Here is a 144,179-nt window from a genome sequence, read left to right as displayed (position 1 = left end):
CAAATTCAGTTTTTGAACTGGCCATAACCATAAGTCATAAGAGGTCACAAGTAGACATTGCCTCATTTTAGAGCTGCTAATAATGATTATCTTAATTATTGATTTCTCTGCCTCTTACTTTCGTGATTCATAGATTAATCAAAATATCCCAGGATCCAAGGTAACTTAGTTGAAATTGCTTGTTTCATCAGCCCAACAAAGATGAACGATGAATCAATTATTAAAATAGTTCCCGATTAATTTTCTGTTGATCGATAAATCAAATTCAGCTCTACTTCATTTTAAGGGTCACAAGCCAAAAAGATTTGGAACCACTTTACTTGAGGGCACACTGCCACGTACATATTTCACTTCTTGTACTTGGGGAAAATCTGATGGGAAAATCTAAATGATCATCAAACTCTTTTATCAATCACTTACAGATATACACTCACTGGACACTTTATTATTTTATTGTTACCTGGGCAATATTATAAATATTATTATTATATTGCACATTATTATTATTATTATTACTACTACTATTATTATACTTTTCAGTATAATGAACTCCAGTACACCACCACCACCCGCTATGACCTCATTAATAAACATAAAGTAGAATTATCATATTTCTGACAATGTCAACAAAAACTGAGAATGTATAAGCTTCGGGAAAGTAAAATTTATGGCAGAGCTGTTGTATTGGATTGTATTAGACTGCACAGGCGTTCCTAATAAAGTGCCCAGTGAGTGTATTTGTTCAAACAACTCACTGTTAAAGGAATAGTTTGATGTTTGGGAAACAGGTAAACTAGCCTCCTCTTTAGCTATCAACTCGGCTTGTACAGTCACCAGTTCCTAACAGTGAAGCACACCAGGAACAACAAAAAAAATTGAAGTTGTGGTACACTTATATGTAACTCTGTGATAAAACCAAAAGTACGACTCTACTAAACTCACTTTAATGTACTGTGTTGGGCTGCTGGCTGTTGCTGGTTAGCTTAGCTTAGCAGACTTGGAAACAGCTCGCCTGGCTAGCTTCAGGTATTCACTACACCCATGCAGCCAAGAAATAGTCCTGCACATAACACCCCTAAATCAACAGCTTGTTTTTACATTTTTGGTTTTTGTACAGACTTTGTTACCTTTGGACAGAGTCAGGCTAGCTGTCCCCAATGTTTTCAGTCTTTATGCTAAGCTAAGCTAACTAGCTGCTGGCTGTATCCTTATATTTACCACACAAACATGAAGGTGGTGTTGATCTTCTCATCTAATTCTCATCAAGAAAGCAAATGAGCCTGTTTCCCCAAAATGTTGAACTATTCCTTTAATAGAAAGAAGAGACTCTACGTCAGACAGTATGTATTACAGAGCCGGCTCAGTGACAATAACTGGCAGTCATTTTCTTCACTCCAGGTTTCAAAGTTCTGCTGCTTATATTCCTGGAAAACTACCCTGGATACTGTCACGGCATCCAAAACAAAAAAAGCACTCAGTGCTCACCGTCAGTGGAGCTGTGTTTGTTTTGTTAGTTAGTAGATGTGTCCTCCTTATACCCTTATCCAAACCAAAAGTCAAGACAAGAGGTATGACTTTCCAAATATGCCCCCGGTATCACTTTCTATAGTAACACGTTTGCCTTTGCTCTTTGCTGTTGAGTTACAGTGCCACGACATGCCCCTCACTGCTGAAGGATTATGTGAAAATGACATATCTATAATGGCAGTTCTGTACAACCTGAGGCAAAATCTACAGGGCGGTTTGAATAATGTTTTCCTTTAACAACTGTCTGTGATGGCACGGGTCTCGAAAAGTAAACACCCCCCCCTAAAACAAATATACAGTAGATGTGTCCAGCTTGTATAAGAAGGAAGTTGTCTTGTAAAAAAAGATGTCTTCCTTTATCAGATAAATGAAAAGAGACGAAGGACTTAATATTTTCATGTAGCACTGAGGACAATTTATGTTTTATGACAAAGAAGGAGGTCTTTCACTATTTTCTGTCTGTGAACAAAACCGAAAAAATAGATGTTGCTTGAGGCAGCATGGAAGTGGAGAAGTCTTTTCTTGTGACACAATAGAGGGTTAAATCCTTGTCTGTCCTCTTTGAGAAAACATAAGACACCTGGCAGTTCGATGTGAGTTCAAAGGGTTGAAAGAGCTTTCAGTAAACTTCAGTTCTTGTTTCATATTCGGGTAAAGAAAGACAAGTGCACACAGACACCTTGCACTCTGGATAATGACAATTGCAGACCTGCAGCAGTGCCAGAGAGGACAAAACCTCCAGTCCATGGCATTCAGACTGCTATTTTAACCAACTACCAGTCTACCAAATCTACATCTGGATATTATCTGGACAGTAACAGCTGTAATAAACATTGACGCACTCATCAGAAACCCCCAAATTCACTTTGATTGTCCACCAGAGCGCCTTTTGGTTTCACTCCCTGCTACTGAAAATATTTGTGTTTTCGCTTCTCTCGCTCCTCTGGACATTTGATAGGCCTTGGACGCCATCCGACATACTTTCTGCTGTCTTAATGCCGGCCCGTTGCACCAAATGATATTTTAGCACAAGTGCATGGCAACAGCAAAACAAAGAGGCACAAGATGAATTCTTTGGCCGACCACTTTTTGAATTACTGATCATGTAAAAACCCTCTGTGGCTCCCAGATTGCAAACATCAGTCCTTGGAGCCTGCATGCAAACCAGTCCTCTAAATAGGCTTGTCTATTTCTGTTGGGCTGCGGGGGGAAAACATGTGTTTGACATCAGTGTCACTCTGTAGACGTTTTGCAGCGGGGCTTCATTGTCCCTTTACGGCAAACTCCACTTCTCTATGAGACAGACAGATGACAATGGGTAAAGTCAAAGAGTTACAGTAATTACAGTCTAATCAATGAGCTCACGTTTTGAGGACAGCCCAGCATGCTGAGGTTAAATGGTTTTGGATTCAAGGTTGTGTCTCATTTTGAATCTGTTTGGGCTGCTGTTTATACTAGCTCTTTGAAAAGGGCTCTGGATAGACAGCAGCAAAGTAAACGGACGCACAAAGTACAGTGTGTCCCATGCCACAACAAACTGTCCAATACTATCAAGCCATGTACAACATGCTCAACATCAAAGAGCACAGTCATACATAGCTTTAAATCACTAAATTACTCAAAAACCTGATGTGCAGTGACAGTTTGGACAGGGGAAAGTGAATGAGCTGCTCCGTCCTGCCATAACAACTGAGGTGCTCATAATCAAAACACTCAACAGGCTCCAGCTGCGCTGCTGACTGTTCAGTGGGGAAAATGCTTAGTGGCTCACAGGTGTGGGTATGTATGAGCTAAGATGAGCGTTTCAGCTAATAAATAATATTAGGTCACACAAAACTTTGTCTTATGAAATAATTTGAAATGAGCAAGACATTAAAATTCAGTCCATGTGGAAAAGTCAGAAAGATACTTTTGCCCAACTTGAAAGGATTACATGATGGAAACATAAAAAGATACTTCAAACTGTGGAGTTTAGGAGGATTTGCCTCTAAATCTGACAGATTGTGATTTTTACTTCTATTTAAGATTTCACTTTCAGTTTGTCTCATTCTAACCATACCTTGTTAATATTTTTCTCCGTTTTAGTTACCTATATATGACTGTAACATCAGTTGTTAATTATAGCTGTTGTACGTATTTGACTGTTTTGCAGTACAGGAACTGAAACTTTATGTTTTTCATGTTAAACAAAATCTGCTAATCTATTTCCTGAAATTCAGTGACCCTGAACTGAATGTAAGGAGTAGAGTTCAGCTGAAAAAGAGCAGGCCTATTTCACAACTCAAATTTCCAAATAGAAAACTCTCCTGCTATAAAGACAGGTGATGCTTGTGAACAGTATCCTCATAAAGTCCCGGTTCCAGTCGCTGAGAAACCTTGTGTATTTACCAGCTCATGGGGAAGAGGAGGAATGAGAGGCCTGTGTGACACCAGCTCTCTCCCTCTATAATTTCCGTCCCCATTTTCCACCAAGACCACTCAATCTTACAGCCATATGGCGGTTTGCTGCCTTAACCATTCACAGCTGAATAAAAATAAACCTTTGGGACGCATCCTCGGGACAGGGGTTTGAAGACGCATTCATTCAACTTGCGCTTGACTTTGTGCTGGTTAAGATAACCTACTGTGATTCATCCTATCTGCAGATGATTCCCCTCATATAATTTGCACCGGGAGTACGGTCAGGGTATACAATATCATTCAGTTAAGATTCGAGGGTGAGGCAAAAATAGAAATTCAACCACATGAAGAAGCTGAGACCAGAAATAGCTTGTTTGATGGGTATATATTTCAGTGGTGCAATGATGGGGTCTCTCCAGAGAGCTTTAAAAGCTCCCCCCCATTTATGATTTGGGGTAGGGTGGTTGTACGCGTGGTTACTTGCTGTGTGCTTCTGCATAAGACACAGAGAGTTTAAGAAGTCAACCATCCCGCAGCTTTTAGATTAAAAGAAAACATCTCAAAATGTCAATTACACACATCTGTGCTCCCAAAATAAACACGTGTTGAGAATGCCACTTATTGTTAATCTTAGACATGATTAATGGGATTAACTGACGCTCTTTCGTCAGTCTTTCAGCAAACACAACATGTCGTCATTTCACAGTCTGATGTAGTAACTTTTGTATATTAGGAGGTGTGGCGGAGGCTTACTGCCTCCCACGTCGATTAACCTGTAAATGTGGTGTGAGGTATGCAGACAAGGAAGGAGACAACCTTCGCCCACCTCAGAGCAATTAAAGAGATAACTGTCTATAATTATTGTGGCTGATTTATGGCCTAGTATGTATTGTAACAGTTATCATTTCACAATGTAAAAAAGGTGTTGGTACATATGTTCAGAAGCAGTCAGTTCAAGATGTACTAAGAGGCACTAAGTTAATTTACTAAAGCTCTTTTAACTTTGATGTGTGGACTTAATAAGAATACATGTTTTTCTTAAACTGACATAAACACCTTTTTGAAATGCTACAGTGGTTTATGGGTGAGTTTTTAAAATCTCTGTGTGAGTTAATAGCCATGGTAGCAGAGTGGCTCTACAGATGGCAATGTCGGTCTGTCAGTTGGTCAGTTCACCACTTCAGACTGAAATACATTTACATTTTGTCATTTGGCAGATGTTTTTATCCAAAGCAACTTACAAGCAAAGCAAGACAATCAAGCGTTAGAGGACAGTTACTCAAAAGACCCATGGTACCAATTCTCAAGCGTTAGAAGTTTTTTTTGTTTTTAGAATTTAAGTAAGAGACGACTAGAAGTAGACAAGTATATAAGAAATACCATAAACAATAAGGAAGTAGTGCAACAATTAGCAAAGTGCTAAAAAGTTAAAGGGGCTCAAGTGTTGAGGTGATCACGGAAGAGCTGAGTTTCTTGAATGCACCAAGGGAGTCAGCAGACCATGTGGAGCTGGGTAGCTCATTCCACCATCGCAGAACCACAGACGAAAAGGGTCTGGATCTTGATTTCGTACCAGGCAGTGATGGTATTACCAGACCAGTGTTTCCCCTATAATTCTACAGGCCTGGCCAGCCGCCAGGCCAAAAAGAATCCCTGCCAGGCCAAAAAAATATTTTTTAATGCCAAAAATAATGCCAAATATCCATTCATTTGGAAATTAATAGCATTTGGGAGCTTCTGTGCAGCACTGAACCGAAACGTGAATTAATCTCTGTGTCGTTTCCTGGGAAACTCTGGGTAGCGTAGCTGCTTTAAGGAATAGGGCAGTACGTAATGTATAGCGAGTGTGAGCGGCGGAAAAGTGATGGTGAATGCGAGTGGAGCAGAGGAAAAGGTTAGCAGTAAGTTGTGAATCTGGCACTAAATATACAGTTCAGACTACAGTGTGTCACTTAATAAATGCTGCGGCTTCTCAAGACCAAGAAAAGTCTTGTTTGTTGTTTCCCCAACTGCTGGAAAAGTGAAAGGGAGTTAGCTCCAAAGTTAGCAACAATGGGTTAGCCTAACCTCACGATGCTAAACAGAGAAACAGAACGAAGAAATGTGTGGCTGCTGAGTCTCTCCCAAGTTTTGCTCAGCGCATCCAGCACCCACCCCTTCACGTTGCTGCCGCCACCCCTAAGCAGTCAACCTAGGGGAAACACTGACCAGATGTTGGATCATTTGCAGACATACGGCCTGAATATAGTGCTGATCTGACTTTTCCTCTAGCGCCACCATGAGTTTGACATTCGTGGTTTTGAGTGAAATGTCTGAAAAACTATCGGATGGGTTTTCATTGCATGTGGTACTGACATTCATGTTTCGCTGAGGATAAATTGTGATAACTTTGAGGATCCCTTACCTCTCCATAAGGCAGCATCATGAGGTCAAGATTATAACTTGTCCACTACTTTGTTTTAATACTGAATACCTGCAAAACTGATGACATTCCCATCAGCTTCAGCTATACTTTGTGTTTAGTGCTAATTAGCAAATGTTAGCATGCTAACAATCTGTAATCTTTCGTTTCCAAAACAAGAAAATCACCCAAAAGTGTAAGTACAGAGTTTTCACCTGACAAAGGGATCATGCTCTGAATAAAATTCTTCAAAAAGTAGGTTGTGAAAAGGGGAACTCATTATACTGTGTATCTGATTTGTTGTTGAAATGAACATTTCACATGCAAAGGCGCTGAAACAAGAACAAAGACCTGAATGTCAGACAGTAAAAAGATCCTCTTGAATTGACCTTTTCACCTCAGGTTAATTAACTTCTTGACTCTCACCACTCACAAGTGTCTGAAAAGGTTCGGCTGCCATCTGTCAGCACACCAAAGCTGAGGTTGTAGTGCTGTGATCACTATCTCACCATCTACACAGAGGGGCAATTTACTCCCATGCCCACAGGAGATCATAAGGCACTCAAGCGATAAATTACAAGCCTGAATCAAAGACTGTGGCTTCAAGTGTGTGAACAGGAAAGATTTGCAAAATAATGTTTCCCCAGCTTTTCCAGTTTTATGTGTCACTATCACAATAGGACGTGCTTCCCGATTACTTCATGCTCAACTTATTGTTTTAACAAGAATACACAAGGGATCTTTCACCAATATTAGCACTGACACTGATATTGTTTTAGTAAACATACCGGAAACATTATTTAAGAAGGTATGTCTACAACTGATCTACCTAGCGGGACACATTTAGTGAGTCACAGCATACCGATGTCTTCTGCCAATGACAGGAAATCCTACTTTGGTTTCATGAAACTACATCAGCTCTAACTTTAAATGTGAAGCTATTCAGAGGGAACTACGTGTGAATATAATAAAGGACCATATCAGTGGTTTTGTATCTAATATATTAACAGCTAATCACACATACTGTTGTACTTAACATCAATGGCAGTCATTTCCCAAAGCATACCATGTGTGTTTAGATTGAATTCTTAGTTACCAGGCACTGGTTTCTGTTGATCTCACTAAGGTATGAAAATTAACTTGGAACATATCATTAGCTTCTAGTTTTTGTCAAAGATGATTCATTGTAGTGTGGGAATATAGCTGTGAGAAGGGACCATTTTGAAACTTCCCTTGCTTGTACTCAAGAGAGCTTCAAGAACAACAGGCAACCATATTTATTTACCTTTTTAAGCATGTTTGGGCACTTTTACTGTCATTAGATAACATTTCTTACAGTAAAGGATTGTTGGTTTGGTTGCCAAATAATCACTAATATTGGAGCACCCTTGAATACATGTACAAGACTTTCCACACTGTCAATGCAATAATGTAACTTTCACCAAAAGGGTACCATGGAAGGTTTGAAACCAGTCTGAAATAGGCTTAAAAATACAAAACCACTGGTATGTCCTTTGAGGTGTGTATTTGTAGGAGGAAGTTGGGATTCAGAATCTATAAATGGCATGTAAAATTCATGGTATTCACATAATTGGTGCATCTGGATCTGCCTGCAGGACAGCTTTCATCACTTAAACTCTTCTAACTAAAAAGTTAGAAGATTGAAGAAGATTGGGAATTCTTCGACAACCTCCTTCTTCCTTCCTCTTTATTTTCCTCTCCTCTCCTCCACATGCACACCTGACAAGACAGGTGAAGCGAGGTAAAGAGTAACAAGAGGCAACAGCATCCCTCAGGGCTGAGGCTCCTCTCCTTTGATCCTCCACAGCAGATATGATCATTGACAGTACCTCACTACCCCCCCCCCCCCCCCCCCCCCCCCCCCAAAAGACCTTCAGAGTCATCTCCCTGAATCCAAGCTGCACTAATCTCAGTGATCTTTATCTCCACACTTCAAAAAAGGGACCAAAGGACCCAAAAAAATCCTGTTTCTGTCTCAAAGTTCAACAAAATCTCTTGACCTAAATCCTAATGAGCAGTTTCACTACCCAGGGATGAAACAGCTCAGCTCTGCCACCTGTTTGTATGCTGTTGTGGGCTCCACTTTCCAAAGGAGGCTGAGGGTGAGCCAAAGTTCCCCATTTGTGTCAAGCTCATAGCTTTTAAACAGATGCTGGACCTGCTGTAGCCAAACCAGCCTCACTTTTAGTGTTGACCCATGTGGTGATGCTATTTAGCTTCTTACAGACCCCATTAAATTTACCCGAACGAGTCGAGCCAAATATATCAAGCAATTTCAGTTTATAAGGAGTCGACTTTAGTGAGTCACTTTTAGTTTTACCAGCGTGCACAGGTTGGTTTGAAGGAATCCTCCAGGAGATATATTTTGAGGATGATTTAAAACTCAGGAGTCTTAAGTTTTAGTCCCACAGGAGATGTGTAACAGTGTTTGAGTTATATTGTTAGAAGCTTGTGTGGGAAACTCCTCAAACATGTGTTCCCTCAGAATGGAAACTGTGCATGCCGTTTGTTGACTCACACCGCGATACACTGTAGGGCACCCACTTCCTCAGCATCCAACAGAAAAATGAGTGACAGATACATTTCAGCCATGGTAGAAAATTAGCAGAGTAGGCGGTTACAGAGGAAGGAATTAGTCCAATGTGTTGATTGTCCTTGTCTAATTCAGCAGAACATCCCCATAAGCTCATCTGCACTCCCTCCTAATCATCTATTACCCTCCTACATAGACAACAAACACAAAAAAGCCCATTTCCCTCTGCAGATGGTTAGCTGCAATGGTTTTATAATGGCTTACACGTTGAAATGTCCTCTTGTATTTTATAGGAAGAAGGAAAAATAATAACAGCAACATTCCAGAGGGGCTATAATTTTCTTCCGGCGGGTAAAAGTTGTCCATTATGGTCAGGGTCAAGGAACACATGCAACCCCGTCATCAGGGCCGCGTGGTCGGCCACATCAGAACCGCCCGTCACAACCAGTGGAAAGGCCCTGTCTGTTAGCACAACACACAGCCAATCGCTAGCCAGAGGCCCCAGCTCCTCGGTACATTTGCCCCCCCTAACCACGCCACGCTCTAATTTAAGCACACATATTCCATTGAAATTACAGCATACATACCCACCCTTCCCTGCAATTTACATGATTTGCACGATGATGGGGTGAACTTAGACAATGCTGATACAGTAGATACTCAGGAAGTTTCTTTTTCTTTGTTTAGGGCAGGGTTAGGGGAAGTAAAAGTTTCATCAGGAATCATCTTTTGATTCAGATGATAAAATAGCAGTTATGTCACACGGTAACAGATCACCGAACATCAAAAGTCACTTGTTCACTAAATTCACTCGGCCTTATCAGATGACACATGAGATTGTCTGCCAAACAGTTTTCTGAACAAGCAAACAGAAGTGAAAGGTGTTTTGCCAGGACTCACACCATTTATGCCACAAAACTTAATGCATCCAGATGTGCAGCACAAACAACAATAATGAGTTTGACACTTATCGCAAAACAGAGTTTTATTTTCATTATTTAGTCTGTGTTGAGTTTGAGTTTTGGAACATTTCAATCTCACAACAATAGTCTGAAGATTCTTTCTAAAACATGTGGAGAAGTGAAATATAATAATAATAAAATATTTTATGACAGATGCCAAACAGGAACATGAATCATGTTATCAATATGATTTTCAGATTGGCACAGTAATAAATAATAAAGATAACTTTTCAAAAGAAGGTTGTAAAGTTTTTTTACAGCCACCAAAAATGTGCACAGCAAGATGTTCTTGCTAAATATATTTACAACACTGAATGTTTAGCCTCCTTATGCTTCTTTTGTAAGCTAAATTTTGCAGCTTGCATCCATTCTATAATGATTTATTATAACTGCATGTGTCTTTTAAAGCTGCATCAGTCAGTATATTTATATTAATGATATATTAAATGACTGAGAGGTGTCGCTTGTAGTGACACCGTAGTTCCCCTCAGCTCTGCAGAAGGTTTTAGCCTCATTCAGCTCATTGTTGGACTTACATTTGTCAGGTAGCCAAAAACATGACTACAAGTGAATGCTAATGTTGCTCCTCTGTCTGCTGAATGTATAAATAGGCTACTATTTGCCAACACATTGACCAGAACTTTATAAGGAGGGGGATAATATGTTCACTGTAAAACACTGTCAGCTCATTCAATGTGAAAACGTACATTTCCTGCTGCCTTAAGAATATGAGTAAACTGAACTAAACTGGAATAGTTTGTGAGTGAACTCATGAGTTATTGTGATGAAACTCATCTAAGTTCACTGAACCTGAGAAAACAAGATAATTACACTTAAGACATTACGTTTAATCAACAGCTGTTCAATGACACATGTTAGAGTCACAGTTTCAAGAGTCACCAAGGTCTTAACAGCTGTTGCTGCCACTTTCATAACAGAGGCAGTACAAAGACAACAAGACAAGATCCCAGTCATTTTATGAAATTAAAGTGTATGTGGGACAGGGACCGAATCATCTTGGTTAGCATGGTTTTAATTACTATCTGAAGAAACAGTCATGGCTTAGCTAATGACACACAGCAAGTCTGCATCATGCATGTTAAAACTACAAGAAAGAAGGCTCTCATGAGAGTTTGGTAACGTTTTAGATTATGGCCCGCAAAGTACAGCATAATTATTCCCAATTTACAGTGTAATTTTTTGTACTAGCAGTGTACCAGTACAGTACGTATGGATACATAGGCACAAGGAAAAAAGATGTGAAGGGGATAATAATCTGGGAACTGAAAAGAATTTTCACTGTTGGTATTTTTAATAAACAGGTTCCTATTCTAATGTTAAGAGGTACAGTATGGCCATAACTGAGCAACAAGGGTGGAAGTTTGGGGGAAGATAGGGAAATGAGTTCTGTAGCCCTTTAAAAATCTGCTGCTGTTAATGTTAATGTTAAGTAGTATATTAACGTAATTTCTAGGACACAGGATTGGCTCTTGATGTCTGTCCTAAATTGATTGCCTTGTTTTTAATTTATGCTCTGTGGTGAAGCTTAAAGGACGAGTGTGTAGGAGTTAGTAGCAGTGAGGTTGCAGATTGCAACAAACTCCCCCTCCCCTTCCAAGCGTGTAGGAGAACCTACGATGGCTGCAAAACTCATGAAAAACACAAAAGGCCCTCTCTAGAGCCAGTGTTTGGATTGTCCATTCTGGGCTACTGTAGAAACATGGTGGTGCAACAAGGCGGCCTCCATGGAGGGGGACCTGCTCCATACGTAGATATAAAGGGCTCATTCTGAGGTAACAAAAACACAACAATTCTTATTTTCAGGTGATTACACACTAATTAAAACATACTCATGAATATTATATTCAATTTCTGCCAAGTCTGTTCCACTAGATGCCACTAAATTCTACACATTCTGCTTCTTGAAGATAATTTTACACAATGTGAACAAGTTCCTAACTGATGAGCTCGCTCAACACGATAACATCAAACAATACTTAAAGTTAGATGGAAAAATCTCTAAGCATGAAAGCAAGTATGATTGTGCCAGAGATAGTTTGGGCTATTTATGCATCAATAAATCCACGGCAAACTCTTGTATATAACAGTGTGAGTTAAGGTAAAAATAAAACACACCCTGCCAACTTGCGTGCATATCTGCTGGTGGAAGAACTGTCAAAAGGAAGTTAAAAATGTTGTTCATTGTGGTTTTTGGTCATGCAAGAGTACATCTCTTTCATGTAAGTATGTGTATTGGCTTGTGGGATGTTACAGACAGAGTGGAATTTTACAGGTGTTGTGGGAATGTGAGTCTCCTCTCTACAAAAAAAAAAAAAAAAAAAAAATTCACACCTACACAATCTCAGACCTTGTTTAACCAGAAGTTATTCGGCATGTATCTCCCTCTGAGGCGTTAACAATGAATACTGTCCGGATCTCACAAGAGCTGTCTCTATGTGTGATAGGTGCAATGAAAGACATGACAGACAATTTAACACTCACGCCTCACCTGGGAATGCCTCGAAAAACACACACCGCTACACTGAACAGTGCATCCAGGGATAGACGGTGGCGGTGATGACTCATCACGGCGTGCTGGGAACCTGCAGAGTGAAATGTGGTTATGAGTTATTGTGATTAGACTATCAGATCGAGACGCAGCTGATGGTATTTGGCTTTATTTTTAGAACGTTTATCTGTTGTATTTTTCTTTGTTGTACTGAAGTGTTTGATTCTGAGAGGCAGATTCCACAAGTCTATTCAACATGATGTTTTTACTTGGCCTCTCACGCCAACAAAGATGTCAACGGTTGTGATTAGGCGGTTGGCAGGTGTCCGCTGCAGAGGTGTGTTTAACTTCCGTTCACCAAGGAGACAAAGATGTTTAAAGAGGACATAACATGTACATTTCCAGGTCTATATTTTCTGGGACTCTACTGGAATACCATTGCATGATTTACAGTTCGATAACTCCTTATTTATCTTATACTGGTCTTTTATGCAGCCCCTCAGTTCAGCCTCTGTCTGAAACAGGCCGTTTAAGCTCCTGTCTCTTTAAGGTCCCACCTACCAATGAGCCCACTCTGTTCTGATTGGTCAGCTCCAAGAAGCTGCCCCTCGGCAGGCTTCCAGTGGCTCGGGAGACTATGTAAACAAACAGCAGTGGGAGGAGGATTTCACTTTGTTTTCCTTGTTCTTTACTTGAAATGGAAACTTCTCAAATATATCAGCACATGTTCGAGCCCGAATCTAATCCAAAATATGCGAGTGGACAACGTGAACAACCTCAGCAACAAAGACAAACAATCTGACGTCATCAAGAGGAGGAAGTAAAGGTAATGTTGCAAACGAAGAGTTCAGAGCAGGCTGAGGCCCTGGCTTGTGACTTTCAGGAGACGCACATCCGACATCATAACAGTATAAAAATAACAGGGAATTAAAAAAAAAACATTATATATCCCCATTAAGTTAACACAGATTTCTAATCAGGGGTACCATGTCCATGTAAATATCATTTAATAAGTAACTAAACCAACTCAACTAAAAGACAAAAATAGTTATTTGATTTTTTAAAAATGTATTCACATATTTATGTTAAGGAGGAAAATAGCCAAATAGCATTACAAATGTGTTATGTTGATTTTTAGTAAATTTAAAATTACCAGTAAGCTTCCCATACTGAGTAAGATGTCACCATATGTTGCAGTTGAGAGTGTGAAAACTAGTTAGCAGGGAAGCAGATAAATCAAAAATAATTAGCTAAAACTGATGGATTAATGGTTGACATAGCCTACATAACAGTATTTGATTAATGGTTGATATTAAACAGCTGAAATGATTAGCTATAAGTGATGAATAAACTGTCAAAATAGCAAAAAGTAAGTAAGTATGGTAATGGATAAATGGATCAGTAATAGATAAATAAACATTTACAATTGAACTGTATGAAAAATTATTCTAACAGTATACCGAACAGTGCAATAACATCCAGTTTGTAATGCATTCATATGAAAACAGGAACATGGCAGGTGTGCTGTGGATGAAGGGGTCTAATAGGACTGTGAGGGAACTTCAAACAAAAATAGTTTGGGAACCTGACCCAGACAATACTTCATGACAGAATGATTTTAATCCACAGTGAAATGTCTTTATTTTAGGCTGCTTTCAATATGTCAAACATGCATTCGTCCAGTGTAAGTGCATCATACATGTATGTCACGTTTACAGTTCAAGGCGGACTTTGTTCAGCAGTGATGTGGTTCATTCATTTACTCAGGTGTGTTGAAGGCACCACAATGCTACGCTATCGCACAGTAAGTGCTTTTGAATAGGAATTTGTTCATTGTCACGTAAGATGGAGAGCTATGGGGGCCTTGGCATTTGAAAAGGCCATATTTGAGGGCCTCCTCGGTGAGTGTTTACCTTCAGGGACAAATGAAGCCATTGAGTCCCTGCGAGCTGTGAATGAGCTCCTTCTGCACACACAGGCTTTTTGAATGCACATCAAAACAACCTCAGCAAACTCAGGGACACATTCCACAGGCGTTTAATGTGAGGGCAAATAGGCAACCACTTCAATAAAATACCTCTCGGATGGAATTGCATAAGTCAGAAAAGCAAGCGCTTGCCAGATCAGGGTGAAACTCAGGGAAACACCAACAGTTGAAGGTTTACCTGAAGTTTTTAAGGACTGTTTTAAAGAGAGAGGATTTATTGCGTTGACAGGTTTACAGCGGACGTACATGCAAGTGGTTTGCACTGGTACAAAAAGTCGATTGAGGGAACACTGGAGATGTTTATCAAAACAGATCTTAATCACAATGATAGAAGCAGAATTCATTCATCAGATCTTTGTAAAATATATAGAGGAAGACAAAGAAAACCCTCTGCCACATGTCTATTTTTACATGCCGTCTTTTTGAGGTTGAAGAGACAATAACAAGTTGAGCCCAGCGAAGGCCATCCTATTTTAATTATATTGTACCAAAGCTCCCCCGCCCCATCTCCCTCCTCTTTCCGCAACCCCTTCCCTTCACAAACACACACAAAAAGGCATCACATTACACGCTAACATCCCCGCTACCCGTGCCATGTAATTATACAATCGGCAGAAAACATTTATTTTTAGGGTCAGTAAATGTTTGACTTCTGCTTGTGTGTGTACAAGGCTGAGAGAACAGGCAGGGGTATTTCACTATAAAATTTTTAACAACTCGAGCTTCATTGTCCAGTTTGGGGTTTTTATGATCTGTAGGCGTTTACGCAAGTTGAAAGCGTTTCCAGTTCCAGCATTATCCAAGAAAAGATTTGAGGCACACAGTGTTCTCAGTATAACAGGTGTAACTAGTTAAAGCTACTTTGGTTGCTGTACATGGGTGGATTTTTTTGGGTAACCCTTCTTTTGTGACTATTGTTGAAATTCTGTGCATTATTAAAGTTAAGATTGAAGGGGAGTAATTCAATTTTCACAGTAAGTTTTACTGATCTGATGAGGAATTCCAAAAATATAATATAATAGTTCTTAGATTACACTCAGAAATATTGAATTAAAGTGGATTTAAGGAAAAATATATTATGGTGCACAGCCATATTTCTTCAACTTTTCACTTTTTTTGTGTCAGATATGTGGTTGCTAACGTGAAGCAGCACCCATCAATAGAAAACACTAATAATTAAGTTGTTTATAGTCTTAAAAATAAACAATGATCCAGGTCAGAACCCTCATTATTTTTATTTTTTAAATTACAATATTCTTGAAATGTTTACTGCCGGGAGCATTTTTGTGCCGATTTAATGGTGTACTGGCCAGAAAGTGAGTTTTGATTGCCAAAACTTTCTGAAGCTGGAAAATTAATCCGTGAGTCATTGGGATTGGTTGACAACTCGATCAAAGCTTTAAATATAATAATGTATTATGGGGATTTTGTGCTTTGGGAGGGTGAAATCTTAGTCATGGGATTTGCAACCTATGCGTGAGTAATTCTCACATTTTTTAGACATGAGTGTGGTGAGCATAACAAGTATATTTGGGGTTTTCACTCCTATAACAGATGCTGTACCTTTCCTGACCTGCTCTGCAACACTGAAGGGTGGTTATTATTATTATTAAGTAAAGATAACAGAATAAACAAAAGTCACTTTTTCATCGACTAAAAGTAAAAACACAAACTCTTCCTGTGCTTTAAGCCTTCGAAGGATGGTCTGCTGTTCATTTTTATGTTTCTGATTGTCAACAAGTCTCTTGAAAAGACTGAAAGTGTTGCTGTGTAGCCAAAGGCTGATATATCTTATCCCTCTGTGTCATATTAAACACATCAAAGAGTCACACTCTTGCACTGGGTGACATTTTCCTTCTTTACGGAAGTTAATTTTGAGTCAGTCCCACATACACCCACCAGTTTCTGTAAATACGCACTAAATACGTATTAATCTGAACGTTGTCCCCAACAAATGCACCGTTTATTTCTGTTTGAGTAGTGTTTGTTAAAAACTACTGTACTCAGATGTTTTTGGAAATTAGTTTACCTTTTTTCAAAATGAAACTTGTTTGCAAGATGACTAACAGATTTTTGGCTTTGATCTTTCCTCTAGATTTGTTGATTTAAAGGAAAATGCAGCAGCATCCGGTTCAACTTCACTCAAAGTTGACAAAGTAGACATTTAAAAGCTCAACTCCGCACATTTGTTATGTCAATGTAAAAAAAAAAATAAGATACCAATATTATGCAACAATACTGGCATATTTTGCACAAAAAAACAGAACAGTAAAATAACAGCATAACATAGCAGTGATAAAGTTATTGTGTTTGTGCTTTTGTAAAATTGGTTCAGTATCACTTAGACTAACTGTTGCACTGGGTCATATCTTCCTTCCTAACGTAAGTTTATTATGAGTCAATGCCACATACACCAACCAGTTTCTGTACATACGGCACAAAACGTATATGAATCCGCAGCTGAAAATTGTCCCCAACAAATGCACCATTTATTTCTGTTTGAGCGATGTTTGTTTAAAACTACTGTGCCCAGATGTTTCTGGAAGTTAGTTGACCTTTTTTGAATATGAAACTTGTTTGAGAGATGGCTAACAAATTTTTGTTTTTGATCTTTTCAAGAGATTTGTTGATTTAAGGGGGAGGGGGAAGCATCATCCAGTTGAACCTCACTCAGAGTTGACAAAGCTGACATCATTCAAAAGCCCAACACCTCACAATGCTTTCTGTGTAAACACATTTAAGATACTGATATCACTGCAACCACACTGGCTTATTTTGCACATAAAACTGCCAGTCTGTATTCACCGCTTGTTCAAGCACTTTCTGTACTGTACCTGCAAAATATATTAAAAAAAAAAAAAAAAAAGTACAACTGAGAGACAAAAAAAAGAGGGTGAAAGTCATTCTGCTTTCTAGTATCGTTTTTAGCAAAAGAACAAGACAGCACATGGTTCATCCCATTATTTATTACTCATCATAAGAACAAAGAGTAAGAAGGGATGATTGCTGCTGTAGCTATATGCTGTGACTTGTCTCTCTAATGTCTTGCTGTCCATCACATCCTCCGAGGACAGACATGTATTTACTTAACAACTCATTGTTTGAACATGATGACCAGAGTGCTGGTGTTAGGAAATTAGCACATGTTTCACCGGTGAGGTTCATGTGACCTGCTGGGGCTGCAGTCAAACAGATCTACGCCCCGCTTTTGTTTTCCGAGCCGCACGATCACCCAAAGCACACTGTTTGTAATAGCTCGGGCCTTATCTCGGGTTTAGAATAAATAAAACATTCGCTAAAGAAGTTATCAACGCTGGTGATGTGCCAGAGTTTAATCTAATCTGCAGCAGGAGGAGATTGAATCTGTGCCAAGGAGTTTTACAGCACAGTAGGGAAAGGTTCTGTGAGTGTCTGATTCGCTCCTGTTTTTTTTTACAGCTAAGTGACATTGCAAAACTCAGTCACATTGTGTCGCAAGCAGAGATGGAAGAGTTAATCCATGCTTCATCCAGTCTTGACTACTGTAACTCTCTTTTTCCCCAGCGTGGGTCATTTACAAGTGGTCCAAAACGCTGCTGCTAAACTCTTGACCAGGTCCTCCAAAAGGTTTCATGTGACACTGATTCTGATTGCTCCTCACTGGCTCCCCGTCAAATTCAGAATCCAATTCAAAGTTGTTGTGATCACTTATAGAGCTCTGCATGGTCAGACACCTGCATACATTAGAGATCTGCTGCAGCTTTATGTCACCAGCAGGTCTCTAAGGTCCTCTGATCTGGGTTTGCTGGTTGCTCCTGGATCCAAGCTTAAAACTAAAGGAGACTGTGCTTTTGAGGTTGTGGCTCCTAAACTTTGCAACTCTCTCCCTTTGGTCTTATGATCTGTGGACGCCTCAAGACCCATTTGTTTAGGCTCGCTTTTGTGTAATTTTCTATTTATTCTGTTGTTTTTTTTAATTGTGTTTTATGTCTGTATATTTATGCTTTATTTCCTCTGTGAAGCACTTTGTGACGTCTTTGTTCTTGAAAGGTGCTATATAAATAAAGGTACTTACTTACGTACTCCTTATGTGGTTTATCTTATCTAAAAGTGCCCGTAAGTATCAGATTGTCCGAGAAATTTACTGGCACAGACTTAAGTTATGCTTTGACCCAGTGCCTCCACGAAGTTCAATTTTAGTACCTCCTGTTCAAAGTAAATTTAGAAAATTACAAAATTGGAATAATTATTCCTTATAGGTTTCTGTTTTAAAATCATTTACTGTACATTTATTTTGGAGAAAAGATAAGAAACTCCCAATGTTTGATGTTCAAACGTTTAAAAAGTGATATTATTCCATCAGCCATGGTCATAAGTGGCCTTTTAAAAAATATGAAATGAAAAGGAGAAAGAAACACGCTAGATGTTTCAGGCCAGATCCCTTTTTGGCCAAATCTCTGTTGAACGGAGCCTGACGGATGACAATACGTGCCACACCTATGGTTGCGGTTACGGTGACTCATGCTCAAAAATCAAGCTACTGGCACTAACAGTACGGCACGTTCACACTCATTTCTTCCCACCTAGTCAATACACACAAATATCTATAATATTCCAGTGATACAAAGGAGTTTTATACACTTTACTGCATATTTTGCTTCATTTGATGACAGTTTTCTTCCTGTGCTGTTGATTCCTGCACGCAACCTGAGATCACCCGGATTTATCCTCTTTCAAGGTTAAAGACCAAAGGTGACCTGTCTTTTGGTTTTTGGAAATACCTGCCTGAGGAGCTCCAGCTGGAGAAGTCAACTCACCATGCTCACTCATATGTACACTACTCATAAAACTTTGTCTTTGCCTGTTTTATTGTTTGCAAGGTTCCTGTTGAGGACAGCACATTGAGTACAGTAAAGCAATTTGAACATTAAAGATAATCAAAGGACTTTCAGGATGAGTCAAGATTAGGCAAGCTCTTCCTCGTTTTGGGACAAGCAGGATGTTAATCAGCCTCAGACAAGAAATCGCTGGAATGTGCTGATAAAATTCTCGTTGGAAATCCCTCTGGAAATGAAAATCACATGTTGTATTGTTCCACTGAAGTAATAATGTACGATGAAGTTTGCAGTCAAAGGTCTTACCTGAAATAAAACGATCCAACCTGTGCTTGTTGAAACAGACGCATCCTGGTCATTTGTTCAACCAAAAGTTCTACCTTAACGTCTTCTCTGTTTCATATTCCCTCAATGTTTTTCTAACATAACAAATGAGATTTACTGCTATTGTCATTCTTGATTAGTTTGGGGATGGAGGGACCTCAGGGCTACGGCTTCGTTACCTGCACTTAGTGTTTGGTGTTGATGGGAGAAGGAGGGGAGGGGGTTACTTTACCAGAGATGCTATCAGGTGACCGAGTATTTACCTCCATTGGTGTTTTCTGTAATTAAAGAGTTTACTCAAAGCTGTGACCACTAATCACTTCAACAACCGTCCTCCAATTCATGGTCCCGGAGGTCCACATGTCTCCTTTAGCTGAGAATAACGCGTTTAAATGCATGTATATTGCGAAACAGTTGAAATTCAACTGTCATTTGAATGTGAAACTTTGGTTTAATTTCGATTCTATTCTACTAATTACAAGATGAATCAGTCGTCTTTCTCTAATGTGTTTTGAGTAACATCTCATCTTTGAAATATGACACCGTCGGCACAGAATCTGCAGCCTTCGGGGAACGCTGTGCCCAAAGGAAACCACTGAGAAGCCTTGACTGTGTTAAGCTGGACAGCTTATCTACGACACATCTCCAGGGCTGCTTAAAAAGTCTGCAATTATAGGTTGTCACAAAAAGAAAAAGAAGATGAGTTAAGCTGGGCTGCTGGAACAGAACGGGTGTATTTTAAAGGTTACAATTTACGTCAGACATTTGTTCTAGCGCTGCATCCTCTTCAATCCATAACTGAATAATCATGTTTTGGTTTCTATTTTGCTCTGCAAGACAACTTTGTTCCTGTTAGTAGAGAACAACAATAGGAATAAGCCCTCCAGCTTCTCATGCTGTTAACAGAGAATAATAATCATGACTGCAACCAAACAAGTGACCATGTGGCCTTTTTTGTGTGTGTTGTTGTTGTTTCTTCAGTCATATTTTCAGTTTTGGGGTTGTTATCTCTGGATCTTCTTTTAAATGCCCAGATATGTTTACCTCTAACAGTAACTGACCCAGAGACAACATTTCCTCAAGGAGAAGAGATCAAAAAGTGGCACAAAGACTGTATTTAGGTAAGTTTTGAAATGAAAACCAAACAATCCACCTTCTTTTTTAATTTGTTGGACATTTTTATTGACATATAATTCAATATAATTATTAGACTACTTTTTGTACATTGTCAGCTTGGATTAGCAACACGATACCTCAAAGAAGCTGCTCAGTGAGAAGCTTAGAATATCAAGAAACATGACCTCTGTCACAGTGGGGACAATAATATCTGGGGCAGCTACGAATTTTTCTATTTTGCAATGTGATATTGCCACAGCAGGACATGTGATGTCATTTCCCCTGGGTGTTCAATTTGGCAGGGTGGCAGGAGATTAAAGGTCCTTCCGATGTGCTTCCTCTGCCTCAGAAGAAGCACCGTGCTCCCCTTCTAATTTGCCTCCTCCTGCCATTTGCTGTGTGTACAGACTGAAGCCTTTGAAGTGGTGAAGCTCTCTTGCATATGATGTAAATGCTGTGTGTGTGTGTGTGTGAGTGTGTGTGTGTGTGTGAGTGTGTGAGTGTGTGTGAGTGTACTAGTCCTGATGTGATAATACAAAATATAAGAGTTCAACAAAGGGTAGGTTTCCTGCCGTCCTCATTCCCATGTAACACAATGCAGGTGGACAATAGAGGCAGGCTCAGTCAGCGTCATTATCCGCCGAGATTCACTGCGAGCTTCAGTTACATGAGCCCGGCACACATCCCTCCAGTGACTCTACTGAAGAGGTAACCTCGGGTTTATCTGCTTGACCGTCAGTATAAGGTTGCACACGATGGCTTGTGTTTCCAAATGCTACTGTATATATGTTTTTCCTACGTTTGTGTAGAAAATTCTCCCATGAAAACACAAGATTGTATAGCCAGTATTTGAAAAAAATCACATATGATATTGAACATTCACCGTATTCAGATAAATAGCAAATAATGTTTAAGGTTCTTTTTCACATGCTGAGTTTTTTAACCGAACTTTTGTTTCTCAGCAGGCCTGGAATGTTTTTACTGAATAAACAACCTGAACAAAAAGTAAAACTGAGTGATATGAATGATTTATAAGACTGCTTAGAGCTGATTTTAGAAACTTCAAAAGCTTTTGGATATGCAATTAACTGTCAATCTAAACTGTATATTTTAGCATCACAGTTTCTTCTCCGCCGCCTCAAAGCTGTTCTTTCAGCATCATGCTGAGAGAGGGGCTGTTAGCGGGGGCTCGGCTGGTTTGTCTGCCTGCTGACAGACATTAAAACGTTCCCTCATCTGATAGCAGCCCGGTCTTTGATTAGTTAAGCGAAAACAATGCTTCTGCAGCCAATGTGAGAGAGAAATCACAACACAGAGCCAGAATGAGAGAGAGCCAGAATGTTGAGGCAGATATTGATTTGAAGGTTTAATTACAGCATCCTGCAGGGAAAACATGAGAGTCCAAACACAAATAATACATTCCTGTATCTGGAATGTGCAGCTGAGGGCTTTTGAATCCAGATTTACTGTTTGTGTACGTTTCAGTATAGTGTGTTTCTATGTGGCAGTTTATGTTTATGTGTTAATTTTAGTGTGTAGAACTTCAAGGCTAAAGATTTATCTTCACAGTAACTGTAGAATCAGATGGCAGAATTGAGACATTTTACATCCAATACTAGACTGTTTGTGCTGCTGAAAGCAGCCTCAAATGTTCCGAAAGAGAAATTAAAAGAAAAAAGTAAACTACAGTTTTTAGGGGGGTGGAGACACTCCAAAAAATCTCCTTTTCAAGTCCTTTTAGTCTTATTTGAGTCTTTACAGTGTTAAAACAAGTACAAAAAATCTGCCAGAGCTTAAGAGAGTCAGATTATTTCCACCTTTACTTGATTCTAGTGCATTCTTATTATTTATTGATTATAAGTGTTTATTAATATATTTGTGGACAACTAAAACCCATCATCAATCAAGTAAAACAAAAATAAACATACTGTTCATTAACGCTCAATAGATGGACTTAAAGTAAAGTGTTACCATGTTAGGTTTTTATAACTTATATACAGATAATATGGACATTTTCTGCAGTGTGTGACCTTTTAGTCACAGAGGGTCTAACTACAACATCACCCCAGGATCACTTTTTAGCATCATCGTGTTTCCTTACAGCTCTGCGCTACTTTCATTCACGTTTTATCATTCACACTTTTATCCAAAGCGACAGACAAGCGAGGTAAGACAATCAAGCATTAGAGAGCAGTGACTCAAAAAGAGCCGTGGTACGAATTCTCAAGTAGCTGAACAGTTAAAAGTGCAATGAGAAAGAGAAATGAGATAAAATCAGAAATTACTGAGAGTTGACAACTGTATAAGCAGTAGTGCAACAATCAACAACATGTTAAAAGGTTTAATTTATGTGATTTATGTGACTAAATGTGGTCCATGATGTTATTTAGCCAGTTTTCATTCATGTCCAGTTTATTTTTGTGATTGTTGTTGACATACTCTCATTGTATTGGGTCACTGTTTGAGACTGTTGTTAATCCAGACGGCAGCGGTTCTCCCACATTCTTCTGTCCTGTTGGGGTTTTCTGGTGCCATGATGGACTCTCAGGTGGCTCCATTCAAGCAGGTCAACAAGACCTCACAGGAGCTGCTGGCAGACCCGGTGCCCACACAGCCAATTCCCCAGCACTCAGCAAGACAATAAAGCAAGAGGCCCCTCACAATGCAGGGGCTCCCATTAACAATGAGGGGGACTAAAGCAGCAATCAATGCAGGACTCCCGATGAGGCAGACCAGGGCTGTGCAGACGTCTGGGCTGGGGATTTAACCAGAGGCCTCGGGCAATCATACCTGACTGCAGGCAACCTGAGACGCAGGGTGGAAGGAGGGGGAGTGGTGGAGACACTTTGAGGGCTGAATGAATTGTAGGTAAATTTTATGGGGGGGAAAAACCTGTTTAAAAGAGGTATTGATGATTTATCTTGAATTCATGGGTGCAGTTTTTTGTGCTTTGGTGTGTCATATCTGGCCAAATATCACATCACATCCACATATTTCATATTTCAGCAGAATATTTTTAGTCACATTTGGTATCAGTTCTTCAGGCTTCTTTCCAGCTGACAGCGAGCAGTGTGGCGTGATTTTTTTACTCAACTTTGGAGCACCTTTTTTTTTTAGGAGTCAAAGCACCACATCAGGATAGCGCTCTATACCAGTATACATGCTAACAGCCTCTAACATAATTGAAGGCATGGATGGATGGATTACCAAAAAGGTCTACCAGGAACAGACCCAGGGGCCCAAGGAGTCAGAAGGCCTTAAAGACAGAGCCTCTGTTTGAAATGACTGTTATTAACATTTCTTCTTGGAAAGTCAAAGGCCTCAGTCAAAACTAGAAGTGGCCTAATTATGTTTTTTTTGCTCCTGATTGAAATCTGCATCCTTTATTTTTGATAGTACGCTGATACTGACTTCTTTCACATCTGTTTATGTAGTACAGCTGCACAGTGCATCCTTGTATTTTGATTTAAACTGCAATAATAATCCAAAAAAAGTATCAGAGGCCTCTTATGTGTCTGTGTGTAGGCAGCATATTCCATTAAAGTTCATGTATTTTACCTTTAGATTAACATTTTTTATTAAATCTGATCACAAACAACATACAGTAGGCCTATAATGATGACAAATCCAACAGGAATGAAATACAACACAAATTACTCCAACAGATTTAAACCATTTTTCAAGAAGGCACCTAATTTTCATATAACTTCTGTCTTCTTTAATTAAATTAAATTAAATACAGATAGATGGTTTTAAACAGTACTTTATCAAGTACTTCTCATTATGCTTGTATTCCTACATTTAAACACAGTGTTTTAATTCCTTAAAATTCAGTCTTCGGCTATGACAGCCAAGCACACCTCAGCTTCAACATTCAACCCTGAGAAGCACTTTTTATCATGTACACATTCATTAGTCCATTGAGAAACACTTTGCATGTGAAAACAAAGAACTAAGCATCTAAAAGAAGCAATCAAGGGAAACAGCGGAGCACTTTTCTGGCACGCGATATGTAAGAACTCATGAATCCTGCCAGAAAAGACCAATGAAATCATTCCAGCTCACATAGAGAAAAAAAAAAAGGCAATATGAACAAATGTAGAGATAAGTGTGCTCGCCTGTGTGTGTCTGTTTGCACGTATGTGAGTGTGCACGTGTGTGTGTATTTTGGTGACACGCCACATAAATATTTACCATCTCTAACCAAATGAGTGTGCTGATGTGGATTTAAAAGCTAACATTACAGAGGATGAAATAATGAGCTTGTGGTTTCAGGGAGCTGGAGGGAAACACGCTTGGACAAATAAGGACGGCGAGTAAATGGGGCCTTTGTTGAGCTCCGTGATACTTCTCGCTCTGCACAAACAGAAAGGAGGTGTCGGAGGTGATTAGGAAAACAAATGTCAAGTTCTTTCACTCTGCTATCAGCTCTTTTCAACGCAATCCTGCACAGGTGCATGAAGTGTGTGTGTGTGTGTGTGTGTGTTTGTTGTGTGAGTGTGTATGGAAGCACGCCCAATTTAAGTTTGCTGCCGCTGCTGCTGAATGTCAGACTTGATGAAACCTTTTTTCTATCTCTCTTGCCTGTAAAGACAAGGTATAGCAGAATGTTTTTGTCTCTGCAATCCTTTTTCTTTGTCTCTGGTCCAAATCGCAGGGATGCTATGAGGTGTATTGTGAGATGTGAGACACTACAAGCTCACACTGAGAGTCCTTTCTTAGAAAAGAAAGCTGGAGATGAAGGGATTTTCAGATGAGCAAACTGTTTGTCTTATTGCAAAGTCAACAAGGTAACAAACGTCTCAAGGATCCTCACTTCAGTATCCTCCACAAACAGGTTGAGTGAGGAGTCGCAAGTACAAGTGAACACAAAAATCACGTGCGCTCTGAAGTGTTAGTGGACCGTAAGGAATTTGATGTGGTTGCCTGTGAGAAAATCAAACCCATAAATGGCTTTACCTGCACGACTTGATTCTGCTCATAAATGGTAAATAATTACAAAAGCAACGGACAGAGATAGCACATCCCACTTCACTACTGTGCAGAATGAACAGAATGCACTCTGAGAGAAACAGACAAAGCGAAGTCGGTCCTCTTTTATTTTTCACTCTGTGTCAACAGAAGCGCATATTGAGTTTATGATGTGCTCATTAAAATACTTGCAGAGCCTCAGTTAGCATTTTACTGGGAGGTCGCGCTCAAGGAGCTCCTCTGTAGATCATTTTATTACAGTTTTATTGCTCTAAGATGTAAACAAAGCAGGAAAAAACACTCACTAAAATTGTTTGCAGGAGTTGTCTCACTTTGACAATTTTCTCCGCTGTGTGTATCTACGGGGGGCAAAGCTGTAATTCTGCTGCTGATTTAACACGACACTTTCAGATCTATGAAAGTACCGTGCAACATATGACCACTTTTTCCAGTTTAAGGTTAGCAGAAGTTAATCTTTTCATGGATTCAGAGTTACCTGCAGTGTGAGCTGTTGCAGATATAATCTATAAGTCTTAAATAGTGAATTAGTATGACACAAAATGAAACTGTTTTTGTAACATGTAGATATGAATAGAAGTCTGACACAAGCTTCTCAGAGAGTTGGAAGATGCATTATGTAGAAAAAGTAACAGAAACTTAGAAAAATAAACAACGAACTAGAATAAAACATACACAAATTGTTTTTATGACAGTTCTTCAAAGGAGTAATCCATTCATATGTAGCTATAACTATAGAAACACTTTGAGGGTGTGGTCGAAGATGAGACCTGAACAGGTAAGGTAAACACACACATGGAATGTTGTAATAGTTTTATAAGCCTGTTGAACACAAAACACACCTACGCCGAGTTACATGACTACAAAAACATGTCCAAAGTTGATTTATAGGTATTACCCAAACACGAGTGTCAGATAGAAACCTCGCTATCGTCCAACCACTATATGCACAACATATAGTTTTAGCATTAGTCACTTAGAATCATTCAAACTGAAGCGGTCGAGCTGCTGAAAAAAAAACCCACCCTTGAAACTGATGAATCAGCTTCACCTTATCAATTGTAATACAGATAAGTGAGAAATGAAAAAACAAATTGCTGCAAAGCTAATGTCAACGCCCAATGCTTTGCAAACAGTTTTGACATCCTTTGAACTCTGCATTTACCTTGAACGATAGCAGGGATATTATCAGATGTAAAGAGTAGAGTGAAGTAAAGCTTGCCTGATTTTCCCCAAAATACACAGGAGAAGAAGAAAACAGTGGCCTGATAAATAATTGGTGGAATTTCTGTCAAGTTTTCTCTCAGTTTCTCCTTTGCTGTCTCTCCCTTTGTAAATGTCTCTCTCCTCATTTCCTCTTTCTTCTTCACTCTTTTTTTTTTTTTTTTTTTTGGCATTCCAGTTTAGACCAGTTGGAATTGTGAAACCAAATCAAATCCAAACTATTATAAACGTATTAATCACGCCACAAGGAATTTCTCAAAATTTCTAAAAAACTAAAACTCTTTCATTAAAGACATTTAGTATGATTTTGTTTGGCCGAGTCAGCGTTGGCATGAAGCAACACGAGGCAACACGACAACAAAAAGAAAAGAGCAGAATGGAACAGTGAAGCTGAGTAATATTTGGAGAGACGCCACAGTTCAGACAAACTGTACATGAGATGGGTTTGAAATTATTTTAAGTGAAATAAAGGTCTAACAATGAGCTCCCTGTCATATTGGCTCATACAGAGAATTTTACTACTACAAAAAAACTCCTTTTCAGTCACTGTGCACATGTGTCTTTCGGATACAGTCAAAATTCACCCAGAATTATTTTCCCAGTAACATTTTCAACACAACTAAAGCGTGAATAAAAGCATTTTGGGGTTTTTTTGTGGGATGCAAACCTACTACGATACTCAAGGATGTGAAACTTTAAATGCTGTGTATTGAACATGGAGATCATTTGGAGCAGCAGATTTGACTTAAAAGGGGACATTTCCCACTTTTTGGGGATTTTCTGTTAATATACCATTATGATGTTCTCTTTTCTAGTTTTAGTCTGGATAGAGACTTTTGAAAACGATGACGCAGGCACCCACTTTCGCTTCCTGACTGGGTCTTATCAGTCACGTCATGTCCGCCTTATATTCATGTTACTTTCAGTAACAGATCCACCTCGTCGGTGGTCCAGCAACCAACCACAGACTAGACATTCTGCTTCCTGTTTACACCGGCACACGCATGCCCAGTGTACGTGAATGGTCATGTGATATGCGTTTTCAGGCGTGTTAGTATGGAGGTTATTTCTGAAACAGTGCTAAAAGACTTGTGTGGACAGAGATCGTTTTCATTTTAAAACGTCATTTTAAAATGAAAACAACGATATAGATAGATATAAAAAATATTGCAGTAGAGCCCCAGATTAAAAATATAGATAGTAAATGTGCATAATATGCTCCTTTAAAGAGAGAGTTCTGCAAAGTTCCTGAGCTACTTTAGTGAAATTATCTGAATTAAACTCCATGGCATCAAACAATCTTTCTCCTTGTAAATTATAAGTAACTTCCTGCATTGCCTCGTCTTGTGTGCTAGATGACAAGCATCCAATGAGAATGGAACTTTTTTCATGACAAAAAGAAATTACTTTAACAGCAATTTTCTGACTTATTCCCACACGTCTCTCTCGCTCTCTCTTTCTGTCTCCCACAGCAGAGTTTTCATGTCAAGTCTGTCGTCGCCTCTGAGGTCAGGCCCAGGGCGCTGTGTTGTCTCCAGGTGAGAGGAGAGTCCTCCTTGTACTCATGATGTTTATCACTTCAGTGTTGAGGACTTGCTGAGTGAGGTCAGTGTAAACCAGGATTAACCCTTCCCACTTTTTGTTTCACCGGGGCGTCAGGGGAACTCTCCTGCCTCTCCCTCAGCCCCCTTGTTTTTACTTCTTTTGTCCGGAGGAGCATCTGAAATATTTCAATCATTTAAAGAGCTTTTTTTTTTTGCTTAGAGGTTGCCTTGTGTTGTCAGAGAAGAGAGCTCATTGGCTCACTCGCGCAGGAGCAGGTGAAACACGAGATGTCGGGGGTCTCCAGGGATTCGTTCCTGAGATACCAGAGGATTGAATAGCTGGAAAAGCTCATTATGTTCATAATCAGAAATTGTCAAAATAAGTAAAACTGTCTCTAAAAGTGTCATCATTTGATCAAGCAAGAGTTTTACCTATTGACCTCTCACATCTTTGATAATTTGTGGATTTGTCTTTTTTGGGAAAATTGTGCTGCAAATTCATGTATTGAAAATATTTTCCCCTTCAGACCTCTGTGACTTAAGATGGACACTAATTATCTGCATTTACATTACATTCATTTGGACACTTTTGGCTAAAGTACTTCTTGACTATTTGACAAAGGGACAGAAGGAGCTGGAGATTGAACCACTAACCTTTAGTTAATGGTCAACCCACTCTCCTATCTGGATTAAGCTTTAGACGAGCCGCTAAAACATTAACGAGTTTAGATGAGAGATTTAGACGGCTGATAGCGTCCGTATTCATTCCTACTGATAGACATGAGCTTACCTTTTTATACATGTTGGCCTACTGTCTTCACGGTTTGTCTCAGCTGTGTTGTTGCTGCTTCTTGTTTGATTGTAGATTAATTTTGTCCATAAATCTTTTACTGTTTTCTTCCAATAACCGATAACGTTAGCTAACATTACTAGTTGACACATAATGTTACTGAAATGCAAAATGCTGCTAATTACTGCAACAGGTCAAGCAGCTAAATCAACTTCTAAAAAAAAGATATTTTTGGGCAGATGATGTAATTTTATCAATCTAGACAAAAGCATGAAATGTGTAAAATAAGATTAAATGGTAATTAATCCATTTATCCATCTTTCACTTCATTGTTAATTCATTGATGAAAATTGTAATGTCTTTCAGGAGAGTTTTATTTTCAAATGATAGCTTTTATTTAGTTTTAGTTGTGTTTTACTCATGAAAAAAGGTCATGAATCAACAATTTACGTCATAGTTTTTTTTGGCAAAATTAACACTGATAAAGTTGTTTGCTCACTTGAAACTGCCTTACAGCAACGTGAGCTTTGGTAAAGTGAGAGAGCAGACGCTCCTTGAACAATCAATTTGAGAACATATTTTAGCATTAGGGTACGTGGGTCATGTTCAAATTAATTCGATCAAACTACGTGTTGTTCTAATTTGTTCTAACTTGATTTTTTTGAAAAAGTGACAATATCTGCTGAATCTATCAGCTGCTAAACAGCACTGATAATTATGTAATACACCATATCTTATCTTTTTTTGCTGTTACACATTGAAATCGTCACATTACTCACACTGTAATTAAATATGCAATTAGCAAAGACGATATTGGCGCCAGAGATCTGCCGTTATGACTTCCTGAACTTGGTCTGACGACACTCCAGAGCTCCGTGCGGCCACTGTGACCTCCCAGGCAGTGTTTACTCTCCGGTGCAGAACGAACATGTTTTCACTGAGGATCCTGGGCTCATAAAACACACTAATTAGAGGGCATCCTTCAGCCAAGTGCAGCTATCAGTCAGTCATTTTATGTTTATGGCCATTTTTTTTCTGTTGCTATAAAACTCTGTTGCTGAAGTGGTGTATAGCTGGCTTAAGGAGCCTAGGACAGAGATAAGACTCCTATAATTTCTCCGTATCAGCACTGAGTTTTACGCTGTCTCCATCAGGCTGTAACCCTTGGTCAGGCACCAATACATAGATTTGACAGTCGCCCACGCATGTTATCAAAGCCAAGGATTGTGTGTGCACTTAAGTATAAGTATGTTATGTTGAAAGAAACCCTACTCTTGCATTCTTTGGAGTTAAAGAAAGGACATCGTCCCCTTGCGTGTGCGTTTACAACACAGCAGATTCCATCTTGAGTCTTGAGTGACATGCAAGATGCAGATTTGACGAAAAGAAAAGGGGAGCGGGAGGTATCTTGTCATTCTTAAGCTGGATGTGACCACGTTAGCATGCTAAAAACGCAGATAGGAATACCTCACAAAAGCCCAAGTCAAACAGATATTGTACTAAAGGCATGAGAAAAAACCGACAGTCCTGGTCCCATCCAGCAAGCATGCGATGAGTCACAGCAGCTTGGGCAAACAACGATGTCTGGCATGAGTCATAACCACTGACACATGGGTATCCAGAACACGTGGATGGGCACACAACAGACAAGTCCAGGCAAAGGGCTGCATCCAGTCTGACAGCCGTTTACATCTGGATCTGTCCATCTCGGTCTACGTGCAGCAAGATCCTCCACCCGTTCACATGGCCATATACTCTTTTGATTAGCAGACTACTGCAAACAGCAACAACCCTGCTATGAGTCACTGAGTCAATATGCAAGTTGTCTCTTTGTATTTGGCACTAAACAGTTCCCATCACATTGTCCAAATATTTCTGTAGCACCAAAGTCAGAGTCAAACAGTTATTCATGCATATGTATGACAAAATTGCCAAAAATACTTATACATGTTCACATAACATACATGTATGCATAGTTTCAAATCAAGTTTGCAAAAGCAAACACATACACACACCTGTCACACTGGCAGTTATACAGGCTTTGCATATCCCGTCTTCCTTTTTGAACAGGATTTAGAGATTTATCTTCCACAGTAAGCGAGGTATGCGCTGCAGCCAACAAGTTTGTCTAAGCTGATATAAACCAATCTGATGTAATATGACATGTTGTATATTTTATCACCATTTTCCAAGAACAGGCATCTACAGCTGTGAGATGTGGTTCCTACCAGGTATTTGTAAGGTTAGCGTTAGGCTGGTGTTAGTTGGTTCGGGGGGCTCCCACAGAGGTAAACAGGGCAAGCTTTCTTCAACCTGACATTAGATGGGACTGTGCCAAATGATGGATGACTCAAGGACATTCAGTACTCTTGGTTGAAGCTCTTTGTTGTATTATGTGAGCCCATACAGCTGGTAATCCATTTGGTGGAATGTGGCAATTCCTGTTGATGCCCGCAGGGAAATAAAGAGAAAACACCTGACCAACTGTCCAAGTCTTTTAGGACTTCTGAGGCATAAAAACTGATTTTTCAGTGAGAACAAAAATCTGTTTTGTGGTGTGAAGAGATTTCATTTGCCTTCAGTGTGAATTCTCAACTTGTTCCAGGACTGTTATTGAATTAAATAACTTGAAACAAGCAGAGTAATCTGGCTTACGTCTTCTTCTTTGTGATCCCTTTTTTTTTCCATCTTCAAGAGCACATTAGTGCCCCTGGACTTAATATAAGTGAAAATGGCCTGTTTTGTGGTCACTTGTTGGCTAGTCATCCATGTTGGCAACAGAAAGTAACTAGAGAGCAGTAATGAAAAACAACTGTTTCTGTGCTGACAACAACCTTAGAGAGAACGCAATCGAAAGTCAAGCCAGATTAACAAAGGGTTGAAAGCAGCGTCTCTAAATGTTTATATCAGATCAAACATAAATCAAAAACGAGGCTATAATACCATTTACCCTTTTTCCCCTTAAGTTGTGTTAATACTTCTACTTCAACATTTCTATACTTATTTGCTTTCTTGTCAAGAGTTGGATTAGATTATTGATAGCACATGTCATGTCTGTGCATTAAGTACAGAGGTATAGCCAGGTGTTGATTAGCTTAGCTTAGCATCCAGACTGGAAGCAGGGAGAAACAGCTAGCCTAGCTCTCTCCAAAGTTCAAAAATCGCAAAACACCAAATTAACATGTTGTATCTTATTTGGTCAATCCGTAGGAAAACATGCTGTAACTACTTGGCAAAAAACAGGCGGGGACAATGACTTCCTAGAGTCTTGTCGTCACAGTGCGGAGATGTTGCACATACGTACTGAACAAATAAATGAAGAAATAGTTACAGCATAAATGTTAAACAGCTGCATTTATATGGCGTTTTTATCCAAAGCACTTTACAATATTTCTGCTGCTCACTCACCCATTCACACACACACTCACACACTGATGGCGGCACGCTACCACACAGGGCGCAACCATCAGGTGCAATTTGGGCTTCAGTATCTTGCCCAAGGACATTTCAACATGCGGACAGGAGGAGTCGGAGATCGAGTCACCGACCTTTCGATTAGCGGATGACCCGCTCTACCTCCCGAGCCACAGCCGCCCCAGCATGTAACTCTCTCTACAACCATGTGTCATTTTTACATTTCCTTCAGATTGAACAATTAAGATGCATTAGTCAGTAAGCTTAAGATGTGGTAGGTGTATTTTTCTAACTTTGTTCTAAGATAAACTAATCCCTTCCTGGCACCACCTCCATACTTACTGTAACACAGAGACATAAAAGTGGTATCGTTCTTCTTATTAGTATAAGCATATTTCCCCAAAACATCAAACTATTCCTTTGATGTTGGAAATATCACTTTATTCTACACTGTCTGACAGTACGATATATATATATATATATATATGTATATTCTGTAGCAGCTTATTCCAGCTGTTCATTAAAGCTTTATGATGTTTACAACGAGTTAAATTAGTTTTTTAGGCTGCACCATTCCATCAGATGGAAATACTGTAGTTGTATTCTGCATCATTTAACACACATTTACCTAAAATTTAGTCTGACATATCTGATATCTTTGGAAACATTAGGATCTCCAAAAGAATTTAAAATAAAGCTCTGTGGGTTTGAACAATGTTTGGCTGCACAGTGTGAGTTTGTAGTGACTGACTCATTGGCAGTTCTGTGAGGGTTTAAGAAAGAAGAAGTGAATGAAATGGTGATATGTTTTCATAATATCAACTCTATTTTACAGAAATGAAACATTTCATGTCTTTATCAAATTAAGCTAAATCAATAAATAATAACTGTAACCTGAGGACAAATGAATGAATTGAATTATACTTTTATTTATCCATTTGTGTTACACCCCTCATTGCACCGCGGCAGATTTTTCATTTTGAGACTCTGCTCTGGATAAATTAAATGTTAAGCTGAGGATATTTTGAAGTGTCCAGTTTCAAGGAGGAAAAGAACTTGTCGAGTTGAGGATTTTATGCAGGTTACAGTGAAGACATGCAGATGCAGCAAGTTAAAAAGTACAACACAGCTGCTCCATGTCAAAGCAAGCTGGAAATAAAATATCTGCTGCATAGTGCCAAAAAGCTGTTCGAGTTTAGTTATGAAATTTATGAGACTGATAAAGGGAAATCCTAATGAAGAACACATGTTATACTACAGATGAAGTTAAGGAAACCATCTGCCACTGACATCCACGTTGTGAACGGGTAATCCCAAGGAATCTGATAAATTGACTGGAAATGTTTCACAATCAGTGTCCCTCCTAACCCGCCTTTGGATCTGTCATTGCCTGTTGTACTTTCCACACAAAATCAACCCTGCTGTGACTTGAAAGTGCGGCCGTGACCTCTCTGCGGTCACTCAAGCTCTGAGGATGAAGACGAGGTCCCCGGGGTCCCGATGTAGCCTCTGCACTGGACACCACAGCTTCAGAGGTCTCTAGCAGAGAATGGGATACGTTTTTCCTTTTTTTTTTTTTTTTTTCTCCAATGTCGCGTAAACACCAGCGCCAGACCTGAGTGGGATCAAAGTGCTCATTAAAGAAGCCCACAACCCTGAGAAATGGCAGACCAAATAGCAGCCCATGGTGGCGGGCAAAAACTAAATTTGGAACAAGGGCACGCATTCATTTCCCAGGAATGGGGTGTCTTAGGCAATTGCCATTGAGCAACGACAGTGTTTTAAACAGTATTTTTTTTAAAGCTACAGTAACAAACAGCAGAGTTTTTGTGCAGAAAACAGAGGAAGAGTTGTTCCTCCAGACAGATAGATAGATAGATAGATAGATAGATAGATAGATAGATAGATAGATAGAAAACACTCATCTCTGGTGCATGTTTTGGATGTTGCATTGAAAGTGAGATCATTGGATGATGGATGATTCTGGACTTTGACTGACCCCTAAAAGAAATATGTCACATGCTTTGTTCATACTGTAAATATTTTAGACAAATCACAAAATAATTTAGCTTTCAGCGTTATGTTGGATTTGTGTCCTTGCAATTGTTGATTTTACATGAACCAGCTGTATTACAAAAAGGGAATTATGAGATTTATTCAAGAGTGTGTCAGTAAAAAAGCAAAATGAGGCGAATACGCTGCCAGCCAGTTCATTACATAGTTCAGTGCCGCTCATGCGTGATCAACAACTCTATAAACAGGTGAACAAACCTCCAGTGAAAATAACATACACTTATATGGAAAGAAAATGTGCATTACATTTTACTTTCATGCCACAGAGGTGTCATAGTTTCTGCTCATTTAACGGTTTCCGCCAGCTGGGCTGAAATAGTGGTAATGCAGCGTTTGTATGAGTGACTGAAACACACTGAGGCAACTGTTGTAAGCGGGTGAACACAGGAGAGTGATTCTCAGGTTGCCACTACTTAAAACCTGTGGGTTTTTTTTTTCTTTTTAGAGGTTATGATGGGAGTCAAAGCAACGTCAAACAGCCCTTTCTATCGACTGGCGAGATACAGAAAAACATATTTCATGTGGCTTCTGTGTGGAAGCAAAAAATACAAAAGCACAATTGCGTATCGCCACTTACAGGCTTCTTAAAGGCTCAATCAAGAGTGTTGTTGTTAACATTTGTCCACGGGACAATAGGTTTTCCAGTTATGAACGTAAATCAAAACTGCCTTGTGTAAACAGACGGAGAGAAACAATCTGGAATCATCTGTTGATTCAGATTTCTATTTGAGTCTTTGTGATTATGGCTTTCCCACCATTGCTCTGTAATTATAGTCCCGCTCTCCTCTGCAGTAAGGTTCACATTACAAGTGTGGTTATCAACATGTGTGTGAGAGCGAGTGAGAATGTGTGAGAGTGAGTGTACGTGACGGGTAGTGGAGGACTTTCAGCGCAGGCTGAGCGTGCCTGTGGTTGACCTGTTACCCTTAAAGTCCTCTGCGGAGGCTTAATTATCAGAAATAATACTGCTGGTGAGACTTACAGTACACAGTCTGATATATGAAGTGTACTGCTGATTGGCATGCATATTACAGCTGAGTATATTTACTCATGTACAGTCTTTAGGTAGTTGGTCTCTTCTTGAGTATTTCCTTTTTATGTTGCTTTACTCTTCAATATTTCAGAGAGAAATACTGTATTTTTTACTCCACTGCATTTATTTTACAGTTCATGTTACTTTACAGGTTAAGGTTTGGGATATAAAACATATTAATCATTACAATCACTTATGATATATGATGTATGTTTGTCAGATAAACAGTGTATAAAATAGGTAAATTACTATCTCCATGACAACCAGCTACAACATTAAAATGTTGCTTACACATTAATGTATCAGTAATTATTAAATTATAAAATATTTAACACTATTAAAGGGACTATTCTGCATAATGGGTATTTTTCTTTTGCCAATTCATTACATTTTGCTGACAATACTTACATACTTGTAGTCAAAATCATAGTCTTGATTTTGAAGGCAGAACTGTGTTATAACACTGAGTTTTTTCTACTCTTATATAAAGTTATAATCCTGAAGATTTCAGTTCTGGTTACTTTGGAGACACCTGTGGTTACTGGTGGTAATGACATGCTCATTTTAATAAAAATAAGTCACAGGTCCATTCAACATGACACATGTAAGGATCAGCTACACTGTGCAGCTACTCTGTCAGAAAAAAAGACCAAGGAAGACATTCAGCAGTGTTGTCATTTACAGTAATACTGAGCAAATGATCAAATTATGTTCAGTTCACTATGAATCATGAGAGAAAGGCAGACCCTGTCAGTAACAATGAAATCTGAGTGGAGGTTACAGATTGAAAATACTTATAATGGCTATTCCTGAAAATATGCCAGCCATCACAATGTATCACAACTTGGGTACATAATAGAAAATCTATTTTGACTGTGTGCCTTTAATTCAAGACAGGTGAGCTTCCTCTGAGTGAACTGGGTGCTCTGACAACAACTTATGAACTGCACAAAACACAGAAACTAAAAAAAGGACACAAAAACCCCAAAACCACAACAATACTATGACCTCAGTTTACAATTTGGTATACAAAAGAAATGTAGGCCATAGTTTGTTTTTGGAGTGCCATTCTGCTGGTTCATAACTTATGTACCATTACTTTTATGAAATTTGAAAAGCAGGAATTTTAGTTTTAATGGGGTATTTTTACAAGGTGGTATTTCTACAAGTAAAAGATAATATCTTGATGTTTGTTTTTTGTGAATGTAGCCAAAAAACACTACAGAATTAGAATTGTTTCCTTTGTCAAACGGACATACTTTTGAGTAGAAATGCAGGCTTATAACCTTTAGGTAAAACCACATTTCAACTGGAATTTTGATTCTCCAGAGAAGTCATCAGTCAAACGGAGGACAGGACTGAGTTGTAGTTTCTTAAAGCTCAAGAGACAGCGCCAACAGTCCCACTTTTAAAGTGTAGATAGAGATATTCCCAGATGAGGCTTAGACAGCCCTAACCCCGAATGATGAATTAGGCTATTCACCTCTCTCAAATCCACACAGACCTCTGTGTGTTTTGTCACATGAAAACACAAGCTTGCCTCTTTACCCCAGGCCCAAGTATGTAAAAACAGAGGAAATAGCTGAAAGAAAAGGTGTCATTTTTCTTCATCTGAAAGAGTGTATGTGTGTGTGTGCATGTATGACTGAGAGAGAGAGAGAAAGTAAAAGAAAGTGAGAGCTCCTGCATGCGTGAGAAGCACATGGAGGGAAAGTGAGAGCGCGAGGGGAGAAAGAGTAACCGGCCTCTAACTCGCTGATCTCAGCTGATTACATTTTCCCGTCCAGACGGTAGACATTCCTCCAACCTGTGGCCGCAACCATCGGGCCCCTCGGTTTTAACTTTGCAGCAGAGTCCCATTAGAGGTAAACAACCCTGAGTCTATGCAGACCGCAGAAACAGGTGGGCGTGCGGGGTGAGACTGGTCACTGGAACCCTGATCGAGGTCAACAGACAGAAAATCTTCAACAAAAACTTTCAACCTTTTGTACATCTGATTTTCTCACGGACACCTAAAAGGTGAAGAAAAAAAAGATGCCCTGCGGTTTCTCTCTGTTTAGATGGCTGTGAAAACACAACATCTGTGCCGCAAGGAGTTAAACATCAGATCTGTTTGCTGCTCAAATACACCCTTGGAATTTGATCTGCCTGAGTTGATCAGAGTGAACCTGTCATTCCCACAGGGAGCAAACCACTTCACATCTCTAGGTTCGCACCGTCATGTGAGTAGCAGTATCTGCCGTCAGACCAGGCTGGTGACATGTTGAAGCTGTGACATGGCAGAAATGAGTCAGATTCACAGTACATCCATATTGTGTGCGTGTGTGCGTGTGTGCGTGCTCTGACTCAAGCAGCTCCTCTTGCCAGGCCTGTGTGTCGCTGTACGCCCGCAAACACATACACACAGTCAAAACACACACCTCACCCCAACGACAGCATCAGTTTTTCCGCCATGGAGGCCACAAAGGTCAGGGAAACACTGGCTGCGTTTCAACAAGCCCCCCCCCCTCTCCCTTCCCCACTTGCTCCTCAGCAGGCCGCACGTTTACTATCAACAGGAAACATCTTTCACGGTAAAGGAAGTGTTACTCTCTAATTGGCATGATGTGATTCAATGACCAGATTACTCCCAGCCAATGGGAGGGGGCTTATTTTAAGAGGAGGTATAAAAGGGAACAGAGGCCCTTCCAGAAAGCTTAGACGGCACAAAGTTCTCACACCGACTACATGGTGTGCTCTCAGCTCAACTTCTGCAAAGTTGTTAAGACTGTACATAGAAGCATTACTAAGCACATCTGGTTTCATTGTTGTTTCATGGATCCCATAACACATCATGAAACCACAGTCTAAGCAAAAGAAGATGGGGGGAAACCCAGAGTGCAAAAAAACTGACCTCATTATGATTCTCCAGTCTTGGCATAAAGTATGCGTTCCTCCTCACACATTTTATGAACAGAGAAAAATGATCCAGTAGCCTGTAATATATCGTATAATAAATCATGCTGGAGCTAAAAGGTAAATGAAGGTGAGAGGAAGGTCCCATTGAGAGGGATTTACTGTTATTTTTTTTCTCTTTTTTCACAGAGGTATTCACATTTTGGAGCTCTGCCTTATGACGAAGCAGTTACCCCCTCAGCTGCCACTGATGCCACAATCTCATTTTTAGTCTGCACATTCCAAAAAGTGATTGTTCTTGCCAACTTTGACAAATTTTCTTTTTTTTTTTTTGCTTCAATGGACGGCAAGAGGCATGAGAACAGAGCCAAAAATATCATAATACAGAGTGTGACATTAGGGGAGCACGGCCTAGCGACGGGGAGCTATGACGGAGTTCCCTGATTAGTGAGTTACCACGCAGAGACAAAGGGCCTCTGAAATCACAGGAAACAGAACAATCAAAGAGCCGGCGCACATTCCAAGAAAAGCAGCGCGCCACAGAAGCACAACATGATCCAGGACGTTGCTCTGTCTGAACATCTGATGAATGCTTTAGCTGAGCAAGTGCAGTATTTATTAATAAAGAATGATACATAGGACAGACCAAATAGCTAAAATCTTAAATTAGCAGAACCCATACATCAGATGCTATCTTTGATCGCTGTTCCTCTCATTTTCCTGGTTACAGAAGGAAAATCAAAAGACATGAATCCGAGCCATATTTGGATAAGAGCTCACCCTAATTATAACTCCCACACTGTTGGAATCTGTCTTACAACCTCAACAACAGGTATTTTTATACACTTGCAGATGCAAAACCCCCAAACCCTCAAAACTGTGGGGTCCCCTTCCCCAATACCACCGGGCCCACACAGCTTCCCCATGAACCATTAGAACTGAACTCAGGAAATAACCGGCTCCCTTTCTCCAAAATGGCAGCCCTGTTTCCGCAGTGCTGGCTTGCTGGATTAGAACAATTCCCCACCAGCCCATAATTTGTGGGACTCTCATAACACGACACACCCTGCCATACATTTCCATTATAACCCCATTTTGTCCTCTGATGAGGATATTTCAGGATGAAGGGCATCTTATCCAATTTCTGGTGAGGGACCCTCTGAGGGGTTGCTTTGGTTAAGGCCTTCACAGATGGGCTTCTAGCCACCAAATGTCTCAGATTTCTCCTCAATTGTTCGGTAGCAGGTAACAACAGGGTTGGACAGAAAGCCCTCAATGTGGTCGCGCAAATTCTAGGTCAAGCAGAGATGAAGGAGATCTATTTTTGGCAAAATGTGCTGTTTATCTCAGTGTGTAAAACCAGTGGGGAACCTCTTCCCCCACAAGTCAGACCCACTTCTCTAACTTGTGGTGCATGTGGCGATCTATGCAATGTGGTTGCCAAATTATCTGTTTTCTCTTTGTTAAGTTAATATGATGAGGTATGAGCGGCTAACATTGATTCGAAGTAATCAACTAATTAATGCAGAGTTAAATGTAGATATAAGGCCTTGATGAAGAGGAGTATTTCCGCACCATTAGAAACACAATGTCTTGCAAATCCCTCATCAGAGTATCAAACGCAGAGAACAGACCAAGCTGTCTGTCCTTTCACTGTATTTCCAGGCCAACAGTGTATCAGTCAGGCTTGTGCAACACAATGGGGCGAGGGCGAAATATGCCAGATGAGTATAAATCTTAGCACGGTCGACCTCAGAGTCTACGAAAACAAATTAGAGCCCGGCAGTACCCTTGGCTCACTCAGACACACACATTATATACACAACTGCTGTACATGTGTTCCTTTTAATCCCTGATTTGAAAGACAACATTCGACATGGGCCTCAGCGCAGGCAAGAATGTGGTATCTCTGTCTTGAGCCTGTGTGAGGTCCACTCTGCTGAGTTGATTATAGACAAAGCACAAAAGAGAGATGCAGAGATCAAGAGACAATGTGAATGCAGTTCTCACATGTTTCTGTTTAGGCTGAGCAGGAAGGTTACAGCGTGATGCCAGGATGGTGAATGATGCATCAGTTTCCTGATAATGTTAAAGGCAAAGAAACTTTAACATATGTCACTCAGATGAAAAGGGACATTAATTTTATTCCATTACACCATCGTTGCATAAACACAGCCAGCACACACACACACAAAATACACTCAGACGCAAATGTTACTGGTGTATTCTTGCCAGAAACTTAACGTAAATTGTATTTGCAGCCATAGAGGGTGCACCACGTTGAGTAGAGAGGAACTGTGATTGTTCATTGCAAACATGCAGCCACCTCAGTTTGCGTTAACCCACAACACACAAAAGTACACGCTCACACACACGAAACACACATTTCAGGAAACCATGGCCAAACTGTGAGAAGATTCACTGTTCGAAAAACAGGAAGTGGTTACCAGCTGCATTAAACCAGAGTACACCTCTGTAATACTCAAAATACACTGAGAACCTTCAATATCTGAGTACTTTAAACTCTAAAGGAGAACTGAGAAAACAGTTCTACTGCCACCTCAAATTCAAGTTTTATTCGCTTTATTTGCATGAAAGACAGATGCACGTTTAAACAAGCACATTACTGAAGGATTTCTCGTTTGTGCTGGAATGCAGCCCCTCAAAGAAGCAGTCCCTTGTCATTAGAAAATTCTAATGCAGGCTTTTGTCAAAGAACATCTCTATCCCTTTAACAAAAGAATGTCTGAATTGCATAATATGCCAGGCAGGTAGATTAGCAAAGGCTTATTCTCCTGCACCGTGTCTGTGCTGCTGATTGCTGTGCCTCAGGTTAAACAGAGCAGCTGCGTTTGAGAATGTCACCCAGAGCTGCGGGGCTCTCCTTCCAAATGAACTCACATGCATTTATGGATCAAGTGTGTTTACCCCCTCGGCCTGCTGCAGGTTGAAGTACATGACCTGCCCTGCTGTGGAGCAGTGCCCAGGCAAGCTGACAATTGCGAGGGCTTAGATGGGAATGAAAACAAGAAGGGAATAAATCGAGCTAAGTGTCATTATCTGAGAGGTAAGTGTCTGCAGCTCGGGGGACAACACAGGCAACAGGTCTTGTGACGAGCTGGCGTGAGAACTGGTTCTGACAGTTGAGCTGAGCCGCAAACAAGATGGGCCTGATAAGTGCTTAAGGGAGAGCTCAGGTGAGCTTTAAGTGGTCAGTCAAGGTTGAGAGGGTGAGGATTTCATGCTCTCCCAGAGGTCATGGACTCAGGGACGCCTCAGAGAAGCAGCCACTTTGACCTGTTGACCCTTCAAGTAGCCTGTGAGATGTGGTCACAGGCTCGGATGTTAAGGAGTGAGACTTGCTCTGTGTCGGCTTTCCCCACTCCGTCAGAGCACATGCTGTTGCCAAGCACTGGGTGTGTGTGTATGCACAGTGTATTACAGTCACTATTCACTGTGACAGTATGAGATGATCACATATTTTGGGAAGAGTTGGCTGATGAATAAGACAGTCAGTCATAAAACACCATGGAGGAGTTACATCAACAGTCCTGCCTTGTAGTAATAACCTCAGATGTGCACAAATAGACCCGACCCTGCCTTGACATATAAGGAAAAAATGCATTGAAGCCTGATTTGGACATATATGTCCATTATATACAGCACAGTTGTGACATATTTTCTCATTAAAGGGAACTGGAAGGTGTGTCCAAACTTTTGACTGATAGCGTAGTTCTTTAATCACCATTATTCTGATGTCACAATTTGTCATCTACTTAGATTTAATTTCACTATTAGTTTAGTCTTCACTCCTCAACATCTCAGCTATGATAAGAACCAGCCCCCCATCTATTTTCACATCACAAAAAGCCCGTAAATTCCAACCTGATCAATGGTGGGCCCCTTTCAGGAAGTGTGTGAAGAGGCACAGATGATACAAGAGATACAGGTTATTAAAGAGCAGCGGGGAGAAGGGGAGTTTGAAGTTAACCAGTCGGGTGAGGCCCCCTGAGCCATTACAGTAGGTTAATTATACCTTAGTTGAAGTGTTAAATAGACCAGTAACCTGTGCTTTGGTGCCGTTTATTGAAGCCAGGTGTAGTAAATAAATCAATTAGGTATGCGGCTTCAGAAGTAATTTGACTCACTTCAGTCTCAGGGGGAGTTTTCGAAGCTATCTTTGACTTTATGTTTGGCACTGTGTGGGTATTTTCAGTTTTGCTACAGTTGTACAACACGACCGATATTTAAAATAGCTGAAAATCCTCCAACTGTAAACGACTTTGAACAGATTTAAAATCAGGTTACGTCAGTGGATTGCACATAGCCACAAAAGAAACTGCTGAAAGTTGGAGAGGAAACCGACATGTGGCTCAGCAAACCACTCTCTCCGTTGAGGTAGCACACTTCACAAATGATGAACTGAATATTTTGCATTGGTGTGGATTCATTGGTGTGTGCATCGTGGACCCACCTGGTAAGTTGACAAAACCACACTACAAACACCGATTCCTGTCAGTAGGCTAAGACTGAAAGAGGGACACATCAAAATCTGAATGGTGCGCGTGCCAAATAGTCGGTACACACCGGATCTCGTTTGTTTGTCAACCACAGGTTGTTATCTTCTGTGCCTTTTTGCAGCCAAACCCAAAAATCTAAATTACTCAGTTCCAGATACACCCATAGCACCTGAACACTCCCTTTAACTGATATAACTGTACAAAGTATCAAAGCAACTGATTTGGCACTTGTTATAACCAAAAATCACATCGTCATCTCTCTTTTTCTCACGCTGAAACCCACATTACAGAACCACATTATAAAACATCTGTTAATCTGACGTTTGTAGTTTCCATATTCGACTGCAAAAGCCAACAACAAGTGATACTGAGAAAACTAGATACTGTCTGTCAGCATCTTTCTCACCCCTCACCCGCTCTAAAAACAAGGGTGTTTTATGGCAGTTTGACTAGGGGTTAATGTCCCCGTGCTCCTTTGAGATAGCATCTGTAATGTGCAGAGGAACCTGTCTGACCCCCTCAGTGCAGAGTTATTGACTGACTGGGTGCTGGATGATTTGCAGGCAAACTCGGGATACCTCCTGGCCTTGAGACATGGAGGAGAACAGACTTCACCTGTGTGGATTCAAGTTTCTGTAATTACTCTCAGCAAAGCCTGATGTTAGATATTTGGAAAAGTCATACTCTCACATTAAATAGTGCACTAAGAGGTTGTACAAATAGGATTCTATGTCAAGGTTTTCTTGGTCTTTACTTCATATAACTCTCAAGATCCAAGTTTTTTTTGACAACTTCAATTTACCGCATGATGATATATTTCATTAGTTTTTGTTATGAAAGAAAGAATATATGAACACATCCTATGACCAATCCGAGGCCATGACCCTGAGATTGTGAAACTCTCTTCAAACACATTTAGTCACATACGTTAAGCTTCTTACACTGTTACAGAGGAATCCTGACGTTTTGACCACTGAAAATGACAGTTCAGCTGATGACCTATCTCTTCCTCCCACTTGATTCGAGACACGATGACTGCTATTCACTACGCAGTTCAATTTCCGTTCACCATGACATTGTAACTTATACTCACTCATTTCCCACAACAACTCACTAATAAGCTCCTGACAGTTTGGGCTGAAATGGCGTCAAGCTTTAGCCTTTTAAGGGATCCATTTAGCAAAAAACACAACACCATTCAGGGGTACAGGATCAATATCCACTCTCTGAAAGAGCGTGGTTCTGTGAAAACAGACGAGTACACTCAAGGAATCGTAACCAGGTGTAGGGGAGGAAATACCTGGAGCATTCCTCAGTGCAGGAATGTTTTTATTAGCGTTTTTACAAATGTCGCCATTTCGAGGTGTGTACACTATAAAGTGCACTGCAGGCTGGATCACTCAATCAAGCGGTGCGTGGCTTCAATGGGGAACCTGTGTCGAGGCCAAGGTTATGCTATTTGAACAGCTGGCACAGTTTAGTTCGGCATGTTCAAATGTGCACAGGTCTGAGGCTGTCATACCACACAGAGGAAAAAAAACACAGGCCTCCCCCGACTTTCAGCAGGATAGACTCTATACAGTGTCATCATACTCAAAGTGTTGATCGAACAGGCGTGTTAAGCTGCTCACAGTAGATGGGTCAGACATTTATGCATCAAAAAAATAGAGTTGAAAGGCTGTTAACCAAAAGATCTGTCTTTGTAAGTTGAAATAAATGCATCTAGGTTATAGGCGTGCAGCTTTCCGTTCTCTTTTTTTTTTATATCTGCCTTTTTTTGAGTCAGAAACTTACTCAGGTCAATGTACATTTTCCAGTTTTTCAGAGAAATCAGTGCAAACAGAAGAGACATGGACACATTAATCAATGAAACCCCTATCACATTCACACCGTCAAGACATAAGCTTCAAAAAAAAAATTAAACATTTTGGAAATACGCTGGAAATTCACTTTCTTGCCAAGAATGAAAAGATTGATACCACTATTCCTAAAATGTTGAACTATTCCGTTAAGGTGAAGATGAAGCATAAAAACAAACTATTTTACTATTTTACCAGAAATAAAAACATATATATCACAATGTGCATTGGCCTGGCCAACACTTTGAACTGTCATGTGTCCAAAGGCCGGCCTGAAAACGTTCCAGTGCTTTCAGAGTGACCCACTTCAAGCCCATGAGAGCCTGCCCATTCTCATTTATCAAATAAAAAGCACCTTTCTTAGCACTTTGCAGAGAAAAAAAACATTTTCACAGCCAGCGAAGCCATGTGTGTGTGGTGTGACGAGTGGGACCGGTATGATTCCTGGTGTTAACAGCTAATAAATTGGGGCCCATCCCCCGGTGCTGTACTGGCTCAATTATATCCACATGTAGCCATTATTCCTGCCATGTTAGCTGGAGTGGGCTGCATATTTTTAAAAGGTGGGTTTCCATAACACTTGCTGAAAGCTACCTCGGTTGTCGAGACACATGTTTGAGCTCTATGGATGCCAGACGCTGGCTGTTTTAATGCAGAGGTGCTGTGGAACGCAGCAGGGGCCAGTGTGTGCCCTTTGTCTTCAAAAGTCTCACCTCAGTTATGTGTGTGGAGACGATAAACAGGTTTGTTACCTGGATAGAGTCGCAAACAAACATTCAGATTAACCTAAAGTCTTTCCTCAGGTATTTTAACACTTTTGTCTACAAGTTCCAAGTATAACTGACATACCCTCAGCTGCCAGTTCATTAGGTACAGCTAAAACTAATGCAGACCTGCAATAAATCCTCCCTTCATGAAGGTTATAATGTTCAGTTTTGGTTGAAACAGTTTTAACGTGAATGCTGTCTGTGTTGTTGAATTGCACTGCATTATACTGAGAAGTATATTATAAACACCTATCAGTAGTTTATTCAGCCTTAATAAAGAACACTACATCCATTATCACGATTATATAAGTGGATTTAATGACTTTAAATGATGTTTTTGTAATTAAATTATTCTGTTAAAGACACTGTGTTCCATAAAAAGCCTTTACAGACAATTACAAACTAACAACCCCTGAAATATTGCGGTTATGTTTGTCTCAGCGGTAAAAATTGGAAGGGAGTTGGACTCGTGTCCCTCTGGTATTAACTGGTTTACTTTTTCATCTTAACCATGTAAACAACCAGGCAGTGTCATGCAGCTGCAATACATTATTCAAATGAGCGCAGCGTAATTAACCGCTGTATATACTGTAGCTTAGTGGCAGTTGTGTTTGGTGACAGTTATCTCTAACAGTGAAACTCAACTGTTCTTTAGTTATGCTAATTCAACCAAAGAAACTGTACTTAATGCTCCCCAGCAGGTACAAATGTGTGCTCAGGACTATCTGCTCAGTCCCCGTGCTGTTTTTTTTTTTTTTTTTTAACAAATGTTTGAGGTTTTGTGAAATTGGAGCAGGACTAGGGCCAGCTCTTTGAATGTCACACTGTTGGCACGTGCCAACCTTTTCTGCTCAACATTTCTCTCCACCCCCTTGTCCTTCCCCCCCCTTTTTTTTCCAACAGGGGGGATGGAGAGCCTCAATGCTATCATTCTTTGATTCTGTTTGAATCTGGACGCATGTGAGCAGGAAAAGGAGCCAAACGTGCTTCCTGAGTGGTCCGGGGGGGAAACGCTGTAATAAGCAAGGGGTGGGCGGTTAAAAATAACTGGGCTATATAAGCCCGGAGCAGGATCCCACTCACTCTCAAACTCTCACTGACTCTCGCTCGGTCAGGACGTCCCGTGCTGGTCCGGCGCTACCTCTCACACTTACACACTGTTTTTCCATGGCAGTTAGCGGAGTGTGCCACATGAGGCAGGGCTGATGTGTCCAAATCCTCACCGCAGTGACGGAACACTTACAGACCTGACACAGACATGATGCATGCTTGTATTCATGTCACTGACTTAAACAGCCCAGTAACAACTTATAAGTGACAACATGTGTTTTCGTCATGGAGAATATGAGACATAAATCTATACGATGAGCCAACAAACCCAAACTTTGTGCTGTTTTTTGGAGACAAAAGAATTATAAAAACAGAGTAAAATGCCTTAAATTCTCAACATTGCTGTTTAAGTTATTCGTGGGAAAGTTTTTTCAACAACAGGTGCATTCAGAAAACAGAATATCTTCAAGAATTAGTCTGACTGTCACCGCTGCAAGAACATGTCAACAACTTCATGAGCCGTTAACAATCCTGACAACTTGCTGATAACTTTCTAACTTCGGTATAGCTTCACAGATAAGACAGCAACACCAATAGCACAAGCTTTACAATTGTGAAATGACAGTTGCCTAATGTTAAAACTATTGTGTAAATCTCAATTCAGGGAAAGAGATTTTCTGGAAACATTCAACACTTGTTTCATGTGACAATTTCATTTGTTCCTCTTCTGCAGGGAGAGAGAGAAAATGTGCAACATGTATGGGGCTGCAGGTTGGAGGAGCAAGACGTGAGACTGTGCTTTGATTAAAAAGGACACGAGGTAAAGAATCTGTGGCGGACACTGAATCCCTTCCAGGTCCCAGATGTTTGTCCTATTTGTGACCTCTAACCTCTGTGTAGAGGGGGACAAGCAAAGCAAAGGGAGAATTTCCCTACAGGGATCAATTAAGTTCCACTTCTGTATGAACTTATTACAAATCTCTTTAAACGAAACCTTCACTGAGAAATATTTTTGTGTGGGCTGGTGTCAGAAGAGTGTTCCACCCATCGTATGTGAGGCCCCGCGCGTTCGTCCAATTTGCCCAAATGAAATTCTCTTGTTGGGTACGTACACTTCTCCTCAGGAAGTGACGGATCAGAATGAAATACAAACCTGTCTCTGAAACATCATGCGAATTACTGAGCGCTCCTTCCAGGGAAACACCAGACCTGCCAACTACAGCTTTTTTTTGTTTTTTTTTTTGGCTTTCTCATCCCTTTGCTGCACCTCACAGAGCCGAGCACGCTGCGTGCAGTTTCACATGATTTCAGGCTACTCAAAAGCCCATCTTACAGTCCTATTTGTCTGTCTGTCCATCATTTGGAAGTGAAAGATGTCAAGTAAAGTCTTACTACAGGTCTGTCGCAAATCTCCTGTTCATCACATCTGGTTGCATCATGACAGTGTACTACAAAACAGAGTGTGTGCAAATAATGGATTAACCAGCTTGGTTGAAATGTGATAAACTTGCTGTGTTGTGAGGCTTTTGGTAAGAACCAGTAATGTTTGGTACGTAATATTCAAAGTTAGACTGAATGAATGAGTGAGTCAGTGAGTAATTGGTCTGACGAACTAGATTTATTCAAGTAATTTCCAAGTTTACAAGATTACTAGAACAGGTTGAACTTTATCTTTCTAGAATTTAGTCCCGATCTGAGCAAACCTCTAAAAAGAGATGTCTTTGTAATATGAAAACAGCAGCTGTGGTTCAGCTGGTAGAAAGAGTTGTCCGTTAATTATAGGGTTGCCACATGTCAAAGTGTCCTCAAAAGAGATTTTGCCCACAAATTCAGCTTTTTTGGGGCTTGGCTCAGAAATAGTCACACACATGAGATATATGTGTTAACTTGTGAGCTTCAGAGGTGGTGGTAGGCGGATTTTGTTACCTTTGGACAAAGCCAGGCCAGCAGTTTCCCCCCCGTTTCCAGTCTTTATGCTAAGCTAAGCTAACCATTTCCTGGCTCCAGCTTTATATCGAACAGACAAATATAAAAGTGTTGTGGATCTTCTCATCTAACTCTCAGCAGGAGAGCGAATAAGCGTATTTCCCGAACTGTTCCCAACTATTCCACTAAGAAAGACACTAAACCGCAAACAAAAATGTAAGTTGCTTTGGCCAAAAGCATCCAGAAAATGAAAGAGAATCACTGAGGTTATGAAAAGTTCAGTGACAAATCACACAGACATGCAATATTCTGTTGAGATAGCCACGTTTTACATATCGAAGCACAATCAGATGTCCACAGACACGGTTGTTCAGCAGGTGCAAACCAACTTGGTCTCCAAAGAGTTGAAAATGTTTTAGAATATTTTTTTAGAAATAACTAATTTATGAGATATGACTGAGAGTGCAAACAATGGATTAAGTCTCCTTAATTCAAACTTTTAAACATTACACAGCGTTAAAGGTAGCTGAGTAACAGGGGAAGTGAGAGTGCTCTCGCTCTCACTGGTAGCAGAGCAGAGGACTGCTGCACAGAGTCGAGGTCAGAGTCAACGGTCAGAGGTTCAGACATCATGCCGGCCGCTCCACTGCCTCTAAAAACACACTTCCTCTCCGGGATTTACTGGATCTCTGCTGTGTGACGCACTTTCCACTGAACACATAGCACAGATCAGGGATCAGGATGTGGAAACCTAACAGCTGCACTGACTGGTGATGGTGAACATGACAGCTTGATGAGAGGTGATCTGTCTGTCATGAGGTGCTGAGCTCAGGCGTTCTCTGTTTGTTCAGATCATCAGTACCGAGCGCTTTTACGCTTTTCTTTCACTGTACCTGTCGCAGGAGGGAAGGAGGGTGTTTGGGATTAAATGATGATTCAGTACGTGTAGATAGATATAGAACATAATGTGTTGATTAGTGTTGAAAAGTAAAAAGTACGGCCCTTAACTATATTTATTCAAGTACTGTACTTAAGCATAATCCAAAGTACCTGAGTATTCTCATTTTATATCACTTTCTACTTCTTTTGCACTACATTTCAGAGGGAAATGTACTGTTTACTTCTCTACATTTATATAACAAATATAATTACTTGTTTCTTTGCAGATTAAGATTATTTAAATATATTAAATAAATGAAACTTCACAACAGTATATAATACAGCTCTATGACAAGATAATAGGCTGCTTATACAGGTGAATGCATCATTAATAATAATCCAATACTATAATATATAATGATATTAACACTGACAGAGGACATTCTGTCTAGAAAATGGGTACTTTTGAAACTTCATACTTGAAGTTTCAAAAGTACTCATTTTGCTGATAATACTTGTCATACGTGTACTTTATATGAATATAAAGTAAATATATATAAAGTAAATTATAATTATATATAATAAAGTAAACTATAAAGTACAGAATAATAAATATGTGTACTTACACTCATGTGAATTTCAATACTATACTTTTACTTGCAATTTAGTATTTTTACACTGCTGTATTGGTACTTTTACTTACGTAGAGAATCTGAATATTTCTTGTTATAATTTCATTTGGCAGACGCTTTTATCCCTCTTCCACCACTGGTGTCGATTGTGAGATTTGATAAAACATGAAAAAAAAAATGCAAAACATGTGTCAAGAGAGATGAGAGAGATAGAGATGTAGATATAGATGACAAAGTGATGCTAGGGTGATTACAAATCTAGATATCAAAATACAAGTGAATGTAGGTGACCCATATTGCAGAGTTACAGTTGGCCAGCAGCGGTGGAAAGAAACTAAATACATTTACTCAAGTACTCTACTTAAGTACAATTTTGAGTTACTCGTACTTTACTTGAATATTTCCATTTGATGCTACTTTATACTTCCACTCCACTACATTTCAGAAGGAAATATTGTACTTTATACTTACTGTTTGACAGCTTTAGTTACTTTTCAGATGAAGATTTGACACAATGGATAATATGAAGATGAAACCAGTGGTTTCCAACCTTTTTGACTTTTGACTTCTTAAAAAAAGCAGTGTGTAGTCGGGGTCACATTTCAGATGTCTATCGGTTGTTAACAGCTGCACCAAATAGTGATTTTTCCCTCTAAACTTCTCACATGGTTTCATTTCAATAAATGTTCAAATGATCCAATATTTCACCAAAAATCAAAGATTAGAGAAAAAGTCCAAAAACTGAAAACAGATTTGTGTATCAGAACTTTGTTTTTTTCTTCTTTTCTCTCCCATGAATCATCTCACGACCCCTCAGATTTATCTGGTGACCCTTTGGAGGGGCCTGACCCCTATGTCGGGAACCACTGGACTAAACTAGCTAACTGGAACATGCTGCTTACACACTGATACTTCAGTATTAATAATCTAATGATGTCATATATAATAGTATATCAGACAGAGGGACCAAACCTCTACTATTACTGCAATACTTTAAGTACATTTTGCTGCTAATACTTATGTACTTTTACTATGTAGGATTTTTTTGTGCAGGATTTTTACTTGTAATGGAGTATTTTTACATTGCTGTATTGGTACTTATACTTAAGTATCTCAATACGTCTTCCACCACTGGGAGCCAATGAGGTCCTGCTGAGAAAACCATCAGACCGTCTTCAAGTCAGAAACCAGATCTCTCAGGAGAAACAGCAACAGGCAACAGTTGTGATGTAAATTTGACCCCCAATCGACACCGCAGACCGCCCCCCCTCCCCCTCCCCCCTCCTCTCTACCCCTCAACCATGTCAGTCCATCATTAACACCTGAATGGGATGTTACCTTAAATCATGTTTACATCAGGACTGGTTAGAGCGTTTAAAAGCCGTGAAAATCGTTTCAGACTACCCTGGCGCCTGTTTGGACAAGCCTGCTGTGAAAGAACAAAACCATCTTCCATTAATGATAATGAGCCGAGAGCGGGACGCGCTAAACAGGTGGAGGCAGCAGCACGCACCCAGCTCACAATATCTCACGCTTTTTAAAAAAAAAAAAAAAAAATCTTTCTTTTTATACTATGTTCAACTCTCAATGACCTGCACACACATCTTTTTTTTTTTTTTTGAATTACGAAACAACGCAGAAGCTGTTCCTCATTTAAGTTTAAAAGCGTTAAAGTAAACGAGGAATAGGTGTTGGATTGTTTGTCATTATAAGAGAGAAAATAAAGAAAACATATATGAAGAAAGTGACGATTGCAATTTGACAGCACACATTAACGGCATTAATAATCAAATGATAGAAGATGGTAATGTTTTTTGACATTTTTGTGGTTAATGATATCAGCTATCTATGCGTGTGAGTGTGTGCGTGTGTGTGTATGTGTGTGTGTGTGTCATAAAAGATGATTACGTAACAGGCTGCCTTTTTTGTTGTTAAAATCATTTCTTATTTATGTGTCTTTCCTTCCAGAGTTTTAACCCACTAAACTTTAAATCTAATTGTATTTTTTATTACTGTTCATCAAAAAAGTCATATCTCTCCCATGTTGTGATGATTAACTGAAGTACTGACAGCCTTCATATTAAGCTGTTGGTGAGGCTTGGCCTCCGGCACTTTCTGTCATTAGACTTGTTCTTTTCAGCATATTACGTAAGTATCTATGGTTGCTATATTGCCCAGTGTGTTTGTAATTTGCCTGCAACTTTTTTCCAACTTCAGCTCAGGTGGGTTGGTCTGCTGAGTGTTTGCGTCACTCTGTGGGGGAGGTCCTACACTTTATAGGCTCCTCAGCGCTGCTCGCCTGTCATACGGCGCACTGAGCAACGCTGCCTGCAGGAGCCGCTTTATAAAGAGCTAAATTTACCAAACTTTACGTTGTTTCCTGAGCTCTCACAATTGGCCAGGAGTAGTCGGGTTAGAGGGTTATAAGGTTCGGAGGACCTCCTACCACTCAATCTTGTTCATGTCTTTGAGGCGCAGCTGTGGAGAGGCGACAGTGAGATAGACGCACAGACTTTGGTGCGGCTGCCGCTCAAAACAACGCGACTTTAAAAAGAGATTTTTATTATTTCACCGAACGATGGCCTTATCCGGAGTGATGCTACCGTCATTTTCGACATTCTCAAACCAAAGAGAAAAACCCTGGGAAAACGTAAGTTAAAACTTATCTTGTATTGTGTTTTAAAATCAGTGATTTGCATTAGATGACTTGTCTTGGTTGAGTTGATCATCATAGTGATATTAATATCGGCCTATTGTAAAGCAGTTCGAAATAATTTATTTGCTTTTGGAAAACAAGAAAAAAAACAACTTTATCCTTATTTTAAGAAAATAAAGCTCAGTATTAGACTGAATTATCTGTCCAGTGGAAATTATCTGCAGTGTCACATACAGTGTTTTATTTCACAGCAACATTACAATCATGCTTAATGATATTTTTTATTCTTTCAGAGATGGAAAGGAGAAGTGGACAAGCTAGTCTCCAGCAGCTGCTCCATGCTTGAAATGGTACACAACCTGGACAATCATAGCAAAAAGGACGACGAGGATCTGAGTAATTATTTGGATCTGGATTTTATTCTCGCCAACACAACTTGCTCAGACAGCGCGGCTGTATACGTGGGCACAGCTGATCCCAACATGTACACGACGGGAAACTCTGTGCCACCCTTCCCTGCAGACGACCACCGCTCACCGCCACCCCCGTACGGCGCCAGCCTCATGACTGAGCTGCTCCGCTCCGAAGGAACCAACAACTATGGCATTACGCGCAACCCCAGCGTTCAGGGGAGATTTTATGTCAACACGACGCATTTTCCCCGCCAGGACAACATCAAAGTGGAGCCACCCATGGACAGTTACGGCCCTGTTTTGGGCATGGTGCCCCAGAGCTGCAGCAAAATCAAGCAAGAGGGGAACGTTTCGTGCATGATGTCCTTCGAGCAGCCCCGAGTGGCCATCTCTCCTCGGGCAGCCAGCAGCATGACCCCGCCTCTCAGCCCAGATGACCAGGGGGCTTCGGACTGCCAGGCACCGATGTGCCAGCCCATGAACTTCCCACAGAAGTATCACACCACGGCGGCTTTCCCGCACCATCCTCAGGCTCCCCAGATGCAGATGACCTACCACGCTCCGCATGGTGCGTTTGGCATGTACGACGAAGGTCTCAGCCTGCAGCCTGGCGCGCAGAGGGTGATGCTCACACCGCCCTCATCTCCCCTCGAGCTGCTCGAGTCCAAACCCAAGAGAGGACGGCGCACATGGCCACGCAAGCGCACGGCAACGCACACCTGCACCTTTGCTGGCTGCGGCAAAACCTACACCAAGAGCTCACACCTGAAGGCACATCTCCGAACTCACACCGGTAAGTTTAAGTTCATATTAATGACGCATGAAGTAGTACACACCACAACTGTGCGTAATTACGTACATGACTGCTCAAATCAAACCCATATTTCCCCTTTCAGCACAGACTAATGAATTTCCCTTTCTTTGTCCACGCAGGTGAGAAGCCGTACCACTGCAGTTGGGAGGGTTGTGGATGGAAATTCGCTCGCTCCGATGAGCTGACCCGTCATTTCCGCAAACACACCGGCCACAGGCCCTTCCAGTGCCACCTGTGTGAGCGCGCCTTTTCCAGGTCTGACCACCTGGCACTTCACATGAAGAGACACATGTGAAGGAGCCCTGAAAAGGACTTGGGCTTCATGGGGGGGTTGTGTTGTTTTTGTTGTGATTCAACTGATGTATTTTTTATTTAAATTGTTCTCCACACGACCAAAGTCTTTTTTATATAATATTGAATTTAAAAAGTTTTAGTGTTATTATTTTTTAATAACGTAGCTGGTACTACTTTGGTTATATAAAAGCTTTAGAAAAGCTTTGTTTGCTTTACAGCAGGCAGACCAAGAAGGGGCTGGCCCTGTATATACTACTCTTCATTGACAGAACTGGAATGCTGTGTTTGACACAAAAGTGCCTTTCTATGACTGTGCTACTGTAAAACTCTAGTATATGTTGTCGACAGGAGTGAAATGCTCATACATTTTTTGCCTAACATGTGCAAAGACAATGTTTTATTTAAACTGCCTCACTGTTTGAATGGCCTAAACTCTTTTATTTTAATGTGGTCTCCTATTTTTTTTTTTTTTTTTTTTTTTTGGGTGATATTGTCTCCTCTTGGATCCAGCCCCTCTGTACACTATCAGGGCTTGATGTCCTGTGCATTATTTTCTACTTAAATTTATATAAATATGTACATGGATTTTATACTGTAAAATGTGTATTTATTGTAAATATTAAAAAAAACAATGAAATTGAACATTTGGCTTGGGGAACTCCTTTCTTTCAGGAAATCACAAGATGCATCTTGTTCACACATTTGGTTTAATGGGCCGCATCCACCCACTCACCCACCATTCTTTGCTGCCTTTGAAAGCACTTTAAATGGGTGCAGTGGACCTGCAGACCATCACATCAGTTACACTAAATAGGTTATACACGTTGCCATTGGATAACCACTTTAATTTTACAACATGGGCACTTGATTTCCACTGTGATGCTTTGCAGCTGCAAGACAGAGAAGGGCAGCAGCTTGTGGGCTTAGCCTATAAATACAAACACTCAATTTCCATAATTACAGAGTGAGCTGGGAGCCGTCTGGACGGAGGGGCACAGCAAACCCTCATCAGGGAGCCCTTAGACTCCCTTTCTGATGGGTAGAAATTATAGTAGGACATCAAAGGGCCTTAATACTACAATTACACAGAGTCACCCTACACTACAGATGCAAAGTATGAGTCTGTGCATATTATGTCTGTATGGTGTCAGTGAGCATTTGTTTCATCCACCATCAAAGGCTGCATTGAGTAGTATCAAAGCCAGATGGCTGTTTTTTTTTTTTTTTTTGAAAAGATAAATATCAAAAACATTTTCTCTTCAAATACAGCATGTGACCAGTCATTGACAAAAGTCTTCCTGCTGCTTTATGATAAAAGTTTACAGCTTTAAAACATGGCTCAATAAAAAAAAACCACTCCTTCCAAGAAAAGTGCTGTCACTCAGCTCCACTGTTATCTTGTATCTCACGCTCACTCATAACAATAAATTGTACAACCGCTGGATGTGTTCTTCAGCACGTTGCCAGGATTGATCATATTTAAAAAATGAGGAAGTACAGACCAGGTCAAAAATATCTGCAGTAGTCGATGCAAATGTATCACTCTCATTTCGCTTTTTTTGTTCCAATATCAACGCAGAACCTCAAGATGATGAATAACTATCTATCATAATTTCACTAACATAACTCTGTTCTGTATTCACAAGAAACTTCTTTTTTAAGTAGCAAATTAAGACTTACGGAAAGATTTAACCAAAGTCCTTCCTTCCTGTTCCTCATGGCCACAAGTGTAATTTCTATATTTATAACTGATACATTTACTTTGCTATCAAACAAGTGAATAGTTTCATTGTGACGTAACTGACTATTTTCTTTGGTTGTTACAATATTTTACTTAAAATACAAGACTTACCTTGTTCCAGGAATGTTAAAAATCACTTTTATTGAATTAAACATTACAGTTTCAAGCAACTCAAAACTCAGATTATTATTTTTTTTTAATAATCACATACATACTGTGCAATATTACATGTTATAATGATATGTTGATAAATAAGGCGCCGTCACTCTGTACATGTCCAGTAAGCTCTGGATTATACAGTGAATGCATTATGTGCCAAATAAACCTGATTAGTGTGAAAATTATTACAAGAATGCAACATTTTAAGGCATTTAAACAAATGTCCTCCATCTGGGTCATAAGACATTAATGAACAGAAAAAAAAAATCCACAGAAAACAACAACAATAACAACAACAAAACAGATCCAATGGTTGATTTGAGCATTGAGAAAAGCAAAATCTAACCTGGAAGCAGATTTCACTTTGTATAGGCGGTAGTGTGAAGAATACAAGTAAAAATGTCAAAGCTTAGTGTAACAGCACCAGTATAAACTATGTAGGTTTACACTTATTCCATTTTATAGAGGCTCTTAGTTGTATGGGAGTGCAAGTTGTTTGGGCGTTACAACAAGGCAATGATAAATCATCTGACAAACACAAGCTGCTGACATCAGAGTGACGGTGCAACAGCGCTCCAGGTTGACTGAACTTTGTTCATAAGAAAGGAAGACCTCAATGATTATCGCTAGCATCTTAATTATTGGAAATAGCAGAGATAAGAAATGATAAGGGGTTAAATCACATTTAACTGTAGCAATTTTAGGATTAAAATGGCTATCAAGAGATTTAAAAAAACATCATATCTTATGTATGTCCCTGTTGAGCATTTTTATTTCTTCAATCTATGTACTTTAAGGCTATAAATAATAGATAAGCAGGCATAAATGGCAATACTTGTAATATTTGAAATAAAAATCTGAATTGTGCCATTCATGATCTTGATAACTGAGCTCCAGATCTTTAAGACTGGTTTGTTTTAAAGATGGACTCTGCTGCTCTGAGGCGTGTACATAAAACCATCATCAAATAATATTTACAGTACATGAGGAGGTTTCTTTAAAAAAAAAACAAAAAAAAACAACATTTGCGATTGGACAAACTAAATCACAGGCTAACAGAGCAGTTAGCATGTGTGGTAATCCATAATCAATATGAATGTTTCTGAGTAATTAAAGGTTATATAAAACAGTTTAAACAGTGCATTTTACAAGTACTTCATATACCACAGATTCATTGCTTTTGTATATAAATAAAGCAGTAAAATATTCTTAAAATGTTATTTTTCTTGCAACAAACAAGCTTTTGGATAAGGCAGGGTTGTAGGTTGTAGTCAAGTACCCAGCTGGTTTGGGTTGCGTTAAATCGCTATGTTCTTGCAGGATGAAGCCAGGCTTAAATCAAGTGGCTCCGTATTGTCCCTGATTATAGTTGCCATGTAGTTTGGGAGCAATGAACCTTAACTGGTTGCTAAATACGGAGTCATTTGACATGACTCCAGTCATGGCTGGAGAAACACTGGTATCTTACACAAATTGGTAACAGGGGCTGCTAGACGTGTCGGGCCAGTGTGTCGGTGCTGTTGTCATGAGTGTGCGGAGGACTGCGAGGCAGAAGGAGGAGGACTAAAAGCTGTGGCGGGGCATGTCTGGTCAGGCGCTGGGCATGTCGGCCCTGCTGAGAGCGATGGCCAGCTCTAGGTCCTGCTGCTCCTGGAGCCGCAGTCTCCTCAACCTCTCCTGCTCCTCACGCTCACTCTCCCGCTTGGCCCACTCCAGCTGCTGGTTCTCACTTCCAAACTAGCGTAGAGAAACAAACATGAGATGTGGACAAAAAAAAAAAAAAAAAAGCAGAGACAGAAGCTGAAATGCCAACACAAAAAGAGGCGAGTCACTGGACAAGAGCGAGTTCTAAAATTAACTGTGGATGCAAATTTGAAATCAAATGTTTCTAAATAGGCAGAATGTCGACAATTACGTCCAAACATAACTGAAATGATTTTATACACAACAGCGAGTTGAACATGATAAAAGCAAAAAAAAAGAGGTCATTTAGATTTCACTTGGACATCACAAAAAAGTCAAAAAACCCAATGAAAGCTTAAAAAAAAAAGATTCTTACACAACACATAGAGCGATATACTGTTGACATAAAATTACTGGAGAGATATTTCCCATATACATAAGTGCTTAGATATTTATTTAATTAATTGTGCTCATGAATCACCGTTCTCAGATTATTCAGGTTTTTCACATGCAAAGGATTGAAGTTGACCACCACACCCTTGTACAGTCTTACCTTGGCACGTTCAGATCCTGGCAGAAAAACAAAGATTACAACACAGAGCTCGATATATAAAAACCACAAATCCCTTTCACAACTGTCATGCTGGCATGAGGGATAAAATTAATTAATGTCATGTCAAATGATACAAACCAGACACAAAAAGCTGCCATGCATCATCTCTCCACTTGAGAGCACGCTCAGCTGTTAGGCTATGCACGATGGCAAAAAAAGCGGAAGACGGAGGACAATGAAGAAGATTTAATCTGTTGCACTCTGCTTCAAGGCATATCATGTTTTGACAGCAAATAAGCCTTTAGCTCGTACTTCAAGATTTGAAAAAAAATGCTCCCAGAGTGCTACCTGACCAGGCAAGTTCACTAACTCTCTGACTAAAAGTTTATATATCCTAACTTCCTGTCAAAGCCACAGATGGCAGCAAGCATGCAAGCCCCTTTACCAGGCGGACGTAAGCAACAATCAGCTAGATAGAAGTACCAAGACTGTTCACGTCAGTCATGCAAACATGTATTTTCCTTCCACACCAAGCCCTTAAAAAGCTTTCAGTTGTTCTGTCAGTTGTTAGTCAACAGCCAATAAACATGGCGGTCCTGTGATTGCGTGCTATAAAGTCACTGTGTGATGGAAAGTTAACAGAATGAGGCCCAGTGACTGACATCTCTCAGCCTTCAGCTCTACAATGTGAAGAGTGACATCATAAGATCAGTAGCTCATGCAGACAAAAATAATAGACTGTAAGTAGGCTACACTTACAGAGCCAAAATCTGCAAAACCCATAGGACAGTCTTTGGATGCTTTACTCGAGTGTGTCGTAACAAAAGTGTCTTTACTGTCTGCTGTGGAGCAAACGCTCTGGGAGGCCTCTGATGCACTCAAACTGAGCATACCTACTGGAGAGGGAAGACATTTAAGTAAGTACCAAATTCATGTAAGAAAAAAACACACTTCAGTGCCATCACTGCAGATGCTCAGAACTGAACGCCCCTTGGGAAAATAACATCACACTTTATACACTAATGTGTAATATTGTTCTGCTAAATTTTCACAGGAAGCCAACAGCTTTAAGCTCATGCATATAAGTCACCCAGGGGAAAGCAATACTGGTTCAAAAAAGGTGTTAACCACATTTTTTGAGTAAAGCTCACTGAACCATTGAAGCTTAAAAAAAGCACAGTGTTGCTCTTTTAGAACATCGACTTATAAAAGACGGACCCGCCCTTGTCTACGGTAAGTGTTGAACTCGTATGTTGTATGTCGATGGTGTTATGGCTGCAACTATTCATCTGTCAAGCTTTGTTCAATTCTGTGAATGAAACACAACCAAATCTAGGAATTGGAGTGCTTCTACCAAAAAAAAAAGGGCTCCACTATCTATCTAACAATGCACAACAGTGGAAATTCCACCTTTGATTTATTTGAAGGGGCCATATTATACCCCTTTTCTGCAAGTTCACACAGTTCCCCGGCGTCTTAATAAAATGTATCTGACATGCTTTGGTCAAAATACCACAGGAGCCTTCTCATCCTGTACAGAACGGCCGATTTGAGTGCCTGCCCGGCCCACCTCATCCCCCCTTCTGCGGGGTGTGCCAGCTACCATGGTAACTCTTGAGCGTGAACCCCGAAGAAAACACAGCGATGCTCATCAGCGGTGCAGCGAACACACCAAACACCTTGCGTTACTCGCGTGACTTTGACCGGGGGATCATTTGTGTTTACTCGCCCCAAACAGCCAGCAAGCAACGACAGGCACCGACTAGTCCCCAACCAGCGCTGGAGGCTCAGCCTGTATGAAACCAAAATAAAGACTCACTAGTGTGGAAACGTTAGGCTGTTTGCACAATTAAAGGCTGTGAATTAATAAGTGTGCTCCAGTCCCTTTTGTTCTCTGGAAGTCAGCTGTCGTCGAACTGAGAAGCACCTGAGCGAGCTGCATTTCGGAAGATGCACGGAGAACCCTGTTTGAACCCAAAATAAACTTTTGATGTGGTTTTGGTGTGGTTTTGGTGTGCTTTAATTGCAACAAATGGATCAAATGGATGCTGAAATAACTACATCATAATGCCGATTTGTAAAAAGTCTGAATTCAGGTTTCATCAGGTCTGTCAACTGACCAAAACTTTTAAAATACTTTTCTTCTAAATTGAGTTCAGATCAATCAGAGCTATGCTAACACTGTAGCTGCTCCATCTACACTCAAAATAACGTCATCTAAAGGCATAAATATGGCAGCGAATTTATTGTTTATACACATAGACATCTACATACTGTGTAACTTTAAAATTATATAAACTCACTGGCATTTAAGATGTTTATTATTGATGACAACGGCTGAGGTAGTGTGTGATTCCAGTGTTAACTTAGTTTTAGCTAGGCTGAGAGGCCAGTTCAAAGATAAATCCACTTAATCCCAAAAATCTAAAAAATAAACTCCTTCCGCTGGTAAACTGCTGCGGATCAGAATAGAATTGAGTGTTTATTCCTCCAGAAGATGTGACAGCAGCAGCAGCAGCAGCAGCAGCCGCAACACAGGACACTCCGGCTCTGCTCGCCGGCTCTCTGCTCCAGAACTGGCCGGCGTTCAGCAGCCGTCTGTCGGCGAGCAATGGCTCTGTTCCCCAGTCCAGCCCTGCTATACGTGCAAATTTTTCACCCTTAGCTTAGTTTTAGCACGTGAGAACAAACATGGCAGACCTTAGGAAACTTAGTGGGAAGAGACTCAGATAGAGGTATGGATGGGGGGGCAGTACAATTTCAGTGAATCTCCAAATGATGTTAGAAGGGGCATCAAATCTAAATGGCTTGTTCAATCTCAAAAGTACAGAGTAAGTCAGCCAACCCCAAACTGACTCGGTTGTCTTATTTCAGTTTCAGTTTGTGTATTAGTAGGCACATAAGAAACCAAAATATATACGCACAAGCAATAAAAAAAAGTTTTTCATAATATGGCCCCTTTAAATATTGCTCTATTAAATTTGTTATTTGTGCTGCAATACACTTGGAAGCAGTTAGCTGGATTACACCTTGTAACTGGACCAAAATTTGTTGTGCAATTGCCCCTGTGATGCATACACTCAGAGCAGCCCACATCTTTCTCACTTCCCCTTCACGTATGAGGCATATCTCTGGAGCTAGCTGACTGCCTGGCTAACTGGATACACATCTCTTGCCCTCTCTGTGTGGTAAAGCAAAGGGGAACACCAACTTTCTCACGCTGTGGCTTCTGCTAAAAGAATAAGTGCAAGGTCACAGCGGAAGGCAATGTGCTGGGCATGGCCTGTGGGTAGAGTGTGACTTCACGTACACACACACAAAAAAAACCTCAAGATGAACATGAGGCTATGTGCATCGAAATGGCAGAGAAATTGTTCTCAGTCGTAACACATTTTTGACAAGTTTATAATTGCACAACTGAATTTATATCTAATTAATAATAAAACCACCGAGATCACATCACTCTTTAAACGTTATAAGTACTACCACATCTCGAATGACACCTTTCCTGTTGACAACTTCAAAAGAAGAAATTGCTTTCATTGCACTGTCACAGCTCAATAGGAAGTACATTTTTCAGCACACCATCAGGGCACAAAAATCCGTGTTTAGAAGGACAACAGTCAATCACAATAAATATACCCAAAACAATGCTGCAATGACATTTTTGTGAGAGGTTGCAACTATTAAAAGGTGGCCGAGAGCAAATAAAATGTGTGCTCAAAATAAAATACCTAGGCATGATGAACGGTATTGATTTCAACTGGTCTAAACCAACCTTACATGCTAATTATGAACATCACTGAATCACTGATGTCAAGTGAAGCAGCAAGCACAGTCATGTTCAAGCACACACACACACACACACACACACACACAAGGACAAAAAAAATCAGGGCTTACCATAGGGAGGTGCAGGCCGGTTAGGCACATTTTTCTTTGATGGGAGCGCAGGATTGTCTGACTTCTGCCCACACACAAGAGGAGAGACCAAAAAAAAAAAAAAAAAATCTCTCAACTGTCATTCAACATGATGACTCCAACAGAAATGTCAGCCAAATTATAAAGCCTCTGGCCTCATGGCATAGAGGTTGTTTTCATAAATGTGATGAATGGGCAGAAGAATAAGAAATCACTCATGATGAGAGTAAAGTACATAACACAGCTCTCTACAACTTAAGTGGAAAGTTATGCTTTATGGTGCAACTGATTCATAACTCTGAGAGTCTGTGGAGCTTACCTTCGACATCTGACTAAAATCGGCAAATCCACCCTTGCCTCCAAAAGAGTTGCTTCCAAAGGGGTCCACTGTCCCAAACACATCTGTGACAAGAGTACATTGAAACACATTTGGAACATTTGAATAGGTTTACGGAAAGAGCCAAGAAACTATAATGAAGTTCAGTCCCAAACCACACATTCAAAATCATCTCAGCATCTTGCTTATTCTGAAAGGGCCTGCATGCTATTTTCAGCAAAGGGAATGTGGCATGACCGTTAAATTTTCCATGACATTTCGCAAAATCCCTGAAAAGCAGAGGTTTTGTTTAACCTGACGTATGCATCTGATCAGCTAATTAAAGGCGTCAGTTGGAGTACTGTTAACCAGAACTGTGCCCGGGTTGTTTTGAAGCTCAGTGGTATGCCGCTTAATGAAAAAAAAAAAAAAAAAAAAAAGGCAAACTGCAGATGGTTACAGTGAAAAAACAAAACATTGTAATATAATATGTTTGTTGTGAATGTGCAACCACAAGAGACCCCATTCATGTGGAGTACGCTGTGTTTTTCTTTTACGCACAGTAACTCAGCTCAGGTCTACAGTTGCCTCTGTGTTCTTCTGAAGGTGTGTAGCATGGCAGAGCATTGGTCAGCTGTAGCCACTAACTTAAAACAACTTCCGTACCGAATGAAGCAGAGCCGCTCAATAGTAGCAGATATAAAGGCAGGACAGAGGCAGGAGTGAACTGGTTAAAGGAGTGGCAGTGTATTCTAGTAGAGCAGGACCAGCAGTCACAGAGTTTCTGTTATGTTTGGCTCCTGCAAGCCTCCTGTTTTTCCAGGGTAGGGGGAGTATTTTTAGTTGGCCAGTAGTTAAATGCGTAGGTACTCGCCTAAAAATAGCCTCAAACCACAGGAAAATTTGAAGCCACAGTGAGTAAAAATTGTTTGCCCCTGATGCCCCCAAAAATAAAATCTAAATCTAACACGTCACCCAGAATGGCAAAGAATGACTCTTTGAGATGCTTTGCACAACGAGAACGTTCTCTCACGTTCAGATGTCAGTTAATAGAGTCACATTCTGGGAAATCTGCACGTATTTAGTACAGGGATGACTGTGCATTTGTGCTTTTATTTGACAAAGTGACACTACCACAGTGCCATCTCATGTCATCTTCCCTTAAACAGTAATTGCATATTTGATAGAAGAAACACAATATCTTCATAATGACAGAAAACATAAACCTCCAACCTGCTTTAAAAAAGAATGTACTACAAAACAATTAGAAAAAGAATGAAAGCTAAACTGAGAAACTGAGTATTACTGATGACTCTTCATTAAACAATAGCAAGGAAAACTCAGGTTAATCTGTAAATTTACAACTGAGAAGACCAAGAGTAAAATCTCTCTCTATGTACTGACATCCCATGATGCTTGTAGCCAACAAAGTACCTGAATCCCTTGGTTTTGGGCTGTTTGATGAGAAGGGGTCAGCACTGCTGAAGGCACTTGGCTGAGAAAAACAAAAAAGCAAAGCACAAGTTCAATAAGTAAGCTACTGAAAAGAGCTTGTTGAAAATACAAAAAAAATGACCACAGTAGCATAACCACCAGAAATCTTTCTTTGTAGTGCTGGTTTACTTTTCCCATTATCTACAATGGAGAAGACATGCCAGAACTTGCTTCTATCAGCACTGACAACTATAGCAAGTTGTTTAAAAGAGGAAACATAACATTTTGAACTCTGGGGAAAAGAGCCTTAGTGTTCTCAGGGTCACATTGCATACAAAAGAGCCAAGATCAACACTTCAAACTAACAAAATCTGAGTGCTAAAAAGAAGATGTGTTTGATACCTTGGCTGGTGGTGTGGGTTTTCTACCAAAGGGGTCTGAGGATCCAAACAGGTCTGACTTGTCTGTCCTCTTAAAAAAATCATCAGATGAGGTGCCTTTGAATGGATCACTTTCTTTGAAAGGATCTCCCCCAAATGGATCTAGAGGAAGAACAAAACGGTGGTGAGTTGATAGCGACTGGCTTGGCTGCATTATGACTTGAATCATTTTCAGTCTTTAAAAAGTATCTGAGGTTTTTTTCCACAGCATGAACTCCAACAGACTGGAACAAACAAACATTTCCATTTCGTTTACGTAATTGCACAATTTTGGCATCCATAATGTAGATATATTTTAGGAATTTAGCAGAAAGGCTTATTCTCAAAAGGTCTTCAGACCTTTGAAGGGATCGGACTTGAAGGGGTCCTCTGTCTGGAAGGGGTCTGCTGGGGGCTCCTTAGCGCTGCTGTTGTTGAACATGGCTATTTTTGACTTGAAAGATTCATCCTGATGTAAAAATACATGCAAAAACACAAATCGAGACACGTCAACATTAGTCATGCCATGACTTTGCACTAAAATATAATTCAGCAAAAAAACTGTCCACTTAAAGCTGTCAGTGACTATATTACATCAAAACAAAGTGTAACTTTATGGTATGACAAGGCAGAAAATCTCCTCTGGGGGCTACAAAACTGTGAAACAAATAGATTTCATGAGCATATTTGTGTTTGTATTCCTGTGGCATCTTAACAGTCATTTTTAAGGAATGGGAACCAAAATGTGAACCAGGATCATCAGGTGTACAGGCGAATAAAGTTTCTGGGTTCTAGGCTAAATTCTTGTGGTAAAAAGAGGACTTATTCTTCATCTCCTCACCGCACTTCTGAAACCTCCGTTCTCCTTCTCAGCAAAAGGTTCACTTAGGTCTGGCAGGTTGCTGAAGTTTCCTCCATTGATGTCCTTTAGGGAGCTGTTGTACTGTTCGATGGTCTTGGTCACTTCCTTTTGGTTGTCCTGGATCAGCGACAGCTTACTGCGAGCCTAAAAACACATAAAAGACCGTTTAATCCATATCTGATTTCATAAAGACAACAGCGTGATTTCCTTCTTGGTTCAACAGGGCAGAATTTCCTGCCAGGTAGAGGTAATTATCATTTCAACCTGCACTTTAAAACATAGTGAAATATAGTGATGTATTTGCTTTTCCATTGTGGATTTGGTACAAATACATTAATCAAAAATCAAGTTTTCACTAGATTAAAGAATGATGACCTGATGTTTAGCAAATTCTGTATATGGTGGTAGGTGGTTCAGTTGGTCAAAAAGAGCAATTAAACTATACAAGAAGGTAATAAACATTTTCACTTCAGTGTTTCAAATTTGTGCTCCCCAATGCACGTTAAACACTTAAGCACAGTAGCCATAGCAAAAAAAGTTGAACTTATGTCTCAAAAAGTGAGATTACTATATCAAAAAATATAAAAAATAAGTTCAAATTCTACAGACATTACATGAACATACACACAGGTCTTCCAACACAGGGAAGTCAGTATTATCACAACTGATCTTTAAGCCACAAAATGTTGAGCTGATCAGAGATCTTATTGGCCCTAAGTGCCAGAACATCTTCATGTAACATGTCTCTCTGTCCATACTGACCTGGTTGATCTCTTCCTGGGTGGTTTTGAGCGACTTAATTATGCTGTCCAGCTGGACGCGACCGGAGAGCAAATTCTGCTCCAGCTGGGCCTCCTCCTCCTGCAGCCGGCTCAGGTCCGCCTTGGTGCGACCAAGTTCATCCTCCTGGCTCCGGAGGTCAGTCTCCTGAGAGCGGATCTGGTTCTGCAGGGACGAAATCTAGAGGGTGGTAGCGGAGATATTTGTAGGGTCATCATTTATGTAATAGTTTAACTGCTCTACATTTAGTAATTATAACTTATGTCTGATTTAGGTTGCTTGTTAGGACAGATCAAGGTAGCAATATATTGAGGTTTGTTCTCTGCAAGACAAATAAAAATGTAGGCCTCAAATGAATCAGCAAAGCAATGCTTCACTTCCTGATACGTATGTTAATGCTCCCTTAAAAAACAAAATTAGCAAAACACAACAAAAGTTACAAACACCTGACAACTTTGTTACAAGTAATAATCTGCAGTACTTTCCTTCAAACAGTTCTAAACCTACACTGAACTCACAGTTTGACCAACATGTGATATCTGGTATCATAGTAATTCCTGTAAGTCGTCTTCTTACCACAAACATCACACCCCAACACAATCAAAAATGCAAGTGTCATCAAAAGCAAAATACAAAACACAATGGTATTTCTTCTTCTCATATGCATGTTATTTTAATGTGTCAAGACTCTAACCATCTGGGACTCTTCCTGACACTTCTGCTTGACGTCATTTAGCATCCCCTCCAGCTTGGTGCGCTGCTGGTCCATCTCCTCCAGACGTTCCTGGGCTTCCTGCTTCTGGGACTCCAAGTCCTGCAGGCTACTGCTCTCCCGGTCCAAGTCGTTCTGCATGTCCTGAGGCCAAACACACATACCCAGGTATCATCTTTATTCAGCAATTAACTCTTCCAGTTCACCTCGAAACTGTGTAACTTTGGTGGGAATCAGCACAGGATAAGTGAGTATCTGACTCCTGATTACTTCTCCACAAGTTCATCATCATGCTTAACTTAATCTTCTTGAGTGGATCTTAAAATGTGCATTGCTTTAAAAAAAACAAGTCAAAATTACTCCATGAGTTTGCCTTGTTAACAGATCTGTATATAAATTATGTATTTTTAGGCTGTTCATCAGTCATACAAAAAGGTCTATTAGTACTCTTTGTATTGTTTCCAGGCACTAAGATTGACTTGTAGTCACTCATGAAACACTAATTATACAACATTATTTTATCCATAAACAGATGGATTGTGCATTTTTTTGGCTTAGACTTACTTGAACTTCACTATTTTGTTGTCTGATGGTTTCCTCCTTTTCCCTTATCTCTTGTTCCATGATGAATTTCTCTCTAAAGATGAATCACATGGGAGAAGAGCAAAGGACAGGAGATTACAATTTGTTATCACTCATTAACAAAGCAAATGTATGCCATTTTTTTCAACAAGCTTGAAAAAACAAATTGATGAAGAAGACAATGTGATGAGAGGAAGTAATTGCACGGAAGCTACACCCTACTTGATGGCCACAGCATTTAACACTAGTTAATGTCACTTATTCAGTAGTACGAGCATGAGCAAACAAATGGTTCAAAGTTTCGGTTGATGCTGTTGGTGAGATGTGGAAACAGAGAGATTTACACAGAATCAACATGAAAGAAGAAGCAGAGGGTGGGGGATTTGTTGCATTCAGTAGTCACTTTATGACCTCTGTGACAATATACCAATTTAAAGAAAAAAAAAATCAGCAAGAGAAATTTAGAATATGATTGTATACATGCCATAATAATTTGAAAGAGAGGTCTGGTGATTGTGATATGTTTAACCTTATTTCAACTGTCACAGAATAACTAAAGATATTTACATGAAAGCTACAAATTGTTGTAATGTAAGCTGTGTTAACATAATTATGTTTTTTTTAATTGCACTTATAGTTTCATGGTGCTTAGATCTCACTGCAGCCTCCCCTCTTTTTTTCTCAGAGGAAAAGAAACAAAGCTATCCTCCTGCTACTAAGGGGCTCACCTCTGCAGCTGAGCTATTTCCTGGCTGAGGTCGTCCAGCTCTTTGATGCCTGTCAACTCTGCCGACCCTGTGGAGCTGGTGCTGTCCTGAGGCGAGAGACATCGAGACAGACGAGTGAGACGGCAGAGGAAAAAAAAAGAAGAAAAAAAAAAGGACATTCAAACAAGTAAGCACGATAAAGGATGTTAGGGGGGACAGGAGGTGAGAACAGAGAAAACAGGAGACAGGTAGGAGAGAAAATGGATATGAGGGAATGTGAAGAGGGAAGACAGGGGTTAGGAAAAAGGAAACAAAAAAAGATGGAGAAACAGAGCAGAGGGGAGATGAGTGGTATGCATGGGGGAGAGAGGAGCTCCCTGCTGGCATGTCTAGCAAAACAAAAGACACAGGAAGGAAATACAAACACCTTGCACAGCTAGGGAAGGACAGAGAAAGAGCCAGACAAAACATGAATGAGGAGAAATGCAGACAATACGAAAGAATTTACCACTACAGTGAAATTTGGGTCATTTTTAAAAAATATCAGTTATCAGAGACAGTTATGGGAACTCCTGGTGGCTTAATAGAAAAAGTGGGTGTCCCGGAACCGTCTCCCTCTGTAAGCAAGCCGAGCATTGATCAGATAAATGCTATCTTTAACTTTTTCATTTTTTTAAAGTTTCATGTTCGACCGCAAAAAAGGGAACTGTGAAAAAGAAGAATTTGGTTGAAATGATAGCACTTATTTATACTTTTTTAAAAAAAAAAAATTTATTTAGACTTTATTTCTGTGAATTATTGCTCTGTTGATTTTAGTCTATTTCTGACATCGAATTGTTTATAATTCACACAAACAACCTGAATGTCTTTGATGTGGCAGGTTCAGGTGTGGTTACATATTAGAAGTCCTTCCCTTTTCGGTTTTGTGTAAACGCTACACGCTAACAGGCAGCTGTTATCCAAAATGTTTGGACATGTTTCTGTTAAGCATAAGAGTGAAACAAGTGAAATTTTTTCTTGAGTGTATAGTTTCCATATACAGGATGAGAAACTGCAGCTTGATGTCTGTTCTGATGGTCAGAAACTGAAGCATTTTATTCAAAAATTACATATCCAACTAATTGAAATTGATATTTGATTTTACCGGCACACCCTTGACTTTTGATGCTTTTTAAAGATGACAGATCCCTTCAGCCATTGGTTGGCCAAACTGTAAAACTAAAAAAACTAGACTAGTGACTACTTGTTTTCCTTGTATAACACAGTATTAACTAAGTAGAGCTGGAATAACATTAGATATTGTGACAAGTCATTGATGATTACCCTTAGAGCAAAGGGAGGTTTAGACAAGGGACATTTATGGAAAATCCAAAGCATTACAAATTTGTTGCAAACAGTAACAAGATGGAAGTATTCATGTGTTCCCTTTCTATTGGAAAATAAACTGGAAAACTGGCATAATAGAAGGGGCACGGTCCTGTTTACACCTTGTGCTTCGGACTGAGACAGATGATACGATAGAACAAAAGCGCCACCTTGTGACAAAAAGCTGAACTACTCACTCTGCGGATATTAGCTAATGCAGCATATTCAGGTCTCACAGCTGACATAAGCCCCGCATAGCTCTGTTAGACAGAATAGAAAAGCAAAAGCACAACAGAATAGTTTTGCAACAGCAAGTCTGGAAAGCCAGGAAGCAGAACTCACCATTTAAAATATATGCAGATGTAGGAAAACATAAGATTCTTAAGGTACAGATGCAAGTGAGAAACCTTTGGCTTTTGATTAATGACAGAAAGGTAATAACTGCAAACCACCAATATAGACTTTGGAGTTTTGGCTTGCATTTAATTACAAGCACAATAGTGAAAGATAGGAAGCCTTTTAATAAAAGCAGCTATTGAAAGATCAGGACTCACGGAGCCTGCCACTGATGCTGCAGTCCTCTCTGAGGGGGGAATCATGTCTGGAGTGAGAGTGGAGGGAGGGTCCATGCCTTTAGTGACCTTCTGCTGAATCAGATACATGGCCAGGGAGAACTGCTCCCGGGTCAGCTTGCCCGTCTGTTTAGTGTCAGCCAGTCCCCTGCAGAGAGAAGAGACTTCACTTGAAACATGACATTCTTTGTTCCTTTTTAAGAAAATGATATCTGACAATCACAGATAATGACATCCATCTGATATTGTCAAACATGCGGTTGAATTTCTAAGAACACGAGCATATCTTCACCACAACAAGACAAGACATGAGCAGCGTTTAGAAAAAAAAAGAAGTGCTGCAAATAAAACACAAGCAAATTAAGAAACACATTCAGCCATTTGACCACACATACATGCCACAAAGAAATGTGCTGCAAATAAGGAAAACACAGGCAAAGTCCACAACACACACATTTTTGGGGGACACTTGATAAGTTAAACACTCATCAATGATGTTTGAAAATGAGATAATCATGTTTATTTTCATTGTAATATTCTTGTTACCCCATTCAAATATTATTGGGAGGTATTTGTTGTACAGTTAGCTTTAGTCTTTTACTTATTATTAGCTTGTTCTTCAGTTTTTAGTGTCTCTCGGAAGCTTTGAATGTGTAGAATCTTAGTTCTGTTGTACTTGCAGCATTTTTCTATTTGCTGCAAGCTATTTTATGCCAAATATGCAGGGTCAAACTGGTGAATGTATTTCCTAATTTGCCTGTGATTTTTGAGGATTGAGCTGTCTTGACCCCTGTAATATTCTCAATATGTGAAAAAGTGTGTTGTGAAATTAAACAAGAAAAACTAAAATAGAATAAATATGATCTGAACTGAGCTCTCACCATATCTGTGCCAACATGGTCTGGGAGAGACTGGACTGCATGAAGATCTCTATGACCTCTGTCCCAGTGACGAGGCCGTCATTGTCTGTATCCATCTTCTTGAAGATGTCATCGTATCTCTCTCTGTCAGCCACCGGTACCACCCAGTTTACCGCTGGCTGGAAGGAACAAAGGAACAAAGAGCAACATTTATGCGATTAGAGATGAAGGAGAAAACATCTGCTACAACTTCACAGTTCTTTTTATGTGCTAGACTTTAGAGTGATAGTTTGGATTTTTCAAAGAACAGGTGGTATTTGCATTTACTTATACTGGTTAACAGTAAAAATTATACTACAGCACTATAGATTATTAGTGACCAATAAGGAAAATATTTGCAATAAATGCAAGCAAGGTTTACCCCACATGTCCAAGAACACTCCACTGAAATGTACTTTTACCAGTTGTTTACTACAAACAGCATGACAATCTGTCACTGAGTTACCAACCCCATTAACACAAATACTGGAAAAGTCATCATATCAAATCCAAGTTTAAATTCAAACTTTTGTGACTAAATAAGTTAATGTAAGCGAGGATACATATGCAAGAAAATGGCTTTGCAAGACCTCCCACAAAATGTGGAATGGACAGTTTTTGTGTTGAATAAGTTACACAGAAAATAAAAAATGGAGAAATTAAAATAGCAATTAAAGAAGGGGAAAAAGACAGGAATTTAAAAAAAGAGGACATCACAGAAAGCCTCACTTCTTTTCTCTGTCAGGGAAACCTGTTTTTCCAACAGTCGAAAATGAAAAATCCCTGCAGCAATAACAAAGTACAGGGAAACACACTGGCCTGTGCACAATTCTCAGAACAATGTGGCAAAACAAGTTCACCCATTATCAACAGAAAAGAATTAATGCATGAAATGGGGCTTTCTTTAAAACACCAGGCTCTGCCCTCGTGACCATTACTAAGGGAAGAACAACAAGGGCTAAACGTATTGATTTTTTCAAAAGGACTGGATGTTTTTCCAAGTTTTTGGTGTTTTTCACTTGATGCTTGTTTGAAGAAAAACTACCCAAGACAGCAGGCATACAATCTTGTGTTTACTTCCCCATGAAGGAAACAAAACTTGTAAATTCTATTTTAAGAAGTGAGGAGGGTCGGGCATGTGTGAAGACATGGCTGGTGTAATGCAGAACCACAATTATACATTATATTATTAAACTGAATATTAATTTTTGTGTGATTTTTCACGCAGTTTCCATTATTATTGTGATGTATAGCAATATAAGAAATGTATTCCTGATAATATCTTGATATCCATTTTAATGATATTGCCCAGTCCAGCTAGACTTATCAATGTCATGATGCAGTCACACTACGCCAACATCAACAATTCAAGCATCACAAAAGTGAGGCAACAAACCTGTGAACTAGATTTAAAGGAGTGTTTTGGAGAGAGATTGACAGTAGTGGTGCTGAGGGGAGTGGCGCTGGGCAGTGGAGGAGTGCTTCGCAGGGTCTCTTTGAGAGGAGCCGCACCAGCCGCAAGCCCGGACAGGGCAGGCAGGACAGCCACAGCACCTGGCAGCGCAACCGCAGATTTTTTCCTTTTGGAGGGAGGAACGAGGGAAGCCGGTAAGGTAGTTGGGATAGGTTCTTTCTCCATGGCCCGATACACAAGATGCATGACCTAGAAAATGGGAAATCAGTTTATTTAATTGTATTAGCAAAAACAAAGGTTTTCTATTTTTTATTCCTGATTTTAAAAATCAAGTATTATGATCCCAGAATGACTCTGGAGTGACAACTTACCACTGTGAATTCATCTTTGTCCAAGTGTCCATCTTTGTCTACATCACTTAACTCCCAAATCTAGAGAAACATAAAATAAATGCCAGAATTAACAAGATTTAATTGCTTTGAATTGTTAACTCTGCTATATCAGGAGAGACTGTGCAAAGGTTACATCTAATATCACCTTTCCTAACACATCCAGAGGTAGCTTGGAGTTTATCAAGACTGGCTTCACTTTATCACCAGAGAGGAGACCATTTACAGGGGACAGACTCTCAAAAATGCCCTCAAATTTCCCTTTTTCATCAGGCTGGAAAAGAAAAAAGAAAACAGGTTTAAGAAACAAGCCTACTTTTTGCATAATCTAAGGAATTTTCTGGACAAATGGTATCAACTCACCCTTATTGCCCAACTATCAGTTGATGTTGTTGAAACACTTAATAATGGGCTGCTTGTGTCTTTCTGTAAAAAAAATAAAATGCACATGAGATACTAACAAAGTAGGCTATCTGCAGAAACAAACACAGCAACAACCACATGAAAATGGTGAAAAGATAGTTATTAAGAAATGTAATTTTTCCCTCACGATATAACTTCCTGCGACACTCATGATACATTAATCTTTAATCAGACACAGAGAAGTCATTTTTTTTCCCTGCCATCATGTTGCAATAGTCAGCATAGTCATTTCAACACTCACAAATTTGGGTGCCGCTAAAGTCTGATTGAGGTTGTTGAGACTGATGTCATTTCCGCCCTGTGCTGAGGCCACCAGTCTTAAAGCTATGAAGAAACCCTATGAAAGAGGAAGAAAGTTAGGTGTGTTTTGTGCAAACATCAGCATCACCACTGGCAGCAAATTTACAGAGAAACTTGGTGTTACCCGCTTGTCCAAGTAGCCTTTTCTTTCTGAATCTGCCAGATCCCAAATCTAAAAAAACAAACGATAAAAACAAAAAATTACTAAATTTATTTTTTTAAAAAACTAAATTAAAGTCAAGATGGCAGTGAGCACATATATGAATGTGTTTGTGAGTGGATGTATGATGTGTGTATGATCCACCTTTCCCAATGTACTGTCTGACAGCCCTGATTTCTTAAGGAACTGAGCTGCATCTCCGGCTGATATTTTGCCACTGTTTCCTGGATCCAGCTGCAAAGAATCAACGAAACACATGAAGTAGGCAGAGCAGAAATAAACAGACATGAAACATTAATTGATTGTATATGACTGGTGATATACAGCTAAATGAACATTGAAAGAGATGAACACAGCAGTAGCTCCGACTTTACCTGTCTGTAATAGCTCTCATAGGCTGGGTTTCCACTTGATAACTAGAAAAGACGGGAAACACATAAATTAATTCCAAACAATAGTGTCAGCTAGCACAACCTCCACGTTAGGCTGTAGGATCACAATAGCTGTAACGTTAGCAGATTGCAGTTACATCATCAAGTCAGTCCGACGCTAACGTTAGCTAACTAAATGTTGGTTGTTGTTCAGTTTAACCACGCATTTATTTTCATTAATACCATCCTCACTGTTAACTACTACTTTCCCTGCGACAGTAGCTTCTCTCCTCCATTTAAACGCACAGTGCCTCTGCTGTCCTTAACCTAGCTAACCATGTTAACTTAACCTGATTGACAACGAATTGTTTCTAATACGGCCCCACTAGCTAATATCCACCACTGCTGGTAGAGTAGTTAGTTGTGTGGTGAGAGTGTATAGCGACTGTAACTGTCACTTGGTAATGATCAATATAAAAATTCGCCACTTTTCCCAAGATACTGGAAGTTGTTACCTGATTGAGAGTCATAAGCGCCGCCATATTTCCTGGTGTCTCGGGAGCGCGCGAACGCCCCTTAACCGGACGAGCACGAGCGGCGACAGATGAGACGTCTTATTTTTTTCCCACCTGCATTCCGCAAAGACCCGCCCTACTCCGCCTCTGATTGGCTAGTACACGTTGCCTTCGTTGGTAAGATTGGTTAGGTTTATCAGGGTCAGAGCCAATCAGAGGCAGAGTAGGGGCGGGTCTTCACAGAATGCGGGTGGAAAAAAAATATCGCTGACGGGCCGGGCCGGTGGGTGTAAACTGGAGCAGTGACTGGTGCTGAGAGGGATTAGATATGGGAAAATGTATTGTGCCAGTACAAACAGAGGTGGAAGCCTGATTTAAAGGACCAGTGTGTAAGATTTAGTGGCATCTAGAGGTGAGGTTAAAGATTGCAACCAACTGAATACCCTTCCCCTCAGCCCCTCCAATTCTGGCGTGTACGAGAACCTATTGTGGCGACAAAACGCGCAAAGAAGAAGGGTGCTCTAGAGTTTGGTTTGTCCATTCTGGGCTACTGTAGAAACATGGAGGTACAACATGGCAGGTTCCGTAGAAGAGGACCCACTCCCTATGTAGATATAAAGGGCTCATTCTAAGCTAACAAAAACACAATTCTTATTTTCAGGTAAATATACACTAATAAAAACATACTTAGTAATTTAATATTCCATTTCTGCAAAGTCCGTTCCACTGGATGCCCACTAAATTCTACACACTGCACCTTTAAAGGTAGCAACATGCTGAACTTGTCATCACACCCATTAATTCATAACATAAATGCCACACTGCCCTGCCTTGTAACTCACTGTAGTTATTGTTAGTGAACATTTCTGTTTTCTCATTGTAAATGGATGTTGCTCAAAGTTGCTGTATGCACATAGGTCTTACCAGGTTCATACCATGAATTCACCCTTATCATTTCTTAAAAAACAGCAAGGTTGGATTACTTGTCAGGTAAAGCAGGCAACTATCCAAAGACCTTCACTGTGGTAGTTTGCACCACTATATCACAACATAAACTGCATTTTTACCTTAGTAGCCAAATTTCACATACATAAATTTAAAATTTTCAAGTTTGTTTGAATTATCTTATTACAAAGATAAATTGAAATCCATTACCTGTAAAACAAAAAAAGGTCATGCAGTAAGATGAAATGTCACCTATTTTGTGAAACAAACACAGTCATATCTCATAGTCGGTCATTTTTTCCTGTAGTTGCATGAATCATATGAAACCTCCCCCAGAGATAGAGTAGGCTTTTACCATTATACAACCAGCATTTCTCAGTAAAACTAATCTTGATTTCAATATTGTGATATGGCAGGTTCATGGTTTAGTTTTTCATTTTGTCTAATGCTGTAAAACATGAAAACAAATTGTGGTTGTGAAGTAAGCTAACTTACATTTAAACTACATACTTCCAAAATGTGAGCATATGCAGTGAAAAATATGACAGGACCAACATGGTTATAATCTTTTAATAAAAACTTTGGTATCAATAACATTCTGTCCAATAAAAATAAGTGTGTGACCCAAAGTGATGTCATCAGTCACACCAGGGGCTCACCATCTGTTTCTCCAGACTTTCAGGATATTATGCAGGTCCCGTCACATTACCATGAAGACATGATGAATTCATGCCTTTTCAATGTAGAAAAACAATTGCATTGTACACTTAGATGAAGATTCATTTATGTCTAAAGATTTCATTCATTTCTGCCTTATAGAGTGGGGAAAGGAAAATAAAGTCAGTGCCACAGATGTAACCAGAATAAGTTACATTATATTACAGTCTGTATTTCTGTCTGTATTTTTTGATAAGTCTTACATTTTATATATTATATGTTCTGTTTTATGTGCATTTTATGTTTTACTGTGCTGCAAGAGAAATTTCCCTTTGGGGACAATAAAGTTAACGTTGGAATCTGAACAGTTTGACATCTGCAAACCTCAATTTGTCACATTTACTACAGCTTATAATCAACTGTCAATGTACTCTAACCGGTGAGGAACTGTGCAAGGGAATCTGCAATTAAAAGTTAGACAAATAGATCAAGAAAATCAAGACAACAGTGGATGCCAGTGCCTCCATATTCTCTGTTTTTACAAATTGCTGATAGAGCGTGTGAGGAATGGATGTGGTGGAAGGTGGAAAACCTTAGAATCTACCCAGCAGCTCAGAGGCAACAGGGCGGCATCATGACCAAAATGAAAGAGAAACTAAGTCCATAAACATCCACCCTTTACTATATAAACCCCCCAAGTTGGGTTGTGTCCAAATCTCAGGGAAAGGATGCACAGCAGCCACAATACCCCTGGAAAATACAGGACAGAGTTTCTCTAGGAGGCAGGACAGAAAAAAAAATCTGGCCAGACCTCCTCAAAGCTCATCTTTATGCTTTGCTTCCTCCTCATCTGTTTCTGAAAGTCCCTCCTCCATGTCTTCCTTTGTTTCTTCCTCCCCATCTTCTTCTCCCTCGTCGTCTATGTCTTCATCCACATCATCATCGTCCTCAGCAGCGGTATCTTGCTCTTTGGTCTTCTCCTCCTCTTCTTTTTGTTTCAGGTCATCTTGCTCCTGTTTCATTTTCCTCTCTGGTTCCTGTGGGGAAAGTCCCGATAATGATGAGCCATGTCTTCTAATCTAATTTGTATTTCACAGGCAACGGTTTCATTTGCCGTACTGATATACTAAATATGGAAATATGAATTGCAGCACCAGCATACCTTTGTGACGCCCCATGTCTCATTCCCAATGTCTTCTGCTTCCTTCACGTCATCTGTGATCAGGAAGTTGTCAAAGATGGTACCGGATTTCACCTGAGATGAACCATAAAAATGTTAGCTTTGGCATCATTACAGTAATAACATTAATACTCAAAAGATGTATTTCTTCCTCTCTAACCTGCCAGAGATCGAGACCTAAAACACCAATGTTGTCGAACTTGTAGATGGTGGAATCAGGACTGTATTCAGGATTGTCAATCTCAGGGTGTACCCAGGCTCCTTTGTAGTTGGGATTGTCGATCTGCTTGGGTTTCCATTCTCCCTGGAATAGAGAAGCTATTTATTATGCTGTAAAGGCATCAGCGGAGTGAATGTTTAACTTTTTTAGGCACAACAGATAATTAAAAGCACAGGCTCTTGTAGAATGACTACCCATCTTAAGCCTACCTTGTACTCGGGGTTGGGGATCATGGGAGGCTCCCACTCTCCATCCATATCCTCATCCCAATCATCAGGCTTTTTAGCATCAGGGTCTGGAATGTTTTCAGGTTTGTCCCAGTCCTAAAGGAGAAGAAATAACCCCAAGATGGGAGGTTAAAGAAATAGAGTTGTAATTGGAAGTTTGGACGTACCCTTGATTCAAGGCATGATTAATGGACAATAGTAAAAGACTACAGCTGTACTGGGCAGCAACAGATAATATAAAATATTTTGAATACTTATATAAATTCCCACTGTCAATGCAATAAAATTGATTGAAAAAGGTCTGCCTCTCAATAAAAGTGTGGCAAACAAAATAACTGTATATCTGCTTACTAGCACTGGAAAAGGTGGCACAAAAACATAATTATCATGCCATCATTGTCTACTTGTTCAACATGTTTTATATTAAGTGGTTGATCTTTCCAGCAAACCTGATTTTAAACTATTTAAGAGTCCTATTTTGATCTGACATATTGCCAATTAATAGATCTTGTCCCACACTTAAACCCAAAGAAAAAGACAAACAAAGGTACATTTTAAACTGGATGAGGTTGATTACCTACAAGCTACTGGCAGCAGACGTATATTAGTAAGCTTATTCACCTCAGGCTTGGTGTCATCAGCGTCGTCAATCTTGGCACGGTCATCCCAGTCCTCTGGCTTCTTGGCTTCAGGGTCCTTAATTTTCTTGGGAGGCAGGAAGTCCCAGTCCTCCTCCAGACTGCCGGATTCTACCTTCTTGTTGTCAATCTTCACCTCATAGGTCTGGTCTGGATTCAGGATCAGTGTGTACAGATGGGTCAACTCATCATCCTAAAAGAAACAGAAGTGTTTTGATTAAGCCACTGGTAGAGAGTGTGTTTGTACTTTATGATAAAGATGATAATAATAATGTTTTTTAACATTTCTTATGTCAGAATTACCTTGCACTTTACTTCTTTCTTGATGAGGTGATTCTTGCCCTTGTAATTGAAAATGACGTGAACCTTCTTGGTGCTGTAGCCACAAATATCAGGGCCTGTGTGAAATAGATTAACACAATCACTAAAAATTGCAAATCCTGATATTATAACCATTTGACCACAACTGTTGCTTCCTGGGAACATAACCACTTACCAAACATGATGTAGTATGTGGAATCTCCATGCATGGCACTCTGATCCAAGTCAGTGGGGAAGACCTTGACATAGCCACCACCACAGTCAATCTTTTGCTCATGCTTGACTGTAAACTGAATGACCAAAGGCTTGCCCTCGTTGTTGAAAGGCTCAAAACGGGCAGAGGTGGCATAGAAACGAGCATCTTGGCTTGTCTGCAGACCTGAAAGAGAAAGCATGAAAGAAATCTTTAGGAAGACAAACACAAAATAGAAACCACTGCACTTAACTGGAGGAGAGATGAGCTTTTCAAGCAAAGCTACAATGCTGAAGTTGAGCTGTGGAGGCAGTAATATGTTTTTGTTTAACTCAGTAAATATTATAGCTGCAGAATCAGGTAGCAACTAGCAAACTTTTTCATAATCTAACAATGTATTCATTATTTCCTCCAATATTTACAAAAGGGACAGGTTTGAACGACATGTGACTGATCAATACGTCATTTCAACATTAAAAACTTTACCTTTGTCTTTCTCAGCATCTCCATAGAAATTGCCAGCCGTTAGTTTCCACTCTCCATAGTCAGACTTGTGCTTGGAGTCCATCCAGCGACTTCTCCATTCATCTGAACAGAAAAAAACGACCAGTAAGTTCAACGAGGTTTAACACTTGGGACACATATCAGTTATTTCAAGGTACTTCCCGAAAATTACTGACATTAGCCAACTGTATATGCACATGTGCGTTAGCTACTCTTTGGAAGGTAAGTTTCATAATTGTGACATTTGTTTAGTTTACTGCCACTTTACTAAATCTAGCTAGCTACTTAGTTAACCCAAGGTTAGTTGTGGGTAGCATAACTCAACGTTTGCTAGCTCTCGAGGCCTTGTTAAGGTTAGCCAGCTAACGTTATCAACTTAGCTAAAGTTAATAAGCTGAAAATGAAGGTATTTTTTTACTGAACCGCTGACTAAAGAAATCTTAGTTTCGTGAGAATACGATTTAAGAAAAATTCGCAATGATTATTCTAACCGAAAGATGGCTAACAGTCAAGCTAAACGTGCAATGAATTAACCTCCTGCACGACCAGCATAATGAATTTCTCTGCCAAACTTACCACCGTCCAAAAACTCCTCCCGAAAGTAAACCTTTGCATGTACGCAGTATACTACCAAAATTACCGCAACTACGCCCAAGACTTGCATTTTCCCCATCTCAGGACCACTGTCCGCTACCAACAATACCCTTGCTAAATAGAGAATATCTTCTGGAGAAGGAAGAGAAGGGGGATATTTTAGAGTCGCTCCAGCGAACAGATGTCTACATGTCATTGGACGACAAGATGGCGTGTCTGGACCAATAACAGTAGACCACGAAACATAGGTCCTCTGCGGAGACTGACCCAGGATCTGTACTTATTTTGGTAAATTCGTCGTTGTCATTATATCAACAGTCCGATAGAGGGTGCCAAATATAACAAAAATAAATAATGGTTCCCAGACGATGGCCCGGAAAGCATTCATAATGACTAGAAGTCTGATTCTGGTCATCCATTCAGCCAGTCGTTCAGTCTGAAGACTTTTTAATTGCCAAATATCATAGAAGACAATGTGAAGTGTGATTTGGCGTCATCAATACAAGGTTACTGAAATAAAATACGTGGACAAGCATTATTATTTTCTCTAACAAGCCCTCAAAACTGAGAGAGAGAGAGAGAAAGGCCAAAAGCAAAAGATGAAGAACGGCTAGGGACGATAACATTTACTTTTTTCATGTCACCTTTGACACTAACGGCTATAAAACGCCTGGTGGTGTCCCTCAACGGCTGGGCAACAAGTGCGATCATTTGGCGAGTAGGTAAGTTATGCCAATTAAAACGAAGCACATGAAACCCAACTAGGTCAGGGTTATTACTGAAAGTAAATACGTGGACAAGCATCATTATTTTTCTCTGACAAGCCCTCAAAACTGAGAGAGAGGGTCCAAAAGCAAAATATGAATAACGGTTAGGAACGTTGAGATTTCTTTTCACGTCACTCCTGACACTAACTGCCAGTAGCGCGTGGTCTCCCTCCAACGGCTGGGCAACGGTGACAGTTACAGGGCTGTTAAAGCTGGATTTGAATGAAAAACTTGCTGTCAGCGGTCGGAAAAACCAACGAAAACAACCCAAACAGAAAAAATGTGGCCGACAGAGAGCTGTAATTGTAACGGATAATCAAGTGTTGGTAAGCACAGAAAAAAAGTGAACAGTATGTTAACATGATGTATGGCATTAACGTTAGCTTGCACAAAGTGTCTGACTGACAGCCAGTGTAAAGTTCGCTAAACTTGGATTAGTGAACACAATGTAAACGTTAATAACCTTACCAGACGAAAGTTAACTAATCTAATAGCTATAAAACTATCTTTATCTAGCTTTTATTTAACTTTAAGTTAGCCAGGAGCATATTTGTAGCTTAAGTAGTAAGGCGATATTCCTTTACAATGGTAGCTAATAGCTATATCAGCTTATTTAGCTAACCTCGCTCTCAGTTGAACGTTGTAAAATGTAACAATGTTAACCAACGGTCTCATTAACCGTTAAAACGTTTCCGTTGATATGTATTATGTGTATATAATGTGACATGTATTGTATATAGTGTGCTCATATCTAATGGTAAACTCCTCGATATGAATGTCAGCTCGATTTAAAAAAAAAAACTGCCATATTTTGCTCAAAAAATACACTTATTTATCAGTTTAAAGATATCCCCATTTCTTTAGGGCTTCATTAAAGTGAACATAATGGCATGAGGCTGCAGCACAAGTGGCAAGTTATGTTTTTTTTTTCTTATTTTTTAATGCAGGGAGGATATGCAGAACTGAGTTTTAATCAGAGGAGGATTTAACCTGAGCTCTTACAAATGGATGCACATGATCCAAAGCCGAAGAAGCATGGCTATCAGGTAAATTACATCTAACACCTTTACATTTAGACCTCCGCCTACTGCATTTGTTAATTGAACAAGTTACTACTATTAACACTGCTTAACATCCTCAGGCCAAATACAAGCAGGCGAGAGAAGAGCGAAAGAAGCTCCTCACCCCTGCACACATGTACATGATTGACATCCTGGCTGATAGGCTGTCCTTGGAGCCAACAGCAGTAGAGGACTTTATTCTAGATTCCTCATCTGTGAGTGTGTCCTAAGGGTTTTGTTTAGGAGATTGAGAATATCTCACAGGAGAAGTAATTAATCATTCCAGTGTTGGTGGACTGTTTTGTGTTCATTATGACAAATCAGGTCTGTGATCAAAAGAAATGAAAGAGCCAAGACTCAACATTGACATAATGAGATCCTTTCTGCATTTGGGGAAAATATGTGGCAGTTGCAACTTCTCACTTAACCTTTCAGATGGAAACTTGGAGCATCATTACATACAGGCTTCCAACAATTCCAAAATTGAATACAGGTTTTGTGGCATTCAGAAAAAACACCTTAGGGATAGAAGGCACAACTTAGCCTTTATATTTTATTGGTCAGATGAGGTTCACATGTTTTGGTTCAGTTTGTGCATCATATGCATGATGGCAAAGTTTTAATTCTAATAAAAATGTAAATTGTTATACTATTAAAAGCAGCCACATCTCAACCAATGCACACCAACACATCATATTGCCATGTTCTTTTGTCTGCCACTGTGTCTTTTTTGATACTACAATACCACTGTGATATACAGAAGTCATAATATTAAAGGCTTACATATAGTAGCTTTGAAGTGGGTCAAAATGTTCATTCTTTGTTTCTGGTGTTGTTTAATGCCGTACTATAGTACTGTCATGACTCTCATAATTTTTGATTTTGGGGAGAAGTTTTCATTTTCATAGGTATTTCTTCCTTAGTTTACAGGAACATTGCGTTTTTGGTTGAGTGCGTTAGTGTTAAAGTTATAATTTCTTTCTTTTTTCCATTGTTGAACAGCTGGCTGCTTTTGATAATTTCTTTTCCAAGGGAGGTTGTAAAACCATTTCCTTTGTGTATCAAGAGTCTGAAGTCCCAGGAGTAGGTGGGTATAAATCTAGAAAGATAATCAGTTTCAGCTGTCACACATTAGCCAGCATGTCACGTGTAATTTATTACTTGACTGTCATCATGCAAGTTGAAGTTATTTTTAATAGAGAACAGAATGATAACAGCAAGTCAATCACAAGACACATGGTTGTACAATACTCAATAAGTTTTCATCTCTGGGTCCATATGTGTGCTGTATGCAACTGAGTTTATATTCGGTCATCTGTCTTTACTGTCTAGTAAACATAATTGATTGAACTCGCACCCATACTGGTTAATATCCAAACTTCAGTTTAAATCATCATTGAGTAGTGTTACATGTCCATTTCTGTTTTTAATCTCATCAAAAATCATTTTAATTTAATTTCAGAGTGTGGCCGCTCATATCCTGGGGCAGCCAAAGGGGAGAAAATAATGAGGCTATTTTTAGCCGATTTGTCTCAGACATGCCTTACAGGCATTTGCTGCTCTTTCACACGGACTACAGTGGACATTCCTGTGAATTCAGAAAACATACATGAGGTAAGACGTGTAATGTGTAAACCATTTAAAATGGTGTTTTCTGTGATTGTAAGTCATTTATTGTTCTCTATAAAAGCGACATTTTCCCTTTATACTACTGTATTTTGTTGAACTGCACATGCCATGATTTTATTGATGTGCTAAAAGAAGTAGAGAAGAATTAGAGAATTAACTTATCATAATTAATCATTGTGTGCTAAAATAATTTATTTTTCTAATAAAACTAGAAAGCTATCAGAGAGTGCATAATCCACAAAGGCTGGACAACTTTAAGTTAATTTTAATGATAGAACTTTAATAACAATAGAGATTGATAGATGATTTTTCAAGGTTACCACAATCTTGTGCATATTGGGACTTTGTACAATAATGAATTGTGCAAAAATATCAAGCATGACAAACTCATCACAACTGAGTTATGGCCATTTAGATGCATCATGTCGCTGGAGTATGCCTATTGTCAAAATTCTATCAAATTTTGCAGGATTGATTTAGGTTGACATGCTGTCATATCTAAGGAGTCTACAGTTTTTCATTTCATTCAACAAAACTGCCAGTTTTACTCATTAGTACAACTTCAACCAGTTAGATGGAACTAATCAGCATTCCCTGTATGCATTTGACAAAAGCTGGCAACCTTTGTGATAGAAAACACATGTTGCATTACTTAGGAAGATCCTTGCTGCAGATGACCATGTAACGCACTAAGCAAATTGGAACTTTTTTGCCTTTTCATTTTGTGAAGTGATCGATGATCTTGTCTTGCTGCTTTGTAGGAGATCTTTTTTTCAATGGTCGATGCCAGAGAGGGTCTCCTGAAAGGGACTAGGAATGCTTTCAATTTTCTGCTACCAGCTCTTGATGCAGCACAAAACTGGGGCGTCCTAGATAAGTCTAGACACGGAGCAAAAATTAAAACAAACTTCAAGTACACCATACAACGCTGTCTTAGCTCCTTAGATGGTAACTAATTTTTTTCTTTCAAATTTTGATGTTTAGAGAGAATTAGAATTGTAACCTGTCTTCACCATTTTTATTAGAAAATCCTACTTGACTGCTTTCAAATTATCATTTGTTGCTTTATTTGTTAACAATGCCATTACTGTAACCAAAAGGTGGTCTTTAAGTAGTTTTGATGATCTTGTCTCTCATATTTGTACCCCAGACATTCAGATGAGCAATGAGAGTATCGTTCATCTATATAAAGTCACAGATATTGACTTCACTAAATTGGTGTCCCTTGAAGAGATGAAGGTTGCGGCTGCCAACTTTGACATGGTGCATCGACTAGAAGAAATTCTGATGCAGTGGTATAAGCAAATCGAGCAGGTTGGTTAAATGAAGATTTTATATTTGTTACTACTACTCGAAGAGGCAGTAGTCAATTCATGTGATCAGAAGTATCAAGAAGACTCAAACAATGCAATATCATTAAGATGTCGTTAAGATACGATCTCAGAGCATGATCAGGGTCTATACAGTCTGTCTAAAATATAATCGAAAACTAGATTAAATTAGACTTAGAACATTTTTCATGGTGAATAAATCCATATTTTGAATTATTAAAGCGTATCACTTCCTAATCAGTCGTACTTTATATTGACTAATTGAATTGCTTTCAAAGGAAATTATAACCTTCCTCTGTATCTGTGATCATTAGGTCCTGATAGAGAGTGATCAGTTGAGAAAAGGGGTTGATTCTGCAGGGCCACTGAGTGAGTTAGAACACTGGAAAAGAATGTCTTTAAGGTTCAACTCCATCATCAATCATATCAAAGGCCCAGAGTGCAAGGCAGTTGTAATGGTGCTCCATATCAGCCATTCCAAAATTATGAAGGTATGGATGCTTGAGTCTTCAACTTAAGCGGTTATTATAGAGCAGTTTTTACCATTTTTTTGCTTGATATGACCAAGGTTTGAATTGCGTACAGATATGGACTCCACTCCAAACTTGGGAGAAACACTCAATATTGCTAATTGATTCTGTGAAAATAAAACCAGACAAATGTCTGTGCAAAATGATATGATGGAAAAGTTTATTGTTGCATCAGATATTCTGATTACGAGATAAATTCTTAACTTTTTAATGTTGTGTTTGAATGGGACATGACATACATACAGAATATATATTCTAAATTTCTGATTCTAGTGGACAATTGCAGTGACAGTTGTCCATAAACCTAAATTGAATCTATTTTTAATAAATGTCAAATGCAAGGACTTGCTTGCTTTTCTCTGATTCTTATTGTACATTTGATGCCTTTGATGAATTATATAAGAAATAAAAAACAGCTTTTTCAGAGTCCTTCCCATTATGACAAGAATAACATTATGAGGAAATAGTAACCTTTAGGTAAATTAGGTATACATTGTTGCAAATTTATATCTAAATATTGACGCAAAATATCAGCTATCAACTTCAATTGGAACTTCTAAGGCCCTCAAGCCATTCACAGGATTATATTTAATCAAACCTTTTCAACCATGCGGCTATGCAGATGTGGCGGGAGCTGGATACCAGGATAACGGATCGTGCCAATGAGGCAAAAGACAATGTAAAATTCTTGTACACACTGGAGAAAGTCTGTCAACCTCTTTACAACAGTGACCCGGTATGTATAGTAAATAATTTAGGTGATAAACACCTAATCATCATCATTACTTTTTTTTTTTTTTTAAATTATCTGTTAATCAGAAATGAATGCAACAATTTCCATAGACACAGAGTATTGTCAATAATGTCAATATATGTCTGTGATTTCAGGTCACCATGATGAAAAGTGTGCAGAATGTGATCAATGCCATTCAGATGATTTACAGTGTTTCACAGTACTACAATACAAGTGAAAAAATATCTGCACTCTTCATCAAAGTGAGTGAATTCAGTTCAGTCAGAGAAAAAATAAGTTGTATTCAGAAAATAACACACAATGTAAGGACCTAGTTTTCTTTGTGATGCTTTAATAATTTTTTTGCCTCTAAAAATTTAACAGGTCACAAATCAGATGGTTACAGCATGCAGATCCTATATTACTGACAATGGCACTTGTCTTATATGGGACCAAGATGCCGAAGACATCATCAGCAAAATGCAGGTGATGATCACACCCATATGGATAACATCTATTGTATCATTAGTGAGGCTTGAATATAACACACATTGAATCAACATGTCACTGTTTTCACTAATCTTTTATCCTTGGCAGGACTGTATCTGCTTGTATCAGGAGTATCAGTCTTGCTTCCAGAAAACAAAGAAACAAACAATGGAAAGACCTGGAAAGAGGTCCTTTGAAGTTTCAGAGATGCAGATTTTTTGCAAGTTTGAGGGCTTCTGCAAGCAACTCGAAAAGGTACAATCCAAGATCCCATTTTTTATCCCATTCTTACCACCTGGCCTTGTCAAGTAACAGTCAGCATTATCTTTTCTAGATCACACAAATAATAACAGTGTTTAAGACGTTTGAATCTCTTGGGAAATCAAACATTGAAGGCATTGAGATTCTGGCCAGACAGTTCCACACTATATCCATGAATGTGAAAAGGAAGCAGTATGATATGTTGGCTCCAAGGACAGCTGAATTTGAAGCAGATTTTGCTAAGTTCATGACTCAGATCAGCCACATTGAGGTAAATATTTTATCCTGCTTTTCCAAATTGCAACTTGCTCTGGTATTAGTAGCTCCTGTCGCCCATCTCCCTATATATACTTGGTATTGTTTCTGAGATAGATGATTGTGTAAACATTTTTTGCCACCTTTACCTACAGAACCAGCTGCGGACATTTATGAACTCATGCTTCTCAAACATCATCTCATCTCAGCAAGCTCTTTGCCTAATACAACGGTCAGTACATAATGTTAAGATACCACTGTAATTATTTAAACTTTGGACGATTTCTCATGAATTCCTTTATTTGTAGTTTTCAGAGGCTGAACATTCCTTGTATAATGACAGAAATATCCAACACCGTGGGTCTTATTCTTCAGCAGTATGCCTCAGAAGTAGAGTTTGTGAAAAAGGTATCCCATTTGCATGAGCTTATATACAGAAATTGACTAGTATTGACATCCGAGTATAATTGTCAGATTTGTTTGAGCATTGATTAAATGAGCAGATGTACTTGTGTAAATTTTCTTTGCAGCTCTATGACAAACAAAGAGGTGACCCTCCATTAGCTAGAAACATGCCTCCTGTGGCTGGGAGGATTGGTTGGGTCAGGCACCTCTACAGAAAAATAGAGGAACCCATATCATATATAAAAGTAAGATGTAATTTCTCCTATTAAAACAACAAACGATACTTCATTGTCCTACTGAAATATTTCATTGTTGAATGTATCTGTTATCCTCAACAGAAAAACTCTGACATCCTGTGCAGCCCTGAGGGACAAGATGTGGTCAAAATATACAATCTCACTGCAGCTGCATTAGTAGAGTTTGAGTCTGTCTACCACAGAGCATGGATGAGTGAAGTGTCAAAGCTGGATTATGGTTGGTTCTCTTGCCCTGACCTAATATGGTGGTACTCTAGATGGTACACAGAACCCCTTTTTAGGTTGCATCATAAGATTATGTTAATATTCATTTCATATGCTTTCTCCCTATTCTGCATCATAACAGTCTTGAATATTACACTGCTGGTTCGTCACCCAAAGACTGGAAAATTTGTTGTCAACTTTGATCCTAAAGTAACTGAGGTCATTCGAGAGGCTAAGTGTTTGTTAAAGATGGGTCTGGAGATTCCAAAGCAGGCTTTGTGTCTGGTCAAGTTGGAAAGCAGAATGAATGCTAATCACCTCAGACTGCAGGTAAATTATTTTATTATATTTTTTCACAGATGGATGGGTTACCTTAATATAAAATGACTTGTATGCTTTCTTATAGACCATTTTGGCAGACTTTGAGTCCACTTGTGAGAGCATACCTGCAGACTTCACCAACTTGATGGCTTCAAAAATAAAAAATGTAAGCAGTTTATGAATACAGTACATTTGAAAATAGAAGTAAAATATCAAATTGTTGAAGAAAAAACAATGTATGCACAACATAAATAGTTCAACTCATCAGTCAACAACAAACATTTTAAGTGTTTCTTGCTTAGCAGGAAAAAACAGTAGTGCCTTCAGAAGAAAAGCTTTCTTGCTACAGACTGTGGACATGTGGAACCTGCTTTGCCACACTTCATATTTTTATGGCTTTTTTGTCTATTGACCCTTTATTTCTTAATTTAGCAGTGCTTCCAAGGTTGCTCATTTATAACTAAAATGTTTATGATCAATTACAAGGTGGAATCTGCACTTCGCCATGGGTCAGTGCTGCTCACCTGGTCATCCTTCCTCCTGGACAAGTTCTTTCAAAATGTTGACAGTGCTTTGTTTGAGCTCAAACATCTTGTAAAGAAGGTACATCACTCAATAAAAGCAATGTCTAAGCTGTCCCTCTGTTTCAGATATAGATATTGCTATAACATCAAGTATAGTAGTTTACTGTTTAAAGTAATACCAAAACTAATGAACTTATGAAAAAGATAAGAAATTAATCAGTGTAATCCCATGATGTTTAGAGGATTATTACAAACTCACCGTGAATGTTTGTGGGTCTTCTCTGTAAAACATGACCATGAATATTAAAATCACAAGTACAGTCATTAATAATTTGTCACAATTTTGCCCTTCAGGGATTCACAGAAATACTATAGCTCAAGGGCAATTTTTCTATGCTACATTTCCTTTTTCAGGTGCAGGATATCTGTAAGATACACATTGATGATGTCCTTAAAGACATCTCAGAGACTGTACTGATTGAGCTTCCTGAAGATCACGCTTCCTCAGTGCAGCACCTGATTGACCTTAATGAGGTATGGTACTGTGATGACCATCTTATTTTAATCCACCAAATAAAATCATTACATAAAATTGTATATTCGCTATTGATGTCATACCAGTAAATGACTCGCTAACAATTTTTACTGTGTTAACGATGTAGGTTCAGCTTTTTAAGTTTGCACTTCAAGTATGAATATGTATTCCATAGAATTTTCATATTGTGTCTGGGTCACCATTACACTCATTGTGTTGTCAAATCTCTTTAGACTCGATGTAAGGAGTGGGAAAAGATATTGGACTACAAATGTAGTTGTGTTAAAGAGGCAGTGAAGGAGCTGGGTAATTTGTTCAGTGCCATGTATGAATCAAAAGGCACCAAGAAGACTGTTGAGGAACCTGTTCCAGGTGCCCTAAATTCCTGTTTTAATAGTTGCATGCAAGTGGAAAGTATATAAATAACCATCATACAGCCACTAACATTTTATGTATTCATTTATGTAGTCAAAAGTTTGGACACACTTTCTCAATGAGAAGGTGTGTCTAAACTTTTGACTGGTACTGTATGTACAGTTTGTTTTTGTTTTTTTACTTCACCTTCTAAAACGTTTTATCAGAACTGTGTGACATTCACAGGAGAGATCCAGAAGACCCCTAATGAGGAGGAGGTAATGACTTCAGAAGGTCCAGATAGAAATAAAGCTATCAAATTTGAAAAGGTATGTTCGCTTACTAACACCAAAACATTGCTCATGGTGTATACAGTATACCAACAAATGTATTAATGCTTCAAATGAAAACTGAAATTTCAGGAATTTAAGAAGCTTTATGAACACTTAAGTGCAAGGGTACTGGATGCACTGGTCAAAACAACTAAGTTATCTCTTGACACCCTGAAAAGGAGAATCTTTGGCACAAAGTAAGTATTTCTGGGTTTGTCAGTATGTAATAAAAGGGCCAATATCTAAGCAACACTATACAATTTCTTACAGATCGACATCAACTTACCAGAAGCCAAAGTCTGAGTCTGGGCTGGTCCCACTAATAAAATCTGAAGTCCAGCTGGTCATGCCCAATGTGGTGAGTCTCTAGTACTCTTGGTTCCCAAGGCACCTTGAAATCCTTGAAAGTTTGTGAATTTGAGAAGAAAAATCAAGGCCTTGAAAGTTTCTGAAAGCAGACAAAAATAGACATGGGTCTTTGAAAGTACTTGAATTTATAAATCTTGAATATAATATTGTTTTGCTGTGCTGTGTTAGAGAAAGCAAGAGACCACATAGTCTGTGAGCTTCTGTAAAGCCTGCTAGTTCTCATTATAAAAATTCTGTGTTACAACAGTAATTAACGTTTATCTGTGTCTCAAATTATGCTGTGTTGGGTCTTTGAATTTGAGGGAATTGGGCCTGGAAAGTCCTTGAACAGTCCTTGAATTTGATGTTTAAGAAGGTGTGGGAACCCTGAGTATTCATTTACAGCTGATTTTAGTTCATGCTAGTGAAGTCACAGGAAAAAGATAATCTAGAATTGCTTGCCAATCTTGTGAAACAGAAAGTTTTGTTTCTCTGTCTGATATTTGTTGTGATTAGGTAATGATTCCCACTGTAGATGAGATCCAACAGGTCATAAATCAACTGATGGACTTAGTGCTGGAAGTTAACAAAGGTATTACATGCTGGCAGCGGGAGTACAGTCATGATGGCACAAAGAACAAAGGTGAGTCATTGTCAGAAGGAACATGGATTAAAAAAATACCTGAAGACAAGTTAATAGGAAAGACAGATGTCTTAAAGTATAATAAAAATATGTGGATTTTAACAAAGAACACTTAATCTCCTAAAATGTACACCAAAATATATATTATTAAGTTTAAGTTAATAAAGTTGTTCATTTGTAGATCTCTGTATTAAAAATAAGAACAATCAAGATTGATTATTTAATCTTTTTATTTAATATGATGGTACAGTGTATTATAAAATCAATTCCCTGATTGGCCAACATCAATCAAAATTTGATGTGTGAACATGAGTAGTGTTATTAATCTGAGATTTAAATTTTCAAGAACAAGTTTTGGTCATTTGTAATCATCTTATAGGCAAAGAGAAGGAGAATTTCTATCACAGAGTTGTTGAACACAAGGACATCAAAAAGGTTGTGGTGATCCTGAAATCAGCTGTTAGCTCCCAGAGAGAACAAGCGACTGTTCTGAAACAGTTCGATCCATTCAGAGTGATCTGGGATGAGGACAGGGACCTCAAAATCAAGGTATGTTGTCCTGCGAACATAACCTGTTATTGTTTTAACTTTTAGTCAGAAAATGTATTTTTTCCATTATAATGATATTAAAATTATCTTAACTTTTAAAAGGAATTCATGGGCAGCAATCCATCCTTGATCCAGATTAAATCAGAAATCCAGCACTATGACTCAATTGAACAAGACATTGATGATATCAAACCTATCATTGGTGTTGGGTTTACTGAACTGTCAACAGGTAAGGTATCAGTAATGTCTTCTAAGCAGCAACTATTATTTTCCCTCTGTCATATGCACTACACTTTACACTGTGTGATAGTGGGTCAAATTCCAGTGGAGAGTGGAGAGAGATAGCTTTACAGCACACAGCCAGAAGGGGGAGCAAAAGATTTAGAGTTTAGATTGTTACCATGCCACCATTTAAAAATTAGCTGTAAACACAAAGTACAGTTGGAAGCTGATTGCAATGTCAGTTTTTCAGGTATTTGATCATAAACCAAAGAATTAAACAGATTTAAATTTTGACCTGATGATGTATGTGATAAGGAGGTGGATCCCCAAAGTAATTACAATTCATCCTGTGTGGAACATGAATGTCTGCATAATATTTAATTCTAATCCATCCAATAGCTGTCAAGACATTTGACTCAAAACCAAATGTCAACCTCATGGTCAACCTCATTTGGGGGAAACTCAGGGGATCACCAGAGAGAACAACAACAATCCATCCAATATTTATATATAAAGATACTTCTGTCTGGACCAAATTAGTAGAGCAACTGAACACCATTTCTATCCGCACCATGCCATGGCAAAAAATTTCCAACCCAAGAAGCAACAAATATATGATTTAATAGGAACTGTTTTAACTTTTTGAATGAATGCCAAGAATTTTGGTGGTGAGATAAAGGCCTTACTTTTACATCATCCTATGTAATCATACCTATGTTCTATAGTTAATTTCACAATAATGAGGCTGAAGTTTAAAAATGGTGTGCTTATAATATTTTAAATGCTGTTGCCTTTCTTACTGGTTGTGTCATCACTTGTGTTTGGGGTTGTGTTTGGCTGTGTGTACGTGTTAGAAGGGTGCACAACAAATTGTTTCTCTTGTGTACAGATCCATTAAAGAAGTCACTAAAAATTGAGACCAAAGCCTGGAAGAAACTGTTGTGCAAATATCTGAAGGAGCAGTACAAAAAGAAAATGATTGACACCAGCATACATACTAACAAATACATCATACAACTATCTCATCCTGTGGCTAATCTCGAGGATGTACGCCGTGCCATGGGGGCCCTGTCTAAGCTTCGGGATGCTGAAATACAGACTGACATGACATTGATTTCCATTGAGGTATGAATAGCACAGTAATTTGTTTTCAGGGATATAGCTCAAGTCTAGTCTATAACTGCAACAAATGCAAAGTAAATAGGAATGTGTACAAATGTGATTGACCAGTTTGGTTGCATTTTAGCAAAATCTGAGCCAGGCTCAGATTTTTTGCCAGAGGAACCTGTGTCTTTTTGCATTTCTGTATTTGGGCCCCTGCTGTGCCAACAAAGTGGTTTCACTAAAATAAATAAATACATTCTGATAAAGTAGCAGACCAAACTGGATCCACAGACAGTATTTAAAGATCCCCTCCACACACCTAACCCTGATATGGTTTCTCCACAAAGTAAAAGTTCAATTACCTAATTAGAGTTTAAAATAAAACAAAACAAATCTTGGCGAAATCTTGTGTGTGATTGAAGAATATTTCTGACAGTTAATGATAATGTCTGTGCTTTCATATAATCTGCAGTTTGTCATAATAGGTTCAGAAATGTTTTTTACTTTCATTGTCTACTTGAAGTCATAAATTATTTTCCTTTCGTAAGTCAGACCTTGAGTTTAATTTGTATCGATGTGAAATAACCATCTTATGATGATCTAAAATTTCACAGGAAGCCTTTGAAATTCTGACTAAATATGAAGCAGAGGTAACCAAAAAAGAAGCAGAGGGGGTACACAATCTGAGGCATTTCTTCACAAAGCTTCAGTCTAAAGCTGTTAGTATCATCATTATATTTATGCTTATTTTGTTTTTGGATGTTATAATGTGCACTTAAGTAACTGTGATCTTGTTTTTTGATTCCGGACATTCCCAGAGATCTGTGCAAGATGAGCTTGTTCGTATGCAACCCAAGTTCAAACAAAACCTTCTGGAGTGCGTTACCATTTTCCAAAATGATGTTAGCACTTTTATAGACCAGTATGATTCAGTAAGTAATCTGTGAATCTGTGTTTAACTATGTGTGTGTAAGTTTTCAACCAATATATCAATTTAATTTGATCTATTAATCAGTTCATATGGTCTTGTATTTTAGGAAGGTCCTATGGTTGAAGGAATAGCTCCCCAAGAAGCCAGCCGCAGGCTCCATAGTTGTCAGGTAATTTAACTTAATAACATCCTATATACTGGTCAATGCTAGATACATGAAAGGCAAGTAGAAAAGCCAGATACTGTATAGAGTATCGATATTAGAGTATTTCCTTGTTTTATGGATGAAGCGGTACACAAGTTGAAGCAGCCACAGTAACTGTTCCTGAACCTTTGGAAAGTACTATACCCGGAGTTCTACATCTCCCTTTGCAGTGGAAATGCCCTATATGTGTTTACAGTGTGTCTGCTCCTAAAACCCAATCCAATGAGCTCAATGCAAAAGTATCAGAAGTGATATGTGAGCAAGGGGTAAAATGCACAAGTTTGTTTTATAAACACAAACAATTGTCCATATCCACGCAAACATTTTTGATGATGATTTTTGTTTGTTTCGTTTAGTCTCAACTTTTTGTTGTATGTTGAATGTTTTAAAGTTTTTGTTGTTTGTTGTTTGTTTTTTGTTAGTTTTTTTTTGGAAACTAAAAATAAAAAAGATATATTAGTATCTTACTTTTCTGAGATGAGAATGTCTTGCATATTTGATGACCTTTTGTATTTTATTTAGGTTAGATTTGAAGAACTGTGGAGAAATTTCAACACATATACTTCTGGGGAGCAGCTTCTTGGCCTGCCAGTTACACAGTATGACTGTCTTCAAAAGAAAAAGTGTGTTTCTACTCTAAAAGGCTCACCATACATTACACTAAAATTATATCAATACTTTGATTATAATGTTAATCTTATTATATTTTATAAAGTATTCAGACTAATAAAACTATGATTTCTTAATATTACCTTAGGAAAGAGCTTGACCTGCTTCAGAAACTCTACGGCCTGTATAATGCAGTGATGAGTAAGATTAGTGGGTACTATAGCATTCTGTGGACAGATGTGGACATCGAAAAGATCAATGCAGAACTTTTGGAATTTCAGAACAGGTAATCATTGTATTTCTCTTATTTTCTTTCCGTTTCTGTGAGTTTTTTGTTCTATGGAGAATGCTTGGCTTTAGGTAGGCATATGCCAATATTAAAACTTAATTAACCAAAATTAATACATTATTCTCTCTCTGTAATAGGGAGAAAATATTCAAATATACATTATAAAGAAAAAACAGTATTTTTTATCATACATGTATATTGGTTATTTTTGCTATTTGTAGGTGCCGAAAGCTACCCAAAGGACTAAAGGACTGGCAAGCCTTCCTGGACCTGAAGAAGACAATTGATGATTTCAGTGAGTCATGCCCTTTGCTTGAGATGATGGCAAACAAATCTATGATGAGGAGACACTGGGATCGGATCACAGACCTGACTGGTCACCAATTTGAGGTGGAGTCCAGTACCTTTACACTGCAGAACATCATGGAAGCACCTCTGTTGAAATACAAGGAAGATATTGAGGTTTGCTCTCAGTTTGGACAGTTTGGTAACATTTAAACACACCTATCCCATTTTTTAGCCATTTTGTATTCTCTTTCTTAAGCATGGCTTTCTGCATTTGTAGGACATCTGTATATCAGCTGTGAAGGAGAAGGATATTGAGGCTAAGTTGTCACAAGTGAAAGAGGTGTGGTCTGGGCAGACACTGAGCTTGATGACATTCAAGGATAGAGGAGAACTAATGCTGAAAGGGGCAGACACAACAGAGATCCTCACCATCCTGGAAGACAGTCTGATGGTGCTGGGGTCACTGCTGAGTAACAGGTAGAACTAGGCAAATGCTAACTTGAAATTTTGAGTTGAAAAATTAGATTTTTCCTTCAAAATGAGCACAATTTACATGAGTGAAAGCACATCACAAATTTGTGCTTCTGGTACATTTTGTGAGTGATTAAGAGCTAAAAAGAAGTAGATCAATAATAGGATTTTTCCAGCAAGCTCAGAATAGAAATCCAATGCTGAAATAGAAATAATCAATCAACAAACAAGATTCCAAAATATTGACAAAGATCATAATTGAACACTACTAGAGTTGCAAAGTGGGAGGGCCTGCTGGTTCAGGAAGTATATTTCCCTATTCTGTATTCCCCTTTTGACATTTTCTTTGAACAACATCGTCAATATTGCTTTACATTGTGGACTCTATTTTCCAGCAGGCGTAAGGCCAGTGCTCAGCTAAAGGCAGTCTTTACACAATTTTCCTGCACCTGTGCCTGCTGAGGCTGTGTTTATGCAGAATAGGCAGTGCAGTGCAATTTTAGTGCTCATTTTGGCACAAAATTGCATCTGCAATAAAACCTGCTTAGACCACCTCTTATCCGCCAACGCAGACACAGGGCAATTTACGTGACTTCAGTTGGTAGACCTACAGAGACGTCTCCAAAATCACAAACCACCTCTCATTTATGTTAAGTTTTGCCCCCTTCAGTTTGCCACATTTTGTCATCTACTCAAGATTGACATGAGAATCAAAACATAATTTTTAAGGAAGATTTTTACAAATAATATCATCCACATGTATGTAATCCGATAACCCGGAGTTCATAAATACGTGTTTCCCACAATAACTTGTAGAATGTTGGATCTTTTCCTTGTTTATTAAACAGCTGTAGTCATTTCTCAGTAGCAGGAATGATACATATGTTTCATCTATGGTCACTGATTTGAGAGAGGGGCTATGCATCATTCACTCATGGATAGCACAGAAGAGGCAATTTCATTACTTATTTCAGTCTTCCGACACAACGAGAGGATCAATCAGGATCTATTGTAATTAATGTTGTGCGTTTGCTAAACATCAGACTGGAAAGCTGTTACTCACAGATTCCAAGTTTAACAATAAAACAATTTGAAGTAACAGTTGTCCTCAAGATGCGTCCTGAGCTCCATCAAATCTGTCTGGACATTTTTATTAAATAAAAGTTCACACTCAGTTTAGAGAATCTAATTATTTCTTCTGTCATGTCACAAGGATTGTTACAGTTAGTTTTCAGTTTGGTACTTGCTGTCAAGTCTCAAAATATTTGCAGTCAGTCAATTCTGTGCATGGATGTGTATCCATATGATCAGTGTGTAAAATACAGCTTTATTTTCATTCTACCATTGTCAGCATATTTTGATTGATGCATATTACAGACATGAACTCTTTTCTCTCTCTCACTCAGCTCTCACCCCCATTTCAGATGTTGCTGGTGTAAAGGGGATGAGAGGAGCTCATTTGATTAGTCATTACTGAAGCTTATCCTGACTCCACCTGCTGATTCTGTATTCCTCCCACTAATAATGTATTCAGTCTCTCCTCCACATTGAGCATGGCTGAGCCCAGTGCACTAATGCTGATGGTCAGGAGAACTGCAAAAATTTATAGTCACACCCACACACGCCATGTGCCAGAAATTAGGATTTGAATCTGTATGTATGCCCTATTTCAGGAAAATATGGCCTCGTACTCCCTATTTCAGGAAAATATGGCCTAGAAACTCAGGACTCTCGCATAATGTAGTGATCCTATAGGTTTATACTATGACCACCAGTTTCAATTATTTCAACTTTGTTTCTGAGAAATAACGTTTTCACTGATTGCATTCTTCCTCCTGAAATGCACCTTGGGAGTCGTAACTTCTATCCCAAAATCTTTACACAGTCTTGTACCTTTGACTTTTTACCAAGAACCAGATATTTTCTAATGCAGTTGTTAATATTTTGTACTGATGATTTAACTGGGAGAGTTTCATGCCAATCCAAGGTGTTGAAGGGCTCAAACTTTGAGTAACACAACATTCTCTATAGGATAAATACTTCCGGAACAAGCGGCGCCTGAAATAGCACTTCCTACTTTGCAGCTCTATTGAGAAAAATGGATGGAGGATGTAACTGATGATTCAAAGAGAAAGTCGACACATTGGTGCAAAAAAAATTTGAGGTCTGTTAAGTCATAGCATCCTTTCAGTCATGGTCTCATTAACTAGAACGTCTTCAAATCCCTTTTGTATTTATAAGTTCAATGTTGTCTGGACTGTTTTTCCCCCATCAGATAAATAAGAACTGATGTTTTGCATATGAACTGTTTTTATTTACAGGAATTTAAAGACAGAAATGAGACTTTTCAAATGCAGAGAAGGAGAAGAAACGATGAGTTTAAATGTGTTACTTAACCTTTATTAAATGTTTACACACCTAAAATTGGCAGCACCGGTATGCCAGCAGCACCAATATTTGTCACCATTGACTGTATATTTGTGGTGATTTGAACATCAGAGGTGAACTTTCTTTCTGTTTCAGAGACCTCAGCCTCTCTCTACCCCTGTTTCACCTACAGTTACTTTTAAAGGGGATGAGAGGAACTTATGTGATTAGTCATTAATGAAGCAGGCTAGGACTCCACCTGCTGATTCTGCATTCCTCCTACTGATAATGTATTCAGCCTCTCTTCCACATTGTGCCCATCTGCATTGGAATTGCAAAAATGTGCTGGTCACATCCATGTGTGCTTAGTCGCATTTGCATCTGCACCCTAATCCAGGAAAATGAAGCCCAATGTTTTGTACTGTCTTAAGGACTTTGTGACCATTGCTGTCTCTTTATAGGTATAGTGCCTACTACAAAGCAGAGATCCAGGATTGGGTCTCCAAGCTTTCAACATCATCTGACGTCATTGAACAGTGGGTTATTGTGCAAAACCTGTGGATCTATTTGGAGGCTGTGTTTGTTGGGGGTGACATTGCCAAAGACCTGCCACAGGTAAAGTTTATGCTTTTTATCTTTTTATTCTGAAAATTAAAATGTTGAGAGATTGAGATTAACTGCAGTATAGAGATACAGCATAATCCTAATTTCTTTGTAAAATACTTGATTTTTCCCAATGAAGGAAGCAAAACGTTTCCAGAATATTGACAAGTCCTGGATTACGATCATGCAGCGAGCCCAAAAGGTACCAAATGTGGTGGAGTGCTGCGTGGGAGATCCAATTCTGGGACAGCTCCTCCCAGATCTTCAAAAACAGCTGGAATTCTGTCAAAAGTCTCTTGCAGGGTAAAGCTTTGCCAAAGACAAAACAGATAAAAAATGAAACAGAGGGAGACATTACATTTGTCTATGATAGTTCATGCAACTGTTTGTTCCTCTGTCAATATCTGCAATTATACTGCATAACCAAGCAGTTATTTTGAAACAGACTTGTTTCCTGCAAAGTTGGTTTAACAAAATCACTCGTATTTAATGATTAGTATTTATTTCTAATTGATTTGCATTTTAATGTTTTCCATTCAAGTGTTTTCATTAGACTTTTTTCACCTATTTTTTGTTACTCCCACTCTGTTTTGTCAGTGTCTTGAATCACAAAGAAAACTTTGTAATTAATGACATACTGTAAGTTATACAGTAGCTATTGTACAATGGCTGGAGGTGATATGTACACTGGATATGATGTTATCTAACTCAACAGGTACCTCGAGAAAAAAAGACTCCTGTTCCCACGATTCTTCTTTGTGTCTGATCCAGCCCTCTTGGAGATCCTAGGACAAGCAAGTGATTCTCACACAATTCAGGTTAGCCCATTTATTGTATTCATTTATATATAATATAAAAAAGTGATGTGGTTAACCATAAACGGTCAATCACATAGATATGAAAGCACTTATGTAGACAAGAAAAAAATGTAAGTACCTTTGCTAAGGTTATGTTTTCATTCCCATTTATACATCTAGTAGTTATCATAATATCTTGAATACATGTCAAGAGATTTCAGTGTAATTTGGAGTAGAATGACCATGGGCCAAGCAAGAAAATGTGGGATGTAATTTGGGGAATTTTTAAAGGATTTCTTAACATTGTGAAAAAAGGAGTTTTAGCTTTTCTTGTATTGTGTATTGCATTTCCTGTAAATTTACTTAACTGTCATTTATATTGACTTATTGATTGCTTGAGTTTGTGATGAAAAAAAATTGTAAAACTAATTTTAGGTGCAATTTATTTCTTTAGTCACATCTCCTTGGAGTGTTTGACAATGTCAATGAAGCAGAGTTTCACACAACAGAATATGACAAGATTATGGCTGTTATGTCACAAGAAGGAGAGAAACTACCGGTATGTAATGTTAATTGTATTTACAGATCATAACTGTAATGTGGAATTGTGTGATAAATTTTAGTTAAGTAAAATTATGCAAGAATTGATAGCAAAAGGTACTTATGTATAAAATGTAAAATTGTGAAGAATAAGGATGTTGAATTGTTGATTTTTTGTATTAATCTTTTTTTTTTTTAACTTAATGTACTTGCTCTCCAGCACTGTTCACAGTATAGAATAAAATAGTAAATGTGTGTTTGTGGTTCCAGCTGGACAGTCCTGTCATGGCACAGGGACCAGTGGAGCTCTGGCTCGGAGTGCTGTTGTTGCAACAGCAGGCTTCATTGCACTCCGTTATTAAATCTTCAGATCTAGAGATCAATGATGAAGACTTTGATCTTCTCTCTTTCCTCGACAAGTTCCAAGCACAGGTCAGTATGGCGAGTGTGTGCCAGAAAAGAAAAAAGACTAAATACCCAAATACCTTTGTATTAGATTTTAGGTCAACAGTAGGCTTGTACACTGTATTATTATAATAGATATGCTCCATTGCTATGAACTATGACAAGAACTGTCCACCCTCTTACCACAACTCCCTGTAGATGCTTCCACAACAGAGGTTTGAAACACTGTACTCTATAAGCTTAGAATATCATCATTGCACATTTTAGAAAGAAAAGAAAATTTCAGATCAAACTGTCCGGAATGATGGCCTCAGCATGAAATGACTACAAATTTAATCATGACTTTATTTTCACCAATTTACCTTTCTCTGTGATGATACTTTTTATATTCTTGGATGTACTTTGTGTCAAAAGTTTGTAAAAATAACAAAGATCAATAACCTTGTAGTGTTGAAATATGAAAAGAGAGGGGGGTTTTTTTGGTACAGTTCCAGTCAGAAGTTTGGACACACCTTCCTATTCCCTTGAATGAGAAAGTGTGTCCAAACTTTTGACTGGTACTGTACATGATAGAACTGCAATTAATGTATATTAGCCAATACTTTCAGGCTATATACAGGCAGTTCACCTTTAAATGCATTGTTTTGCTCTTACTCTCTTAGGTGGGCTTGCTGGGAATCCAAATGCTTTGGACAAGAGATTCAGAAGAGGCTCTACAAAATGCTGAAGATGACAGGGAGATCATGCCTCTTACCAAAAAGAAATTCTTAAATCTGCTCAGCGTTCTCATTAAACAAACAACCTATGACCTGAGCAAGTTTGACAGAGTCAAGTATGAGACGCTTGTCACAATCCATGTGCACCAAAGTGATATATTTAATGACCTAGTAGGTTCTTTGAAAAATCTTACTTCTATCATGGATCTTTTGATATTATAGACTAATGGTTATTTGTGTAACACATTCAGATTGATGTCCTACTTTCTCCTCAGGTAAAAAAGCGAATCAAGTCTGTCACTGACTTTGAATGGCTAAAGCAGAGCAGATTTTACTTCAAAGAAGACCTGGATAAGGTCATTGTGTCCATTACTAATGTCGACTTCATTTATCAGAATGAGTTCCTAGGCTGTACCGACCGTTTGGTCATCACCCCTCTGACTGACAGGCAAGAAAAGAGGAATATAAATTACTTAAAGGCATACTATGCAGGATTTTCCTTAAAGTGTAAAGACTCATACAAAAATAATCCCTCTCAATCATCACTTATGATGATCCCCCTGCCTGTATTTTCTTATTATTTTGCTGTGTTCGGGATGTTTCTGGGCGTCAACCTTTACAAGGGAACCACTGTGAAACAATCAGAAAATAACATTTTATTTATCTGATTCACTGTTTTTCTCATTACTGCCATTCACTCTCTAGTACTTGACCATTGCTTTTCTTTCTCTCTTCCTCTCTCTCACGCTCGTGCTCTCAGCTCGCTTGGGGGAGGAGGGGACAACTCTGAATGTTGTGTTTACAAACAGCAACGGACAAATCCATGCATAGTATGCCTTTTATAATTGAATTTATTTTTCATATAGGGTTTAATTTTCAAGTTCAGTCAGAGAATTGCTTTTCTATCTGCAGGTGTTACATCACACTAGCACAAGCTCTGGGCATGAGCATGGGAGGAGCCCCTGCAGGGCCAGCCGGCACTGGAAAGACTGAAACCACTAAGGACATGGGTCGCTGCCTTGGCAAGTATGTGGTGGTCTTCAACTGCTCAGACCAGATGGACTTCAGAGGACTTGGCAGGATATACAAAGGTATCCCAAGCAATAAAATTATTCATCTAGCAGTGTGGTGTACTATTTTAGGTATCATATGTTGTAGTTTTGTCTATTTTTTTGTTTGTTTGTTTGTTTGTTTGTTTGTTTGTTTGTTTGTTTCAGGCCTTGCACAATCAGGGTCCTGGGGCTGCTTTGATGAGTTCAACAGAATTGACCTGCCAGTGCTGTCTGTCGCTGCTCAGCAGATCTACATTGTCTTGCAAGCACGCAAGAAGCTTAAAAGCACTTTCATCTTTACCGATGGAGACTGTGTGGACCTGAATCCAGAGTTCGGCCTGTTTATCACTATGGTAGAATGCACAAATCTTATAAATCTTATAATAAACATTTCAAAGAAGGGTAGAGAACATCAAATATATTCCAACATGTTGGCATTCCATCCTAGAACCCTGGATATGCAGGTCGTCAGGAACTTCCTGAAAACTTAAAAGTGCAATTCAGGACAGTGTCTATGATGGTGCCAGACCGGCAGGTAGGTCAAAGCTAGTATTATTCAAGAGTAAATTGCTTCCTTTTAGCTGTAGTCCTAACTGACAATCACTTCCCCACTGTTGTTTTTGGCAGATCATCATGAGAGTCAAACTGGCCAGTTGTGGATTCAATGAAAATGTTATCTTGGCCCAGAAATTTTTTGTCCTTTATAAACTGTGTGAAGAACAACTCACAAAACAGGTGAGAAGCTTATGGCCAGTGCCTAATTCATAAAGTGAATGATTATTGACACAACCTCTACTCTTTACCAGGTCCACTATGACTTTGGCCTAAGGAACATCCTATCTGTATTGAGAACACTAGGGGCCAGTAAGAGAGCCCGACCCGATGACTCAGAGTCCAGCACTGTTATGAGAGTGCTGCGTGACATGAATCTTTCTAAACTGGTATGAGAGGAACTCTACTGACAAACAGGGATAATATATTTTATATTTTACTGTGTAGACAGACACTTTATGTGGATCTTTTTATTTGTTTCAGGTGGATGAGGATGAGCCTCTCTTTCTTAGTCTGATCAATGACCTTTTCCCTGGTATCCAGCTGGATGGGAGCACATATGTTGAACTTCAAGCTGCTGTAGCTCATCAAGTTGAGCTTGCTGGTATTGTCAACCACCCCCCATGGAACCTTAAGTTAGTCCAGGTACCTCAAAACCTGTTCATCCACACGTTTTACTCCTGTTGTTGTCTTGTGTTTTACCAAGTTATAATTTGGAAAATACCACTCTAACTGTTATGTTACTGTTACCACCAGCTTTATGAGGCTTCACGTGTACGCCACGGCCTGATGACTCTGGGCCCAAGTGGAGCTGGGAAGACCACAGTCATCAACATCCTCATGCGAGCTATGACTGAATGTGGAACCCCACACAGAGAGTTGCGCATGAACCCAAAGGCCATCACTGCACCGCAGATGTTCGGCCGCCTAGATGCAGCCACCAATGATTGGACAGATGGTATTTTTTCCACTCTGTGGAGGAGGACGCTAAAAGCCAAGAAAGGTTTGTGACACAAGGTTTAGTGTACATTTAAATAATATGTCTGAATTTATGTCATATATTGCCTTTAGAATTTTTTTACACTACTCATTGTATTATTTAATTAATTATTGCTTGAACTTAAAGAGCTTTACAGTTTACCTCTGATTCACACACACCCACCTACACACACTAGGTATGTAGTGCTGGTCTGACCATCTAGAGCCATTTCAGTGTCTTCAGGTTCAGGGTCTTGCTCAAGGACACTTTAACATGTAGATATGAGGCGCTGAGGATTGAACCTCCAACCCTGCTATTGGTGGATGAATTGCACTTGCTCCTGAGCCACAGCTACCCAGCCAAGTGAAGTGTAGAAGAGAGAGTTTTAGAATTTAATAATTGAATTTTAATGGCTTATGATGGATGCCCTGCAGGAGAGTTCATATGGATTGTGCTGGATGGTCCTGTGGATGCCATATGGATTGAGAACCTCAACTCTGTGCTGGATGATAACAAAACACTGACTCTGGCTAATGGTGATCGCATCACGATGTCTCCATCATGCAAGCTGGTGTTTGAGGTGCACAACATGGATAATGCCTCCCCTGCTACTGTATCCCGGGTGGGTATGGTCTTCATGAGCTCTTCAGCTCTCAGCTGGAGGCCCATACTGCAGGTACAGTTGTCATCAGTCATCCATCAGTCATCAGTCATCAGTCATCAGCGGAGAGAGTCTTTGTAGATAGAAACAATGCTTCTCTTACAATTGAGTGCTTAGGTTGAATACAGGCTTTATGTTTTAGGGATGGGCTAACAAGCGCAATGCAGAAGAAGCAAGCAGCATTATGGATTTATATGACAAGATATTTGAGGATGCTTACTTGTTTATGAAGCAGAACCTTAAACCCAAAATGGAGCTTTTGGAGTGCAACTACATAATGCAGGTATGTACCAAGAAGAAATTTCTATGTTGGACAGGAATAGGATAATGCTCTAAACTTTTTTTCTGGAAACATGGAATAATCTGATTATGATCTGCCCTTAGTCTGTGAATCTGCTGGAGGGCCTCATCCCAACCAAGGAGACAGGGGGCTTAGTTGGTAGCAAACACCTAGAGTGCCTCTTTGTCTTCTGTCTAATGTGGAGTCTGGGAGCCCTTTTGGAGTTGGAGGATCGTGATAAACTGGAGGCTTATATCAGAGCACATGACAGCAACATTGATGTGCCTCAAACACAACCAGGAGAGACTATGTTTGAATACATGGTCAACTCAAATGGTACATCCATTTCATACATTTAATGCCACCTCTTTTTTATCTAGTTTTTAAGTGAGGTATAACAACTGTATGTATGGTAATTTCTGTTTCAGGTGAGTGGTGTCATTGGAATCACCATGTGGGGGAGTATGTCTATCCAACAGACCATGTGCCAGACTATGCCTCCATCCTTGTGCCAAATGTGGATAACACAAGAACATCTTTCTTGTTGGAAACCATTGCCAAACAACGCAAGGTGATCTTGTCCCTTTTTAATAGATGTGTTTTTCATTTAAAAAGTAATTACTTATTTTTGTTTAGGGTATATCTGTGAAAGATTTGATATATTTTATTTGTATAGGCTGTATTGCTTATTGGTGAACAAGGGACAGCCAAGACAGTGATGATAAAAAGCCACACAAAAAAGTATGATCCTGAAACAGACCTTTCCAAGTCTCTGAACTTCTCTTCTGCGACAGAGCCCATGATGTTTCAGGTAGAATATTTCTCATGTTCTGTATGATTGTCGTTGTAAAGTTTTAAAATAGGGTTTTGTTTGCAAAAGCAATGTTTATTTTTCATTACAGCGAACAGTGGAGAGTTACATTGAGAAACGAATTGGCAGTACCTATGGGCCCCCAGGGGGACGCAGGATGACTGTCTTCATTGATGATGTAAACATGCCTATTGTCAATGAATGGGGAGATCAGGTGCTTATATAGCAGGTTTTGTTATATATTTACTATTTCATGTTCAGTCAATTCAGTTAGAGTAACTACCGTATGTGACTGTCCAACAGATTACCAATGAGATAGTCCGGCAGATGATGGAAATGAGTGGCATGTATAATTTGGACAAACCAGGAGACTTCACCACTATTGTGGATGTACAGATACTGGCTGCCATGATTCATCCTGGTGGTGGGAGAAACGACATCCCACAAAGACTGAAGAGACAGTTTACTGTCTTCAATTGTACTCTGCCATCTAACACCTCCATTGATAAGATCTTTGGTACCTGTCCCTAAAATGACATTTTTTTCTGCTTACTATATATCAGTTTGAATGAAACACTTCGATTATTTTCTCATGCTCTCTTTCTACAGGTATAATTGGCTGTGGATATTTCGATACTTGCAGGAATTTCAAGCCTGAGATATCAGATATGGTGAAGTGTCTTGTGTCTGCTGGGAGGATTTTATGGCAATGGACAAAGGTAATCACTTGAAAAATAATGTGAAATTGATTTAAGTGATAGATTTATTAATGAAGACATGATTTGATTGTATGATTTCACATTAAAGGCAAAAATGCTTCCCACACCATCCAAGTTCCACTACATCTTCAATTTGAGAGACTTGTCCAGGATCTGGCAAGGAATGCTAAATGTCAAGGCTGATGAGTGTGATGATATCCCCACTCTCCTGGCTCTTTTCAAGAGTGAATGTACGAGGGTGATTGCTGATAGGTATGGTGAAGTTCTTACATACAGCAAATCCCCTTTCAAATACAACAAAATGGCAAGAAGGCAAACCGAAATGTATTTTTCTATAGGTTTATTTGTTCTGAGGACAGAGAATGGTTTGAGAAGAATGTATCTCGTGTGATCCAAGAGCATGTTGACCCCGACCTTGTACCAGAACTTCATCCTGAGCCATACTTTGTCGACTTCCTGCGAGATGCCCCTGAGCCCACCGGAGAAGAGGATGATGATGCCTGTTTTGATGCCCCCAAAATTTATGAATTGGTATGACCTTGGTATTTAGGCCATTTAATGATATTTGTACTGATTATGTCACCATCATCTGAGCAAAGTAACATTCTTCCAGGTGCCAAATTTTGAGTTCTTATCAGAAAAGCTAATGATGTATCAGACCCAGCACAACGAGGTCATCAGAGGCTCCAGCCTAGATTTAGTTTTCTTCACAGATGCCATGACTCATCTTGTCAAGGTCAGCTTAGAAGCCAATCTAACAGATACATATCCTGTAGTGAAGGCTACAGATAATTCTGATTTATTTGACATTTGCCTCCCTATAGATCTCACGTATCATTCGAACGGACAATGGAAATGCCCTGCTTGTGGGAGTGGGAGGATCAGGGAAACAGAGCCTGACTCGCCTGGCCTCATACATAGCTGGATACAACATCTTCCAGATCACATTGACAAGGTAAAAAGAGAAAAAATAAAAAACTGTTCTCAGCATTAGTGAGGAAACTTGGTAGAGGGAAGCTATGCAGCAACAAGATGAGGTGATAAATAAAATGAAAATTCAATAATAGTTAGTCATTTATTTTGTTTTAAAATGTTTGTAGAAATGCAATATTGTAAAATGTTTGTCAAGAAGCAATTGAATAAGTATTCCATGAAACCTTGTTGGTATTTTAGATCCAGTTTTCCAAAATTGTGTTTTCTTATTGATCCTTATTGTTTTGCTGCATTCACACTTTGAAGGATACTTGTTTCTTACACTGCTGTGTTTGTCTTTCCATCAGAACATACAACGTAAGTAATTTCATGGATGACCTGAAAGTGTTGTATAAAACAGCTGGGGCTGAAGGCAAAGGCATTACCTTCATCTTTACTGACAATGAAATCAAAGATGAGGCCTTCCTTGAGTACCTCAACAATGTTCTTTCTTCTGGAGAGGTGAGGACTTCACTTTGAGGGTAAAAAGCACTGATGTCTGTGAACCCCCAATTCATGATCACCCAAACAAGCTTGGTCTATATTTAGACAATGTAGTTGAGGACTTTCCTATTTATATCATTGAAACAATAAACCATGTTATGATTATATTATGATTATGAAAAAAAGGTAAAAAATAAAATTAACAATTTTGGTTTACTGAATAATTACAAGTTAAATCCAAATTTTGTTAAGCCGATAAGAAAAATTTAAAAGCAGTCATTGCCTAATAAATGATCAAACTTATAATATTTACTATAAATCTAATAGATCTCAAAGTAATGCTTTGGCTGGTCCTAATGACTTCACTGTGAATTAACTGCGCAGGTCTCCAACCTTTTTGCAAAAGATGAGATCCAAGAGATCACCCAGAACCTGATCTCTGTGATGAAAAAGGAGTTACCTCGTGTTCCACCAACATTTGACAACCTTTATGACTACTTCATATCACGGTCCAGAAAGAATCTGCATGTAGTTCTGTGTTTCTCACCGGTAGGTTAAAACTCAGTACATCCATTATGAGAAGCCAGTAACCCATAGATCAGGTGCTTAAAAACTGTATCTTTGTACATTTATTCTGGATCTTTTTGTTTAAATTGTCAGCTGCGGTAATTTCATTATTATTTCAGTATTTGTTCTGTTGCATTGCATGCTTAAAAGAAGCAAAGTAGAACTGGTATATTACACATGCACTTACGAAGCTACTCCTGTATAAGTGAATGTTTTTGGTTAGATTACATTGTATCTATAATGGCTCCACACTTACTTTTATTTTCAGTGGCAGTTGTGCCCCTGAGTTGAAAAAAGGGGTACAGACAAAGATTTAGGGGCACTGTAATTCTCAGGGAATGCATCTCTAACGCATTTCTTTTTTTAAAACCTGCAGTGCAGAACTTTTACATATAAATAAACATCCTTTACATTCAAGCTCTTGCCAAATGACTTCACACAATGTTGATTAAGCTTATCACCGCCAGTTCTCTCTGTATTTCACAGTATACTGGAGATTTAATCTGAAATACAGGATGTAGTTGAGACCTAACAAAGGACAGGAATGCATTGTGCTTCATTAATGCATCCTTTTTTTAAACTACTTAGAGACTGCTTATTCTTTTGAGGCATTGCAATCATGTTTGGGGTTTGAATCCAGTATCGAATCTGCTTACTAAATCTGACTTCAGTACTGAAGCTACTTGTCAAATCTGAATCAATTCAAATCCATTTAGGTTTAGTGTTCAACTTTTGAAGAAACTAAAGTTAGAAATAACTACAACTCAAAAGATTCACCTAAAATCTGTAAGCTGAGAGGACAGAAACAGTTTTGATTGGCAGCCTTATTAATGTTCACAACCTGCAACTACAACTTGATAATAAGAGAAAATAGAACTAAATTCATCACAAAAGGCATTTTTGTGCTGAAGGCGCTCAGTATACATAGATGAGATGAATGTTCATAGCAACAGAAGACATTAAATGTTGATTATATATGTATGCAGTACATTGAAATAACAGTAACCTATTGACTTTGGCACACCTTTTTTTTCCACAAGCAACTCTCTACAAATACTGAATGTCTACTAATTGTTAAGCTGCTTAATTGTTGATATGATACTGCATGAATGAAATTCTAACTGAGAGAATGCAACACCTGAAATTGACATGATGTGATCAACTAGACCATTTTAACTATTTTACTAAAGAAGAGTATTTGCGGGAACCACAAAAACACAAATAATCTTTGGCTGAGTACAGACACCAGCTGCAGAGAGCACACAAACCCAACATTAGCTAAGTTTCATTATGTTCTGTCATCAAGTTATTTACACAATCAATGATAATTAGCGACAGCTGATATGACCTGCTGTCCCCAACGTTTGTCATCTTAACCAGCAAAAGCAACTGTCATCTGAATACATTGCCAATCCAGGTGTCATAATCTAGTCACTCACACCAGAGCGTCCAAATAATTTTTTACATTTGCACACTGTAGAGCCTTTTCTACTGTCCTTGACAGGTGGGACAGAAGTTTCGCTCCCGATCTCTGAAATTTCCAGGGTTGATATCTGGGTGCACAATGGACTGGTTCACCCCTTGGCCCAATGAGGCTCTGGTGGCTGTGTCCAACTATTTCTTGTCAGAGTTTCCCATGGTTTGCTCTACTAATGTGAAAGCTGCCGTGGTGACCACCATGGGTACATATCATGACAAAGTGTCCAACACTTGTGAAAGCTACTTTGAAAGGTATAAAACACAGAGCATATCTATATTGACATTGTAACATTGTATTTATTTATATCCAGATATACAACTTCAAGTTGTATGCTGTTTTATCTTTCAGGTTCCGAAGAAGAACTCATGTCACCCCTAAATCCTACCTCTCTTTTGTAAACGGTTACAAAGCACTGTATGCTGAAAAACATAACTACATCAACACACTTGCAGAGCGTATGAATGTCGGTAAGGAAGTTCAGCAGCAAAGCTAAGATATACTATGAAGATGATTTTTTGGGACAGCTTTGCAAGGTCTACTTAGGGAAAGGATTTTATAAGATGTTACTGATTTCCAGGATTGGACAAACTGATGGAGGCTAGTAAGTCTGTGGCTCAACTATCAAAGGACCTTGAAATCAAGGAAAAAGAGCTGGCTATAGCATCTGTCAAAGCTGACAAGGTAAATAATAATATAGACTACATCTTCCCATGACCCTGCAAAAGATGCACAGTTATAGATAATGGATAGATCATGTGCAACTTCTCTAAAATCTGAAAAAGTGACATAAAAAAACAAACAAAGGTTGTGGCAAGTATGACACATCTTATATAGAGTAAGTTCATTAATTGGGTAAAGGGAGTATTGGCTTTTCCATTAAATATTTTTAATTATAGTAAATAATATATCTGTAGTATATATTATAGTAATAGTAAATATCTGTCCCAGGTTTTGTAAAAGAAAAAAGAAAAACAACTTGTTAACTGGAAAACTGGATAACAGGTCAACAGTTTACGGACATTTATATGATACCTAGTATTACGTGAGACATTTCTTGTTGCAATCACAAAGGTGGTGGCAGAGGTGACAGTCAGTGCAGAGGCTGCTACCATTGTCAAGAATGAAGTCCAGATTGTGAAGGATAAAGCCCAGAAAATTGTGGACGAAATTGGAGTAGAGAAAGCTATTGCAGAAGAAAAACTGGAGGCTGCAAAACCAGCTTTAGAAGAGGCGAAAGCTGCACTGAATGTGAGATTTATGTGACTTTTTGCGTTGAGCATATTTGTATTTACACTATGTGTGTAGTATAGGACTTGATATACTTTGAAATTCTACAGACCATCAAGCCTGCTGACGTTGCCACTGTGAGAAAACTGGCAAAGCCTCCACATCTGATCATGAGGATTATGGACTGTTGCCTGCTTTTATTCCAAAAGAAGTTAGACTCTATCTCTATTGATCCGGAAAGGCAATGTCTTAAACCATCATGGTCAGAAGCACTGAAGGTAGCAAATATCCTTTTTTATTAAATTTCTATAGTTACACCTCACAACCTGCACATTGTAAGTGCTTTATGTGAACCTAAATTAATGTTTTCTGTGTGTATGGTCCAGTTTGCATGTTCCATAGTGTAAATAATAATAATAATACCACATAATATTCAACTTTGTGAAGTTACTCATGGCTCCCCTTTGTCCGTCTGTCTTTGTCTACTCTATAGCTCATGAGCGGTGCTGGTTTCATGACCTCCCTCCAGCAGTTCCCAAAGGACAAAATAAATGAGGAAACTGTAGAACTTCTGCAGGTCTACTTTGACATGGAGGATTACACAATGGAAAATGCAAAGAAAGTGTGTGGTAATGTAGCTGGTCTGCTTGCATGGACCTGTGCTATGGCCACATTCTTTGGCATAAACAAAGAGGTGCTACCACTAAAGGTAAAATTCATTATTTGCTGATGTACATAATGTAATAATACTCATCACATATACAGTGACACATTTTCAGTTATTTTAGTTCTGTAATCTAGTATGTTAGTTATGAAAGGAAACAAAAGCTGATGAGAATTTTAAGCATGTTTGAGTGTGATCTCACCCATTTTATAGTTTTTAGGATAGAAATTACAGCTTTAAGATCATAATCAATTTTATACCTTGCATTATATGTTGCAAATGATATGATAATTATAAAAATCTTTTCTATGCTGTACCCTAAGTTTTGTGAACATCAATGTCCTTTATCTGTGACTAGGCTAACCTGGCAGTTCAAGAAAGCAGGCTGAGAGTGGCTAATAATGAGCTAAACGGTGCTCAGGCTCAGCTGGCCGAGAAGCAAGCCGAGTTTGACAAAGTGAAGGCCAAATGTGATGCTGCTATGAAAGAGAAACAGGTGTGGTTCAACCTTATAAAACATTGCATTTACTTTAAGCTAGAAATTGAAATTTGGAGTCACCTAAAAGATCATGTTTTTTTCAGGACTTGCTGGATGATGCTGAGATGTGTAGGAATAAAATGCAGGCTGCATCTGCACTTATTGATGGACTTAGTGGAGAAAAAGTGCGCTGGATTGAGCAAAGCAAAGAATTTAAATCACAGATCAACAGGTAGGTTACAAAGGAAAGAGAATCTAGTTGTTGAAAACTAATATTTCAGGAACCCATACAATGTTGGGGACATTTATTATTATTATCATTAAGTTTGGCTTTTTCAGGAGAGATCTACATTTTTTTGTATTTATTTGTATTATATTTATCCTGAATGTCTGAAAGACTTTAAATGATGCCATTTGCCTCTGTTATCCTTGGCAGACTCGTGGGTGATGTGCTACAGCTCACTGGCTTCCTTTCTTACTGTGGGCCATTCAACCAAAATTTCCGTGATATGTTGTTGAAGGACATCTGGGAGGCAGAACTAAGAAGCCATAAAATCCCTTTCACAGAAAATCTTAATCTAATTTCTGCCCTAGTGGACCCTCCCACTGTAAGAACAACACAAACTTGCTGAAAAAAACCCTCACTTCTACAGTAGCTGCACAAGATTGTATTCATGTGATGAAACATATTCACACCTCTGTTTATCTGTTTAAGATAAGTGAGTGGAACCTTCAAGGACTGCCAGGAGATGACTTATCAGTGCAGAACGGTATCATTGTCACAAAAGCAACAAGATATCCCCTCCTCATTGATCCCCAGACTCAAGGAAAGGCTTGGATTAAGGAAAAAGAAAAGGCCAATGCACTCCAAGTACAACACCTAAGTGAAATGCAATTGAGTTGTGCCACCCCCCCCCCCCAAATTAGCTGTTGGTACAGTAACGCATAAAATGGAAGTAATGTGTCATCTCGCTTTCAGGTCACATCACTCAACCACAAGTTCTTTCGCACTCATTTGGAAGACTGTCTTTCTTTGGGACGCCCACTGCTTATTGAAGATGTAGCTGAGGAGTTGGACCCTGCACTTGACAATGTCCTTGAGAAAAACTTCATTAAATCTGGGAGGAGTTTCAAGGTAATCAAATGTAATATCAGCTTGTAATTGATGATACAATTGTAAAATATGTCCTCTTTTAAATTCTTGGAGTTTTCTTGTGTAGGTTAAAGTGGGAGACAAGGAGGTGAATGTGATGGATGGATTCCAGCTCTATATAACTACCAAACTGCCTAATCCAGCATACTCGCCAGAAGTCAGTGCGAAGACATCCATCATTGATTTCACTGTAAACATGAAGGGCCTGGAAAACCAGCTACTTGGTCGAGTCATCCTCACAGAGAAACATGTCAGTGTCTATTTTTTGGATTGTACATAACAGATTTTTCTCACATGGGTCTTTATCAATTCAAAATAATATTACATAATGGTTGGATGAATGGTTAAAACACCAACAGTGTGTCGGTTTGGGTTTGACTGGCTCGATCACATAAATGTCCTCTCTTCTATCACTGTGTTATTATGGTATTAAGCATGTAATATTGATCCTGTCTGAGGCTGCATGTGGATTTTAGATCCACTGATAAGTTGTGACTTATTTTAATGCTTTTTACAGGAACTAGAGGCAGAGAGACTTAAGCTAATTGAGGACGTGACTGCCAATAAGAGAAAGATGCAGGAGTTGGAGGACAACCTGCTGTACAAACTTAGCAGCACAAAAGGTACATCGGTCATTGTTGTAGGTTCATGCCAGTTTCTTGGAAACCTGTGATATAATATATTTGTGAAAACTAAAAAGTGTTTCTGTTTGTGTAATTGAAGGTTCCTTGGTTGATGATGACTCCATGATTGGCATTTTGAGTGTAACTAAGCAAACTGCTGCTGAAGTTAGTGCAAAGCTCAGTGTTGCAGCAGATGCAGAGTTGAAGATTAATGTAGCTCAAGCAGAATATCGACCTGTTGCCTCCCGAGGTAGCATCCTTTACTTCCTCATCACAGAGATGAGCATGGTCAATGTCATGTACCAGACCTCACTGGGTCAGTTCCTCAAAATCTTCGACCTGTCACTAGCAAGGTATGATCTAATTTAAACCAGTTTAAGAAATATTTTTGAATAATCTTGTTGCTTGTTTGAGCATGGAACAGCATTTCTACTATGACCCTACATGTCATACTAGGTTACTCAGTAACTACAGTTGATTTAGAAAGTATTCAGACACCTTCACTTTTTTAGAAATGTTTGCAAATTTACTAAAAAGGAAAAACTGAAATATCACATTGACATAAGTATTCAGACCCTTTACTCAGTACTTAGTTGAAGCACCTTTGGCAGCGATTACAGCCTCGAGTCTTCTTGGATATGACGCGACAAGCTTCGCACACATGGATTTGGGGATTTTCGGCCATTCTTCTCTGCAGATCCTCTTAAGCTCTGTCAGGCTGGATGGGGACCATCGGTGGACAGCCATTTTCAGGTCTCTCCAGAGATGTTTGATTGGGTTCAAGTCAGGACTCTGACGGGGCCCCTCAGTGACATTCACAGAGTTGACCCTAAGCCACTCCTGCATTGTCTTGGCTGTGTGCTTAGGGTCATTGTCCTGTTGGAAGGTGAACCTTTGGCCCAGTCTGAGGTCCAGGTTTTCATTAAAGGGTAAGAATAACCCCTGCCTGTCCTGTCTCGTAATACCACTTTGTACCTCAAGAGGTGATACTGAGTCACTGTAGCATCCAGTTTGCCCTTGGGGGATATGTTGCCCCCAAGTGTGGAGTATGAATTCGACAGGTGACAAATTTTTACATATTGCACCTTTAGGGATATCTCTGTACTTCCATTCAGCTTTCCCTCAACCCTGACTAGTCTCCCAGTCCCTGCCCCAGACCCCTGAAAAGCACCCCTTATTTCTCACAGTCTGAGAGTCCTTCAGGTGCTTTTTTGCAAACTCCAAGCAGGCTTTCCTGTGTCTTTCACCACGGCAAGGCTTCTGTCTGGCCACTCTGCCCTAAAGCCAGTGGAGTGTTGCAGTGAGGGTTGACTTTCTCGAAGTTTCTCCCATCCCCACAGAGGATCTCTGGAGCTCAGACAGAGTGACCATCAGGTTCTTGGTCACCTCTCTTGCCCTTCTCCCCCGAATGCTCAGTTTGGCCGGGCAGCCAGCTCTAGGAAGAGTCCTGGTTGTTCCAAACTTCCTCCATTTAAGAATTATGGAGGCCGCTGTGCTCTTGGGAACTGTCAATGTAGCAGAATTTTTTTTGTAGCCTTCCACCGAGCTGTGCCTCGACACAATCCTGTCTCTGAGCTCTGATATGCATTGTCAGCTGTGAGACCTTAATATAGACAGGTGTGTGCCTTTCCAAATCATGTCCAATCAATTTAATTTACCACAGGTGGACTCCAATTAAGGTGTAGAAACATCTCAAAGATGATCTAGAGAAATGGAAGACACCTGAACTAAATGTCAAGTGTCAAAGCAAAGGGTCTGAATACTTACGTCAATGTGATATTTCAGTTTTTCCTTTTTAATACATTTGCAAAAAAATCTGTTTTTGCTTTGTAATTATGGGTTATTGAGTGTAGATGTGGGGTAAAATGAATGTAAACAATTTTAGCATAAGGCTGCAATATAACAAAATGTGAAAAAGTGAAGGGGTCTGAATACTTTTTGAATACACTGTACCTTGTGAAACCTGCCTAAAAATTTAAACTAAACCAAAAAAGATGACAATTTAAACACAACCTTCATTTTTACCAAATAATGGCCTTGGAGGAGGATATCCTTGTTGCACACTGTTCATACATTAAATCTTTCCTGTGTTTACTATTGCTACTATCATGAATATGTTTTCACAGATCTGAGAAGTCCTCAAAAACTCAGAAGCGAATTGCAAACATCATTGAACATCTGACTTATGAAGTGTTCAGATACACAGTTAGAGGCTTGTATGAAAACCATAAGTTCATCTTCACCCTTTTGCTGGCCCTCAAGATTGACTTACAGAATAACAGAATAGAGCATAACAAATTTCAGATTCTTATCAAAGGTAAGATGATCATCACTAACAAGAAAAGTTAATCTACCTTTTTCTATAGTGTATTTTAACATGTTGACATCTTATATATACATATAGGTGGCGCAGCTCTGGACCTGAAGACATGTCCCTCAAAGCCATTCAGTTGGATCCTTGATATGGTATGGCTTAACTTGGTGGAACTCAGCAAATTGCAACAGTTCTCTAACATTATAAACCAGGTGAGCTAAAGCTCTATGGATTATATCATATCTTCATCTGATTTATTCATAAATGTGTCTTTAAAAAGTGTTGCTATTTACATATTTTGTAGGTGTCTCAAAATGGAAAGGCCTGGAAAGCATGGCTAAATGCTGATGCTCCAGAGGAATGTGTCATCCCAGATGGATACAACGCCCTTGATGTCTTCAACAAACTTTTGCTAATAAGGTTGAGCCCTGCTGCCAGTCACATTGCTCACTGCATGTGTTCAAATACACAATATAACATTTCATTCAATCATCCTACAATCCATTTTTTTACAGGTCTTGGTGTCCTGATCGTACCTTGTCTCAGGCCAGAAAGTATGTGGGAGAATCCATGGGCATGAAGTTTGCGGAGCCAGTCATTTTGAACCTTCACAGCACATGGGAGGAGAGTGACCCTCGCACCCCACTAATTTGCTTCCTTTCCATGGGCTCAGATCCCACTGAACAAATTGAAGGACTTGCAAAGAAACTTGAACTTGGTGAGCATTACTCCTGTATTAATATTCCATTGTTTTAAGTGTCTCATCTTAACCCTGACAATTGCTTACTTTGTGTCATGTTCTCACTATATTGTTGTGTCTTACAGAATGCAGAGCTATATCCATGGGGCAAGGGCAGGAGGTGCATGCAAGGAAGCTCGTTCAGATGTCAATGGCACAAGTGTGTATTCTGAGTTGATCAAGTATTACATTGATGGCTGACTACTTGACCTGATCTGTGGGATCTGTGTCTGGATATACGTAGGGAGGCTGGGTCCTTCTGCAGAACTGCCACCTGGGTCTGGAGTTTATGGATGAACTGCTAGAAACAATCTCTACAGCAGAGACCATGCATGATACTTTCAGGGTGTGGATTACCACGGAACCACACAATCTATTCTCCATCACACTCCTACAGGTGACACCTAACCTCTATAAATACTGTGATGAATTTATAAACATGTACAGTACATGAACAAGCTTCAAGCAAACATTTTTCATCTCTTCACCTCCAGTCATCTATCAAGTTTACCAACGATCCACCCCAAGGTGTGCGTGCTGGCTTGAAACGAACATTTGCAGGAATTTCACAGATCCAGTTGGAAGTCAGCAACCTGCCCACCTGGAAGCCTTTGCTGTACAGTGTGGCCTTTCTCCACACTGCTGTGCAGGTAATGATCACTGATGAGGAAAGGGAGCTTTATTTAGAGGAGCCAGTGACAAAATATTTAGACCTTGGCAGAGTTCAAACTAGAAGCACAGAAGGATCAAAAGAATTCATTTGATTTTTTTTAATTATATATATAGGATTTAAGAAACCAATTGTATACAAATTAACTTCCTAAATCCTATTTCTACTATATATAATATAATGTGTGTTGTATTACTTGCCATTTTATTATAATTCTGACCAAGGTGTGGCTAAACTTGGTGGAACTCACAAGTCACTAACATTATAAATGCAACACCATTTTCTCAATAAATCTTGCCCAGAATGTTTTGTATGATTATCTGATATATTTCTCTGGTGTTCATCACTTGTTATGATGATGAAATACTTCTGATAGCCTATCATGATTTGAGCCATTAATGTTTTAAAAAGGCAAAGTGCGCTTTACTGTTCACACACTTCAGGTTCACACTTCATCCATGATTGAACAACATAATGTCAAATCTGCTCATCTTTTTCAGTTTGTTCTCTCTAAGACAGCGAGAGAAGACAGGTCTTCATAATCACAAAGTCTTTTTCTTTAGTGTTAACTCATGCTCAGTGGCTTGATTCAATATGTGATAAATTGTTTTATTGCTTCCTTTTTGAGGAACGGCGCAAATTTGGACCATTGGGTTGGAACATACCTTATGAATTCAACTCTGCTGATTTCACTGCAAGTGTTGAATTTGTTGAGAGACACCTGGATGATTGTGGTCCCAAGAAGGTGAGGATTCAGAGGTCTAATTTTTAAGAATTTCTTATCATCTTTCCTCACTTACCACCTTTTGCTTTTTCCTCACAGGATGTCTCATGGGTAACTGTGCGTTACATGCTAGCCGAAGTTCAGTATGGAGGAAGGGTCACAGATGACTATGACAAACGCCTACTGAAGTGTTTTGCTCGAGTAATAATCTAATTTTTTCCTAATCTGGAATTTCTTGTAGATTACATATAGGAAACAATACAATATAATGTAAAGCAATGCAATTCAACAGCACCATTAACAACTGAATGTACTGGATAATACCAAAATACTAAAAACATATTTTTAAAAGGACAATTATTTCTCTTTGATCCAGTATTTTATTTAACTATTTAACATTTTTAATTGCAGGTGTGGTTTAGTAAAAAGATGTTTGATCCATCATTTTGCTTCTACACGGGCTACAAAATTCCAGTGTGTAAGACAGTAGAGGAGTATATGGAATATATCCAGAGCTTGCCTACTATAGATTCACCCCAAGCGTTGGGGCTGCATCCTAATGCTGACATCACGTAAGCTGATATTATGCTTAATCTCTCAAGTACTGTTTATAATGTATGATATTGCTAAAATCACACATTGTGCTTGGTGTTCAATGTTGACCAGATACCAGACGAACACATCTGCTGAAGTGCTCGATACAATCACAAATATCCAGCCCAAAGAAAGTGGAGGGGGGTCAGGAGCGACTCGGGAGTCCATTGTTTACAGCATGGCAGAGGATATGTTGGACAAACTGCCCCCTAATTATGTGCCACATGAGGTCCGTTTGTTTGGTCTATAGGGTTTTAGTCACCAACCTTTGCACTGACTATAATCTAAAAACTAAACTATGCAACTTTGATGGATTAAGGTCAGAGCACGACTGTTGAAGATGGGTGCTCTGAACCCAATGAACATCTTCCTACGTCAGGAAGTGGATCGAATGCAAAGGATCATCGGTGTAGTGCGCACTAGTCTGACTGACCTGAAGCTGGCAATTGATGGCACTATCATAATGAGTGAGGTCAGATCACTGAGTCATCCCTTTGATCACTCTTAAACACCCGCGCTTCACCATTAGTTTCTTAAAATACTAACTTCAGTACATGTTTGTAATTCAGTTCTAACATGTTTTGACAATTAATATTCACTGAATATGTGCATATTATAATACTGAAACATTTTATTTTGAAAATAATACAAAACAAAGTGCAAAAATTATTTGTATTCCTGAATATACGGTCATCAAACTATCTTTCAAAAAAAAGTTTTTTTGTGAGGGTTCAAAGTGCTGTGAAACTACTGATCTGTACTTTACTCCCAGAACCTCCGTGATGCCCTGGACAATATTTTTGATGCCCGTGTGCCAAACCTGTGGAGGAAAATCTCTTGGGAGTCATCCACACTTGGCTTTTGGTTCACTGAGCTTCTGGAGAGAAACAAACAGTTCCACTGCTGGGTGTTTGAAGGAAGGCCCAAAACCTTTTGGATGACAGGTTTCTTCAACCCACAGGGTGAGTAACAAACTTTTGTAGAATATGGCAATTTTTAAAATTGTCTTCCACCAATAAACAGATTAAAGACTAGACTAGTTGTATAAATGCTCATCTTAAGTCACTGTGGTTTTATGCTTAAAGGAAAATAAATGAATTCCAACAGATTCATACTGACTGATTGATGCATATTGAGTTTGTCGGTGGTAAGATGACCTAAAATGAAGACCCCAAGCAAATGTCAACATCGGCTGAGGTTGAATTGATATCATATTACAATACTGATATCAATTTATAACTATCTTTGTCCTGGCTGATGATTGCAGGTTTTCTAACAGCTATGAGACAAGAAGTAACAAGGGCAAACAAAGGCTGGGCCCTGGACACAGTCACCCTGCACAACAAAGTACTGAAGCAGGCAAGAGAGGAGATAACAGCTGCCCCTACGGTGAGTCAGAAAGCACGCAAATATTAGCAGAACACCAGCTTATAATAATACATAAATCTCAAATTCAGCTAACACTTATAGTCTTGATAAATTTAGACAGACATTTTTTCACAAACAAGTAATGTTTATTCTTTTATGAAATACACTTTTCACTGACTGCCTTTCCTCAACAGGAGGGAGTTTATGTTTATGGTCTGTACCTGGACGGTGCCGGCTGGGACAGGAAGAACATTCATCTCATCGAGTCCTCACCCAAAGTGCTGTTCACACCCCTGCCTGTCATCCACATGTTTGCCATCAACTCCACTGCCCCCGTGGATCCTAAGCTTTATGTCTGCCCCATTTACAAGAAACCAAGGCGCACAGACTTGAATTACATCACAGCAGTGGTGTTGCCTACCACCCAGGCACCAGACCACTGGATCTTGCGTGGTGTTGCCCTGCTTTGCGACATCGCATGAGGGATAGCTGCATGTCATTGTTCATGTGTAATACTGCTTAAAGGGAAAATTTTAAAAAAATCACGTCAGATACCTGTAAAGATATGTTATTATTATTTAAGATATGTTATTAATTATATTGTTATATTTCATTGTTAAGATTTACTATTAAACAAAGGGTATGATTTAACATTTAGAGTGGACTGTCTACTAGTTGACAAATCATTAAAGTTGTACAAAGTGATAAGGTTTTCATTGTACCATTCTTGCATCTAATTCAGTGTGCCAGTCAGTATGTTGGCCAGGTTTTGTGAATGGCCTCTCAAATGTTGCAATTAAATTATATTTTAATTAAATAACTGATCACAAAGTCTAAATGCTGTCATTAAGTCTACTCAAACCAGTAATATCATAACCTGGTAAATTCCTCTTTAGTTCTTTCCCTTCTGACATAAAACGCTTGACAGTGAAATTCTGGAGGAATCTCACCAATCAAGTAGGGCTACAGGTAAATGATACTAGTGTACATCCTCTCTTATAAATTACAGATATTCCAAGCATTAGTAGTTATAAGTACTCATAGTTCAATTTATGTGCATATAAAGTATCCAATCATTAACTTTCACAAAAGTCTTTACACCTGCTCACCATTGTGGTTCAAAAATTGATCCTGAAAACAACATGAAAAAAACTTACTGTGTAAAATTATTTAGCAGTCTAAATAACTCTCCATGTCTGTTCTGTACACACAGGACCTGAAACAACTTTTAACAGTATGGACAGATCACATCTACTGATGATAGGCGGTCAAGTCGGCCACAAACACATTTTTGTTGCCTTCCCATCCTGTCAGTCCCAGCAAGTATAATGGAACAAGGTAAGAGTCTCCTATTTGATCTTCTTGCTTTTTTTGTAAAATGAATGAGATGTTGATGCAGACACATTTTGTATACAGGATGAGAGTAGAGATAAAGCCAGATACCTCCAACACCTCAGAAGACGAAGCACCAGACCACACAGGCCAACACTCACACCAGTACTGAAATGCAAGCAACTCTTGTTGTAGAGAGGCCAAGAGAAGGGAATCATGACAATGCAAGATAATACTGATTGAAACTTTACAGTTCTCAACACCCAATTTCATCCTATACAGTTATTTAGAAAGAATTGTAGTTCTGACCCATGAAAAATAATGAGAGAGGTGTTCTTATGTGCACAAACCAATGCGTCACTTGCTTGTTGTGCCTGAGGATTAAAAGAAGTACAGTACTTATCCAATATTGGCAACGATTAAGTACAAATATGTGTGGAACATACTGAACATACACATGGTCATTTCTATACTAACCCATTCCACTGTAATAAACTGGATTCAAACTGAACACAACAATTACTTTCCAGTTAGTATGGTTTAGAACGATATACATTTTTTTGCAAACAAGCTATACAGTTCCTCATTTTGAAACCCCGATTCTGGAAAATACTGTTATAGACAAAGGCAGTAAAGCCGGTTGATTGTCTATATTGAAGACAAACCTTATGTTGCCAGTTTGGTTTCCCCTCAGTTACAATTAGCACTTGCTAATATGGTTTCTACAGGTCAGCATTATGGTCAGTTGGGCATTTATCAGTTATGGCTAAAATTAGTTATTAGTTAGTGAATGTTAGTCAATGCAATGAATGAAAAATTAAGTCATTAACGTGTGTGGGTGTATGCTATGCACATGTGTGTCTGTAAGGTGAAGAAGGGGTTGCTGTTTGAGTGACATGTCCTTTTCCTAAAAGTGAACACTGGGACGAAGACGAGCAACTGGCGCCAGCCTTCAAATCCCCCCCACCCTCTGAGTGATCCCCAATTATGTCAAGAGGGGAAAATGGTGTCCCTTTGAAAAGTGTTCTTAATCAAACCCAATTAATTCCGCTCCTTTCCCTTATTATTTCCACCGTGGACCACGTCCTGCTAGTCAGCCTGTTAACTAGAGCCTGGGCCCCAGCTAAGGTCACGCTTGGCCAAGCAAATAACATAATAATGTGTGTAATTATTTACTAGTTCTGAGTGCGTCCCTACTAAATTCGGTGTTGCTACATTAAGTCTTCATGAGAAAGGTGTGGTGAAAGAGAGCTATCACTAAATATAACAAAGTCTAACACTTTTAATCTATATCCTTTCTACTGATAGTAATGCCAAACAGCTCAGTGCTCAGACATATTAATGATATGAATGTTTAGTATACGCTCTCCTTGCATACCTAAAGGGTAGCAACTAATAGTAAAACAGTCAGAAAATGAACTTTTTACAGTATACAAATATACCTGTTCTGGGCAATTATTATTCATAGTGCAGAGGTGTTAGGAGGCCTACATACTGTTTGATAACACCCTCATATTATTTTCTTATTATGTTGTCCCAAAAGTCAACTAAATAAAGAGCCGTCTGCTCATGACTCACTTATATCGTGCCCTGAGTCAAAGTAGCATTTTAAAATTGTAGCTGGAAAACAAGGTCAGGATATCTACATTCAAACACTCTTATTACTTTACTGTCAGATGATATGTATAGACAGGAGGCAAGTTTTCTATCTAGTCTAAACACATTCTTGAAGGTTTGAACAGTAGCAGCCCATTAAGTACATAAAAACTAGGACACGACTGTTTCCAAAATAAATGTTTTTAACATCAGTGTTTATTTTTGTCCCATTTTAAGTGATATATTGTAAAAGATCATTTGTCCAAGTTTGAAACCAACTCTTCATCAGTTTACTACTAATGCAATACTGCCTAAGCAAGTCGTTGGCTTTCACACTTTCAGTCATACTAGTGCAAATAAGAGGGCTTTACTCACTTCTTTACCTCTGCAAAGCTGCTTTTAGCACAATTGATACATTCCCCTCACTAAGACTAAAAACCAGTGCGTGCAAAAATATTTTACTGTCTTCTACTATTTTCTCAGCACTTTACCCTCTGTCCCTCTGGTCAGCTCATGTGGTGCTCTGGTGCAATTTTAGGGCCCAAATTAAATATAATAAGCATAACATTGCACACAGAAGATTTTTTCATTTTCACCTCTTTCACACCATTGTTCCTTCCCTGATATACTGAACCTCTCTTAAAACCACTGTTTCAATATTTAACAGTTTCCTACCCTCAACCTCTACGTCTCTTTTACTATTGATAAAAGTTTTTAAGCATATGACAGAAGCACCTGATTGATGTCAACTTAAAACAGAAGTTGACTGTGTCAGACAAAATGGTTGGTACGTTAAGTTTAGATTATCTACCCTACTAATACATCCCTGTAAAGGGCTCACATGCAAAATAGACTTCTATGCAAACCTTCATCCAAAATAAATTGGGGCAGCTAAGCCACGCAGGCTACTGGAGGGCAATTAGAGCTTGAGCCCTTGTGGCCTCTGCAGCCTAGCAGGCGGGGCCTCCTGACACCCCTGGTTGGGCCTGATGGAGTGGAGTTTCATCTGCCTAACGGCCTGGCAAAGCTCCACAGGCCTGAACGAACACAACAGGCCTCCATCAGGCCAGCTCGCTCTGTCACAGCTTACATGGCCTATTGTACACCAGCGCTCATTAACGGCACTAAGTCATGTTGGTGTCTTACTAATGCGAGTGTGGAAAGAAAAACAAGATCCACAGTTGAAGTGCTTCTACAGTGGTGCTACCGTAACTTTATTTTTTCTTTTGCACATGGAAAATGAAAGTCACATCCTAAAAACTTGAAAGGACTAGAAATTAGTATATAATAATGTTGAAAACTGATGAAAAAAATGCTTTAAAATAATAAACAACCATACACATTCATAAATGTGTTCTCTGTTAATAAGAAATGTGCCTTTTTGTTTCTTTGGCTTTTAGTCCACTGTTGTCAACAGGGATTATAACTAAATATAAAACCAAACCTATAAAACTGACAGTGTAGATGCTGCCATTTCTAAAGGCCATCATACACAGTTAATGTTCTGTAGTGATGTAGATGATAACTGTTCCTTAAACTTCATTATGGTGTCCACAGTAGATTTCCACTGACGGATAGATTTGCTTCAAAGCACAGCCAGAGTGTTCAATAGTGCTTTGCTTGCCCAGCACCCCTCTGCATCACTGCAATGCACACACACCAAATACATTATAAAAACAGACACGCATTATCACCATGACCTCACAGTATTTATCTGAGCAGCGTCAGTGCAACGTCATCTCAACGTCATCTCCCTCTAGTTACATCAAACTGCTCTACTTTCAAGAGGTAAGAGAAGTTGCCAGCTCCCATTAACTTTCTCACTCTAAATCCACCTGACTTCAGTGAATATTTTGTCAACAATGAAATGAGGAGCATCCTTTACCAAGGATGAAGATTAAGACAGTGCACAATAAAGAACATTGATATGTTGTGCTGTTTCTGTAAATTAGAGATAATATAAATTGGCAAGTTTGAGGGGAGGGGCAAAGTTAATCAGGTCTTGAAAAGGGTTTTTCAGGTGCATCTGAGGGCATCCTGTCTATGGCTGAGAATCCGGGGTTAATCGCTTTAAAAGCAGTAATTAGGTGTTAAGAGGTATGCTTGTCTGTTTAAATTAGCCTCTGAGCCAGATTACGCTCTGTGACTTCCGACAACCTCCCCCATCAGGTCTAAATGCTCTCCAAAAGGCCATTTTAATAATTTAAGTAAAAAAAATACAAATATTGCCTTTAAACCCAAATCAAACTTAGATGTATGTGGGAGAAGAGGTTATGAAATACACATCTGTGCCCACTTTCTTTTCACTTTAAGAAACTATAGTAGAAAATATAGTAGAAATGACCAACCATTGGTGCACATTTGTTCAAAAGATGGACAAAGAGTAAACGCAACCAAACAGACATACAGGGAGAGAAATCTGTTAAAACAAACAAAATTTATACCAAAGCTATATAATTTTGAGAACTAGAAACTGTACCAGCAAACCATGTCAAAGCGCAGCAGTGTTCATCAATCCTCATGAAGATATTATCACTTAAAGTGAGCAGCAAAATCTTACAACAAGGTACACAGACTTAAGTCAGTATCACCTCATTTATAAAGTACCTCACATCCACATAACAGTCAGAACACCCCACATTTAAGACAGGAAACTTGTTTAAATTGTTGAAATTTGTCATCACGTTATAACTCCAAATACAAAAATGTTGCTACAAGACTCCACTTAGCCTTTCATATACTATATTGCAGTTTGTTGGTACTGTCTGAAATGCATGAAAACATACAAAATTAGTCTTGACACACAATTTTGAAGTGTCGATCAAAACATTAATGTAGAGGATTGTCTTTTATTAAAACAAGAGTGTGTTCCCAAACAGTGTAGCAGTTAAAAATGTATATGTCTGGTACGGAGGTCCTTTAAAAGTCGTGTATAAGGCAGGAAAACTCTTTCCCGTCCAAGTCTAAAGAAAATTGACCCACAGAGGTTTGATCATTTTCCCTCAGGGTTGATAAGTTGTTCATACAAAATTAATAACATTTTTAAAGTGAATTTTAAAAAATCCCAAGAAATTAATTTCCAGAGTTATTCTTTAGTGTCATTGAAAAATATCTGACTTTTGAACTCCTTGTCTTCATGAATCCTCTCCGTTGTATGAAATAAACAGTCGAAAAGAAGTTTGTAAACATTCACTGGAGCAACTCAAAAGTGCTTCATCAGGTCACATGTGTTGCCAGGTTTTATCCATTGACTGAATGTGCTCTTTGGCCTTCATCCTGAGTGCTGCGATGCTGGAACTCCTGTCGTCCTCCATTGGGTATTTGTCGTTGAAGCTGGGCGGGCACTGGTAGGGAGGTGGGCCCATGGGCTGCATACTTTGGACCATGCCAGGTGGGGTGTTGAGAAAGCTGTGGCTCGGATAGGCTGGCTGCAGGCCCTGAGGTGAGCCCATGAACCCTGGGATGGTATGCATGGGTGTGGCACTGGAAATGGGTGAGGTGAGCCAGGGATCTAGGGGCATCGGGTTAGCCACTGGCCCCACGTTGGGAGGCATCGGTGGACGATTGAAGGATAGCATAGGGGAATCGTGCAGCTTCATGGTGCTGGTGTCCATCTTTTCTTGACGTCTCCACTTGGCCCTCCGGTTCTGAAACCACACCTGGACAGAGATAAATGCAATGAGGTTAGATGGTGCAGTGTCATGGAGGCACTAAGACACAATGGCAAAAATCATCATCAGAAAAAATACAATCAATCTCAGAGTTTGAGCTGTCTGCCACACTGTGTTGTCTGATGGTAACACTTGGGGTGTGTGAAAAACGCGATTCACATAAGAATTGAGATTCTCATCTTCTATGATTCTGAATCGATTCAAAACGGCCAAAAACATTTTCTGTAACAGTATTTATTAATAATATTATGTTTTGAACAGATTGAACAAAAAAAGGTGGAACTCAACTGCGAGGGTTATGCAGCTCCTGGACGGTGTACAGCGTGCACATGCAAGAGTAATCTTGTAGTTCATCTTACAAAAAGGCAAGCCTTTGGGCGCATTTTCGAGTTAATAACGTAATAATTAGCTTTCCAAGACAAAGTATTTTGTGATAGTGCACCATCACTCAGAGACTAATGATAGTGAAGTGGAGCATCAAACTCCAGCACTAGCAAATGAGAGCGGCTGACCAACACACACTGCAACACTTCACAAAATCAACCAAGAAAAAGACTCAGGCTGTAGTCGGTTTCATGTTAAATGTTCTGTGCAATGTCTTTTCCCGGTACTAGCGTTGCATCCGAGAGGCTGCTCTCCTCTACTGGAGACCCAACACTTTTTCCCCTCTTACTCCATTACACACACACCAACTTCTGTTTTTGCAAAAAATATTTAACTAGTGATGTTGGTCATTAAATTACACTTTAATGTGATTATTCTAATACAGGCAGAAGACTGTAACATGCTTCAAAATGAATGCAGTTAACTTTTTTTAAATCACAAAAGTTTCTCTGCTTTTTTCTGTTTGTCAGACAGTGACCTTCATCAAGACCAGTTAGCGTATCTGTCAGTTATGTTTTATATTTCAGTTCAGTGGACAAAGGACACAAATCAATAGTTTGACACACAATGCACTGGCCTAAAAATAGTGCGCCACTTTCTATTTATTGAATCAAGAATCGGTTTTGAATTGAAATATATCCTTGAAATAAATAATATATATGTCTGATTCTGTTGCCAATCAGAGCTGTAGTGAAACAGATTTAGAGCTGGGAACAGTGGTTTTATGAGAGTTGTTGTAGATTAAACCTATTTGTCCCAAAAAATGACAACTGTTTTTGCAGCTAGGTGCAAAATAAAATAAATTATCTTATGATTAAATGTGGTATGCTGGAGATTAGGATATCACAGTCTTTACCTGAACCCGAACCTCAGGCAAGTTGACCTTCATTGCCAACTCCTCACGGCTGTAGACGTCTGGGTAGTGAGATTTCTCAAAGGCTCGCTCCAGCTCATGAAGCTGATAGGTGGTGAAGGTCGTACGGTTCCTTCTGTGTTTCTTTTTAGCGTGCTCCTCCTCTTTGGCCATGTCGGGAGATCCCTCAGCAATGTCTTCCTCCTTTTGCATGTTGCTCATTTCTCCATCACACTTGTCACTGGAGAAAAGGTCTGATTCTAAAATGATGAAGAAGATAGTAAGACCAAAATAGGCATCATTAACCATCTGAAATTTTCACACTTGAAGGGGAAGAATGTTTGTTATAGCTGCCTTTCTCATTGTGGATGTCAGAAACCAAGATGAAATTAAAAAGCACTCCTCATTGGCAACATGTTTACATCTTTAGGGTTATGATATGGTTATGCTGTGTTACATATTGCAACAATTTATACTTGTTTGCTTGAATGAGTAATTCTGCCTCATTAGTAACATACAAAAATATAGACAACAAAAATTTAAGTGTAAATCAGGGTTAAGTAGAGTGTCAGTATTCATATCTATTAACATCTAATAAAATGAATGTAACATTGTTAAACAACCAACAGGTGTGCAACTTGTAGCCAGTAAACAGTCTTTACATTTTGGCAACACTACCATTTTGACAAATCTTATTTGGCTCAGTCAAAGACTACATCAGTTTAGAGACTTTCTATTTTGTGCATTACCCAATAGTAATAATGTCAACAGTTACAATACAGTACAGTGAATCTTTCAGAATTCACCCCTATTTATTAATTCTAAATGATTCAAATATTTTGTTTATAACAGCTGAACACCACAGCCAAATAATTTCTCAGAGGACCAATTCACAAAATAATCCTATTTTTTCCAGAAATGTTGTTACCAATGTCAGCAGCATTGGACACCAAACTTGTAAGAAGTTGCATCCTTTCAAATCGGGGTCAGATTTGCATAAACATGGTTCACATTCCACAGCATTTCCAACAACTGGGTCACTCTCCTCTCTTACTATTTCATTAATTCAGCCTTCTGTGACAACAGTAAAACATAGAAATAGCCTCGTATTCTGAACACTAGTAGTAAAACTTTTTCTTGCTCTTTTATTTCTTTCTCTGTAGTCGAATAAATTATCTTATGTCTAATTTTAAGATGACGTGATTGTTTAAAATTTCAAGATGAATGTATGTAGCTTTTCAACACACACGTCTTAAGTGAAATCTTAACTCTTCTCCTCGTGATAAAAACAGCTTAATGTCTGATGCCCTTTATACAGTTGAGAAACACCAGGGGTTTGGCAAGCCCAAATGACATCACGTCTTTCACTGAATTCTTCCCCTGCAGTAATCCCATAGTAACAGATGCTACCAGTTAAACCTGTGAGTCCCCGCCTCCTCTAATCTAACAAGGGACTTTAGTTGGCCTCTTCACAAGCCAAGTAAACAGTCATAGTCCAGATTGTGTCTTCCAAGAAATGGATGTAGAGCAAGTGAGCCATGTGTGTGATGCACCAAAGCTTGTTAATCATACCAAATCGTTTTAGGCAAGATGGTCAACAGATCATTGGTTTGGAATAATGATGCCAAGCAGCAAAAGCTGTTTTTGGGGGGTGGGGCTGAATGAAAAAAAACCTTTGTTTTTTCCACATTATGTAAAGTTCTAGGGTAAAGCACCATATAAGTATCTAAACTGCCACATCAATCTTGTTTATGGACAAAATTTAATAAAGTAAAGCTAATTTTGCCCGAGGGATCAAAAGTGTTGCAAAATTATGCTTTGATTTATAAAACTCTCAAAGGTATCAGCAACAAGTTTTTAGCATGCCAAAAGTCAAAGCAGTGCTCAGCTTGTATTGTTTACAATGGGATACAACAGTGAAGAGTTTCCTGACAGAAAAAGGCATCAAACCTCAAAAAAACAAATCATCTTTGTTGCATAATGCGCTTCTCCACTTCCCATGCATTCCAGCTCCTCCATTGGAGAGAACTGCTCTATCCTAGCTCACCCATCAGCTTGTATCTGTTGCGGTTACTCTACTGGTCACATAGGTTGTTCCGATGACAATATACTGTTCATATTTTAAGCTATTAAACATAAACAAGTCTGGAGCAGAGTAAGCTAAATTTAGAAAGTCTTTTACATCCTACATATGCAGAATATTGCTATCACATACAGTATTAAATATTTTATTTCAACCAACTTAACAAGTTTTGCTATAATTATTTTGAATTTGCTCAACATCTCAAAATTACCAAAGACAACAGATATGTCAGCTGAATTGACTTTTCTTGCAGTGGACATAGTAGAGTACAAGTGTAACTAATTACATGGCTCTGGTCCACTTGTGGTGTGCCAGGAGGCTAGCATGCACAGCGCCAGGGCCCTGGTACTATAACATCTGATTGGAATGTAACCATAATTTATGTTAACAAATCAAAATGTCCTCTGTTTAAAATGATGGTGTGTTTCCACTTGATAAAAAACAACAACACTGTTTCGTGGTTTTGAATATATTTCTCAATATAAGCCATTTATAGATTCAAGGAATTTTTAGAACTTACATCTAATATTAAAATCAAGATTCAGAAGTATAGCTTGAACACAGAAGTATAGTAAACACAGGTTTTCCATCGGTCAAGCTTGTCTTTTGCTGGCTCTTGTATTTTTATCGTTGTATTGTAAATATGAGAGTCCAGTCACCTAAAATCATAGGTAACTTTTGTATTATCTTAAGATGGAATCACACAAATATAACTTCATTTAAATGTAGTTCTGTGCTCCTCCTTTTGCACTCACCAAAATTGCTGCCCTTATTACTTCACATCGCTGTCATTACAGACAATCACAACCATCATGATATTGAACTTTGTTATGGAAGGATACTGGTCCAACATATATGGAAAACAGTGTGGGAGTATTGCATTCTAAACCAGAGATACACCAAGAGACCTCAATAAACTTTATATATGTCCAATGTCACTCTCTGCACAGTCTAAGATAAAATCCCTGAACTGACTGTGATCATGAAGAAATGCATCTGAGACTGTTTGTACAACACAATATGTTCTTTTCTGAAAAGACTCACCATGATAGGAAGAATGTTGAGAGCTGTCACGCAGCTCTGAAAGATGGCCATAGGGATCTGATGGGTCTTGCTTCTCAGGGTGCTGTGGGTTTTCTCCGTTGGCTTTTTGGCCCTCATCATCTCCTACTGAATGGAGTAAAGGGTCCTGGTCTTTAGTGAATCCCAGTATGACATCAATGCTGTGGACCCTACCTCCAGTGCTTGAACCAGCACCTTTTGCCATATCATAGTTGTCCAGGCAACTGTCGTCCACTATTCCGAGCGTATCCATTGACAAATGCATCCGAGCCTTTGGAGATACTTTCTCTCTTTCTTGTCAGGAAAAAAAAAACCCAAAATGAGACAAGGCAGAGCAGTTGTTGTAGAGAGCTGCGTCACATGCAATGGAACAGCCTTATGTGAAGCGTGAGGGCCGTATTCTTCAGGGATCACTTCAGTGAGGTTGAATATGGTTTTTGTGAAAAAGCAGTACAAACTCACATCTTTGTCTGCAAACGAGTAAGTGAGAGAAAAGAAAAAAATGACATGACACATTCTGTACACTTAATGAATCATTGAATAGCTTGTTAGTCTTTATAGGCTTCAGTTGTTGTAGTGGAAATGAGATCCGTTCTGGCTGCAAGTTCCCTTGTTTTGATTGTTAAGATACTTAAAGTAGCACAAGTACTTCAAATAGTGAGTGTTAATTTCCTCCATAAATTCAATGTTTTTCTACCTCAAGAAACTTCATCAAATGATGCTATCTTTGTAAAAGTTCTGTTACGATCATATGTTGTTGACTACAAGCAGGGCATTATTTTGTCAACAAACCTTGATAAAAGTAGGAGGAATTTTAGAGTGAATCAGTGAAGAATCTTTGCTCTGCACAGACACTTTTTGTATCAGTGCATATCTTATTTTTACAGTGTCTAGAAAAACAAACCCAATTACCCAATAATCTGATTCACATCAGTTTTTATCTACATAGCACATTTTAACCTCAGCATTTTTAAAGTTTTTACATAAGTATGCAGTAATTTGGTTTAAAATCTACCCAAAGACATCTTGTGAGCCACCAATAAGCAAGCTGCACTTAAACAATATTTTAATCTCTTACTTGAAAACAAATGAACCTTATGGAAACCCATACATCAGTATCTGTTATGAATGACAAAATGCACAATAAAGAAAGTAAATAAATTAATCTTACCTTCGTTCAAGGTTCTATCACAAGTTACGCTGCGCACATCGTGTCTCTGTAGTCCATAAGTACACAAATGACAATATCTACTGTAGGCACTTGTTCCTCCCTGTTAAGTCCTTGAAATCCCCTGCACACAAGTGAGCAAAGGACATACTGTTGGAGCCCTGTGCAACAAGCATATGTAATGTCTTTCTCTCCTGACAAAACTCTTCTTAACCACACAGGACACCAAAGCTTGCGGGGGAATGGTAGTAAAACCAAAGGGTTTAAGAGGTTTATTAATTGGAATCCTTCCCCTTTAAGAATGACTGACAGTTGTTTTCTGGTCAAGTAATTGCTCCAAATGTGTCCTGCATTCAGACCACAGAGGGAGGCCATTGCTAATGAAGCCTTGACAAAACTTTCAAAAAATCTATTGTTTGAAAGATAATGGCTTGTACTGAGAGTTTCCACTAATCCCTTCATTATAGACAATGTAAGGGAGAAAAGACACAGAGATGGACTTTTAACTTGAATGGCTACAGACTGTAAAGACTTGTATTCATAATTTTTTTTTTTTTTCAAGCAGACCATTCTTTATGAGCATTGTTGCATTTGGAAAAATAAATGAATCACTTGTGGTTGAAAGCAAATTTAATGACAATTTTTTTGTGGAAATAAAGAATGAGCAATGTTATGAAGGTTTCCTATTCAGATGAATTGTCTACTTGAGTTACTATAAATAGTACACAGCTAAGAAGATGCGATTTATAATAGTAATAATAGTCAAAGCATCCTGCATTTTTCATGTTTATACAAGAGGGAGTGACAAGAAGTAAAAATAACAACATCTAGGTCCAGAAAAGTAAAATGGGACAATCCTCCCATACCATTTAACCTAATCATTTCAAATACTGTATGAGCAATAAGTGTACAAGATGAATGTTGAACCCTGTCCTTATTAAAAGTCCCGTTAAAGCCCCTTTAAAGTGTTTCAGTTGAGACTGTGACACACACTCATATTGTTTACATGAGTCAGATAAAAAAATAACAAATAGTGTGGCCCTGTTTTATGAATAATCTTGTTGCTCTAATGGTTCACAGTGGAACTGGGTTGGGGGCATTGGGGGCATTTTATCCTGCAACCTGCAGTTTCTCCTCTGCCAGCTGGCACAACCAAAGCTGTGGCAGCTACAGTAGGTGTTGCAGAGATCAATCCTATCCTTAATGAGCCTAAAGACTTCACTAGAGATTTCCTCTGACCTCACTCCTCCCATCTGAAGATATATTTAGGAGTTCTTTGCACGGCAAAAGCAAAATCCAGCATGGAAAAGTTGTGCACAAGGTAGTTTTTCCTACAGAATGTCAGGTGTATAAAATCTGAGAAAGCAAAAAATTGAAGAAAAAAAATTGTCTCTGAAGTGGTTTTAAGAGAAGTCTGAAGCATCAGCCATGCAACAAATCATATATCAAATACTGACTTTTATTATATTCAGTGATTTTATACATACTGTAAAGTTTCCAAGAATTAATGTCATTATTAGGACTGCCAGACTGCTTTGAAAGTAAGGAAATACTGTTTTTAAGTTTTCATTTGTTTACTCTGCCATGCGTTCTATGTGGATTATTTTTGCAATAGGGCATTGTTTTTGAAAATGCCTACAATTACCAAGAAGATGAGTAAAATCTGTTGGTACACATTTATTACATGTTCATATTCATTCCACTTTTCATAGACTTAGCAGTCCATGAAAATTTGCTGTAGTGTCTAACAGGTGGTGTGTGTAAAAAATAATAACTATTGATTATAATTAATTTTTAAATACATTTTGACACTCATTAAAGACGCTTAATGAGGGTCTTCCATCTATGGATATGCCATCCTCTTGGACTCGGGGAGATTCCCAGAAAGTTTGCCTGCATGATTGTCTCATGCCTAAGCAGACGAGGAATTTTGAATACTAACAAGTTTAAAGCCGCCTGGCAACACTGATCTGAATTGCCAATGCTCTCTATGGGCAGAATGGCTGTGGGTTAAGTGGCTTTGGCTGAACACCTTTTCTTGGTTGTCAAGGTTGTTTTCCAAGAAAGCAAAGACTGCAAAGCCCATTACTTTTGCCTGTGAACAACAAGCTTTGCTACTAGAAGAAAGAAATAAAGTAAAGGAGTTGGCATGTGCCCAGGCTCTGCCATATGGTTACTGTAAAGAAAGTCAATGTGTGTTGGCAGGGTGCAACGTGTGCTCTTCATTAATTTATTCATTAGTTAACAAGGCATTTTCATGAATATTTTAAAACATTATCACAAATTAATTTAGGTGTTCTGTCATGTCAACCAGGATTTCTATTTTGGAAATTGTCTTTTAGCAAGATAAAACATTGAAAGAAGCATTAATTGCTTTAGTAAGCTGATACCATAAGACAGTCAATGGACTTAGAGGATGATAATTAGTGTCATCAATTAGTGATGCAAGTGAGAAGATTCATTGTGTGTGATTCAGAACATCCAGTTGTCACAAAATTTAGAGAGTTATGATTTTCATAAAAAGATATGTAAAAATATATATAGTATATGTCAGAAACTTTGAGGTATCAGAATGATTTTACAAACCAACATTGAATCTTATAACAGTGTATTAGTACGTAATGATGATATAAAAAAAGATCAGGTGGTATTGTCAATTGACTCTCACATGTTCAGCAAACTACATGTATCTGCAATCCGTTTCAGCTAACCTGACTTCGACTTCAGCTGATTGTCGAATACACCTTCTAAAATTCCCACTTAGCAGTGTCAGGGTTATGTTTAACCAGATAAAACATCTGGGTGAAGTCCTCTTACTTCTTGAAGACTTTTCAAACCTCATAAGCAAATGTATACATCAATTTTACGTTTCTACACAATAAATATTTACATTTAAAAAATATTATATATTTACATATTAAAATGAGGGGAACAAAGCTGTATGTCAGAAGATGCTACAAGATCCCACCTTGTATGCTTTAAATGTGTTTTTTAAGAAATCTGATTTAGTTTATTTCAGTTTAAATATTGATTTCTCCAGGCTGACCCAGGAGCGTTGTCACTGCAGTTGTCTCCATCTGTATGGTGGTCTTGTCGTAGCAAGAAAAACGCAAGTATAACTATTAGCATTAATGATGGCTAGGTTCAAATAGTGTGAGCCAGCATGTATAATTCTTGCCAGACCCTGGAAATGATACACCTGAATGTCTTATAAATTACACCTGTTTATCAAGTCACAATGTTTACTGTGACCTTTGTGTGTCCACATCTGTATTTGGAAATGCTATGCACCTGTTGACACATAATGTTTAACACCTACTCAGATCTAGTTCAGATGTTTCTAATATCATCTATTGTTTTGCCCACTACATTAATGGATAATATTCATATGAGACCTGCAAGAGGCTCCTAATACCACCCAAGTCGTTGGCAAGCGAAATTGATAATCATTTTATCACATTAATATATTAAAGCTGTCCCTCTTTGCTTGTTTCCCCATTATCCTAATTGAGTACAAATTGGTTAAGAGGGTGCAGCATAGCTATCAAGCTCCTTAGTTTTATCAGATGACAATTTAAGCCCCTGAGATCCTATTAGGAAGAAAGCGGATAATGTTTAAAGGCGCTGTGTCAGCTTACAGGGGGAAAGGGGGATGGGGAGCAGCAGGGGGATGACAGGGAGATGATGGAAAGGGAGGGTAAAATGCTGAGCGACTGACCATGTGATCAGCTCTGGCTGAAATGTGAGGGGAAGCTGACTCTTTCAAATACTGTACAGTCTGTACTGTCAGATGTGCAAGTCTATTATCAGTTTGTGTGAGGTAGTACATAATATAACCTTTTTTTATTTTACCTGGCTTCAAGCTTAGGCTTTGTTTACAGACATAATGAAAGTTACATTTTTTATTTTAGAATTTCAAAATGCTATAATGCTATAAGAAAATCAAAAGGCTATAATTGTTTTTAAAAAATGTACATTAAATGAAACTAGTAATCTAATTAGTATCTAGCGATAGAGGGGCCAAGCAGGTATCAGGGTAAAAGTTTAATCCTAGATTAAACAGTATGTCCGATGATGTATGTAATCTATTTGCTTTTCCTTATAGGTGCAGTACAAGCAACTCAACATACCTGCTATGTCAAGGTGTGCAGATAGAGATAAGAGTGCATCATTGATGTTCCTGCATAGGACGTATTCCTAAATTTCCTTATTTTTAATCCCATGCATTTGTCCTACTATGCTACTTTGAATCCTGCTTATTTAATATTTTGAACTGGTGCAGACAAAGTCATTAGGAAAGGGGAAAAGAAATGTTCAGAGCATTCAGGTACTTTATCTTTTAATCTTTTGGTTTGTCACAATAGTTAAAGGAGTTTAACCCTCCCTCTACTCATCCAGATTAGGACTTGTTGACCCACGGTTAATACTTCCTTCACTTAAAGTCTAATTTAACATCTTTATCTTTTAAACATAGTCGTTGAGGAGACGACACAAAAAGGAGCATTTCATACTATTTCAAAGACTGTTAAATTAATATTTTTAACGTGCAGATAAAAAGACATCAATAATATGACATTAATGACATTAATAATCCCACTTTGAATAAAGCTAAGGACTTCTAATATGAAGATGACAAATTAATTTAGGGAAGTAATGTAAGCGCTGTGAGGTAGAGGGGCCCTCCATAGCCAAATCAGTTTTCAATTGTAATATTTTCTAAAAAAGAAATGACTTTCTGGATCAAAATCAATAGCTATTAAATCTACATTGTACTTGAATTGTCTAACATTGCAGTTAATATGACCACATATTTGAAGGCCTAGGAATAGTCTGGGTTAAATGCAGGTTAAATGAATAGTAGGCACATGAGAAAACACTTTTCCTGAGCAGTCTGCTTTATCTCCATCACTCTGGCCTGGGTTTGGTTTGGTGTATCATTATTAGTGTCCCCTTCTTAATCCTCTTCCACCATTTTTGTACGGTCCTCTGGCAGGTTAGTGTCATCTATCTTGAGCACTCTACGGACTAATGAAATAAAATAGTTTTACTGTATATTCAGAATGACGACCTCAGTTTCTGGATAGGTCAGCAATATTAAATGTTTTGTACTGTTTTGTATGAAAATTAATATAATTATGAGAAGAGTAAATATGCAGGTATTGCGACATGACTTTCATTGAGGGGACATAACTGAGGTCATTGATGGTTATTTCATGTGTTAAAGCAAGACTATGTAACATCTGCTGAGCATCAGCAACAGCGTCCTCTGCTGCCACAAGAGGGAATTACAGGACGCTGATGCATTTAATTCTGTTGATAACAGGGCAACCAAAATCTGTCAAGTATAATTAAATATTTTCATTGGTCACACCAGTGCACCTGAAATTTCTCTCCTGTGTTCCTGTTTGTACTTTCAGATATCAGCCTTATTTTGCTGTTTCCTGATCGCTTTCAGTCTTTACAATAATGCAGTACCCTCACCGCAAGGTAAAATACGTTTAGGCCACCTGTTGGAGATGTGCTCTTGGCCGAAAATGCACTAAGAGCCTGTTGTCTGCAGCTCTTCATCAAACTATGGCTGTTTCTGCTTGTACTGTTCCTCTTTGCAGTATTTCTCACAACAAATGAACGAATAGCTCCAAATATCTCCAGATCTTGTTGCTGTGTCGACTTGTTTAGGTGACTTTGACTTGGTTTGACCCGGCACAGCCAAAAGTGCCAATGGAAAAACCCTATACTGTTTCTCATGGGTGATCATACCCACTCAACCCAAGTTAGTGCAAGAACAGGCGTTCAGGGCGCAGAGTGGGAATAAAAGAGGGGCCATTCTCCCTATTACACATCAGTATACCATCAAAATAATTTTGAAGTTTTTATTTTAAGGTAAAATAGTTGCATAATGTTGCCTTAAGGAGTTTCTTGTGTGCTTCTGTTAAACTTAAAGGTACCCTGTGGAGTTTCTGACCCCTAGTAGCTCTTTGGAGCAGTAGTTTTTTAATGAATGTGTCCCTGTTTTGTTTGTCTCATCACATCTCATGTATGTGGGTGACACGATGCACAGTCCTACCAATTGTTTCACACTATTGTGTAATTGTTTCCACTGATCTACAGGTGGCTATAATGTGCCAAGAAACACAGCAATGTGCCAACAAAGGCAGAGAAGAGGAATGTAAGCAAGTAAACATGGATGTATTTTGGTGAGTAACAGTCAATATAAACATAACTTTTGTTTGTTTACAAGAAAACGCCACAGGGCACTTTTAAATTTGTCTGTCCACTCTCCCCTAATCTGTCAGCTGACACCATGGTTATAGTGCATCTGTCTCTTCCAAGTTACACTCCCTTCAACATCAACAAATGTAATAAAATAATAATAATACTTATAAAAGAAACTCATGTTCCACCCCCACAACTGTAGCTTTTAAATGTAACATTAAGACCATTGCAGCAACATGTTGATGTTTGCCTGTGACGAACAGTTCGATTAAATGGAAAAAAAACATTTCTATAATAATTTTGCTTTCAGAGAGGCTTATCAACCTATTAAACTGAGATGGTTAACAAGGTAATTATGCCTGTTAAACGTCAGCATGTTAGCATTTAGCCTAAAGCCCTGTATACACCCTCACAGAGCCTCCGGCATGGCTGCAGATATCCATTTAATGTATGAATTGTATGAATATTGTTGCACATTTGAATGCATCCCCTGAATGTATCCTTTGTGTCTTCACTCTGCCTTCTCCAAGAAGCCTAAGCCAAACACATGAGTCTTAACATAAGAACAGGACTTAAAAAGGTTAACGGGTGGACAAAGAAGCAGGTGGCTTTGAGTAAAGCTTTCCTTGAACATCCGTGTCTTATCATCAGCAGCATTACCACATTACAGTAATGTTGTTAGCAAGGGAAAACAATTCGCACCAGGAACACCTGACCAGAGTCAATGAGATTATACTATGAAACATTATCTTATTGATCCAATCAACTACTCACACTGTATTGTTTTGATTTGGTTAAGCAAGCTGTAATTCCTATAATTCCTCATTCATCTGATCTCATGTGGAGCTGTGAGAATGAAGTCTCTCCCATTTTATGATCCTGGTGCTTTTATTAACGTGATAGAATTTCCTTGAGGCTTATACTTCATCGTTCACATTTTTATTCTTAAAACGTCACAGGAGGACACAATTTGGGTTTGTGTTTTGTCATTTTAAAATGAATTACAGATTGGCCTGATAGGGAAGCTATGATCAAAGAGACATACAGTTTAAGATGCTTAAGTACCCCAAGCCCAAAAGTAACAAAACCTGCTACTCAAAACCCCAATACACCACTTGTTGTCATGATGGTTCTGTATCAGTTGAAGATCAATGTTATTCAAAGTTCTCCAACACCAATGACCGGTGGTAGCAAAGCATTAAAAATTATACATTTGGCTCCACTTGTCTGGTGGTGGAGATTAAAGTAATTGGCAGGTGCAGTGCTACAATTAAATGTCAAAATTTTAAACCTTTCTTGTCTTGTTTTTTTACTAAAGACAAGGGATGATGATTGCATCTTGTTACTGTTTCTGATTGCTGCTTCATTTGTGGCCCAGGTTTGTACTGACGCGGAAGTTCAACAAATGCATGTCCTTATTTGCTACATAAGGCAAGTTGATCCGGGCCTAATTCAGTTAAAAACTAATACATTTATACAGTTGCTTTTAGGGGTTTGGTATGTTAGTTTGGTTGAGGTTTGGTCCTGGTTTCATCTAGTTTCACTTCACAAAAGAATATCATCCATGTTCCATACAATCCACAATTGAGTCCATTTGTGTTAACTAAACCAGGCAGAGTACTACACTTTTGTTTTTATTAAAATATGTAAAAATGTAATATAAGATCAGGATCTCTAAACATTCAAACTCACCTTTGGGTTGCACTGTACCAAATAGTAGGGTTTAGTTAAATTAACTTATGCAGAAAATAGTCTGTTACTTATCCACCCTCTCCACCCAGATTCACCTGTTTGGCCTGGAAAAATTGAGCTACCTGCAGGGTTGTTAACAGTACTATAGGATCGTGTCCATATTGGTACTAGATTTGACCCATGTCTATTTAAGGGTGGTCTGCTCGGGCCCTGACCCTCTTTTAATGAGATTAACTACACCAAGAGCTGCAGCTTGGCACATCTCCTCGGGTACTTGGTGTCTTGGCCGGGGCTGTACTCACCTCATTCCCCTCTAAGACTGTGCCGTGTATACATGAAGAAGATATCAGCATTCACTGTATGTGCGTCATTAGGCACATTCGAGTAGTTATGTATCGTCAGTTCATGAGGTCTAACAAACAGTATAATACAGTGTCATGCATTATTTCCCCTTTTGTGTGTTGTCAAAAACTTGAACCAGAATTTCAGTTCTATTCAAATAACAGAGATTGGAGACAAAGCAAAGTCCCTGAAATCTATCTAAAAATCAGGTGTAGTCAAATCCATTTCACCACTAACAATAATGTGTGGTTTTACTGGAACTGTGACTCAGCCACAGACCTACACACTGTCTCTTATCTGGATAAATCAAAATGAGGACTCTTCCAGCTTCCCCTTAATAGTTTAATCAGATAGTCTCAGTAAGTCAAGTGGTCTAAGTAAGCCAACCCCTAGTTTTGAGTGTGTACGTTTAAATAGAATCATAGGTTTTTTAATGAGAAAAAACTCAAAAATGTGCTCCTAAACTGCATAATAATATAATTTTAAAGATGCAGATGAATTTGTTGTATATATTGAATATATATTTTTCTGATTACGAAAAAAAAAATTCTAGTACAGCACTATAGCTAGATGTATAGCTTAAATAATTTTTAAATTAAATTTCAAAAATGCATACATATATTTTTTCCCTTTTTATTAGTGAACCCATCTAATTTAAATAAACCTTAAACCCCCTGTTGTAGTTGCATTTAAAGACATAACTGACTTACATAGGCTTCCACACTGTCACATGGAGGATGAGGCTTGTGCCTTTTTGCTTAATTGAAGACAGCTAACACATCAGCATTACTTGAGATTGTAAAGTGATTAAAAAATTATTGTTTTAAAGCGCACTGCCTAAGAGACATGTTTAATGGTAGCTTCCTGAAATCGAGCCCTGACAGGTTATTACACGCGGAGCCTAATCTGCTTCTCCGGCTAATTTGAGCCCCAAGCTAATAAACCCCCACCTAAAGCTACCTTATAAGCCTTGTTTGCATCCGTTGATGTCACACATGCATCACACACAACCACACAGGCAAGAGAGTTCAAACTGTCTAATGCACACCCACGCACGTTTTGGTAAGAAAAAAAAATCCAGGCATCAAATGAGATATTAGAAATCTAGAATAATGGGGTGATATTAGTGCAACATCTTTGCAATTACACAAGAATAATATAGTGAGATTCAGATATTGTTGTCACAATATTAACAGAAAATTCAGGAATCACCGTCAGTGAAAACATTCCCTCTCTTGTTTTAACGTTAATATAAAACTGTCTCTATTCTAGTACTGCAAACTACAGCATTTTATGGCCATATCGATTTAACCTAAACACCAAAAAGAACTGTTATTACCCAAAGAGGTAATAACTGGTAAACTGTTTTCTGTTACTTTAAATTTTTTGGTTATGTGATTGTCAAGTCAACATCAGTAACAAGTGTCATCACTTAGAAACGCCAATGGTAGCTTCTGTGCAATAACAATGAATCATAGAAGGAGAATTTAAACGCTGAGTCTACCAACATGGCTCACATCGCAATAGCACCTTGTGTCATTGGCCGTACTTGGTCCCCATTCAAATGGGGACATTTAGGGTTAAAGCAGTGCTGTATACCAGTACTGTACAGTATCATTCCTCCACTGTTATCTGAAGGTGTGAGGCCTTTTGTTTTGTTTATGTCTTTGGCTCACAGACAAACATGAAGTAGGAGCCTACTGTAGTTAGTAATACTAATCACACATGCTAATCCCTGCTTAATGGACATGTAGGTCATATTTTCTCTTTACAACAGCTTTCCACTCTATTCAACAATTCAGTAGGAAGTATTCTCACATTAATTATGTTCACTTTTGTCCATAAAAATAACTCAATGTTATTTAAGTGCTTTGTGACTCACACTAAAACATTTAGGCATTTAAATATGTTAAGATCCCTGGAATGTGTACATATTCTCTATCAGGATCTCCAGTTCAGCACATGTGTTGTGCTACACTAGTCATAGACATTATTTTTGTTGCACAGCGATTAGTTTTACTCGGATGATATAATAAAAGCATGTCTCTGCTTACTCACTTCTCTTCCACCAGCTGCCTCTGGTACTCAGACTCCTCCCTGGACATGCCTTTGGACTCCTCCAGTTGCTCCTGCTTTACCGTCATCTCCAATACTCTTCAACTTATCACCCAACATTTGATTCATGAGGAACAGCATTGCTCACTTCAGACAGATGTTATTGGCGCAATCCTACAGGGAATGGGGTGAGGGAGGTCAACGGCCAATGGAGGGGAGAAAGGCAGTTGATAAACCTTATATCTGTGAATCAACAGATTACTGCCTTACAAACTTCCCAAATGGGATCCTTGGCTAGACTGTATCAATAACTTGTGGCTGGAGTAAAACCACTAAAGAGCTTAGCTCATAATTGGCAGCCTTCCGACATCGGAGAGTCTTTACATTGTCAACAAGATGCAGCAGCACAGAGCCTCAAGATGTAGGCGACTGCGGTTTTACTCCACCTCACTAACCAATACTAATTACCACTGTACATCAGACATGGGGTTTAAAAGATCATAAACACAGATGAAAGCAAAAATGTTCAAATAAATCCCATAATGTAGTAACATGTTGACAGCAAATCTCATATAATGAATTTTAGTTAAATATTCACACTCTTTCTAGATCTGCCTTGGTTTCCGCTTAAAATATCTGAACTAACTAACTATCTCAACATACGTTTATTTTTCTTCAAATTTTTCATATTAAAACACTTCAGATTGCCCCCATTATTTTACTTAACACCAGATTTTGATTTTTTTTCTTTCATTTTCACTTTCTTTTACAGTCACACAAGAAAGCACAGGTCAAATTAATTCAAGAATAATTTATGTATTATTGGCATGTCCTCAAGGGAACTCTGTCACTAGGTGATTTGTGACTAAAGGGACTCAAGGAGCTGTAAGATACTTAAAATCTCCCTGATCTGCTCTTCTGTCTTTTCCCCTGCTAAGACTCAGTATTTTAGGGACACTGTGGCCTTAACACCTCCATGACCTAAAACCTTTGTGCCTAACACAGAACTAATAAGGCTCTGGATGTTATACTCTTAGGTGTTAAGATCATCTAATTACAGAGGATCTGTTTAAATCATTCACTTGTACCTCTGGACTGAGGCCAATTTGTCCAACTTAAACAGTTACTGGAAAAAATGGATACTTCTTGTTCTGATATCTGATTGATCTGATTCATTGTGAAATACATACACACCCGAAACTTAATAAAAGTTAAGGTTACCCAAAAAGTCTAAATACACAGTTTGCCAAACTATGGTTAAATAAACGACTTCTGGGTTCCTCAAAGATGTGAAGCTCCACCAGAAGTAGTGTATTTAATTTTGTAAATCCACAAGTGTATGCAGCACATTGAGCCAATCATGGAGGAGTGCTTTGAGAGCTTTATAAGGACATTTAAATATTTAATTTCCACCCCAAAACCATTTCATCATTGGAAACTATTGTAAGAGAATTTCA

At 38.9% G+C, this 144,179-nt stretch overlaps 5 protein-coding genes across 11 annotated transcripts; 2 read left to right on the top strand and 3 right to left on the bottom strand.

Annotated features, from left to right (window-relative positions):
- The first annotated feature begins 52,502 nt into the window (after nt 1–52,502).
- klf2b (Kruppel like factor 2b) lies at nt 52,503–55,008 on the top strand. Its single transcript, XM_067606344.1, has 3 exons — nt 52,503–52,839; nt 53,139–54,051; nt 54,192–55,008. The coding sequence occupies exons 1-3, from the start codon at nt 52,768–52,770 to the stop codon at nt 54,365–54,367; spliced, it is 1,161 nt and encodes a 386-aa protein (XP_067462445.1). The 5' UTR covers nt 52,503–52,767; the 3' UTR covers nt 54,368–55,008.
- A 2,259-nt stretch (nt 55,009–57,267) lies between these two features.
- Nucleotides 57,268–74,768, bottom strand: LOC137194441 (epidermal growth factor receptor substrate 15-like 1). Of its 5 annotated transcripts, none has more exons than XM_067606338.1 (24): nt 74,644–74,768; nt 74,132–74,173; nt 73,902–73,991; nt 73,722–73,769; nt 73,539–73,634; nt 73,238–73,300; nt 73,023–73,148; nt 72,857–72,916; nt 72,468–72,734; nt 71,054–71,211; nt 70,155–70,320; nt 69,798–69,860; nt 68,257–68,342; nt 67,511–67,583; nt 66,929–67,090; nt 66,217–66,414; nt 65,434–65,598; nt 64,953–65,061; nt 64,576–64,715; nt 64,174–64,234; nt 62,743–62,825; nt 62,406–62,469; nt 59,262–59,398; nt 57,268–58,003 (listed from the first exon to the last, which is right to left on the bottom strand). In XM_067606338.1, the coding sequence occupies exons 1-24, from the start codon at nt 74,668–74,670 to the stop codon at nt 57,857–57,859; spliced, it is 2,631 nt and encodes an 876-aa protein (XP_067462439.1). In that variant the 5' UTR covers nt 74,671–74,768; the 3' UTR covers nt 57,268–57,856. The 5 variants fall into 5 exon arrangements, 4 of the variants coding, with proteins under 4 accessions (XP_067462439.1, XP_067462441.1, XP_067462440.1 ...); XM_067606340.1 differs by lacking the exon at nt 59,262–59,398 and adding an exon at nt 58,503–58,519; XR_010930968.1 differs by having other exon boundaries at nt 57,872–58,003; nt 58,503–59,398.
- Nucleotides 74,769–76,143: 1,375 nt separating this feature from the next.
- calr3b (calreticulin 3b) lies at nt 76,144–80,312 on the bottom strand. Its single transcript, XM_067606342.1, has 9 exons — nt 80,105–80,312; nt 79,511–79,612; nt 79,007–79,210; nt 78,814–78,908; nt 78,494–78,703; nt 77,855–77,968; nt 77,586–77,729; nt 77,408–77,500; nt 76,144–77,282 (listed from the first exon to the last, which is right to left on the bottom strand). Exons 1-9 carry the CDS (start codon nt 80,199–80,201, stop codon nt 77,061–77,063), a joined length of 1,281 nt encoding a protein of 426 aa, XP_067462443.1. The 5' UTR covers nt 80,202–80,312; the 3' UTR covers nt 76,144–77,060.
- Nucleotides 79,613–120,976, top strand: LOC137194440 (dynein axonemal heavy chain 8-like). Of its 3 annotated transcripts, none has more exons than XM_067606337.1 (93): nt 79,613–79,633; nt 81,837–81,935; nt 82,031–82,165; nt 82,953–83,037; nt 83,413–83,564; nt 84,341–84,527; nt 84,730–84,893; nt 85,225–85,401; nt 86,063–86,176; nt 86,329–86,436; nt 86,558–86,659; nt 86,771–86,917; nt 86,997–87,194; nt 87,334–87,410; nt 87,487–87,586; nt 87,709–87,828; nt 87,922–88,057; nt 88,187–88,374; nt 88,451–88,531; nt 88,852–88,968; nt 89,304–89,423; nt 89,658–89,796; nt 90,025–90,107; nt 90,201–90,307; nt 90,381–90,468; nt 90,975–91,101; nt 91,481–91,650; nt 91,753–91,879; nt 92,762–92,997; nt 93,591–93,695; nt 93,795–93,908; nt 94,014–94,076; nt 94,635–94,735; nt 94,870–95,007; nt 95,232–95,472; nt 95,576–95,775; nt 98,598–98,751; nt 98,879–99,042; nt 99,455–99,557; nt 99,991–100,095; nt 100,347–100,508; nt 101,144–101,368; nt 101,473–101,645; nt 102,110–102,288; nt 102,415–102,602; nt 102,698–102,784; nt 102,877–102,984; nt 103,056–103,190; nt 103,285–103,446; nt 103,558–103,804; nt 104,215–104,456; nt 104,584–104,724; nt 104,826–105,057; nt 105,150–105,292; nt 105,398–105,532; nt 105,624–105,746; nt 105,836–106,049; nt 106,142–106,251; nt 106,340–106,503; nt 106,590–106,782; nt 106,865–106,987; nt 107,076–107,206; nt 107,532–107,685; nt 108,052–108,216; nt 109,739–109,965; nt 110,063–110,181; nt 110,292–110,395; nt 110,786–110,962; nt 111,052–111,219; nt 111,435–111,650; nt 111,964–112,101; nt 112,188–112,315; nt 112,520–112,691; nt 112,799–112,954; nt 113,063–113,218; nt 113,304–113,486; nt 113,754–113,859; nt 113,960–114,212; nt 115,986–116,176; nt 116,264–116,385; nt 116,478–116,593; nt 116,689–116,891; nt 116,999–117,072; nt 117,157–117,309; nt 117,407–117,562; nt 118,211–118,327; nt 118,406–118,507; nt 118,718–118,878; nt 118,973–119,129; nt 119,220–119,372; nt 119,673–119,862; nt 120,168–120,289; nt 120,463–120,976. In XM_067606337.1, exons 2-93 carry the CDS (start codon nt 81,894–81,896, stop codon nt 120,748–120,750), a joined length of 13,659 nt encoding a protein of 4,552 aa, XP_067462438.1. In that variant the 5' UTR covers nt 79,613–79,633; nt 81,837–81,893; the 3' UTR covers nt 120,751–120,976. The 3 variants fall into 3 exon arrangements, with proteins under 3 accessions (XP_067462438.1, XP_067462437.1, XP_067462436.1); XM_067606336.1 differs by lacking the exon at nt 79,613–79,633 and adding an exon at nt 80,427–80,844; XM_067606335.1 differs by lacking the exon at nt 79,613–79,633 and adding an exon at nt 80,999–81,215.
- A 3,408-nt stretch (nt 120,977–124,384) lies between these two features.
- Nucleotides 124,385–133,594, bottom strand: rx2 (retinal homeobox gene 2). The gene is made up of 4 exons (XM_067606334.1): nt 132,421–133,594; nt 131,232–131,719; nt 128,108–128,364; nt 124,385–126,855 (listed from the first exon to the last, which is right to left on the bottom strand). Exons 2-4 carry the CDS (start codon nt 131,512–131,514, stop codon nt 126,418–126,420), a joined length of 978 nt encoding a protein of 325 aa, XP_067462435.1. The 5' UTR covers nt 131,515–131,719; nt 132,421–133,594; the 3' UTR covers nt 124,385–126,417.
- Between the last annotated feature and the right edge of the window lie 10,585 nt (nt 133,595–144,179).

Source organism: Thunnus thynnus, chromosome 12 (genome assembly GCF_963924715.1).
Source record: "Thunnus thynnus chromosome 12, fThuThy2.1, whole genome shotgun sequence".
Classification (NCBI taxonomy): Eukaryota; Metazoa; Chordata; class Actinopteri; order Scombriformes; family Scombridae; genus Thunnus; species Thunnus thynnus.
This window is presented reverse-complemented; position numbering and strand designations above follow the sequence as displayed.

Bases quoted from the DNA above. Each gene is read 5' to 3' on its own strand.
- rx2 (XM_067606334.1), bottom strand. From the start codon at position 131,514: ATGCATTTGTCAATGGATACGCTCGGAATAGTGGACGACAGTTGCCTG. The intron at 128,365-131,231 runs GTGAGTCTTTTC...TCATCATTTTAG, and splicing joins TCAACATTCTTCCTATCATG to AATCAGACCTTTTCTCCAGT. The intron at 126,856-128,107 runs GTAAAGACTGTG...ATCTCTGTCCAG, and splicing joins TGCCTGAGGTTCGGGTTCAG to GTGTGGTTTCAGAACCGGAG.
- LOC137194440 (XM_067606337.1), top strand. From the start codon at position 81,894: ATGGATGCACATGATCCAAAGCCGAAGAAGCATGGCTATCAG. The intron at 88,058-88,186 runs GTTGGTTCTCTT...GCATCATAACAG, and splicing joins AGTGTCAAAGCTGGATTATG to TCTTGAATATTACACTGCTG. The intron at 118,508-118,717 runs GTAATAATCTAA...TTTTAATTGCAG, and splicing joins TACTGAAGTGTTTTGCTCGA to GTGTGGTTTAGTAAAAAGAT.
- klf2b (XM_067606344.1), top strand. From the start codon at position 52,768: ATGGCCTTATCCGGAGTGATGCTACCGTCATTTTCGACATTCTCAAAC. The intron at 52,840-53,138 runs GTAAGTTAAAAC...TTATTCTTTCAG, and splicing joins GAGAAAAACCCTGGGAAAAC to AGATGGAAAGGAGAAGTGGA. The intron at 54,052-54,191 runs GTAAGTTTAAGT...TTGTCCACGCAG, and splicing joins ACATCTCCGAACTCACACCG to GTGAGAAGCCGTACCACTGC.
- LOC137194441 (XM_067606338.1), bottom strand. From the start codon at position 74,670: ATGGCGGCGCTTATGACTCTCAATCAG. The intron at 70,321-71,053 runs GTGAGAGCTCAG...TTCTCTCTGCAG, and splicing joins ACCATGTTGGCACAGATATG to GGGACTGGCTGACACTAAAC. The intron at 58,004-59,261 runs GTAAGTGTAGCC...TCTCTACGCTAG, and splicing joins GTTTTGCAGATTTTGGCTCT to TTTGGAAGTGAGAACCAGCA.
- calr3b (XM_067606342.1), bottom strand. From the start codon at position 80,201: ATGGGGAAAATGCAAGTCTTGGGCGTAGTTGCGGTAATTTTGGTAGTA. The intron at 79,613-80,104 runs GTAAGTTTGGCA...TTTTCTGTTCAG, and splicing joins GGAGGAGTTTTTGGACGGTG to ATGAATGGAGAAGTCGCTGG. The intron at 79,211-79,510 runs GTAAAGTTTTTA...TTTCTCTTTCAG, and splicing joins AGATGCTGAGAAAGACAAAG to GTCTGCAGACAAGCCAAGAT.